A 141,904-nucleotide genomic window follows, 5' to 3' on the forward strand; every position below is an offset into this window, starting at 1 on the left:
AGAAGGTTTGGGGAGACCAGAAGGGGGCCAAAACCCTGGAAATTTTGGATGGTGGCAGCGAGATCAGGTCCAAGCTGGTAATAAGCTTGGGGGAGTTTCACGCTAAGCACCCAGATTTTGGACGCTAAGGTCCAGATTTGGGACAGAGGCTTATTACAAAAAGGTATTACCTCACCCACCTTGTCTCTCATACAGATATTGGACATATTTTACATATATATTTAGTATATCGCTAATCTTGGTGTCCTGACTGCAGTAAGACCAGGATTTGGATTCTGATTTCCAGTATAAATCCGGAGTAACTTCACTAAGTAAATGGATTTACTCTGGATTTAGACTCACAGACACATAGACTTTAAGGTCAGAAGGGACCATTATGATCATCTAATCTGACCTCCTGCACAATGCTGGCCATACAATCTCATCCATCCACTTCTATAACAAACCCGTAACCTATGTTTGAGTTACTGAAGTCCTCAAATCGTGGTTTGAAGACCTCAAGCCGCAGAGAATCCTCCAGCAAGTTACCCATGCCCCACGCTGCAGAGGAAGGCAAAAAACCTCCAGGGCCCCTGCCAATCTGCCCTGGAGGAAAATTCCTTCCCGACCCCAAATATGGTGATCAGCTAAATTCTGAGCATATGGGCAAGACTCACCAGCCAGCACCCAGGAAAGAATTCTCTGTAGTAACTCAGATCCCATCCCAGCTAACATCCCATCCCAGACCACTGGGCATACTTACCTGCTGATAATTTGGCAATTGATCTTTGATCAATTTGGGTCAGTGCATCTGAGAACAGAATCTGTCCCCCTCTGCAGAATGTTTGGGGATTGCTCCTACAGGATGAAAAGTGCCATGGAAATGTCAGATACTAGAAAATGCTGAAAGGCTCAATGTCTTTTGTTATGTAACTTGGCCTGGGCTCCCATCAGAGAGCACCTAATCACTGTGCTATTCAGCTACAGTATGAAATATCCCAGGTCAAACTCTGCCCTCAGCAACACTAGGTAATGCCCACAGTATCTCCATCTGGTGCCTAGACACCGTGGCAGTGGGTACAAGAGAAATTCTTTGAAATAGATGGGGTTAAACTGGAGTCGACTAGATTGGGTTTGGTGGAAATGAGTGAGTTAATCCAGATTCACACTGATCAGAATCTGATCCTAAAACATCCTGGTTTGTTCTTGTCACCTCTTCTTGTCCAGACGAAGAGATCCCCAGCTCCAAAGATGTGGCAGCTGAAACCACCAGCTCGGAAGAGGAGCAGGACCCAGGCTTCCTTCCCATCTCCACCACCTTCAGCCAGAACAGGAATAGCGAGAGCCCCATGGATGGGCGGGCGATGAGGAGGTCAAGCCGAGGGTCCTTCACAAGGGGCAGCTTGGAGGACCTGCTGAGCATAGATCCTGAGGCGTATCAGAGCTCAATGTGGCTGGGCACAGAGGATGGCTGGTAGGTCATATAGAAGCAGGCAGAGTATTGGAAAAGGGGTGGGGGCTTCTTGGCGGATGTCACCTGATCCTGGTGGCCTGCATCCAAACACTGTAGAGCCGACTTCCTTTGGTAACCTCTGTAATGGACGGCTGTGCTGGAGTGAAGCTGCCAATATGGGCAGGGGGACGCTTAGCATGCTGGGAACGGGGGGATGGCGTGACGAAGGAGGGGGTTCAGGTACTGTCTCGGGTAAACCCCAAGAACGGAGGGAGGTGGAGCTCAGTGCTGGTGGAGACGCTGGGCCAAACACCGGCCCAGTGTAAGCAGGTGCAACTGCATTGATTTAATTGGCATTGTACCTGTTGGCACCGGAAGGATCTCATCAAATCCTGGTGAGCCATATTCTGCACTGAATAGGGAGGCAGAATCTCTTAAATCCACCTGGTTAAATGTCCAGCTACCCCACACACGGCACACACGGGCATGCACATGTAAGTGCCCCTGGACGCACATAGAGACAAGGCATCATGCCCACATGCCTGGCATCCCCATACAGAGGCACACAGGATCTGGTAGGGTGGCTCCTTCTAGCTTTAAACTCTGTGACTGTGTGTCCACCCCTCCATGCACAGCGTCCTCCCACACCCCCACCCCACACATTTGTGTGCACGCCATCCACGCACACACAAGCCTGAAGAAGCAGAATGGAAATATCTGAAAACCCTCTCACCAAAGCATGGCCCCGCACCCCAGGGCTGGGGGCTGGCTCACACTTTTGTGTTAATGTCAGTGGCTCAGGGGTTTGTGCTGACACTTTTCCTGGGCCATTTGTAGGCCCTGAGGAGCTGAGATCACACAAGAGCTGGTTTTCTGAAGGTCTTCCCCAGCCAGCTGGAGGCTGCATTGCTCATTGTCTTGCCCCATAAACACAAACACTTCTGCCTGCCCACGCCCCTCCTATGTACATAGACACTGCACTACCCACCCACACCAGCTCCTTCAGCCCCAAAAGTGGGTCCTTGATGTGGAGGCCACTAGAGGGCCACCTAAGTACAGCAGACCCACATCACATATCAGAGGAGTAGCCGTGTTAGTCTGGATCTGTAAAAAGCAACAAGGAGTCCTGTGGCACCTTATAGACTAACAGAAGTATTGGAGTATGAGCTTTCATGGGTGAATACCCACTTCATCAGGCGCATCTGACGAAGTAGGTATTCACCCACAAAAGCTTATGCTCCGTTACTTCTGTTAGTCTATGAGGTGCCAGGGGACTCTTTGTCGCTTTTTACACACCACAGTCAACCTGTGGAGCTCATTGCCAGGAGATGTTGTGAAGGCCAGAACTATAACTGGGTTCAAAAAAGAACTAGATAAGTTCATAGAGGATCAGTCCATCAATGGCTGTTAGTTAAGATGGTCAGGGGCTCAACTCCATGCTCTGGTTGTCCATAGCCTTTGGCTGTGTGATGGTGGGACCAGTCAACAGGGATGGATCACTTGATAATTACCTTGTTCAGTTCATTCCCTCTGTGGCATCTGACACTGGCTGCTGTTAGAAGACAGGATACTGGGCTAGATGGGCCATTGGTCCAACCCAGTATGGCCGTTCTAATGTTCTAACCTTGTGAGCAAGCCTTATAACGGGTGGAATTCACACACCAGCCAGGGCATTCCAGTGTCACCCAGTGCTGCATGCTCCAGACAGCTGTGAGCCAGTGCTAGGGAGGCTTGTGAATGACATCATTCCCAGCTCCCCTGTGGGTGACCTTTGCTGCCCTGGCACTGGTGCCAGTGGAGAAGGGAAGGGAAACTGAGGCTGAGCAAACATACAAAGTGTGTTTCCCAGCATTGGGATTTGATGTGATCGGAGCTGCTTCAGGTTTCCCTCCGCCTGTGCCAGGTCAGAGAGTCGGTTCCATCAGCCAAGGCAGAGGAATCTCAGCTGCCTCCCTTTTGTCTTCTAGCATCCATGTGTACCAGTCCTCAGACAACATCCGCAACCGGAAGAACAGCATGAAGATGCAGCACTCGGCCTCCGTCATGTGCATCCTGTAAGTGGTACACAGCACGTGGTATCGGCTGCTGCCAGGGCCCTGCCTAGGCCTCTGGGGGTACATCTACATTGCAGTTAGATACCTGCAGCTGGCCCGTGCCAGCTGACTTGGGCTAAGGGGCTCTTTAACTGCAGTGTAGACGTTCACACTTGGGCTGCAGCCCAAGCTCTGGGACTCTGCTACTTTGCAAGGTCCTAGGGCCCAGGCTCCAGCCCAAGCCCAAACATCTACACCACAACTAAACAGCCCCTTAGCCTGAATCAGCTGGCATGGACCAGCCACGGGTGTCTAATTGGTATGTCCTAGGTGTCACCATGACCTCGATAGTAACTAATACAGAGCATAGATGGCCTCGTGGTAAAGGTGCCTGAGGGGACCTGGCTTCAGTGCCTGGTTCTGCCACGGACAGTCACGGCCTCGCTCTGTGCCTCGGTTTCCCCAGCTGTCCGACAAGGTTAGCATGCATTCCTTTGTTGGCTTGTCTATTCAGACTGTATGGCCTTTGGGTCAGGGACCTTTTCTTGTGCAGTCCCTGGTACATCAAGGCTTGGATCTGAGTTGAAGCCTATGTCTGGGGAGGGTGGGAGATGGAGCTGCAGATGGCTGCGGGGGAGCAGGGGCTGTACAGGATGCTATGTCTGAAAGAAAAACTAGAGGTTGGGATTGGGGAAAGTTAAGAGCCCTTGATATGGGGCACTATGGGGAGGGAAGGAGAGACTAAAGTGCCCCAAGGGAACAGCCTTTTGCAGGAGAGACTTGATTCCCTGGGAGCAGCCTCCTTGGAGGGAAGCTGCTGCTGCTCTGTTGCGGTGACATCTGTTGCAGGCTAACTGCACCGGCTTCTGTTCTCGGCAGGTACCTGGATAACCAGGTCTTTGTGTCCCTGGCGAACGGAGAACTCATCATCTACCAGAGAGAGGCAGGTGAGTCTGATGCCAACAGCGCTGCGCCCTGACATAGGGCCTTCCACTGTGCCGTCCCACAGCGCTTCCCAAGCAGCTGGCTGAGCCTCTCAACTCCCTTGAGTGACGAGGTAGAGTTAAGACCACCCCTGTGCCGATGGGGAGCGGAACAAGAGAGGTTACTGAGCTGAGGGCACACAGTGAGGCAGTGGCAAAGCGGTGCATAGAACCCAGGAGTCCTGATTCCCCATCCCCCTCTCCAACCGCTACCATCATGTCCTCTGTGGCTTTAGATTAGCTCCTCAATTTGAGCCAATCTTTTCAGAAGCATCCACTAATTTGGGGCACCCAGAGGTAATGGGCTCTCTCTGGGCGCCCAGAGTTAGCAGGCACTTTTGAAAATGTTGGCCTTACGTGTTTAAAGTGCCAGGCTGCCCTTTCACTAACTGATCTGGGTCCGATTCTCCTCTTTCTTAGCCTGGTGTAAATCAGGAGTAACTCCACTGAAGCTCATAAAGTTAGACTGGTGTAAGGAAGAGGAGAACCCATCCTTGTGTGATCACTTCACCATTTTGTGTGGCCTTGGCAGGGACAGAAGCCTTGATATATTTTCACCATGCTTAGGGCTCGTGGAATTGGAGATTCCTGGCCAAACTCTGCCCTCACGTAAACCCGGTGCCCACGTCGACCATAACCCGGACCCCCATTGTAGAGCTGGGGTCAGAGCTAACGCGGTTTGGACACCAAGGGTCAGATGCTGCTCCCAGCGATACTGGTGCAAATGGGGAGTGACCGGGCTGCCTGTAGGGGAGTCACTCCAGAATGACACTGCTGTAACTGAAGGCAGGATTCATAGCCTGTAGAATCCACATCTCAGAGAAATGCCTGGGGATGGTGGGAAGAGAAGGAAACATCCTTAAGGCTGCAGAGCAGGTTTATGGCCGCAGGCTCCTAGCCCTGGTTCCTTGTGTCTCTTGTACTGTAGTGACGGGTCGCTGGAAGGCTGAGATGCACCCAGGGGGAGGTGGGAGTTCTGAACTCAGTGGGCACTAAAAGTGCCTGGCCAGCTGACTTGGCTGCAGAGTGGCTGTGGCTGTTAGCCCGGGTAGCCTTAGTCTGAAGGGCCTTTCCTTGGCTCTGCCACAGGCTTCCTATGTGACCTGGGGCAAGTCACTTAACCTCTCTGCCTCCGTTCCTCCATGCAATGGGGTAAATAGCATGGATCTGCCTCACGGCGCAGCTCCAAAGCCTCATCAGGGCTCTGAGCTCTTCCTCTGGAAGCCACAACAGAGATGTACACTGTTACTGTCATCACCATCCTTAATCCCATCTCTGCCAGCTGGTGGCGATTTGCATGGCCCAGAACACTGCACACACTCTAGCCCAGCGGGTAGTGCACTAACCTAGACCTTGGAAGACCTGGGCTCAAGTTCCTGCTCTGCCACAGACTTTTGTGGAGCATTGGGCAAATCATCGAAACTCTCCGCGCCTCGGTTTCTCACCTGTATGATGGGGATAACAGCACAGCCCTGCCTCCCAGGGGTGCTGTGAGGAGCTCAGATGCTGTGGTCATGGAGGCCATACAGGTGTCTCAGCTGGGCAGTAGGCAGCTAGAGGGCATTCAAAGCATCACCCGCATGTCATGCCTGGTTTAACAGGATGTGTGTCCACCAGCCCACATGGCTGCTGCGCTGTGGGGACCCATGGGGGGCAGCTAAGGAGAACCCAACTGTTGATTTCTTCTTTCTCTGTACAGGACATTTCTGGGACCCTCAGAACTCCAAGTCCCTGTCCCTTGGCTCCCCGGGCAGCCCTGTCACTAAGATGGTGTCGGTGGCTGGGAAGCTGTGGTGTGGGTGTCAGAACCGAGTCGTTATCCTCAACACGGCCACACTGCTGCAGGAGGTACCCGCTCACTTTCCTTGCCTCCAGGAGGGCTCAAACAAACATGTGGGCATGGGGGGGATCAGGAGTCTGGTCATGAGTTTTGGGGCCCAACCTGAGGCCTAAGGGAGTCTGTGGAAAGACTCCTCTTGATTTCTGTAAGCTTTGGATCGGCCCTTCAGTCAGGGCGCACACAGCACAGAGCCGGGATCTCTGGTCAGGATAGCCACCTCTGTCCTGAGGTAAATACTCCAGCCCCTCGCAGTGAGATGTGTTTAGCCACCAGGGTCCCCCCTCGGTTCGTTCCTACATCACTTTCCAAAAGGTCGTATTCTGCCCTGGGACAGTCCATGGCCAAGCCCCATTGTCTTGGGCCCCTAGCAGCGACCGATCCCACTGGGTCTGTATCATGCTTTCGGTCTGTAAAGCGTGGCAGCCTCAGACATGCCGGAGCTTGTGTAGGATCAGGGTCACCCTGTGAGCAGCGGAGCTCCACATATAGGTGACCATGGGGGAGATGCTGTAGGAATGCACAGGGGCAGCGGCCTCCTACCAGCTGCCACTGAGATGGGTGCTGTGTAGAAGAGATTAGAGGTGGAGGAAGCAGACAAGGAAGGGTGGCCTTATGGTTAAAGCAGGTGGCAAGGGAGCTGGGTTCTGTTCTTGGCACCGTGTCTGGATCACGTCACAACCCTCCAGATTTTTGAATTTCTTCTGCTTTTGAGTGCCCACGGTGAGACACCTGGAGCCCGAATATCCAAGGGGCCAGCACCTATTGGCTTCCACAAGAGGGCGCTTGGCACCTCTGAAAACCATCCCCAAAGTGTCTCTGGGCAGGCACCCAAAATGAAGGCATTCAAAACCGGAGTCTAATTTTCACAGTGCGGTCCTGACCGTCTGTCCCCCAGCTGGGACAAAGCTGCTTACCTCCCTCCCTGAGGAGTCTGTGAAGCGCCTGCCATCTTCCATGGAAAAGGCTACAGGAATGCAGCGTATTCGCATATTCCTCTTCATGCATCCTGGACAATGGCCCTCTTATACTTAGCTTGGCTCGGGGTTGGGGTGGTGGGTGCTGATGGAATGGCTCAGGGGGTGTTGTGCTGATGGAATGGCTCGGGTGTCTTACTGAGAAACATGAAAGGCAGCATGGTCCCATGGCCGGGAGACTGGCCTGGGCATCTGGAGACCTGGGTGCTAATCCCAGCTCTGCTACAAATCACTCCCTCTCCCTGTGCCTCGGTTTCCCCTTTGACCTCATCTATTTAGATTGCAGAGTGAAAGCTCCTTGCTCTGTATCTGTACAGCACCTTGCCCAATGGGGCCTTGATCTCTGGGGCCCTCCGGGTGCTACCACACTGCAAATAATAATAAGGGAGAAGTGTCAGGGGAACATTCCACAAGGAGGAGAAGTCACTTCCTCACCAGCAAGTCTGGATCCCTAAAGCACAGGGCTGCATGGCACAGAACCAAAGTGGCCCGTTGGCTCTGCTGCCAGTGCGGAGGGTCCCACAGTACGATGGACGCACTTCTCCTCTCCATCCCCAGCACACGTTCCATATCGGGCAGGACAGCAACCGCAGTGTGACCTGCATGGTGAGCTGCAGCCCAGGTATCTGGATCGCGCTCCAGAGCAGTGCCCAGGTGAGGCTGTACCACGCCACAAGCTACGAGCAGCTGGCGGAAGTCGATATCACGCCCCTGGTCCACAAAATGTTAGCAGGTACCAGCATTGCCTTAGAACGGCTTGTCTGTTGCACTGAGCTATGAAACCAAGGGAGACCTGCCTCTGCACAGCTGCTGGGTCGGAGCCATAGAGACTGGGTTGTGGGGTTCAGAGAGTTCAGTGGCAGCCCAAGGGGAGGCGTCTGAACAAGGCTTACTTTGGGGTCTGCAGATGCCAGCAGGATGCGTTTGGGATCTGATCGGTCATCCCTCTGCAGGCCACCCAGGGAGCTGGCGTTTGCTGCCGCTGGCTAGAGTCAGGCTTAACACGGGCAGTCACTGGGCCAGCTGCCTCAGCCAGCAGCCATGCTCCTTCCCCCTGAGCGACAGCGCGTGCTGTCCCGGACCCGGCCAGGCCTGTCTCAAGCAGAGACTGCACGATGTTCTGAGGAGCGAGCCGTGGGGATCAAAGGGCACGGGACCATCGTGTTTCTCTTCCCTTTGGACTATAGAAGAACTCACATGTTGATTTCCCAGCGAGGACAGGCCGATGTGTAATCAGTGCACCCTCAACCCAGGGCTGCCGGAACAGAGGGAGCCTAGGGTCCATGGCCCTCCCTCTTTTAACCACGGGCCTGGCCCCATGCCCCTTCTCTTCCTCCTGAGGCCCTGTCTCCTGGCCAGGCTGGAAGCTGGAACCCAGCCCGGGTAAAAGCTGCCCAGGGAGCCTCCCTGGTGTGGCTGTGGCTTCCAACTTGGCCGAGGAGCAGGGCCTCGGGGGGAAGAGGAAAGGCAGAAGCAGGTTCATGGAGGGGAGGGGTCCTCGTGGCCCCCCCACTTCACCCCTGCCCCAAACACCTGACTCAAAAAGCTAGGAAGACCCAAGATCTGGCACTGCCCATCCCATGCTATCATGTGACAGAGATCATGGGGGGCATGCCCACCTGGCCCAGATGATCCCTACTCGATGCCCTGCAGAAAGGTGCATTGCCCGTGGGAGATAGATGCTGCAGAGAGCTTGACCAATAACTTCCTTTGGTCACATGTTCAAGGGACCTTTTAGTACTTCAGCTCACCTGTGTTTTAACCCTTCGTCCTCTCCTTGTCCCGCTGGCAGGTTCGGATGCCATTATCCGCCAGCACAAGGCTGCCTGTTTGCGGATCACAGCACTCCTGGTTTGCAAGGACTTGCTCTGGATTGGTACCAGTGCCGGGGTGGTGCTGACGCTCTCCATAACGGCCAACGCCACCTCCTTGAAGATGCCCCTGACGCCGGTGGGTTTGTCCCAGGGGCACACTGGGCACGTGCGCTTCCTCACCTCCATCGAATTGCCCGACAGCTTTGATATCATCTTTCCACTGCCAAGAGATCCAGGTGGGTCCAGCAGGCGGGTTTGTACCCACACTCAGAACCCAGAGATAATCAGGGGCTGAAATTTCCATCCAACAGCTGCCCCCCCAACCATGGAATCCCAGGGCCAATTTTCCCACATTCAGTTGTTTCTTACTCTTAGAGTCGTCCCTTTGGACGGGCCTACTGGAGGGGTAAAAAATTGGGGACGGGACATATATCCAGGATATCAAATCCTACTTAGTCCATCCCCCGTGGGGCTTAAGCAGGATTGTTCTCCTCTAATATCAGATATGGGCAAAAATAATGTTATAGAACCATTAAAATGTCCCGTGAGATTTTTAGTGGGTCTGTATCTCAGGAACCCCTTGCTCAAATATCTCCAAATTTGGACCACTAACCCTACCCCAGATATCCATAAGGCACAGCGATTTTCAAGACAATCTGAGTTGGCACGTGGATTTTAGCGCATTTGGGGAAATCATCTTTTAAACAGTAAGCGAGTCTCAACCCTCACTATAGCAGAGCTACTGCTCCGCTCTCATTCCCTGGTTCTTTGTCCAGCCTATTTTTCAATCATCCAAGAGACGCAGCTTCACTGCTACTCTTGGGAGACATCTCTGGGTGCAGCAGGGTGCAGGTGCTGAGTGTGCCCCCTTATGGCATGGCATGGTACTGCAGACACCCAGCCTCAGTTTAACATCTCTGTTTGGAGGGGGAATACCAAAGAAGCCCACTACCATAGCATTTAACTTCTAAAAGAGGAAATACACAAAAATGAGGAGGCTAATTAAACGGAAATTCAAAGGAGCAGTCACAAAAGTGAAATGCCTGCAAGCTGCATGGAAACTTTTTAAAAACACCATAATAGAGCTCAAATTAAATGTATACCCCAAATGAAAAACACATTAAAAGAACCAAAAAAATGTCACCATGGCTAAACAACAGAGTGAAAGAGGCGATTACAGGCAAAAAGGCATCCTTTAAAAACTGGAAGTGAAGTCGTCCTGAAGAAAATAGAAAGGAGCATGAACTCTGGCAAGTCAAGTGTAAAAGTATAATTAGGCAGGCCAAAAAAGAATTTGAAGAGCAGCTAGCAAAAGACACAAAAGCTAACAGCAAAATAAATAAATAAACGATTAAGTACCTCAGAAGTGGGAAGCCTCCCGAATAGTCAGTGGGCCACTGGAAGACAAGGCTGTTGCAGAGAAGCTAAATGAATTCTTTGCATCGGTCTTCACTGCAGAGGATGTGAGGGAGATTCCCACACTTGAGCCATTCTTTTTAGGTGACAGATCTGAGGAATTGTCTCACACAGAGGTGTCATTAGAAGAGGTTTTGGAATAAAGCCATAAATTAAAGAGTAATCAGTCGCCAGGACCAGATGGAATTCACCCAAGAGTTCTGAAGGAACTCAGATGTGCAATTGCAGAACTACTAAGTGTTACTTGTCACTTAAATCAGCCTCTGTACCAGATGACTGGAGGATAGCTAATACGACATCGATTTTTTAAAAAGGCTCCAGAGATGATCTTGGCAATTACAGGCCAGTAAGCCTAATTTCAGTACCAGGCAAACTGCTTAAAACTATAGTAAAGAACAGAATTATCAGACACATAGATGAACACAATTTGTTGGGAAGCATCAACATGGCTTTTGTAAAGGAAAATCATGCCTCACCAATCTGTTAGAATCCTTTGAGGGGGTCAACAAATGTGTGGACAAGCATGATCCAGTGGGCATAGTGTACCTGGACTTTTGGGGGGAGGTTCTCCAGCCTGTGTTACGGAAGAGGTCAGACTAGATGGTCAAAATAGTCTCTTCTGGTCTTGGAATCTATGAATGAGTTGCCCCTTCCCTCAGTCTCCCTGGAGGCAAGGCTAGCACAGAGCAGAGTTCATGCTGCTCTTGGGAAAGGTGAGCTGGGGACTTCCAGGGTGAGAAGCCCATTCCTTTTGACCAAGGCTTTCCAAAGTGGTTGAGGAAGGGGGCATGGGATTTGGGATGCCTGGTGTGAAACTCCTTAAGGGTTCTGATTTTCAGCAGCTTGGGTTCTCCAAACGTTCTGAAAATCAGGTCCTCAGGATGAGCCTGCTAAATCACCTTTAAAACTCCTGGCCTTTGGTGCTCAGGAGGAGAGTGGGGTGGACCCATGCGTGGCAAGGCTCCTGGGGGCGTTACGGCTCATGTCTGGGGAAGGACATAGACTGCCAGGTTTCAGAACCCCTTCGCCACGTTCCGTCAGGCAGCCGCTGTGATCTCTCTGGGCTTGTTCCATTTCCCAGGTACCGAGAAGCTGAGCGATGCAGAAAAGAGAGATTTGGCAAGACACAGATCCTCCAACATGGTCCTCTCCAAGTCTAAGATGCTTGTGATCAGCGGGGGGGATGGCTATGAGGATTTCAGACTCACCAATAGCAGCGAGACAGTGGGGCGAGATGACAGCACAAACCATCTCCTCCTGTGGAGGGTCTGATTCGTGGCAGCACGGGACCCCACTGTGGGGGAGCACCAGCCCCACCCCTGCCTCCTCTTGTTACCAACCGCCCCCGAGCCCGTCTCGTCTCCCATCCCGGATGATTTGAGTGTGCCTGGGGACAAGCTCCTCCCAAACACAGCGTCTGCAGCGTGGTGAGAAGAACACACTCGCCAAACAGATCCTATGGCGCAGCCTGCACTTACCGCATCTGCGAGTGCGGGTGTGAGGACAGGGGTACCTGGATGGACAGATTTATGTGGCACTGCTTGGAAGCATTCAGGCGAAAGAGGAGGGCTTAGTAGAGGAGAGAATCCATTGTTTGTGAGGTCGACAAGGGACCTTTCTTTTGTGTCTTGTGCTTCGACGTGCCTGGGGTTCCAAATCCAGGTGCTTGGGAGCGGAAGGTCCATGGCTAAGCAAGCACTGCCTGCTCTCTTGCTCTATCTCTTGTCCACCTAGCCAGAATCAGCAAACCGTCACATTCACTTCACCGCCACCTTCACTGGGATCCCCGCACACCATGCTCCCTGCTCCTCCCATCAGTGGCAGCCACTCCAGCATCCCCGTTCGCCGCAGCTGCTCCAGTGTCTCCAGGTCTCTAGCTAACCCGCTTACTCATCGCTGTCACCCAAAGAACACTTGTGGTGGTGGTGTTTGTTTTGCATATATATACAATATCCTTATTTATTTTCTGTGGGCGGAGGGGACATTTGACATGGAGCTTGCATGGAAGCGGAGGCAGTGTCATGCCCAGGGAATTGCAGGCAGGGTGCCGACACCTCAGCCTGCCGTCAGTCCCAGCCAATGCTGAGCTGTATATAGCGAGTGTCATACAATGGCAGCAGTATCACATTCACCCACGAGCGCTGATCTCTGAGGGTTACCTGAGTGTCTGGAGGGGAGAGGAGAGGTGGGAGCGTCTTGGCTGAGAGTCAACAGCTCTGATTGCAGAGATGGTTCAGAGCTGATCTCCTTTCAGCCAGCAAAGAGGGGAGCCGCTGGATGAAATAAAAAATGTGCAATACTTAGCTGGATCCCTGCAAACGGGCAGCGCCACAAGGGGGCACTCTGAGAACCTCCTTTGGCTTTAAGAGCAAAGCAATTGGTTATTGTGGCCTATAGCCGGGGCAGAACCAGGAGGAGCATTGTCCAACTGCAACGGTGTCTTGCATTGTACAGTATTTATGGTTGTTTTTTAACTCGTTACCTTTTTGTCCCCAGCACTTAATTTATATACTTAGCTTCCAGATCCCGAATCGTGAGTGGGGGTATGGAGCAAAGAGAATTATGGGGGTTTACTCACCTAGCGAAAGAGTATGAATCCACTGTCAGCCAGCTTGCACCAAAAATATCCCCAAAGGAAGGTGTTTTACAGGCAGGCTCGCCCCAAGGGCTGCCTGTGAGAGTTCATGTGGCCAAAATGGGGCCTCAAGGTGAGTGATGAGGGTTGGGTGCCCAGCCGGAGACACCTTAAGGACCGTTTTTTCAGAGGGCGGTGCTGGGAATTTCAAAAGCACCTGACATGACAAGAATTCATGTGCTATGGACTCTCAATGGGGTTTGTGCTGCTAAGTCACCAGTGTTGCCAGCTCTTACAGATCTCATGATATTTAGTGCTTATATTAAAGCTCCAGCCTCTGGAGTCATGTTATTTCATGAGAATCTCAGCTTTCTTTTTTTTTTTTAATTAAATTTCTAGCCCTCATGGTTGCAAAGAAAAAGTTGGGAACCAGGGCCTGAGTGCACCCTGAAGGCTCAGTAAACAGAAGGTAAATCAAAATGAACCCCACATGAAGGATTTTTTAAACACTCTCATGATTTTGAACACAGTCTGGGGGGTTTTGAACTCTGGACTGGCGATACTCCAGAACCCTGGCTGTTTTGAAAATCTGCTCCTGGCTGCTTACACTTTCTGAAAACCACCTTTAACGTGTCTCACGTTGGACTCCAAAAATGGAGGGCCATTGAAATGGGCCCAGAATCGCCCTTCACTTTTGAAAAAGTAGACCTGGATGCCAACTTCTCAACCCATGTTTACTTAGGTTGTCAGCTGTGTGGGACAGGGACTATCATTCTGTTCTGCACTGTATAGCAGCTACCACATCGGGTCCTGGTCCGTGAGTGGGCCCTTCCACCATATAAATAATTACAAACAAGATTTAGACACCTAAACGTGTGGCCTGAATGTTTTATAAGGGGTTGAGCACTTTCAGCCATGCCCATGGCTTCCTGATGAGACGTCTCCCCATGTGTTGGGGGCCTCATCGCATCTGAAAATCAAGCCACTCATTTAGCTGCCTAAATACGGGTTTAGGCACTTAACTTTAAGCACCTGCTTTTTAAAAATCTTGGCCTGTCTGCAGACGTCAGTAGTTTTAAAGACCACCCTGATTGGGTTCTCCCAGTTATACAGCAGCTCTGGTGCAATAGCTGAGTGCCCGAACAATGTGCTTAAAAGCTCCGGGCCACACACCTAGCTAGTGTCAATGGACGTCACTCCATTGCAACCGGCATGGCTAAGCCTGCTTACCCTAGCTGTAGCTCTAGCCCTGTTGAGGTAGTTGAAAATACTTTATTCTATAGCATTTTAAATACTTCAACAAAAAACTTAAACAACATTTTGTGTCCCCAGTGACCTGAACAATATATGCAAATATATTTTAAGTCTTCATGCAAGAGCCTTCTCCTCTGCAATTCCTGTCGTCCAGGGCAGCTTTCTTTCATATCTCTCCCTCATCTGCATACTATCTGTTTTCCTGTTTCATCTAAAAACGTATAATTTCTCCGTCCTCCCTTTCCCATTTCAGCTGATTAGCTCCATCAAGTGGTTTGGGATTTTGTACAGAAGCGTGGTCATGTTGCTAGGGCACGGGGCTGGCAGTCAGGACACCTGGGTTCCATCCCCATCTCTGCCACTGAGTGACCTTGAACAAGTCACTTTCCTCTCTGTGCTTCTGCTTCCCCTCCCAGCCTTTGTCTGTCTTGCATATTTAGATGTGAAGCTCTTTGGGGCAGGGATCGTTGGTTACTCTGTGTCTGCACTGCACCGAGGACTGGCCCAGCAAACCACCGGGGATGCTGCATGAGGCTGACCTTCCTTTAAGAGAGGCGGGTTTCCTTGTGGATGCACAATGTGTTGCTCAAAGTGGTTTTTCCAAGAGGTTCGTTCACCAATCGCAGGGTCTTCGCCTGCCGACTTCAGTAACTGCCCTGTCTCTGTTTACCCAGGTCAGGGGTCAGGATGGAATTGGCCCAGTGTGTCTGAGCAGCGTGTGGGTTAAGATACAGCAGCTTTCCCCTGGGGCCATTCTCTTCCTCACAGGATGATCTCCTAGGCCGCAAGCCAACCTACATCAAATCCAATTTAAAGATTCTAGTCGGCTTTGGTAGGCAGTGGATCCCGCCCCCAGAGAACAGGTGGCAGGGCTCTTGATTGACAGCTGGGTGTGTCTCTTTCTGAAAGGGGCGTAAGGTGGTGATTTTGAGGGTGGAGGGTTGGTGAGATGCAGAATTTCTTGCGCAGGTGGGATAGAGAGACAGTTCCTCAGCCTGCATAATGGAGAAATTGTCCTGCAGCCTGTCCTTACCTGTCAGAAAATACCGATATGGCACAGCCCTACATGCAGCACTCCCAGTTAGCACCGTGTTAGGAGCAGCTAAACCCTGAGGCCGCAGAGCACTTAGGGACATGCTGTGGAGTCCATGGGGCCTAGCCAGATGCTTACGTGCTTTGCTGAATCAGTGCCCTAATCAACCCAGGACAGGGTAGCCTGCAGCAACACGAGTCCCACTCTGAGCACTAGCTGCCATGTGCCAGACCCGCATGGAACTAGCCCAGTATCCTGTCTTCCGACAGTGGCCAATGCCAGGTGAACAGAACAGGGCAATTATTGAGTGATCCATCCCCTGGCATCCACTCCCAGCGTCTGACAATCAGAGGCTAGGGATACCCAGAGCAGAGGGTTGTGTCCCTGACCCTCCTGGCTAATGGCCACTGATGGACCTATCCTCTGTGAACTGATTTAATTCTTTTTTGAACCCAGTTGTACTTTTGCTCTTCACAGCATTGATTGGCAATGAGTTCCACAGGTTGACTGTGCGTTCTGTGAAGTACCACCACCTTGGGTTTGTTTAAAACCTGCTGTCTATTAATTTCATTGGGTGACCCCTAGTTCTTGTGTTATGTGAAGGAGCAAATAACACTTCCCTATTCACTTTCTCCACACCCGTCATGATTTTATAGACTTCTAGCATATCCCCCCTTAGTCGTCTCTTTTCCAAGATGAACAGTCCCAATCTTTTTAATCTCTCCTCATACGGAAGTTGTTCCATACCCGTAGTCATTTTTGTTGTTCTTCTCTGTCTTTTTTCCAGTTCTAATGTATCTTTTTCGTGATGGAGCTGCAAGAACTTCAGCAGTATTCAAGGTGTGGGCGTACCATGGATTTATATAGTGGCATTACGATATTTCCTCTTATTATCTATCCCTTTGCTAATGATTCCTATCATGCTGTTTGCTTTTTTGACGGCCGCTGCACATGGATGTTTTCAGAGAACTATCCACAATGATTCCAAGATCTTTCTTGAGTGGTAACAGATTTGGACCCCATCATTTTATATGTATAGTTGGGATTATGGTTTCCAGTGTCCATTACTTTGCTTTTGTCAACACTGAATTTCATCTGCCATTTTGTTGCCCAGTCGCCCAGTTTTGTAAGATCACTTTGTAGCTCTTCATAGTCTGCCTGGGACTTAACTAGCTTGAGTAGTTTTGTATCATCTGCAAATTTTGCCACCTCACTGTTCACCCCTTTTTCCATGTTATTTATGACTATGTTGAACAGTATTGGTCCCAATACAGATCCTAGGGGGACCCTTCTATTTATCTCACTCCACTGTGAAAACTGACCATTTATTCCTATCCTTTGTTTCTTGGTCACACCCAATCCTGGAGGTCTCCAAGGAGCGAACTTCCACAGGAAATCCAGTGTGGGACCATAACTGCTCCTTGGCCATAGAAGGAGGATGATCATTCCTGTCATCTCCACTGTGCTCAAAGGGACCTTGCTTTGTCCTCTGGTATTTCATACCAGCCCGTATGTACGGTGAACACTCTTTAATATTCTGTGCCTTCTGTCTGTGCTTTGGAAGAAATCAGAGTCACTTTGGCTGAAGCATCTTCCCACCAACATGGCCCCAGATTCCACATCCGTATTCAGTGTTCACCGCTTAGGAGCAATGCACCCCCAGTAATAACTCTAACACAATGACTTCTCCTTTTGAAAGCCCCATTACCACTGTCTCAGTCCAGGTGACTGGCAGGGTGCAAGAGATCATGCATCAGTCTGTCTGTTTTCTCTCTGGTGGGGTCATCATGATCTTGAACTGCTAGGCCACATTAGTCACATTTCAACTGAACGTTAGAAGAAAACAGACCGGGGTCTCGGACGCGGTGAGGATTCGGTTGGAAGGGAATTGGTTGGCATGACAGGAGTTTGGATGCTCAGTAGGGCTTGGACGTAACAAACTTGACTGGGAGATGAAAGAGGGAACGATCTCCTAGTCACCTCGTTGAAGCCTTCGCAATCTCTCAGATGTTCCAAGCAGACTCTTCCAGCAGTGAGGGGTGAATCTTGCTCGCCTGATCCATGCAAAATCCCTGTTGGGTGTTTCACAGAAGGTGAGGTGGGCTTGGCCTTGAGATGCAGTGACCTAGATGCTCCCCTTAAAGACAACTAGGTCCTCAGCGATGAATGGGTTTTGCTGAACTACTCTAAGGGGTGAGCTGCAGAGCTTTAATAGCCAAAGGGCCTGTTAGATCAGCTGCTGAGACTCAGTAAAGTCTTAAAACCAGCAAGTAGATCTTAAAACCAGTGTAAAAATCCCTCCCTCTTCAGCTGTGTATAGAGGGTCTTTAGACTCTGTCCATTGACATCAATGGACTTTGGCTCAGTCTCCTGGGAGGAGCTGAGTACTCTTCGCCCCCATGGAAATAAATAGGCCCTGTTCAGGATCAGGCCCCCAAGTTCAGCATTCCAGGTTTCCCCTGGATGGGGTTGCTGCCAGGTCAGATGCCAGGTACTGCCATCCCTCCCTCTGGATAAGGTATTTGTGGTGAGATTGATGGCTGCAGAGAAGTACAGAAGGTTGAGCCTGGGATAGAGCACGTGAGCGAAGGGCAGGGCCAGTTGAAATGAGCTGATTGAAATGTTTTTTTGGGGTGGGAGTCGGAGGGACTGGGACATTTAGGGCAATGTCCCTCCTCTTTTCAGCCAGCTCTGTCTTCAAAGAAATTCTTAGATTTCAAGGTCAAAGGGGTCCGTGGGGGTCAGAGTCTGCATCCTGCACAGCACACAATCGTCCCCCAGTGTGAAATGCTGTAGGAATTGTTCGCTCTCTCAGTCTAGTGTCCTGCTGCTGCTATCGGATCTCAAACAGTTAAAGGAATGTATGTGCCGTACATGTTTTGTAGCCCACCTTCAACTTCAGCTAAGCCTAGAAAAGTGTCTAATGATCCTAACTGCAGGATTCATTCTGCCGGCTAGAGGTGAACTGACAAGCAAAACCAAAGGCATGTTAGCTCACTCCGGCCTGCTCCTTGGTGACCAACGTCGGCGTCCTGAACTGTATCGGAAAAAGCTGCAGAGAGACGTTTCTCCTGGTTCTTTTCCATTTGACATCTCAGCTCCTCCCAGCCCTCCCTTTGCTGGAGGACCTTGGCACGGTCTTTGGCAGGCCGGAGTGGCGATGTCACACGGTGCAGCAGGGCTCCCTTCCCGCTACGGAGAGGATGCTGTTCCTTAGATCTGTCCAAAACTTGCTTCCCCTCCCCTCCCCCTAGTTCAGTTGCAGGCCCAGAGACCTGCCTCAAAGAGTGTAAAATCCATGAGTGACCGTGAGGCTTTCCCAAGGTGATGTGGGCCGTGTCAATACTGAGCACCGACTCAGATCACATTATCATGTTCAAGACTCCGTAAATATTTTCTTTGCATTTCACCCTTAAAGCAAAGTCAGTCCCGTTGTAAACACTAGGGGGCGCCATTTGGACACATTGGTGCAGACCACTGCCATTCCCTGCTACCACAGAGGTAGAAGGGATGCACAAAGCAACTCTATCAAGGTCAGAGAGTGAGGCCAGGCTCCTAGACCCTGCCGGCTCCCTGCACAGTCTAGAGATGCAATGGTGGCAGAATTGCATGTGACACATCAAAGGGCCCATCCCTACTACCCAGGGGTGCTGGAATAGGGGAGCGGCACGGCACCCCTCCCCCCCCGACTTGAAGCGGTTTCCGTCATATTCAGGGTTTGCAGTTTTTGCAGGGTCATGCCAGGCGGGTGAGGTGAGTGCTGCTGCTACTCCACAGAGAACTAAGGGACTGGCATTTCCAGCACCAAAGGAGAGGACAGGACAGGCCAGGACAGGCGCAGTTTCCCATGCTCCCTCCCCTCTCTGTTTGACTCTGTTCTCTTGGCTTTATTTCTCTGTTTGGTGAGAGATCCCACTGAGACGTACTGTAAATATTGGTATATATTGCCTCCTCTGTACATAGTGTTCTCAAGTCTTTTATTGTTGATATGAATTTAACGGCATATTTTTATATACTTGTTTAAGTTTCACAGGCACAGCAAGGGGTGCCGACCACACTTAAGTTATAACTACTACAGTGCATTAAAGACCAGAACAAAACCGAAAGCTTTTACTCCTGAAGTATTACCAGTCCCGTGAGGTGTTACGACGATCACATTATTCCTGGGTTTGTTTGTTTTTTCTTTTGTCACTGTGGGTTCTTTGTCATTAAAGGTCACTGATGTCAGAGCCCAAAGCTGTGTGCGTTCTTTTCCTTCGCCCTGCTGCGGCAGTTTGTAACTGATAGCGGGGTTTGAATCAATGTCCTTCAGCTCTAAAAGCCGGAAACACTATTGCTCAAACTAAGGGTACATCCAGACTACCCGATGGATCAGCGGGTAGTGATTGATTTGTCGGGGATCGATATATTGTGTCTCATCTAGACATGATATATTGATCCCGGAACATGCTCCCATCGAGACGGGAACTCCACCAAGGTGAGCAGTGGTAGCGGAGTTGACGGGGGGAGCCGCAGCTGTTGATCCCACGCCCTGCGGACGGGAGGTAAGTTGAAATAAGATACATCGACTTTAGCTATGCTATTCCCGTAGCTGAAGTTGCGTATCTTACATCGACACCCCTGCAGCGTAGACTAGCCCTAAAGGTCTAACCTAGCAAGCCACTATCTGCAGCAGGCTCATAAGTCTGCTTTTTAGAGCTGTCACTAGTGGGGGACAAAGACTTCCATTCTCCTAGTGTGGGTTGCAGCTATGTTAGGGTATCCAGCACTGCAGCATCTAAGCAGTGAACAACAGGAAATGGGGCATCCTTCTGTCATAAATGTTGAGTTTTCATTGAAATATTTGGATTTTGACATGTCAGCATAGTGCCTCATGGGAGTTGTAGTTCAGAAGCCTCTTGTCCCCATTTTCCTTTATAGGCTGTGTTCCCTGATTGGACCGCTGGGACCCTGCACCCCAAAACCCCTCCTGTAGCCCAACCCCCTGCCCTAACACATCTCCCATAATACACCATAGTCTCCCCTCTTGAGAGGAGGGCAGGCATCCTGGCAGTTGCATGGCTATGCTGCATCATGGGAGTTGTAGTACAGCTGGGGAACCTGGTTCATGGGGGAGAATGGGAGAGGTGGCATTTCAGACTCAAATGTTTCTGTTTTCAGGCATTCTGTTTTGTCCAAAATCCGAATTGTCCATGGAAAGCTGACACTTTCTATGAAAGTTGAAACCCCAATTTTTTGTCAAAAACCATGTGGATAGAAAATGTTCAGCCCCACTGAACAGACCATTCAGCTCCTCAAGCAGGGAAATAAAAGAGCTGGGAGCAGGGCTGGTTTGGGAAGTCTCTGGCTGAGGATTAGGGTTGCCAAGTGTCTGGTTTTTTACTGGAACACACCGGTGAAAAGGACCCTAGTGGCTCCGGTCAGCACTGTTAAAAGCACAAGGCTGTTAAAAGTGCGTTTGGCTGCGCAGGAGGGACCTGGGGCTAAGGCAGGAAGGAACTGCGACCAATGGGAGCTGTGGGTGCAAGGGCAGCGTGTGGAGCATCCCTGGCCTCCCATGTGCCTAGAGGCTGCAGGCACCTGGCAGCCGCTTCCTGGAAGCTGCAGTAAGCGCCGCCGGACCCTGCACCCTGAAACCCCTCCTGTAGCCAAACCCTCTGCCCTAGCACCCACAACCGAAGTCCCTCCTGGAGCTCACACCCCCCACAACCCCGTGCCCCAGCTCTGAGTCTCCCCCAAACCCCTCAGCCCCACCACAGAGCCCTTACCCCCCTCCAACACCCCAACCCCCTGCCCCAGCCCAGTGAAGGTGAGTGAGAGTGGGGAAGAGTGAGCGATGGAGGGAGGGGGGACGGAGCAAGCAGAGGGCAGGGCCTCTGAGAAGGGGCAGGGCAGAGGTGTTCGGTTTTGTGCGATTAGAAAGTTAGCAACCCCACTGAGAATGTGGGGCAGGATCACACTCTGGGCCTTTCCATGCGGGGAGACTGAGAAAAGGCAGGAGCTTCCCAGGGAACCCGAGTGGGTGTGTGCCAGTGGTTTGGGTGGGACCAGCCTAGGCACTGGGCAGCAGGCTGCAGGAGAGCCAGGCTCCAGGCGGGGGTGATCTTGGCTGAGCGGACAGGAATCCTAGTCTGAGCAACTGCTCCTTTTAGGGACCCAGGGTCATGGCTTCCAGAAAACTAGGGGCGGGAGTTCCCCTAGTCCCATGTCAGCTGGGGGAGTAGGACCCAATCCTGGCAGGAAGGCTGGTGCTGAGCTGTGGATGTGCTGGCTGGGTGCTGTTTAGTTCAGACCCCTGAAGCCAAAAGGGGACGGAGGACTCCTGGGACCGGCTGCTTCTAAGGGGAGATGGGCCAGGGCCCCTAGTGAAGAAGCTGTGATCTGGGCAAGGCAAAGGGCTGGGCTGTCTTGTGTGGTGTTCAGCCTTGTGGCTGGAGAGCTGAGCTATCTGCCTCTGAGAGGTGGGGGTGGGGAAACTGAGGCAGCAACTGCACCTGACAGCAGACCAGGTAAGCCACCCCCAGCGGATGAGGACATTCATACCTACCTATGGCCAGGTGCATTATAAGGCTGAACTTTCCCATTGTCCTACAGCAAGCTGAGCTGCTCAGATGGAGGCGGGGTGTTATTAATCATGGCATGGAGTATTCCCATAACATCTGCTGCAGCCTCTCTTAGCAGCCTGGCTAGGTGAAAGGGTGGGTCCTGCCTGTCGCTAAGCTCAGCCCCTTGTGCATCAAATCCAGGACTCTCTCACTAGCTCTTAGTGCACGTGGGCTTTGCAAGCTGCAAAGTCCCCATGCTGGCTGGAGTGGACTGGAGTCATCATATGGCACCATTCACTCGCATCCTGCTGCCGTCCAGATCTGGCTACAAACAGGCAAGGAGACTCTTGTGAGTTGCTCAGAGGGAAGCAAATGGGCCAGGAAGCGGGTCCCACCAGTGGGGAGCACTTCCTCTGTAAGCAGGGGCTGAAGGAATGCTTCCCTGGCAGCTAGCCGGGACGGGGAGAGACTTGGGTGTGTTTATGGAAATACAGTTGTGCCTGCTCTGCTTACATATTTGGCAAATACAGCGGTGTCAAAATGATCCACTTTGGCTGGCCCAGGCACTTGCCCATTCGGTGCCTCTATTTCACTTGCCCCATTGCCTATTTTAGAGTAACAGCTCTTCAAGGCAGGGCCTGTGTCTCATGTGGGGTCTCAACAGAGCAGCCCCCAGGGGCTCCTGATCTCAGCTGGGGCTTCCAAGTGCTCCACACTGCAAATAGATCACACCCAGGCTGCAGTTCCCTCCCATTGGTGCAGTCTGCTAGGAACGCTGGGACCACCTGGGTGCCAGCTGCTTTAAAACTGATTGCACCTGGCTGCATGGCTGAGTAATAATCCGGCTGGGGTGGGCTGGACCCTGGGAGCCAAGCTATTCCGCTGGACCAATAAAAGGCAAGCGCTAGGTGTAGGACTTGGGAGAGCCCTTGCCTGAAGTCAGCAACTGCTGTATGGGTTCTTCCCAGCAATGGTGGAATAAGCCCGGTGTGGGAGAGGGAACAGAATTTAAGGGGCACCTTCTGAAAGCCCTGAGAAGGACTGTCGCTGCAGGCAAGGACAGGGGAGCCCAGAGGGCACTAAGGGCACGTGAATAGCATGAGCCCATATGGTGCCTCTTGGCACATGGCATCCCCTTGCCAGCAGCGATGACTTGAGAGCAGCTGGAGCATCCTGGAAGGGGGGGTTGGTGAGGGAGGGGATTGAATGAACCCCCTTCCCTTGGATACACCTAGGGCCAGCGCTGCAGGGACGGGACACGTGGCAGAGGCGAGCATCCGAGACCCAGGGAGAGCACTGCAGGCAGAACGGCAGCCAGCCCAAGGAGACCAGCAGGCAAAGTCAGAGCCAAGCAAGCAGAAGGTAGCCCTGCCATCTGGCACCTAGCCAGGGAGTCACTACCCAGAGGCAGCAGCACCCTGGCAAGCAGCCTAGCCTGTGGAAGGAAGGTAGGGGAGTGTGTCATGGCTCACAGCATGGCTTGGAGAGCTGAGGAGACTTTCCCGACAGCACTAGCCCTCCAGCTGATAGCCACTGCATTCCTGAGAAGCCGGTGCTGCTTTTTTCTCTCTCCCTACAGCGTCTCTGCTCTGTGATCTCCATTCCCCAGTGCTGGGTGAGGCATAGCAGCAAGCCCAAGTCCTGACACTAGAGAGGCAAGGGAGTCTGTATACCGAGCCCCGGCCTGGCTAGTCAAGGTCAGCAGAATAGATCTGCTTCTATGGCCCGGCCCAGGTGAATCTGGACAATGAGCTCCCTGGCTGCACCACATGTTGTTCCCCAGACCCTCGACCAGACACGATCGATGCTAAAGCAGCTGGCTCCAAGTGTGTGTGTGTCCCTAGTGTATCTGTGTAACGCTGCCTTCTACCCTGGAACACAGACAGCTCCTACCACTAGGGGACACTTCCCCCTTAGCTCACTCAGCCCTGACTTTTACCCTCAGTGCTGCATGTGCATAGCTCAGCTGGTCCTGTGCACCGCCAGGACTCATCCAAATACCCGTGGGTGTGAAGGAACCTTATCTGCTGGATGGGTGCGGAGCTGGGCTTTTATCCTCACAAAGCAGGCTCCTCCGGCAAGCTCACCCTCAGGAGGACAAGGCCCCTTGCACTCCTGTTTTTCTGTCCCACTGATGTTATGTCTCAGTCAGCTGTCCACTGGTCCCAGACATGTTCTGCAGCCACCTGTACCTGCCTGGCCCACCCATGCTGGCTGCTGTCCATTTTAGCAGCAAGCACTGAAACGACATTCTCGCCACCTGCTAGCAAATGGTGGCGCCGAGTCTCCTGGCCCATCTGCCTCACTTAGGGCTTGTCTACAAGGGGAGTTATTCCCAATTAACTGCAGGTCTGGTAGCTTTTGTTCTGGAGTAAGAGCATCCACACAGGAATAGCACATCTGCTTGTGTGACACTGACAGACCCCGCTCGTCGGCGGTGGGATCGAACCTGGGACCTTGGTGCAGGAGCCTCTCCCGTGTGAGCTAAAAGCAGCACAGACTCCTTTTATCTCACTCGGTGCCAACAACATAGACAAAGTCCATGGAATTACTTAAACAGGTGTGGGTGAGAACAGAATCAGGCCCTGACCTCAAGTGCCTTGTGCAGCCAGTTCAGTTCAATGAGACTCCATTGATGTGACCAGCTATCCAAGTGTTGCTAAAGTGCTCAAACAGAGACTGACCCCTCAGGTGTCTGTCAGAGGCCTGTGGAAGAAAAGAGTTGGGTGTGGGATGCAGGGCCGGCTCAAGGCACCAGCTTAGTAAGCAGGTGCTTGGGGCGGCCACTCCAGAGTGGGGTGGCAGGTCCAGCTATTTGGCAGCAATTCAGTGGAGGGTCCCTCAATCCTGCTTGGAGCGAAAGACCTCCCGCTGAATTGCCACAGATCGCAAACGTGGCTTTTTTTTGGGGTGGGGGTGGCAAAACCTCTGGAGCTGGCCCTGGTGCGATGGGGTTGGATCCTGTGTCCATTGGGCAGCAGTGGCCATTCCTGATCCCCTGGCAAGTTGCTCCATGCAGAGGCAACAGGTTATATGGGCTCGAGGCACCCAAGCTCCACCAATATTTGGAGCTGGGTTTCTCCCCTGGCCTGCGTGGAGTGCCCATCCCCCACCCCGGAGTGTCCGTCCTTCCTCCCTGCCCAGCCTCAGAGCTTCCCTGCCTGAAAAAAAACAGCCGGTGCTTCTCTCCCTTGCTTGTGCTACCAGCCTCTGCTTCTGCCTAAGGCTATAGAGAGCAGCTGCAGGCAGACTGTTGGAGCACCTCAGGAGGGGGAGCGGGGAGAGGAGGCACCCACGTGCTTGGGAGCCCTCTCCCTTCCCCTGGCACCCACCTGGAGGAGGCACCAAGGGGACTTCCGGCCAGGAGATGGACATCTGGAGTGGACCTCACTCACCTGAGCAGCTGCTGGGGCTTCGGTGAGGTTTGACCCTGTGATCCACCCCCTCCTCCCCACAGCCCCCACTCCTGCCCCACGCTGGGCAAGGGGCAGCCTCATCCCCAGTGAGGCTAGGGTGAGGGGCAGGAGGCTGCAGCAGGGGAGGAAGGAAGCCACATGTGATGGCAGGTCCCCCTCCCAGCACCCACCCACGCAGCACAGGGGAGATGGGGGAGGGGGGCTTCCTAGATCCGAGCAGATGGGGCTTGGGTGAATTTTAAGACACTCTTCCCCCCGCCCCACTAGTCACCATCCTGCAGTCCCCATTCCTGCCCCATGCTGGGCAAGGGGCAGCCCCATCCCCCATCCCCAGTAAGGCTCTGGTGAGGGGCAGCAGCAGGGGAGGCCACACGTGATGGCAACCCCCCGCCCCCCCCGGTACCCACCATAGGGGAGGCGAGTGGGCTTTCTGGACCTGAGAGAGTCCCTAGGAGCACGGGCAGTAACTGTGGTACAGAGTGAGTGTGCTGTGGTGAGGGGGGAAAGAGGAGGGGTCTCTCTCCTGGAGCTTGCTACTGCCAATGGGGGGTGGGGCAGTCCTTTCTGGCCCTAGCCCTGGGGCAGCCTGTCTGCATCCTAAGTTCCTTATCCCCAGCCATGCCCCACCCCAGAGCCTGCGCCCCCAGCACCCCAACCCTGAGCACTCTCTTGCACTGTGAACCCCTCATCCCCAGCCCCATCTCAGAGCCCTCACCTGAGGGGGAAAACGTGCAACTTAAATTTGGTGGTCAGTTTGGAGTATCGTGTTTAGCACAATACTTGATTATTTTACACCCTTTAAAGTATAGAACTAGTTGCATAAAGGTGTTACGAAGTGGGAATGTTCTTAATGTTTTCTCTGAATACTGTGTGGATGCCTCAGTTTCCCCTATGCATTTCTCAAGGATCTAGATGGTGGGATAAGGGGGTGTGATTGTTGTAGAGCCCTAGAGGGCCAGTGTGATGCCTTCTGCACAGAGAATGGCTGAAAGCCTGTCTCCGGGCAACTGCTGGCCTGGACTGCTCTCCTGCAAGGTGCCAACTGAAGGTGTTGGAGAACAAAGCGATCAGGTGGCCTCCTAATGCCTGGAAAAGAGACAAAGGCCAGAGGAGGGAGTGTCAGTGCCTGTGCAGACTTCCGGGAAGTGCATGGGGGATGCTGGGATGCTTTGGAACTACTCCATTCAAAGCCAGTCAGGACTCTGGAGGAGCCTCCTCTTTCTGAGCTGTCTTCAAAGCAAGAAGCTTACACCTTCCTGGGTCTGACCTCAGACACACCGTGCGCTTTCTGCAGCGAGTCTGCCCAGGCAGGTCCTGGGGCAACCAGAGGTCCCTGCACCCCAACTCTGCAGTCAAACGTGACTCTCAGCCAGCTGGTAAAACAGAAGGTTTATTTGATGACAGGAACACAGTCTAAAACAGAGCTTGTAAGTACAGAAAACAGGACCCCTCGGTCAGGTCCATCTTGGTGGGTGGGAAGCCCAGACCCAAGTTCTGGGCCTCTCCCCATTTCCCCAGCCAGCGCCAAACTGACAATCCCTCCTCTGGCCTTTGTGTCTCCTCTGGACAACGAGGCCACCTGATCTCTTTGTCCCCAACACCTTCAGTTGGCACCTTTCAAGGGAAACTGAGGCACCCACACAGTATTCAGAGAAAACAAGAACATTCCCACTTTGTCACAACAAGTGCCACACAATATAATACTATATTGAAGCAGGCAAGTGCTGTTTCTGACTTTCCACTTTTAATTGACCCTTGTAATCTTGTGGTGCTGATGCTGCAGCTTCATTTTATATCAGTTTACAGGGAGACCCTGTGTGGGGGGCACCACCAAAAATTATACAAACCTGCCGCCTATGGGCGAGGGGCAGAAATCCGACTTTCACCCTCCGGACTCGCTTGCTCTCGAATACCCCGTCCCGCCCCACGTCCGCCAGAAGGCGTCGCTGCGGAGGAAGCAGCTTTCTGCCCGGGCGAGACTTGGAACGGTCAGACACTGGAGTCGGGGGTGTGGCGCGTTCGGTTGTGACGCAATAAGGAGGGGCGGGGCTTCCCGGCAGAATTGCTACTTTCCAGCTGGCCGGCGCCTTTCATTCACAACAGAGCCCAGCGGGGCCGGGTTAGGCTCACTTTCCTGCTTTTTTGGACGTGTCTCTAGGGTATTGCAAGGGCGGGTCCACTGCGGGCTACACCTGGGAAGACGCTTCAGGTAAGGAGCTGGCTGGGTTGGGATCGCTGTCTCCGTCCACCCAGGGGGCTGGTGCTGACTCGCCGGGCTCGTTGTTCAAAGAGTGCTGGCGTTAGGGTGATTAATGCTGTGAGCCCCCGTCCTCAGCCCGCCGCTCTGCTAAGGCTAACGCCCCTACCCGGGAAGGATTGCGTCTTCTGGGCAGTTATCATCTGATCCGACCCGGGCTGGTTTGCGGGCGGGAGTCCCTGGCACACTCCGTCTTGTAGCCCCTAACTGGGTCTGCTCTAGTCAGTATGTGGACGGAAGGTAAGAAAAGTGAGTTGAGGAAAATCTATTGTGGTTCCCTTCATTTATTTTCTCCCGCTGCCGGTCTCTGGTATTAGCTGAGCGGTGGCGAGATAGAAAACTACATATGGGAAGAATCATAGCCCCGTTTCACCCCATTGGCGTCTCGTGGCTGGGTAACTCTGATGTTAAACACGCCCTGAAGGATTCGCTGGGGCTGGCGTTATGGCTCATTGATCTGTTGAGTATGAACTGGTTTAGAGTTTGTTCTTCTTATGGAGGGGGAGTTGCTCATGACTGGAGTGAAACAGGCGGCTGATGAGTCTGGGTTTAGGAGACCTGGCTGTGTCGTGATCCTTATTTACCAACCCTCCGGTCATTTTGTCCCGGTCGCTGAGGTTAGTCCCAGTTATTTGTGGGAAGCCGGGCTGGAAAACTGAGCCCAGGCAGAGTTTGCAAACATCCGGTGCAGTAGCCCCCTTTGTTTCTGTGCGGGAGCTCTGCATTGAACGATCACCCTGGCATAGCAAAGCCAGCTGGGAAAGATTGTTACTCTAGACTCACAATAGTGTGTGACTGAGCAAAAGACCCTAAACGCGTTTGGTTTCATCAGCTGGGGTCTGGAGGACATTTCGAAGATCGGATGCAGAAATGCTGTAGCTAGAGATGCGCAGAATATGAGGGGCATAATTCTCTCCGATTCCTTGGGAGTCTGTATCCTCCCATGCGGTGTATTTTATCAGCAACTGCGTGGTCCCTGAGATCTTGCACTTTCCTGAGCGGTAGCTAAGTACAGGCCCTTCTGTATTGCTCGTTTTCTTTGGCGTGGTGCGAGGGAGGTCCCACCAGGCAAGGGTTGAAACAATGGTTAAGGAAACCGATCTTGTGGGAAAGAAAGAACTGTTGGTTCCAGGTACTGACTTGAACGTGTTCTGCAGTGCCTGCCCCTAACTTAACGTTATCCCGTTCTGCATCTGAGCTGGGGAAGGCTTCTCTTGCAGATCAGTCAGGGCTTGGGTAATACTGTGAAATAATAGCTGCAGCAAAGTGTGCTGTGCAGTGTTGCTTTGTTTGTCACAGGCTGCAAGTCAGAGATGTACCTCCTGCAGGTTGCTGGGATCAGCAACAACCCCAGCGCCTGCTACTGATTGTCCCCCGGCTTTCTTTCCTCGCTTCGAACTGCTGCCTGATCTGTGGGGGGGAGGGGTTGCTTGTGTGTGTTTAAACCAAAGAGGTCCTTTGGTTAAAAGGGATATTGGTGGGCACAGTTTGCTTGCAGTGGTTCTGGAAAGTGTTTTTAGCTCAACTCAGCTGCGAAGTCTGTGAGCTTGTAAATCCCAGGCTGGGCTGAGGCTCAGCAGGGAGAATAGAGAGAAGGGGAGGAGAGGTAACTGTTTGCTTGTATATTCTCATTAGCTCTCATCTGTATTTTCAATGTTTGTTTGTTAGCATCCTTTTTAACAAGAATTTTTTTTCTTTTTTTTAAAAAAAAAAGAAAAGAAAAAAGTGATCATGAGTCTCAAACCATGTCAGGATGCGGGGCTAGATCTCTTGCACCTTCTCCAAGGTGCAAATACTCCTCCATATGGGGAAAGGGGAGAGATTAGGCAAACCTGTTCCACGGGTAACTAAAAAGATCCTCAAAAAGAACAAGCATACTTGTGGCACCTTAGAGACTAACAAATGTACAGCTCGCTTCTTCGGATGCATAGGATCCTGTAGCTCTCATACCCAAGACTGAGACAACCTCACAGTTGCCTTTAGCAAGGACTAGGAGATTTGGCAAAGCCTGTCTGTGTAATCCACTGGTCAACTTGGATTGTGTCCTCACCTCTGTACCCAACTCCACAGAAGCTGCAAGTGTGTTAAGAGCCAGGCTCTTTACATCTTGGGTTATAAACCCCAGCCAGGGATTTGTATTTTAGCTCTGGAGTGCCCTGGTGTTGGCCAAAATGGCAGCCATCACATCAGCAAGTGAAGAGCCATTTTGGTCCCAGCCTTTTTAATATTTCTGTTGTGTTGTACTAAGTAATCCTGTTCATACAGAGATTTCCAGTGAGGAGAGAACAATGTATAACACGAAGGTGCCCCTATTGGGAATAAAATCTTAACTTCCGCAATCTGGAGAAACGCAAATCCCTAAAGTTTACTCCTTTGTCACTGTATGCATCAAAATAATGGATCTGTCTAAAAGCTGGGATTGTTGCAGGAAAAATAGCTTTTTAAATGCAGGGATTTCTCCTCCCCTTAGTTGTTGTTCTGCATAAATCCTGCTCCACTGATCTGCACTCTTATCACTTCATGGATTCTTGTGGGGCATGCTAGAAAGGATCTGTGCTACTTTAATTGTATGCAGCTGAAGCATTGGAATGTAATGGGGCTGTGAAAGCTAAGGCCCCTCCTTCCCCAGGCCTGAACTGAATCTGACTATTCAAAGTCTGTGTGCCTTTGGGATGTCCTAACTGTTCCCCTCTTTGAAAAGTGATGTAACACACCACTCCTACCTTGGCCTGACTTCTGGCAGGAGAGGCCCCAGCATATGTAAGTTGCAGCAACATTCTGTTCTGTGCATGTGCACACATGATTGCTTTTCCTTATTGATGCAGAAACAAGAATAATCAGAAGATAGACTAGGCCAGAAGAGGGGATTGTTATGATTCTAGACTCAGACCCTACCTGCTCAACATCCCCACTTTACAAATGGGGAGAGGCACAGTGTGACCCAGGATCACCCAATGGGCCAGTGGCAGGGCCAATAATAGAGCCTGGGTCTCCTGAGTCCCAGTCCAGTGCTCAGTTCCCTAGGTCACACTTCCTCACTAGGCTGATTATACTTGGAATTTATGTAGTGCCCTCAGCAAAGCGCTTCCTAATTGCTAATTACTTACAACATCCCTGTGGTGTAGATAATTATTAATCTTGCAGTTTTACAGATGGGGTAATCAAGGCAGCATTGTGATTTGCCAAAGGCCAGTGAGTGAGTCAGTGGCAGAGATGGGAGTGGAGCCCAGGAGTTCTGGAAATTGACTCCTCAGGTGGCTGAAAGCACATGGGAAGTGCGGGGGCTCTATGGCCTTGTGTTGTCCCAGCACCACCGAGGTGTAGGTTGGCTGCCTGTTACTGGACACTCTGCTGTAGCTTACAGGCCCCTGTACATGGATCCTGTTGGAAGTGGTGTGCGTCCCCATGGGGGCAGGAAGGAAAATGTGATCAGTGCAGCTCTCTGGTGCTGCTGAAATCCAATGCACTGCCTGGAACTACATGTTCTTTGCCACCACCAAGCTGTTCTGCTGCCTAAGGGAAATGAAGCTCCAGGGAGCTTGCTTGCTCGCTCTGTTAGGCTGTGGCATTATTTCCCATGGGAGCTAATAAAGGCCAATATGTGCAGGGTTCAGACTAGAAATTATCCTCTCAGGTAACACACTTGTCAGAGGGGATGAATCAGAGCTGTTAGGAAGCCCAGCAGTGTGGCTAGCCTGTATGTGCGGATAATTGAAGTCCCTGCCGTGTGGGCACATTAGCATGGACACGACCAAACCTGATGTTACTAGGTATGCACTTTCTGTTTTGTGAAAGGGAGACCGCTGCATCCAACAGGTGGATCATTGGTCCGGTCTGTCTCAGTCCATTCTAACTACCTGTACCCCTATCACCATCTACACATGGACTAGACTGGGCACTTATTGTGTCCCTTCCCACCCCCTACCCTGTGTGTACATGGAGTCACATCATGGGGTGAATACACTGTAAGCAATTCTTGGCCACCCAGGACTCCAGGGCTGCCACTTTGCCACAGACACCTAGAATTTCACCAGGGCAGTGGAGCCAGGTGTTGGGTCCATCCCCCTCCCTCCAAAAAGCACAGGTCTGGTCTGTTGCATCCCTCTCAACTTGCCAAAGCCTGAAATATGGGATGCAACATGTGACAAAGACACGGTTATTCCTGCAAGAGAATTTAAAACATGGTGGGATTCCTTCCTTTGGTGTAAATAACTTTCTACAGCCTCAGTCATGATTCTTGACTAATAACTGGGTAGGGCAGGAATGGTGTCCCTAGCCTTTGTTTGCCAGAAGCTGGGAATGGGTGACAGGGGATGGATCACTTGATGATTACCTGTTCTGTTCATTCCCTCTGAAGCACCTGGCATTGGCCACTTTCAGAAGACAGGATACTGGGCTGGATGGATCTTTGGTCTGACCCAGTACGGCTGTTCTTATGTTCTTTATTTCTGATGTAAATTGTCAAAAATAAAAGGGGAGGGGCAGAGTGATCAACAAATTTTGTGAGGATTAGTAATTTTGGGTGTGAAATAAAGGAGAGCTGGATGCTATAGCCTCTTGCCTGAACTAAAGGGAGAATCTCTGGTGGCAGTACAGGGCCTATGACACAGAGCAGTTCTGAGTGTCCAGTAAAGGGCAATGCAGCACACAAACACTACCCCGTTCACTACAGTATTAAACTCTATGGTCACCTCCTGGCTTGCACACACCTTCAGTAAGGATTTGAGGGATGGTCCTTCTGAAATAACAGCATCTTCAAATTGAAGTGCAGCAGTTAGCTGACACGTGTGTTATACGTAGATTGTAAGCTCCTTAGGCAGGGGTAGTTGTCTTTGTTTGTTTGTTTGTTCAGCTGCTAGCACAAGGGGGTGCAAAGTGGGGAGCAATGCTCACGATTAGGGCTCCTAAATGCTATGATGATCTAAATCAAAGGTGCAATTGACTCTCTCTGCTTGGAGATGCATGACTGGAGAGATCAGCAGCTTGGCATACTGTTGATTCTGGAGCAATAACTGTACTCTCCAGCTTTGGAATAACTTTGCAGGTAGTTCTCTTTTTAACAGAACTTCCTAACTCCTTACCCCTCATGGGATTACAGCGATCTCCTCCAGGTTCTGTGTGGGGATCTGCATTGCAGTAACAGCTGTCAGCTGCCGGCTTCCAAAACAGCTGTGTCAGTAATGTGCTTTTCACTGTCTTTCTTTAATCCTCCTATGTTTAATTCAGGACGCTTAGTCTGATTGTGCTAGTGTTCCTGCCAGCCTGTGACCACCAAGAGAGAGCTGTGAGATGGAGTACTGAAGACCCCTCAGTTTCCTTGGTCTGGGTGCCTGGGTAGGGTCAGGCAGACACCTCTGGTTTCCTGAGAAACCAACCCCCCAAAGGAAGAGCTTGGAGGGTGGGGGGGGAATAGGGAGCCGATGGCTGACTTTCCATCACTCAAACAGTCCTCCAAAATGGTGTGGGGGGGGGGGGGGGGGGGGGGGGGGGTTCTGAATCAAATGAGGGAAACTAAGCACAGAGGCTGCTTGGCTCTGACTTTTAAAACTAATCAAGGAATGATTGGCAAGGAACACCTTTGTCATAGTAGCGCAGGCAGCCTCTGCTTGACCTTGGCCAGTCAGTGACTGGACTGTGTTGGTTTTCTGTGTAACTGCCAGGTTGAGTGTGGTGGGAGGGGTCAAGGTTCAGAGTCTTGGGGAGGGGAGACTGCGGCCTATTTGCAGCTTTAGATGCTCCATGATGGAGAAACTGCCTGTGGTTTGATGTCTATCATGGTGGGAGGGGGCCAGGGTGAAAGATGGTAATGATGCTGTCCAGTTTCTCACTTCTGTCCCACAGTTGGGCTTAGTCCTCTGAAAACTAGCAAAAGAGCCTGTACAAAACCACTGCCTATTCTGTGCTTCCCGCCTCTGGGTGCTGCAGTATTGCTTTTGTGGGTCGCAAGCCCTGTGCTGTAAAATACTGCTTTAAACTGAATCGAACATCCTCCCAGCCCTGCTAGCAAGCTGCCGCCTGTGGCCTGAGAAACCTGGCTGGCTCTGCAAGTGTTGGGTAGCCTCTAAAGAAGCTTTCATGGCTGAATCTTCACTTTGCTCCCCTCCAGGTTGTGTGGGGGACAGTCACATGACCCCCTGACAGACCCCTGCAGGAAAATCCACCAAGCAGCCAGGGCTAATCAACCTTTTCTTCAGTGGGAGAATGTGTCTGTCTGTCTAATCTATGGCATATGTGCCAGAAAGGGGAATTGGCCGTATTTAGATGGGAGGACCCCCCCACCACGTTCTTCCCTGCCCCAAGGGGTGGAAGATGAATCACTGCATTTCAGAAACATGTTCTTTCCATCTGACAAGTTCATGCTGCTCCAATTACATACTGGCTTGCAGTTTACTTAGACATGGAAATTGTAATCTATCCAAATTATGCATGTGGGTTTGTTTTGTCTGTCTCTTTATTTTTGGCACCTGCAATTTTGTTTGGCATTTTTTTCTTCCTTTGGTGGTAATGGGGTCTAATGATTAGTGTGGGGGAGGTGAGCTGGGACTCTGCAGTTCAATTACTGGATCTGCCCCGACTCACTTTGTGACTTTGTGCCAGTTGCTTATGGCTGGACTATCCAAGGTGCTGAGCACTTGAGGTCAATGAAAAGGGCAAATGTTCAGCACCTCTGTAAAACAAGCCATTTGCCTCCAGTTTTAACATCCCAACAGGAAGAATGGCAGCTCTCACCTTCCTTTGTGTTGTGAGCCCTCATGATTTGTTGAGCTCTCCTGGTGCTGTGATTGGAAAAACCTAGGTGTCTATACAGAGGATTACCAAGAAGAGAGCAGGGATTGATAGATTTTAAGTACTATTTTCTTGTAGAATCTGCTGCGAATCAAGATGAAGCTGGTTTCACATTATCACCTTTCTTCCATGCCTTGCCCTGGGTAGGACGTCTAGAAAACAAAGTCCATCCATGAAATTACTTCTCCCCCTCGTCCCACCGTCTCCATTCATATGCACAACTTCCTGTAGAAACTGGCCCAGATTCTCAGCTGGTGTAAATCAGTGTAGTTCTATTGCTCTCAACAGCATGACACCTTTAACGCCAGCTGAGGGAACAGACCCTGTGACTCTAATCAGTTGTGACAGCTCATTGTGCCTAAATCTGAAAGTGACCCCGTCACTTGTGCAGTGCTGTCGAATGAGGCTCTTTGGCAGAACACCAGTTGGAATGGAGAATCCCTTACATGCAGCTGGGCCATGGGGCCTTTGGGTTCTAGCTGCAAAGTTAGGCGAACGAGACTGAAGATGGAATGCGTGTGTGGCTAGATACCAGCTTTGCCAAGTCCACGTTGCGTGTGGTGCCATCCCTAGCATGTGTAGGCAGCGGGTCCCCCAGAAGGAAGAGCAGTAGGCTGATGCTAAGGTGTGGCACAGCAATCGCCCTCTGCTCGTCTCCCCATGGGCAGGATGTGGGAGGTGCTCCCAGCAGTGCAGGGATTGTCCTTTTAATGCTCTCCTGCCGAATCACAGGTCACTTAGAGAGGGACACTGGCTTCTAGTCATTCTGTGGCTTTTTAAAACCCCCCCCCCCCTCCTTATCCTGCCATGAACGAGAGGTGGCTGGAAATGGGAGTCTTGCTGCCACTGTTCTGGCCACGCAGACAGTCCGGCAGTTCCTTTGCTAATCACACCAGCCAGGGGCGCCATGTCAAGTTTTCAGCCTGAAGATGCTCTCTGCACTCTCTGCTAGGGGTAGCTCCGCTGAAGTCAATGGAGTTGCCCTGGGTCAGCGTGGGCTTGGGAAGACTTGATGGAACCATCCCTAGTGGGCTACCCAAAGGTGCTGGGGAAATGGAGAAAGATCTAACATTGAGGGTGCGTATGTTCCAGGGAATGCTGCCCTGTCAGAGGTGGGGAGACATGTCCTAGAATTACTCCCAGCAGCTATTTTGGAAGCTGACCTAGGCAGCAAGTAGGATCCACAAGTGTGGGCAGGGAGGAGTCCTCTGGCTTCACGCACAGGTGCACCATGCTGAGCTCCTTGCAGGACTAGGACCCTTGGCTGCTCACGGCAGGGTGACCAGAAGTCCTGATATTAGGACAGTCCCGATTATAGGGGACTTGTCCTGTGTCCCAGCCTTGCATCGGTCAGGACGCCCTTTGTCCCGATATTGGGAACCATCCAGCCACAGCACTGCAACTGTGGTGCCGCTGCTCACCGCTTCCTGGGCAGCTCCTGGCGCCCGCACCCGCCAGCAGGAGCGCCACATGCTGCAGGGGCAGGGCTTGCAGGTGCTGGGAGCAGACAGAGAGCCTTCTACCCACCCTACCCAACCCAAGATCTTAGGAGCCAGAGGGACCAGCCTGCCAGGTGCTTCCCATGACAGGAGCTGCCCCAAATCGGCACCGCTGGGACTTCCCACCTCACCCTGTGGCAGGTCCCTCTGGCTCTTAAGGTGGAGGGGGGGGGTCTGCATGCTGCCAGCGCCTGCAAGCCCCACTTTGTGGCTCTAGCAGCTCCCATTGGTGCTTTTCCCAGCCAATGGGAGCCATGGAGCTCATGCTTGTGGCGGGCGCAGCATGTGGAGTCTGGAGACTCCCTTCTCTGCTCTCACTCTAGGAGCCAGAGACCTCCCAGCAGGGAGGGGGGCAGGGTGTAATGGAGTGAGTGTCTCTGGGAGGTGTGTGGGAGGGTGCTGAGCTGTGAGGGCACTGGGCAAGGGGGGGAGGTTTGTATGTTTTGGGGGTGCTAGACAGTGGGGACCTGTTGAGGCAGGGTGTGCTGGGCAGTGGGGGAGATATGTGTATGTCAGGGCACTGGGCAGTGTGGGTCTGTGTGGGGCATTGTGGGGTGGTGGTGGGGCTGTGAGAGGGGAAATCTGTGTGTACTGGGAAACTAGCAAGTGGGGGGGTTGTGTGGGGTGCTAGGCAGCTGTGGTGGGGCTGTGGGCAGGGGGGCGCTGAGCAGGGTATGTGTGCGCAGCACTGTGCATTTGTGGTGGAGGAGTTGTAGGGGGGCTGTGGGCATAGTGGATCCACAGGGTGCTGGGCAGGGGAGGTGCGTGGTGCAGCATGGGCTCACCCCAAACAGGAAGGGGCATGCTGGTAGCACAGGGCCAGGCAGACCACTGTGTCTGTGGCTCCGGTTGGGGCTGTGCACTTGTGTCTGTCCCATCTCTCTCTCTCACACACACACTCTTGCCCAATATGTCCTGATATTTTACTCTTGTGATCTGGTCACCCTCTCACGGCTTGTAGCGCCCCTTACTGGAATGAATTTGCAAGCATATTAGCTGCATCTGTCTTAAGGAATGTAGGCCCAAGGCTTAGTTTGGTTTTTCTCTCTCCTCATCAGGAGGTGACAAGCTCAGAGAATAAAATATGCACAGCCGCTAATCTTCAAAGTACCTGCTGAGCATTATTCATGGCTGCCCCTTCCTTCCATCTCTCCATTGTTAGTGGCCTCCCTCTGCTGAAGTGCTAGCTGGGCAGATGTCTTGTCTCCCAGGCCATGAAGCAAGTGAGGGAGTTGGCTAAAGAGTTGCTGGTTCTTTGCTCAGACTGTGCCTCTTCTTGAATCTCCATGAAAGTAGAGGGTGGTTTGTATTATGGGAGCACCTAGGAATCCCACTCACGGAGCAGGTTCCCATTGTGCTAGGTGCTGTTCAGACCTATGACCAGACAGCCTGCATCTCAGGGAGCAATGCAGTCTTGGAGTCGGACAGGTTGTCTTTTGAATTTGGAACCTTTCTCCCTTCTGGATCAGAAACCCAAATCCAACGGCCTTCGTGATGGGGGATTGCATGTTGCAGACAAGACACCTGATGTATGTCCCTTGTTCTCCCACTCTTGGGGACCTAGAGCTGCAGCCCTGCCCCATGAGTTCCAAAAACCAAGCCCCTCTATCTCGTGAGCTAAAGGAGAACCGCTTGAGCTGTCAGTAGGAGTCGGTCCTGTCTCTGCTAGGGCACTATTACACGTGTGTCCACACCTTGTACTAGTGCGTGGACATGTGTAGATCACCATCCGGGCAGAGTGAGCTGTAAAAGGTAAACTAGATGATGCTGGATACAGTTGGTAGCTCTAATCCCATTGAGGGTGTCACTAGGGTGAGAAATGGATCTGGTTTTGTGTATCCCTTTAAATTTTGTTCATCTCCATCTCCTCCCACTGTCTCTGAGTAACTCTCTTGTCAGTCCCCAGCTGCCTCCCCCAGCATAGCATCTTGTGACAGAGTGTCACAGTGGATGACTTGCGTTGTCCTAATGTTTCGTCTGGGAGGGGGAGGCTGCCTTGCAGCTCATTCTCAAGGGACAAGCCTCGTGGTTGCTTCATTGTTAATGCTGCATTCTATTTCTGCCTCCTGTGTATTTCTGTAATAACCCTCTTCATTCCGCAGGGCCTGGCAACCCACCAGGGCACTGAGCCCAGGTCCCCATTTGATTTCATGGGGGCTTAGCTTCTTTTGTGTGGCAACAAGTCGCAGAGGTTGTCCTCTCCAGCTCTTTGAGCTGGCCAGTTGCCAGAGAGCCCCGAAAGGAGGCTGTTGCTTGCTGAGAGTTCCCTTTCATTTAAAGGGGATTTGGGGTGTGTGTGTGTGTGTGTGTGTAAATGAGGCAGTGCCTTTTTTTTGGTGGGGGGAGAAGGGGGTTGTGTATCTTTTTGCTGATTCACTGTGCACAAAGAGGATCTGAAAAGCTTTGTGTGCAACTTCTCTGCTTGTTTTTACCTTAGACATTCCAGCTTGTCCCACTTCCCATAGAGACTCTCCGGACAAGCTGGATTGTGGCACAAAGAGAGTGAATTAAAAAGGAGCAACCCTCCCTTCTCCGTGGCTCTCTTCATATGCCCTATATACACTCTTCTCTAGGCAGCGTAACATCTTTTCCCTTTCAGCAGAGTGCTGGGAGAGCTCCCACTTGAGTCTGCCAGGGAAAACTAGATTTGAGGTTTAATATTATTGAGGTTACTAAGGCAGCCAAAAAACCCACAACCCTATTGTTCCAACAGAACTTTTAGGCTTTCTCTAGCATTTAAAAGACTGGAGAAAGTGGGGCTTACCTTCAAAGAAATGCTGTGAAAACCCTACTGAAGAAAATCTGCCCCAGCATTTTACCCAGAACCCTGGGCATTAAAACCTAACTTTCAGATGAGGCCTTGTGATCCTAGATGTTGCTCAGCTTCGAGAGTGATACCAGACTTGTCGGTTTTGCCCTGGGTAGATTTTTGTGCCCTCGCAAGGTGACACAGTCCCTCGGGAGAGGGGGTGTATAAAACTTGACTCTCTGGTTTATTTTCTTTTTGGTTGGAGTTTTGTTCTGCGTTTGTACAGCACCTGGCACAACAGGGCCTGGTCCTTGCCCAGGGCTCCTAGGTGCTACAGTGATACAAATAATTAATAACTCTGGTTTTCTTCCCCCACAACACAGCTGAAATGTGGTGCCTAAACTCCACCAATGTGCTAGGGAGACTGGGCTGTGTGCATTTGTTTACAGATCAGCTGCTCCTCTCTCTGTGCAGTTGTAACAAAGATGGTTCAGAAAAACAGGGCTGCAAACAATCAAGGGGCCTGCAGCAGCAACAGACAAATAAAAACTCACCCTGGCAAAGCGCCAAGAGATGGCAGCCGTGCATTCTCGGTTTGTCTTGCACGCAGGGCTGGTTTAGGCGAAACTGCCACCTTGCACCCCTTCCCGCCCAAGCCCTGTGGCAGCTGCACCCTGAGGCGGCACCTCCCCACCCCAGCTGATCTCTGCTCCAGAAGCCCTGCTGTTGGGAACCCCTGGGCTGGCTGCCGGCAGCTCAGACTCCCTCTCCCTCCCAGCGCAGCAGCCACTGAAAGGCTATTTAAAAAAAAAAAAAAAATTGGGGGCATCGCTTTTTGGCACCCCCAAATGTTGGCGCCCTAGGCAACTGCCTTGTTGGCCGAAATGGTAGCACCGGCCCTGCTTGCACATGAGTGAGAACTCGGCTGTGATGACTGCTGGATCGCTGCATAAAGCCCACACTTTGAAGCCAGTTTGTTGATAAAGGTAGAAAACAAGCATGGAAGTGTGCAGAGAATTTAAGGAGTCCTGCTTGTTTGACCTCAAAATGGCAAACACAATGCACTACCCCCCAGCACGCACGCTGCCCTGTACGTGTGTGTCGGGGGAACTATCCAGGCCCTGTTACACTGGGACTTGCCATTTCAGTAATGAGGGGAGTTTGCACGGGACAGGCAGTCCTGCAGGGCCTGGCCCTCCTCTCTCTGGGACAAGGCGCCAGCAGCAGCGCAAGCTTCTTGCTGTGCATCAATCTGAATCAGGCTGAGACACAGCTGTGGGTGAAAGGTCTGGTTCAGTCTCTGGCCTCTGTGCAATGACCACCACAGGTGATGGCTGATACCTGCCCCTTTGGACATGGACTGAGACCCCCACCAGCAGCCGTGTAGTGGCTTCACACTGCCACTAACTCGGACCAGCCTTGAATTGGTGCCGTGTGGGTTAAGGGCTCCCTGTCTGTCCCATGAGCCACCCAGACCCCTGAAACTAGGGCTAGGAGAACTCCCTCAAACTGGCAGTCAGGCAGCTCTTCCTGAAGCCGGAGACGACTTGGCTTCTCCTGTAACCTCACGGCTCTGGCCAGGAGTGAAAAACGCAGGGCATCGTTTGAGTTGGGGAGGGTGAAGTAGGCTGAGAAATTGTCTCCTAGAGAGTCCATGTGTTCCAGTGCCTAGGATCAGGGCTTGGGAGAACTGGGTTCTAATCCTGGCTCTGCCACTGCCCTGCTGTGTGACTGTTGGTAAATCCTTTCCCCTGTTTTTACACCAATGCTTTGTCTTGTCTCCCAGACTGTAAGCTCTCTGGGGCAGGGACTGTCTGCTATGGTGTTTGTACCGCACCTAGCACAATGGGGCGCTCATAGCAATAGGGGCCTCTACACATGGCTGGACTGAATGTGAGGAGAGATTTAACAAGACTGGGACTATTCAGCGTGGAAAAGAGGACATGATAGAGGTCTATAAAACCATGACTGGTGTGGAGAAAGTAATAACACTTCCTTCTCCTTCTCATAACACTAGAACTAGGGGTCACGAAATGAATAGACAGTGGGTTTAAAACAAACAAAAGGAAGTATTTCTTCACAGTGCACAGTCAGCCTGTAGAACTCATTGCCAAGAGATGTTGTAAAGGTCAAGACTGAAACAGAGTTAAAAAGAGAACTAGATAATATCATGGAGGACAGGTCCATCAATGGCTACTAGCCAGATGGGCAGGGATGCAAAACCATCTCTGAAATGTTCCTAGCCTGTTTGCTAGAAGCTGGGAATGGGAGACAGGTGATGGACCATTTGATGATTACCTGTTCTGTTCATTCCATCTGGGACACCTGGCTACTGTCAGAAGACAGGATACTGGGCTAGACGGACCTTTGGTATGTCCCAGTGTGACCGTTCTTATGCTACTTGTTCCTGGTTCTGATTCAGCATCCCTGAATGTTTCTGTCTTCCAGGCCTTGTACTGGACTGCCCAGCTAACACCAGGCAATAGACTCTCTAGGATCTCTGCTTGATGCTCAGAGCATTGAGTGACTCTCTTTAACCTTCTGTCAATGGCTTCCCTTCCATCTTCCTCTGTCCTTGCTTCCTGCTGAGTCTGATTTCAGATCAGCCCTTCATGTGAAGCTCAGCAAATCTCTTCTTCCTCCGGCTGCTGCGTTCATTCACTGCCAGGTGGTGGTTACATTTTTATTTTAAGGTTCTGTGATCTGCCCAGTGAGATCTGGAGCAGAGTTTTCTGCTGGTAAAAGCTCAGCCCTGTTCTGTGTCTTTGTCTGCTGTAAGGGGTGAGGAGGAGCAGCAGGTGGAGACAGTGTAGCTTAGCAGACAGGGCATTGTACTAGGACTTGGGAACAGAACCCAGGTCTCCCTGCTCTGCTACTGTGTTGCTGGGTGACCTTAGGCAAGACATGTATCTGTGCCTCAGTTTTCCCCATATGAAGATGACACTAACCTCCTTTGAAGAGCTTTGAGATCTATGGATGAAAAGTGCTGTGAGTAAGAACTCAATGGTATTTGCCACCACTCAGTAAAGCATTAATCTTTATGTAAATGCTGTGTGTTATGAACACTAACCCTGACAGGGATAATGGTTACATGTCATACTAACTGACAAATGGGGAAACTGAGGCAGCGAAGCTAAGTGTCTTGCTGAAGACTATGGAAGAAGCCAGGATTGGAACACACAGACCCCAGTCCAGACCCCTGACTGTCTTCTGTCACTTTTTGGCAGCTCTGTTTTTCACTGAAGTTGAACTTTGGGAGTTTAATTATCTCATCAAAGCCATCCTCTCCCCCATGACTCAGGCATCCTTCTCCTCTCAGCACAGGCTGCTAGTGGCCTGAAAGCCCTAGGAAACTAACTGTATTCAGGACGAACAATTATAAGGGACGCAATAGGTGTAGCTGTGATCCTTTAGTCTGTGGGCCAAATTCTTAGAGCTGGGCAATTTGATTTCCATGAGGTCAGCCCATGCATGTTCCAGGACTCCCTATCCCCCATAATGGTGGTAGAAGTGAGAAGAAAAGCATCAAAATCCTAACCATGTGCCACCAGCTTTGAAAATAAGTCTCAAGAAACATGTGGTCTGGAAAAGATCTGCTGCAGGTGCTGCTGCCTAGCCCTGGCCTCAATCATAATGCAGCGAATGCTAGTACCACCTGTGTCCCTCATCAGGCCAAGAGCAATCAACAGTGTGTCAAGAGCTACAGGTGTCCTATGAGTTGGGATTGCTACTCCTAAGCTACAGAGGGGGAGTGAGGGAAGAAGAGCGATCAAAGATTTTGATCCCCAGCTGGGTGAACTGGTGCAGCTCCTAGTTGCACTGTGTTTTTAATGAAACTGAGTCCCAGGCACTTAAGATTTATTTATTTTATTTTTTCCCCTAGCCATTTCCACCTATCCCAGGTGATGCATATTGGTGGAGGGTGAAATAGCTTTTTCAAGCGAATTGCATCCATCCCAATGCTTTTTTACTGATATAAAATTGGTGCAATGATGAATTGTTAGACCATATTACAGCCTGAGGTGAAAGGAAAGAAGATCTGTGTGAGAAAAGAGGTCTGTGATTGGAAAGAAGTTGTAGTTTCCTGGTCAACAGCAAGGCTGTGGGCGAGATTTTCCCCCTCCCTCGTGCTGGTATAAATCAAGAGTTGCTGTAGAGAAATCAGTGGAGTTACACCTGTGCAAAGCTGCTTTGCAAGAAGAATCAGGCCCAGCATGTGGCTGACTTGACTTTTGAATTGCAATGGCTTGTGGGTAAAGGGCCCACAGCTCCTTGAATCTCTTGCTGTGCCCGTAGCAGATGTAAACCTGCTTAACTGCAGAAGCTGTTGAGATGATGTGAACCCACTGGCAAAGGGTAGCAGGACAGCCCTGGAAAAACGGACAGTGAGGACTGTGCCTATTTCTAGCTTCTGCCCCCATCCCATTCTGTTCTTTCTGGGTCACTCTCATCTGGAGCCAAACCTCAGGCAGGCACCAAGAAAGCAAAGGAATAGCACCACTTGGGTTCGATGAAGTGGGGCTGTTGATCTGACCACCATCTACATGGGGCCTTGCACTCCTCATCTCCTGCTGAACAGGACAGTGCTGAGAGGGGGTGAGGTTCAGGCCACACACCCCAGAGAGTTGGCCTGTTTGGTTTTGCTAGGGTGACTTCAGCTGGCAATGGATTGTGACTGGCACAGAGCAGCTGCTGGCCACTTCCACCCTTTTCTCATCCAGAGGCTCCTTCTCCAGCTGCCTCTTCTGACGACCAGGGGCATCACCTGACTCTGAGGAATGAGCTGCTGTGTCTGAGGCTCCCAGTGTCTCCTGCTTGTCTTGCTAGCACTGGTCTAGCCGCCTCTTTGGAAGCCTCTGCCTGCAGAGCAGATCAGAAAGCAACTCTGGGTATAACATCAGGCTTTGTCTTCACTGCAGAGTTAGGCCAGGCTCTTACCTGGGTGTTGTCCCTGACACACACACACACACACACACACTCACCTGAGTTTGGCGGTCCTTTTGACCCCAGCTAGCTGGCCTAGCTGGGGGGGTAGGGGTGTTAGAGCCCAGATGCTGCCTTCACTGGGGCTGGTAACCTGCCCACTTTGCAGTGAGGGCACAGGCATAATCACTGGAGTGCTGATGGTCCTCCAGTGCCTTCCCACAATTCTCCCTGTGCATCCAGATGGACCAGTTCTGCTGAGATTCATTGGAAGAGAACCCTAAAGCGACTCAGCTTAGGGCAGCCCAGCATGCCATGGGATAAGCCTCTAGAAGTCCTAGTGACTCTCAGCACCCAGGAGGACACAGTAACTCAGGTAGGGCTTCTGCACTGTGATTGCTCATCCAGGATAAACTAATCCAGCCACACAGGCCTGGCAAGGACGTGAACCTGGGTCTCCTACAGTCGGGCACTCCCCAGGGATATTGTGGTGGGTGTGATGCACATGCACACCCCTCCCCTCTTGTTTTTTCACAATCAAATTGTGGTTTTCTGGCCATCCCTAACCTTGATGCCTGGGGACTATTCTCTCTGTTGGTGCTTACAGGGCTGGGAGCTTCATGAAAGGGCTGGGAGTGGTGAACAGCAGATGTTCCCCTTTGCAACAGCTTCCTCTTCCTTCATAGCTGAGTGATGCTTCTGCCCCATGAGAGCAGGGCTGTCGCTCTCCATAAAAACATCATGGAAACTCTCTGCCTGTTCCTTCTTTAAATTGTTCTTATGACTTTATGGACCATGTTTTCCATGACACCAGCCACAAACTACCAAGAGTCTGTTTACACTGCACACTTCTTACCATGGTGTGTGGAGTACGTACACTACCTGCCCCCCAGCATCAATAGTGAGGTGGATGGTGAGGCATTGCTTAAGTGAGTAAAGTCATACCCATAGGCACAGACTCTGTGTGGGTGCTTCAAGGCTGGAGCACCCACAGAAGAAAAACTAGGGCTACCAGTGGGTGCTGAGCACCCACCATCAGCACCTACCATGGATCAGCTGTTCTGCGGTATGCAGGAGGCCTCGGGGAGAGGTGAGGAGCGAAGGCAGAGCAGGAGATAAGAGTGTGGACTTGGGGGAGGGGTAAAGTGGGGGCAGAGCTGGGGACGCACCTGGCACATTAGAAAGTCGGCACTGATGGACACGCCTGAACTGTTAAGGTGTGTAGGGTACACACCCAAGCAGTGCCTCTCCTGTCTACATTGCTATTGTTAATCCTGCTGCCGGAGTCCTTCATGGGCACATATAGCCCCACGCTGCAGTTTGCACACAGCCCGCTTTTCACTGCGGCACGTAGCTACTCATTCCCTACACACACACCGTCAGTGGTGTGCAGTGCACATCTAGGCAAATGTGATACATCTCATTGGATGCTTGATTGGCCCAGACAGTCTGGCAGCAGGTGGCTGATGAAGAGCAGGCAGTGAAAGAATTGAATGACTTGACAAGTTAATTCCTCTGCACATAGCAAAACCGAAGACTTGTTTTCATCCATGTGAGCTGTTATAGTGGAGGGTTGTCCTAGCTCAGTTTGAGCACTCCCCCTACCCACAGAGCAGGGAATTGCAGTTGCCCTCTGCTTGGTATAGGAGCTGGAAATCCCTGGGTCTGACTCACTGAATGGCCCTGGACAAATCACTGAAATGCCTGGGTAAGCTGGGACAGTGGCTGGTGTTTTCCTGATAGCCCCAGCTCCTGGAGTCAGGTGAATTTGTGACGCTCTCTGCTTTCATTATTATTTTTAAAGGCAAGTTTCTAGTACTCATGGTTGCAGAGAACTTAAAAGCATGACCCCATAAGGCTCAAATGCCAAACAGCCAGTAAAGACTCCAAAGCTGAGCATCAGCGCTGCATCTCTCTTCATCAGAGAGACTCTGGAATAGTATTGCTGCCTTTTAGCTGGACTTGGCTAATACTGTAGCACCTTCCATCAGAGCATCTCAAAGTGCCTTGTGGAGAATACGCTAATACTCACAACACCTGTGCCTGACAGATGGTGAAACAGAAGCAGAGGAAGTGTGACTTACCCAAGACTGCATCGCATGATGGGAATTCAGGCCTGTACACTAACCAGGCTGCCTGTTACTGTAGTACAGGGGTAGGCAACCTATGGCACGGGTCCCGAAGGCGGCACACAAGCTGATTTTCAGTGGCACTCACGCTGCCCGGGTCCTGGTCACCAGTTCAGAGGGCTCTGCATTTTAATTTAATTGAAGCTTCTTAAATATTTAAACCTTATTTTACATACAACAATAGTCTAGTTCTATATTATAGTCTTTTTTATAGAAAGAGACCTTCTAAAAACATTAATGTATTACTGGCACGTGAAACATCACATTAGAGTGAATAAATGAAGACTCGGCACAGCACTTCTGAAAGGTTGCCGACCCCTGCTGTAGTAAATGGAGATGGCCAAGATTATTGTAACCTAGCTCCTTGGTAGGTTCTCTATCAAACAAAAACTACTTTCAAAAACTAGCCCTGGAGTGAGCAATTTGTGCAGTATCTCTGCATGGAATGTGTCCAGGGCTGGCCTGTCAAAGCGATGTCTCTGGCTTCGTGCCATATAGCCCCTGTCATCTGAGCACTTCCTAGCTACTAATGAAATTATCCTCACAAAGCCCCCGTGAGGCAGGGCGATGCTGCTCTCCCCATTTTACAGATGGGAGTTGCAAACCGAGGCACAGAAAGATCAAGCAGTCTGCCTAAAGCTGTACCCAGGCTGCCAGAGCTGGGACTCAAACGCCACGCTCTGAAATCCCAGTCCAGTGCTTTAGCCACCAGGCCGGCCTTCCTCTCCTAGGAGAGCTCGCCCCATGGCAGATGCCATGTGCTCTGTCAGAGCAGCCACGTCAGGGTGATGGAGCTGTAGCCCCAGAAAAGGAGCCTGACCTGGAATCAGTGGCATTAAAGCGCTCGCACTGCAGCTCCCTCTCCTAGGATCTCTTTGAAGCTTCCCATGTCTGAGATTATAGTTCATTTTTGATATGGCTCAAAGCAAAGGGAACCTAATTAGCCTCTGCTGTCATATCTGCTCTAAAGATTTGAGCCTTGTGAAGCCAGCAGCAGAGGATTGACACTAATGCTGCTCCATGCTAAGCCTCACTAGAGCCAAACTGGCTCTGATCATGGACCTCGCACTCTGGATCTGTCTGTCGGCAACAGTTCTTGTTCTGTGTAGTCAGCCTAGGCCGATTTGCCTTCCCCTAGCAGCTGCAGTGGCTCATGCTTCACCTGGGTGTCCGCAATCCGCTCTGCTCGCTCAGCCTCTCAAATCCTCACCAGCGAGAAGGATCTGCAGCCTGAGCCTGACCGATAACCTAGCCACCGATACGCGAGGCGGAATGGAATGCAGCTTGCTCGCGTGTCTCTGCATTGGCCCTGCAGGGTGGGAATGAGCCTGTCTGTGAAATGAGCAGCTCTCGCTCAGGGTGGCTCAGTGAGCAGACACAGAGTGGGATGATGCAGGCTGAGTCCAAAGAATTGTTCTCTTCATGTCCCTAGCAGGGTTCTAATCAGCAGCGAGGTGGGCTGGGTGAGTGATCCTGGGAGCACAGCAGCAGGTGCTGCTCTGGATACAGTGCCATAGTTGTCCATGGCGCTTCAGAGGGGTCCCCTGCTTCATGGGCTAGAGCACTGGGCTGGGAGTCAGGATACCTGCCTTCTGTACCCAGCTCTGCTGTTGCCTTTGGGCAAGTCCCTTCCTGTCTGTGCCTCTTAGTCTTTCTCCTCTTACCCTTTGTCCTGCCTGTTTAGACTGCCAGCTCCCTGAGACTGCCTAGCACAAAGGGGCTCTGATCTCTGTTGTGGACTCTAGGTCCTGCTCTAATAGAAATGAATGTGAGGAGTTAATAAATACCAGCACATGGGGGAGAGAGAGCTGGTGTCCTTGGGGCTGATTCTGATCTCTCATCAATCGACACTGGTATGTCCCTGGTGTAAGTGACAGGAGCGCCTGACCCAGCAGGAGCCTTGGGAACAGTGTGGAGGTGATGAATGGTTATACCTGGCACTCTGCAGCTGCAGGGTTTCATCCTAGATTGAAGCTTGTCACATGGCAGGCAGGAGCTGGAGCAGAGCTGCTGGGCTGCCGGGTGCCCTCTGAGTCTAAACACTCCCCTGTTTTGATCTAACTCCTCAGACAAGTCACTGATTACCGCTTCCCTGCTTGCGCTCTCCTGTCTAATGAGGCTCGGTGCTGTACTGAGGTGGAGGAGGGTGTGCTGCATTGGAAAAGATTTTTCTGGAATGCAGCCACTCACCCTGACAGCATGCAGAGCTGGAGTCTGGCTGGATGATACGGCTCATAGCTGTGAATCTGTTTCCCCAGGTTGCACTGGTCTAGCAGCAAGAGGACACTTGTTGGTAGCTTGGTTTGAGTTTTGTGTGTATTTGGGGAACGGGGGTGGGGGCAGGGCCGGGGCACAAGTTCCCAGGCATTAATACACATGACCGACAGCTTAGGAAGCTGCTGATGCCTGCTAGGAATTAGTTGATGCTGATGCATTTTTCTGATTATACAGATGCTGGCACCTGAGCCCAGATTTCGCTTGTGCCTTTCCTGCCCCAGCGGTGTTCCAGCAGATGCCAAGCTGCCCTGAACTTCCTCTCGTCCATGAGCCAGAATGGGTGTTTGCATTGGCTGGTGGCAAATCTGCAACCACACTCCTTCCTCCCCTTCCCCCCTCCTTCTCTGCGGGTGTCTGCACATGAACCTGTTCAGTGCAATTAATCTAGGATAATTTACTGCCACTAGCACTCCACAGGGGAGGAGCATTAAATAACCAGAGCCTCTTTTTGTGGGGATGAAACACACAGCTGGGAGCCAGGAACTCTCACGATCTAATCCAAGCTCTGCCCCTCCCCCCATGACCTTGAGCAAATTGCTTAACCGCTCTGCCTCAGTTTCCCCAGTGGGGACTGCACGTAGTAATGACCTCCCAGGGGTGTTAGGAAGATTGAAGTATCTTCCTTTCCCAGGCAGCAAGAAAACCAGTTTGAACCAGGAAGTTTTGCCCATATCCTCTTGGCTGCTCTGATTCTGTTACAGTAAGTACCTTGCTGTTGGAAGCTGAGTGTAGCCATAGTAATCATTACCAAGAAGCTTCTGTAAATCGCCCCACCAGGGAACTGTACCGGGGTGGGGGTGCAAGGAAGTGGCTGGCTGCAGTGGGTTGGTGAGGGTTTATGCTAATTCTATACTGCTGACTGTGTGTGTGCTAAGGGCAGTGAATGGACATTGTCCAGGGAAGCTGGCTGGAGAAGCTGTTTTCGGGGTAGATTAAGGCTTGGGACTCTGGCTGACCTCCCAGAGTTTGAGTGAGGGTGTCAGCTATGCTGTAGGTGCTGATGGGAGGGAGGGTTTCTGGGCACTGGAAGCTGGGGCAGACTGAGATCCCTGGGTAGAGCCAGCTCTGCTGTGATCCTCCATTATACCAGGAAACCCCAGCCTGTGCCACATACACATACCCCTACCCCTCTGTCCAAACCCCAGCAGGAGAGCAGGGAGGCAGCAGGCTGTGGGAAAGGCAAATGTTCTGGGATATGCATGGCTGCCAGAGAGAAGGGGAGAGGTTGGTGCTAGCAAATGCAGGCCTGTAGTGTTGTATGGGGCAACAGCTGACACCTTGTGTATCCAGCATGGGCCACTATTATGGTTTGGGGCTGCTGTCAGGGATCATGGGGATCTAGATCAGTGAATCCACCTGCTGGGGATGGGGAGGCATGATTTGATCAATAATAGCTGACTAGCAAGAGTGTGAGGGACATGGCTGTCATGGTGTGAGGTTCAACCCAGACCCGTGAGAGCTTGTCACCATTTTCCCCTGTAACCCTGAGTGCCTTAAAACACTCTGCTGCTGCAGCTCCCTGTTTGGATACAAGCATTGGACTGAGTGTCTCTGTGCTGAGCTGCCCTAGTTTTAGCAGCTCTGACACCAGCCCCCTGCATGTTACACCACAGCCACACTCTGGTCTCCTCCAGCGTTGGTTGGAGATGTACCTGTCTCATAGAGCTGGAAGGGACCTTGAAGGTTATTAAATCCAGTCCCCTGCCTTCACTAGCAAGACCAAGTACTGATTTTACTCAGATCCCTAAGTGGCCCTGTCATAAGTAGATAGGTAAGGGTTAATTTTCTTTTACCTGTAAGGGGTGGACAGGGGGGAATCAAGCACCTGACCAGAGGACCAATCAGAGAACTGGATTTTTTTTTAAGTCTGAGAGGGAAAGGAACTCAGGGTCTTTTGTTTCTCCCGGTGAGAGCATCTTTCCTTCTATCTCCAAGCTTCTTTCTAATCTTCTGTTACCAAGTGTAAGTACAAAGGAAAGCAATAGGTTGATATTGTAAGTTGTAGTTGCATGGGTGTAATGGCTGGACTGGTTTAAATGGGCTATTTTTTTTAATCAGCACTGTGTATTCCTAATTCTTATAAGCAGAGCCGTAATTGCATCTTCATGCAGTGGGTTATATTTTTCTGTATTTTCTTCTTTTTATATAAAGTTTCTTTTAAAACCGGTTGAGGTTTTTGGTTTTTTCTCTGGTGAGGCTACAGGAAAGGGGGTGGAAAATCTCTTTGTTAGCTTTACTGAGGTTTGAATGCATCGCTCCGGGGGAGGGTGATTTCCCTCTTTGTTTTCCTTCAAGGAGTTAAGTAGCATCGCCCAGGCTACCAGGAAGGAAGCTGGGAGCAATAACGAGGAGACAAGGGGGAGGAGCTTGTTTTTCCATTTGAGATAGGGAGACCCAGGGGTTCTGGTCTTGGGGTCCCAGGGAACAGTTGGGTGACTCGGTTGACCAGGAGCCCTAAATCCTGGTTGGTGGCAGAGAGATCAGAGCCAGTGGTGTATAGCTTGGGGAGTTTTATGTAAGCACCCAGATTTTTGGACGCTAAGGTCCAGATTTGAGAGAGAAGCTTACCACAGCCCTCAAGGATTGAACTCGCAACATGAGCCATCCCTCTCCATTGGTTACTACTACCAAGTGACCCCAATGACCAACGGTTCTAGATCTCCTGCGACTGTGCCCTGAATGGCTGCCTGCCCCAGACATCAGAGGAGTACTAAGGTCTGTCTGTCCTTTAAGAGACAGAAGCACACAGCTGGTTGCTTCAGCTGGAGTTACCAATCCTTGAAGGTGAAACGCTGCACTGGCTGACTAGAGACAAAGTAAAACACTTTTTTTGAATTAAAAAAAAAAAAAGACTTTCAGTGAGTCCATGTGGAACTTGGAAGGGATAAAGTCAGAAACAAACAAAAGAGCAGAATGCTTTTCTAGTGACAAACGCTTAACTCTACAGGCTTTGTTCAAGGTAGTTTCCTTACCAGTCGACCTGCTACCCCTGTGGTCAGGAGCTCCCACCAAGTCCAAGGGGGCTTGGTTCCTTTGTCATGTTCAGTGAAAGATCTCTGGGGTTCTTTGTCCCTCTCTCTTTTATAGTCTAGTCTGCTTTAAATGTGCTGTGAGGAAAGGGGTCAGGGAGTCTGGGGAAGGTTCCATGCTGGTTTCTTTCCCGCTGGCGCTTTCTACTCTGCACATTGATCTGTCCCTGCAGCCTCAAATGCCAGTGAATGATCACTTGACTGTGATTGCCAATTGTCTGTGATTGCACCTGTAAGGAGGCACTCATCTCCTGTGTGGGGGGCAGGAAGAGAACCTGTTTACCCACTCCCCCAGACTTGTCTGGTTCAAACCCACTTTAGTCCCATATTTCCTTCATATTTGTACAGTCTTTTGGCCATTTACACAGCATGTGGGAATACTAATGATCAATGTAGAGTTGGTTTTTCCTGTGATACAGATTGACACACATGAATTGGCCAGGTGAAACTCACTACCTGATCCAGTGAACCCCTTGTCTTCTGGCAGTGGAATGCTTTTACCAGCCCTATTAATAAAGCACTCCCTCAGAGGTGGCGAGGGAATAGAAAATTCATCGTTTGTTTGGTTTTTGCCAAACCTGTGCCAGTAGGACTGTCAAATCAACTGATAAATCTACTTCTCAATATGTAATATGTCCCTTTCTGTAGCTTCCACTCCTCCCTCCGCCCCCAAACAGACAATTTAATTATTGCTGTTTATTCATAATCCCATGCATACCTGCTGCTTCTCCAGAATTGCTGCCCCATCGCTATCCATGTCTGGCAGTGTTCAACAGTGGTTAATGTACAAGATTTTCAACAAACTTCAAATATTTCCATGTTGAGAGAATGATTTTCTACTAGCCACCGTCTGCCATTGCAAGGTATTTTTAGCAGCATGTTTCTTACTGAATGTTCCATTATGTTATGTTCTGTGTGCTGGCTGTTGCTCATACAGGACATGAAAATGACAAAAGAAATGGGCCAGACTCCTGCTCCAACTGAATCTAGGTCACCTACTGAAATAACATGTTTGTTTAAATCGGAGGCTGCGGTGAGCAGTAGCAGGAGATGGCTTGTGAACCAGCAGGAGATTTTATTTAACCTAGGGAGCAGTCCCTGCACAATAAGCAGGAACTGTCCTGTTTTCTCTGAGGTGGGCCTGGGGTCTCACTGATTCAGTGCTTTGCAGCATCTCTCAGTCCAACATGTCTCTCTCTGAGGCCTCTCTCTTGTAAGACCCACGCAGATAATTTTTTCTTAATGCAAATCTGTACATTGCTTCCACTTATGCTGCTCACCTGACACCCACACAAGATGGGTGGAGCTGTGGCAGGAGCTATGAATGCATGGCACAGTCGGTCTGTCTCTGTTCTGCTGAATTTCAGACATTGTTTCTCTCCATGGCAATTGTCCTCTGCTGCAAAAGGCACAGTGAATGCCTGGCAGGTATTCCCCTGATGCATCCTGGGAAACTGTTTCCCTCTTTGTCTGACAGCTGAAGCCCTGTGACACTTTACACAAAGCCATGAAATGCAATTAATTCCCCCAGTAAAGGGCACAGCAACATTTTAACCCACACCCTGGGGATTGTTTGCCTCTCGCTTGTGTTCGGAGAGGACCGTGTGCTGTCTGGGGCCGCTGTTTTTTGGAAAACAATGCACCAAACTGTAGCACTCCAAGAAGCCCCCACTGGGGAGCTTGGTCTCAAACCTTCTTCCAGCTGTGCCATGGGACTCTGGGCAGCCGGCGCTGGCTTGCAGCACCTATGCTGCTGTCCCCTGCACACGAGAAGAGGCGCGTGTCCATTTTTTCAACCCAGTACGCACGCATGTTCCACCTGATTCACACCAGTGCTAGCTTGAGTGCTGCACCCTTCTGAGTGGTGTCAGTCCAGTTCCCTGCGCAGGCCAGAAAGTCTTGGAAGTCCTTGATGCTATAAGGGACTGTCCTCTATGAAAGGGCCTATGGACTGTAAGAGGCAGGAAGCCAGCAGATTATTATAGCAATTATTCCTAATACCTGATAGAATTTAATACCCCATTCTTCTTTCTGTGGCTTTTCTGAACCGTCCCAAAGCAGGGATATAATTCTCAATTAATTCTATAGTGTGATGCAAAAACAACCCTACAGGAAAGCTTATCCTTCCCTGTTAAATTCTCTAGGGTTTTCCATAAGGGTTTTTTTGGGGGGGTCAAATCCACTATTTAAAGTCTTGGCCAGCTGCTGTTTTCTCTGGGCTGTCTACCACTCATGTAGCACCACCGGCCACACAGAAAGAGGCCACCAGTTCCAGCGTAAGGTACTGGTTTTCAGCCAGCTGGTCAATGAAAGGGCTTTCAATGACCATACAGGGCCCACTGCCAGGCCAGCACAACAAAGGGGCCACTTGTAGGGCTGCTGGGGGCGAGAATCCTCCCCAGTCTCTCAAATTGCCTCCTCCAGCAACAGAGACTACTTGTGCCTCTGCTCTCCAGGCAGACCCAGAGCCCTCTCCTGCACTGTATGTAAATGTGGGTCACAGAGCCAGGGTAAATTCCTAGTCCTATTGAAGTCCATGGCAAAACTCCCAATGACTTCAACAGGGCCAGGATTTCATTCAGAATAGCTCCTGTCAGAAGCAACCTGCTGGCACATGCCTTGGGGTTGCATCTGATGTTTCTCCTGACTTTTTTATTTGCATGTGAAGTTTTGCATATAGAGTTCTGAGTTCCCAGAGAGATCATAATCTTCCCCAAGGATGCAAACCTTCATCCTTTGGCTTTTATCCCTGGAAATCTCACTGCTCTGTAACTCTTACTGCACTTCAGTCAATTCCTTTTATGTTCCCAAACTAGCAAAACTGAGGTTTGGAGTCGTGCTTCTGGCCCTTTGCTGTCTCTGAAGGCAAGGCTGCCTTTTAGTAGAACATGATCCCTATATGCAGACACAGTTGTACAGCACAAGATTTCTGCCTTCCTGAGCCTGTGGTCATACTAGGTTGTTTTCCGCTGCCTCCTTAGGTGCCGTTTTGGGGGGAAGCACTGGAGGCTTTCACAGTAAAGCTGTGTTGGGGAAGTAGGAGCTTGCAGGATCACCTGCTATGCGCCAGAGCCATCATGCGGCACCGATTCCATGGGCCTTTTAGGCTGGGCTGGAGATAAACCGAACTTCTCAAATGTAGGGGAGGGGACTTAGGCACCTAAACCAAAACTGGTGGGTTTTATGGCCTCAGCCCTTTGGGAAACAGCCATTTTTAATTTGGATCCTTAAATCTAGCTTTAGTTGACTGACTCTGGACACCCACACCTGAACTTCAGACTGCACCCTAAACTCATCAGAGGCCCCAGTCCAGATCAGGGGCCCTATGTACTGGGTGCTGTACAAACATAAGCTAAGACTGCCCCTGCCTCAGAGGGACATATTACAGGTGGGTATTATGTGGTGGGGGAGATATGGGTGACAATCACTACACAAGGCTGCATGTATTGGGTAAGAGTACAGCTTGGAGATTTCATCTTTATTGTAGACTCTAGCCCCAGAAGGGATCATCATGATCATCTAGTCTGACCTCTTGCACATTGCAGGCCACAGAACCTCATCAACCCACTCCTGTAATAGGCCCATAACCGCTGGGTGAGTCACTGAAGTTCTCAGATCATGGTCTAAAGACTTCAAGTTACAAAGAACCCACAACTTACACCAGTTCAAACCAGGTGACCCCCATGCTGCAGAGTAAGGCAACCCCTCTTCTTCCCTCCCCCCGCCCCCAGGTCTTTGCCAGTCTGACCTGGGGCAAAATTCCTTTTCAGATATTGCAGTCAGTTAGATCCAGAGCATATGCACAAGAGACGCATAGGAAGGAATTCTCTGTAGTAACTGAGCCCTCCCCAACTAGGCTCCCATCTCTCTCCGTTGGAGATAATTGCTAATAGCAGTCACAGAGGGGCCACATACATTGTGACCCATCTCATTGTACCATCTTCTCCATAAACTTACAAGCTCCGTCTTTAAACAAATGAGGGTTTTTACCTTTACTATTCTCCATGGAAGGCTGTTCCAGAACTTCACTCCTTTGTAATTAGATGTTTTCTAATCAAGCCTAAACTTATGGATGGCCAGTTTATCCGTTTGTCCTTGTGTCCACATCGGCACTTAACTTTAACTCTTCTCCCTCCCTGCTGTTTATATTCTCCTTCTCCCTCTACATTTGTAGAGAGCGATCATATCTTCCCTCCTTCATTTGATTAGCTAAACCAGCCAAGCTCCTAAGTCTGCTCTTGTAAGGTAGGTTCCCTATTGGTTGGATTATCCTAGTAGCCCTTCTCTGGGCATGTTCCAGTTTGGCTTCATCTTCCTTATACATGGGAGACTAGAATTGCACACCGCATCTTGTATTAGATCATTAAGATATGAGAACTTCCTCTAAAGAATGAGTCTAGTCACTCCAGCAGGAAGGAGGACATCTGGTTCAATATCAACTACAAGGAAGAAGTTGCTGAGTAATCAAAATGGGGAAAACTTGAAAGTTCCCATTTTTGTGAAAGGGAGTTTGAAGACGTCCTGTTCTCTGGAACCTAGAGTCACTTACAGTTTGTAGTACAGTAAGTCAAACCACATGGGAGGATATATTAACTCTGTAAATTAGTGGGCGTTTCCTTTGTCCCCTCCCCTCCCCTGAAGTAATGAGGATGTGTGTGAGATTTCGATTAGCCAAGGGGTAGAACATCTTGGCCTGTTTCCTTCTTCCTGATATCACTGGGAGGCCTGGATTCTATTGCCAGCTGCACCACTGATCTTCTGGGTGACCTTGGGCACCTCTGTGCCTCTGCCTTTCCTGCCGCAGTTTGTCTTGTCCAGTTAGAATGCTGACTCTTTGAAGCAAAGATTGTCTCCTGCTGAGTTTGCAGCCTCCATGGGAGGCTCTTTAGGGGCTATGGGAATGTAGAGTGAAATCCCCTACAGAAGAGAACTGTCACTATTAATACTTTTTTTAATGATTAAAAGTGCTAACTAAGCCTCCTGACACCCAGATTGCCATCAGCTCACTGCATGACCTTGATTGACTAGAGTAAGAACCCAGGAGTCCTGACACTCCCCCACAAGGTGTAAATGACTATCTTGATTACAATCGTAGCCAGGCAATGGGGAATTTCTTCTGCTACTACGAAAAAACAGACTTTTTTCTGTTCCGTTAGCAGGACTGTTATGTTCTGCTGCATTGTAGTAAGAATGTACTGACACATTTCTCTCCAATAATCTTGTTTCACTGATTTTAAATTTGAAAGTCTGACATAAAGCACTCAATTTTTGGGAGACACAAATATCTATATCATTGATTAATCATCCCTTTAGGTCCTATCGGATAAGCTGTTCAGGACTGTGGAATGTTGTGCATCATGACTGCCACACCTCACTCCAGAGCTGGCTGCATTTCAGTGGTGGATTAATTTCCCTATGAGCTGTGGGGCTTAATTTTGCAGCTAGCATAAAGCATTGAAGTCAGTGGAGTTATGCTCACTCTAGGGGTGAATTTGGTCTCCCAATATGTAAAGTGCTTTGAGATGCCATTGGATGGAAAGTAAGTGCTGTATGAAAGTGGGTATTCACCCACGAAAGCTTATGTTCCAATACATCTGTTAGTCTTTAAGGTGCCACAGGACTCTTCATTGCTTTTTAAAGTTGTACAGTCAGGCTACTGGGAAAATTCCTGTTTCAGTCAGGCTTTATTATAGTGTGTAGTTACATTTAATTAGAGGAGTGGGAATGGGATGAGTGACACATGACTGCATCACAAATGAAGTGTGATTGTTCCAGAGAAGGTGGGGGAGTGGATGAAGCTTTCGAACAAGTGCTGGATTAATTTAAAACCTATGGGCAGATTTATCATTAAAAGGGAAGTGGTATCTGCAGATCCATGGTTTTCAGCCTGTGGTCTCAGACCCCTAAGGTCTGCAGACTGTCTGCCTAAGATTTCCAAAGGGATCCGCACCTCCATTTGAAATTTTTTAAGGGTCTGCAAATGAGAAAAGATTGAAAACCCCCTGCTGTAGATCTGGAAACTGTCTGCCAAACCTTTTCATGGAAATCTTCGTGTCAATTGCTGCCCACTTCAGGGCTTTCCTGCACAAGATACTTGCACAGGCTTTACTGCAGGAGTGAACTGGCACAAAAGACTGTGCACGTGGTCTTATATTGGTTTAAGTCGGGCTTCCTTGTGCTAGAAACAGCCTTGGGCTGTCCATGTCCTCACAGGAATTTGCACTGCTGGAATTAAATTTGGTGCAAGTTTGTAGCGGGATTAAGCCTCCTTTCCTACTGGTGCACAGCACCTTCTATGAGAGCATCGCCTCGCGCTCTGCAAACCTTGGTCCTCCATCACCCCTATGAGGCGGGGAAGTATCACTATCACCATTTTAGAGGTGAGAAAACCGAGGCACAAGGCAGTGAGCTGACTTGTCCAAGATTGCACCTCATGCTGGTGGTGTCAGGACTCCTGGGTTCTATCTGGGAATTGCCTGGTCTTCCTTAAATCACCTCCAAAAGTCCTGTGTATTTCTGCCCTTCTGCAGAAGAAGCTGCAGCCTCAGCAAAGCTAAATCTCTCCCCTAAAGCTGGGGCTGCCCATGCTTGCCATTTTTCTGAGGAGACTTCAGTGGAAAGATTGCTGAATGGTGCCTAATTATAGCTGCTGTGGTGTCTAATTTAGGAAAGGCTGCCTCAGGGAAGCCTCTGCCAGAGAGAGCTGCAGGGCCAAAAATAGATTTGTGGGGTGGTTCAGAGCTTTCATCCTGCAGTGAGGCCAGGCTGTCTGGTGCTTAACCCCAGCAGGCACAAGACAAGAGCTGAACCAGCAGTGCGGTGCCTTTGATCATTTGTGGCTTGCTTGGCTTCTATGGCAAGAGTGAGGCAACTGTATATTGAGTGTCTTTACTGCCATCCTTTTGTATGACAGTGGAATTGGCTCTTATTCTCCAGTAGGTGGGGGCAAGGGAGCCTGTTGATTTGCATGCACCCACCCCGGGAAGTGTCTGTTGGTGGGACAGCATAGAGGGCTCCATAGAGTAGCTATGACAGGCTGGCGGGGGGGGGTTGCTCCTACTGGCATGCATCTCTCAAAAAGGCAGCGTTCACTGGGACAAGATAGGCAGAGTGGAAAGCTGCTGCTGCTCCCATGAAAGGTGAGAAGACCACTACCACCCCACACAAGCAGCACGTAACCCTGGAGGCAGCATTCTGTGGGCATTACAGCCAGGAATAGAACCCAGGAATCCTGGCTCTCATCCCTTGCCTTGACTAGGGAAAAGTGCTGGCGTTTTGCTGAAGTTAGCAAATGAGTCCTTAGCACCCAAGACTTAATGCTTTCAAAGACGGGTAGCTGGTTGTGGTAGACCCAAGGTGCTAAACACTGCTTAGGGCCCATCGTAGACAGGGTTTAAGTCCTATTTGCTAACACTTGTTAAAAGGAAAACCACCTTTTCTTAGGCTCTGTCTTCACTGCCAGGGGACATTGATCTCACTATAAAAGCACATGGGCTAGTTAGCTTGCTGTAAAATCCTAGGGGAGACAAGACACAGGAGTCTTTAGCACGATGTAGCTAGGTGAGGTCAGTGCTATCTCCTGCACTTGTGGTTGAGTCACCTGGGTGCATCACAGTTTAAAAACTAATGTACTTGTCACCACTAAGGTTACGTCTACAGGACAGAGATTATCCTGGCCTAGATAGGTGGCTGTGGCTATACCAGCATAGCCCCCTCGTGTAGGTGCAGCAACAGAAGGGGGTTTTCTGTCACTGTAGTAACACCACCCCCGACTGACAATAGCTACGCCAAAGGAAGTGTTCTTTTGTTGACATAACCATAACACTGGGGGTGAGGATGGCATAGCGCTGTAGCTAACTTTGAAGTGTAGACCAGGAGTAAGACGTACAGAAAACCACCCTGTTCTAGCAAACATCTTTTGGGGCAGTGAAGATGTAGCCATACGTGTTTACATTTTACACAAGACCACTAACTATACCGCCCCGAAGGGCGGAGAGCTAAAGTTAACGTGGGTGTGCCTCGGTTTCTTTGTGGGATGATGCATCACAAACTCTACTGCAAGTAAAGTTTAATGATCCAGGGGCTTTGGTTCTCTGGGGGGAAAGGACACTCTGCGAGTGTAAAGGTTATTAATGCTGCATTTAAAAATAGCATTCGTACATCCAGCTCTCTGCTAGCAAGCCCAAACCACCTTATTCGCAGTGTGTCCGCTGCTCAGCCACGGAATGTGAATTGTCCATACACGTTTCTAGGGGAAATACACTGGAAAAAGTGCTGTGCGTGGGATTGCATTCCCCTTAGTGCTATCCATGAAACTCTGCAGCCCCAGAGGGAAATGACTGATACAGTGTCACGCTCCTTAAGCTCCTTGCACACATACACCCTTAAAAAGACCCTAACCCATTGCAGCTGCCAGGTAGCACAGAATGAGAATCTGGGGAGCTTGGATGCTCTGATAAGAGGCTCTGGAACAGTGGCACCTGTTCACTCAGCAGATCAGCTTCCTGCTTCAGAGCCAGATTTGCTGAGCTCAAGGATAAAAATATTTGTAAATCCTGCCGAACCAGCTGGAGACTGTTCCCACCTGTACATCCCCAGCTGTGCTGTGAGGTTCCAGGTGGGGCTTCCATAGGTGGTATAGTGATTTTTGAATGACAATATCAAGACAGTTTTTTGTTAAATCATGATAGTTTGGGTTTGGTTTTGTTTTTTGCCTCCTGGCTGTGTGTGGGGTCTGTTGGTTTTTATTTATTTATTTTAAAGGAAAGCTGCAACTTTAAACATCCAACTCCAGAAGCCGAGGCTTGAAGGAAAACCCCAAATACTGTATTGTGAGACTCGCCATAAAATCACAAGAGTTGGCAACGCTGTGGGGACCCGCAGGGAATAGTCTGAAGGCAAGAGGGCTGCCCCACTGTTTCTATAGAGGCAATAGACCTGTAAGGTGACCAGCACTACACAGGAGTAGCTATAGCTTGAGCAAGCTTGCATGCAAATATAGGAAGTGACTGAGCCCCAAATCTGGGAGGCAGACTTTCAGGAATAGTAGCAGATGCTGAGCTTTACAGCAAGAAATCAAACGGCAATTATTGCCCTGACAGGACTGAGGTACAGGGTTGCTTTCCTGGCATGGAATTTATAGAAGGTGTGTGTGTGTGTGTGTGAGATCTCGCCTGCAACCACTCGTTTGAAGCAATCTCATAAAGACGCAGCACAATCCCTGGATGAAATCCTGGCTGCCTAGCTGTTTCTGAAGAAGGCCTTCAGCCTCTGGTACAGGTGCTGATGCAGACAAAGGATAGAACCCAGCTCTTAGCGCCACAAACTCAACCTGAGACCTATCAGAAAGAGGAAAAATGTATTATTTGGGGGCAGGGGGACGAGTTCTGTGGCTTGTTACAGAGGAGGTCAGACTAGATCACAGGCTCCTTTGGGCTGGGGAGTCTAGGGGTTGATCTACACTACGGGGTAAAATCGATTTTTAGATACGCAATTTCAGCTACATGAATAACGTAGCTGAAGTCGAATATCTAAAATCGATTTACTCACCCGTCCTCACCGCGCGGGATCGAAGTCCGCGGCTCACCATGTCGATTCCGGAACTCCGTTGGGGTTGGTGGAGTTCCGGAATCGATATAAGCGAGCTCAGGGATCGATATATCCCGTCTAGATTAGACGCGATAGATCGATTCCCCGAGCAATCGATTTTAACGCGCCGATACGGCGCGTAGTCTAGACGTGGCCTAGGAATCTACTTGCAAACAGGGCACGTTTGAACTGGAGTAGCTGGAATCCAAAGATGTCTGAGCTTTAGTCTCTTCCCTATGAGTAAAACTGCTTTAAGCCTTTTTGGGTTTTGGGGTGTGCTGAATGGGATAGCTGGATTGAGTCTCTTGCTGCTGGCAGTGGCTGATGCATAGTTCTTTGCAGGAATGGACTCATTCCTCTGCCTCTTCTCCCCACCTGCTTTCCATACCCCACACATGAGCAACTCCTGGTGAAGCCTGATGACACACTTAAAGTTAAATTCTGCCTTCAGCCAAATGCCTGCACTTTAGCAGCTGTTGCATGTATTTAACTCAGGATACGTCTACACTGCACGATTATTTCGAATTAGCTTAAACCGATATTACAAAACAGATCTAATAAAATCGGTTTAGCGCGTCCACAGTGGGATCCCGAAATCGATTGTTTGCGTCCATGGTCCAAAGCTACCATCGATTTCAGGAGCGGTGCACTGTGGGTAGCTGTTCCTCAGCTATCCCATAGTTCCCACTTCCGTGTTGAGAGCACAGTGCCTGATGGGGCAGAAAACACTGCCCCGGGTGGTGCTGGGTACAGCCTCACCCCTCCCTTTGTGAAGGCAGCAGACAACCCTTTGGCGCCTTTTTCGCGGAGTGCATTGAGCAAACGCCATAGCACAGCAATCTTTCCCTTTTTTTTTTCACGTGGTGGTGGGGGGAAATAAACTGAGGAGCTGTTCCCTGAACCACGCCAGACACTGTGTTTGAACCTACAGACATTGGGAGCTCAGCCAAGAATGCAAATAATTTTCAGAGACTGCTGTGGACTGTGGGATAGCTGGAGTCCTCAGTACCCCCTCCCTCCCTTCATGAGCGTCCATTTGAGTCTCTGGCTTCCCGTTACGCTTGTCACGCAGCGCTGTGTATCCTGGAGTTTTTTATTCAAACGCTTTGGCATTTCGTGTTCTGTAACGGAGCTGGATACAACAGATTTGTCTCCCCATACAGCGATCAGACCTAGTATCTCCCGTACGGTCTATGCTGGAGCTCTTTTTCGATTTCAAACTGCATCGCCAGCCGTGCTGATCAGAGCTCCACGCTGGGCAAGCAGGAAATGTAATTCAAAAGTTCGCGGGGCTTTTCCTGTTTACCTGCCCGCTGCATCCGAGTTCAGATTGCTGTCCAGAGCGGTCAGTGCTGCACTCTGGGATGCCGCCCGGAGGCCAATAACGTCGATTTCCGTCCACATGAACCCTAATCCGAGTTATCACTATCGAATTTAGCGCTACTCCTCTCGTTTGGGAGGAGTTCCGAAATCGATTTAAGGAGCCGTTTAACTCGATATTAATGACGACGTCGTGTGAACGGATACAGCGTTAAATCGGTATATCGGCCATTAAACCGATTTAAAGTCGCAGTGTAGACCTGGCCTCAGAGCCTTTAGCTGACTATGGTTCTGTGAGACCGATCATTGGTCGCTTCTCTTCATTATTCTTTGGCTCTTGCATTTTGTGTCTGTCATCGGAGCGTAACAAAGTTCTTCAGAGGCCCAATTCTGCAATCCCAGTGGGGTGTCCTCATCTTGCAGACTTTGTGAGGAATGACACTGACAATATGGAGGAAGGATTTCGAGAGGTGGTTGAAATTTCTTGGAAACAGCTTTTTGTGGGGGGGGGGGGAAATAGCTTTACAGACTTAAAGAAAAATATTTTTCATTAACTCTTTTTCACTTTTAGGATTTTTTAAAAAATATTTCTTGAGGAACTCTTCTTTCCCTCCCCTCCCCCCCACATTATCAGTGGAGAAAATGTTTCGTGTTGAGTCTCATTCTCAGTTTTAAGATTGTATGTTTGAACACAATCTTTTCATAAACAGTTCTTGAAAAATGAATTTTTCAGCATCTGGTTCTGGTTTTTGTTTTAGCTGAATAAACATTTTGTGAGCAGTTTTGAAAAATATTAACATTTTTTCTGTAAATTTTTTTCCAACCAGCTAATCTGAGCCTGTGGCAGTTCTGGGAATAGAACCTGGCATTTCTACTCGCAGGCCCTTGCTCTACCTGCTCGATACACTTCCATAAATAAAACAAGCCTTTTATGCTTAACTGTGCTGGTGAAGTTGAACTGTCTAGAGCATTTTGAGGTATCCATTCACAAGCGCTCTCCCGCTAAACGTACTCATCACTAGATTGAGGTGAAACTTGTTTGTGGGTTTTCTTTCACAGTCAAAAAACCCTAATCTCTTCCTGTTCAATCCTTTCACAATTCTGCTGTAGACATGAGGTGTGTCGGTCTGGTGCTCTGGAATTGCTCTGAATGAAGCTCTTCCAGGACTCTGGTGCAGTTTTTTTTCCCTCCAGGCACATGGTTACTCAATCAAGAAGCCTGGTTAGCTTTGGCGTTTCCTGGGTCTGACCTCCAGAGCATGCAGCACCCCTGTTCACACCATAGGTGCCCCACAGTGCCTCCATCTGGATGGGACAACTGGGGAAGCCTTGCACATACCCAAAGAGCCATGCACTCCAACTTCACAGTCGGTAGTGACTCAGCCACCAGCTTTGTAAAACAGAAGGTTTATTAGTCTACAGGAACTCAGCGTAGAACAGATCTTGTTAGCACAGAAGTCAGGAATTTTTTAGCAAAGCCCATCTTCAAGGAGAGAGGGAATCCAGAGCTCAGGGCCCTTGGGCCCCCTAACCCCGAGTCCCAAACCAACAGATTGATTCTCTTCCAACTGCCTGGCCTCAGTCACACCCCTACGGTGCCTCTCCTCCGTCCTGTCTCTTTCCCAGGCAAACAGATCACCTGGTCTGCACCTTTCACTTTGTTCTCCAACTCTTCTGGCTGCTTCTTGCAGAGGAGGGGGCCCAGTCACCAGGTTACAGAGTGTCTGCCATTCTCTGGCCTTAGGCAGCCAGTCAGCAGTCACACCTGCCCTCTAGGGGTCCCTGCAACAATCACACCCTTATCCCACCACCTAGATGCTTAAGTAGTAGAGGGGGAAACTGAGGCACACAGGGGCTACGCTTGCACTTTATAAATATATCAGGGGGGTTAACATTAGGGAGGGAGAGGAATTATTTAAGCTTAGTACCAATGTAGACACAAGAACACATGGGTACAAACTGACTTAGGAGTTTGACTTGAAACTTAGACGAGGTTTTAACATTAGAGGGAGTGGAGTTCTGGAACAGCCTTCCAAGGGGAGTAAGGGTTGGGGGGTGTGCCCCCCCCCACCCAAAAATAAAGAACAATCTATCTGGCGCGTTTTAAAGACGAAGTCCTTGATAAGTTTATGGAAGGGATGGTATGATAGGATATTTAATTTTGGCAATTGATCTTTGATTACCAGCAGATCAAATACCGCAATGGTCTGTGATGGGCTGTTGGATGGGGTGGGATCTGAGTTACTGCTGAGAATTCTTTCCTGAGTGCTGCGCTGGTGAATCTTTCACTTGCTCAGGTTTAGCTGATCACCATATTTGGGGTCGGGAAGGATTTTCCTCAGGGCAGATTGCCAGAGGCCCTGGAGGTTTTTGCTTTCCTCTGCATGCGTGGGGCATGGGTCACTTGCTGGTGGATCTCTGCAGCTGAGGTCTTCAAACCACAATTGAAGACTTCAATAACTCGGACCATAGGTTAGGGTTTGTTATAGAAAGTGCGATGGGTAGGGTTCTGTGGCCTGCTTTGCAGACGTCGACTAGATGCTCATATTCGTCCCTTCTGACCTATGAGTCTATGGGAGCGTTTCAGAAAAAACGTTAAAACATTCCCCCTTCGTACAGTGGTAGCACAGTTCGGTTATTATACTTAAGGAAAACAACAAATAGGGTGACAACAAGTAACAGAGATTTGGGGCAACCTATAATGCAGCCGTGGCCGATGAGTGTGCGCTTGCTGAGCACATGCAAACTCTTTTTACACTTACAAGATGCACGCTCCTGGGCCCCTCCACACCTTCCTCCATTGATCTTACCACAATCGGGAGGGAAGCTTTGGGTTCTGCCCTGTGCAAGTGGTGTGAGACTAGGGGCTTTACCCAGCCGAAAGGGAGGGGCATTGTGGCAGCAGGCCCTGCTGTGGGGCAGCGCTGACGAGTAGTTGTGCGTGGCCTTGCGGCTCTGAACCTTCCGAAGCTTTATTGATAGTGGTTCGGGAGGGTCAGTAGTTTGGCTCTCTGGCTATGTGATCCATTGAGGCCAAACTGTATTGTGCGTATGCTTCCTGCCTTCGCTCCCTGTCCCCAAGGATATGAGTCAAGGCAAGAATCTATTGCATATTGATGTGATGCGATCGGTTACAGTAAAGTGCTTTCATTTGCTTCGAGTGCAATCCCTGATCATGCGTATAGCGGTGTGCTTTTTAAAAAAAAAAAAAGGTGGTTAAACTAAACCTAGGCTGACTCATATTCCCAAATGAGAGAGGGAAACTGTTTACTTCGACTATACTCTAGTTAGGTGGCGATACAAGTCGCTTTCTATTTAGCTTAGATTGCCATACCTCATGCTGTTCAAATCTCAGGGAACAGGGCTTCAGGAATATCCAGGCTTCGTTTTCAAGTCACAAAAGCGGACGCTTTAATCTAGGCTGCTCCTAGGTAGATTCATGAGCAGAATTGGTAGGAGGGAAACAAACAATAAAGACAAATGGATTTCAAGAATACAACTTTAGCAAACTCAGGGATGGTAGGAAGATCTCACAGGACAGCAATCTATGAGGAAACCACTGAAGGCAGTTGGAAGTTTTTCAGAGACCTTGTAAGGCCCCAAGAGCAATATCCCACTGTCATACAAAAGATGGGCGTATGGCAAGAGACCACATGGCTTAAATCAGGAGATTTTTTTCAATGTCTGAAACTCGGATCCTAAAAAATTGTTTTGACCTAGTTTCAAGGATGAATTACAAACCAACCCACATGAGTATGTAGACAAATTTAGAAAGCCAAGGCACAAATGGTTTATTAAAACTAAGCTAGAGACCATACAGGAGTAACAGCAACATTCTATAAATACCTTTGGAAGGACACCAAGGACAGCAGCCCATTACTCAGGGAGGAGGCAAAAACAATAACAGTGCCAGAAAATGTTTATTTCTTTCGTTTAGCACTTGGAGTCTAACTCAGTTGAAGCAGCAAGACGTCCATGTGGCACCTTTATAGACTAACGACGTATTGGAGCATGACTTTCGTGGGTTGAATCACCACTTCGTCGGATGCATCTCTTTGTCTGCTTTTACAGATCCAGACTAACACAGCTACCCCTCTGCTCCTACTCAGTGAAAGTGAGGTAGGATCAAAGAGGCTAAAATAGGCAAGAGCAAGTTAAAAGACTTCAAGTGACAGGGCCTGACAAAATACATCCTACCATACTCAAGGAGCTGAAAGAGGAGATGAGCCATTAGCATTATCTTTGAAAAGTCATGGAAGACAGGAGACTACCGAGGCTAGAGAGAGAAGTAGAGTGCTCTCTATAGAAAAGGGAACTACGGGCAACCTGGTACAGACCCTCAACTTAATTTTCAGTTGTGGAAAGATAGTAGCAATCATTTCCAACACTAGAAGATGACCAGAGTTATAGGAACAGTCAGCATGGATCTGTCATAAAAATCATGTCAGATCAACTGATAGCTTTCTTTGACAGGAGTTAACAAGCCTTGTGGATGTGGCGGGCGCTGTGGATGTGGTATATCTTGACTTTAGTAAAGCTTTTTTGATACTGAGCTTGCCGGGACCGTCCATATAACAGCTGGGAAATCAACTAAATGTAGCTACTTATAGGTGGTGCCTAATGGTCTGAAACTGTTCCAGAGAGCAAGTAGTCAAGCGGCTTCCGTCATGCTAAGTGCATATTGAGTGGGACCTACAGGGATCCACGTTTGGTTCTGTTCAATATCTTCACCCGTTGATTTAGTAATGGAGTTTACAGAATACATGTGTGTAAATGTGGATGATACCACGCTGGGAGGGGTTGCAGCGCTATGGAGGGTAGGTTATAAATCAAACATGGTCCGAATAACTTCAGATGCAGTTCATATGGACAAATGCAAAAGGGTCATTCCTAAGTGGAGTAATGTATTGCCACACATACAGATGGGAATGACACGGGATGCCTAGGAAGGAGTACTGCAGAAGGATCTGGTAGGTCTAGTGATCACAGGCTAAAGTCCAAAAAATAATAAAAGCGAACATCTTCTGGGATGTATTTAGCTGGAGTGTTATAGGAAGACACAAGAAGTAATTCTTCTGTTCTACTCTGCGTTGATTCGGCCTCAGGCCTGCCCGGAGTAGTGTGTCCCGTTCTGTGCGCACATTTGCAGGAAGGAATGGGACAAATTCAACGAAAGTCAGAGAGAGCAACAAAGTGACGGGGATCTAGAAACCATGATTAATGAGGGACGATTGAAAAACTGAGGGTTCCTAGTTAGTGGAGAGGAGAACCTGAGGACGGGACATAAGTTTTCAAGTACATAAACGGTTGTTACAAGGAGGAGGGAGGAATTGTTCTCCTTAACCTCTGAGGAAATAGCAGACGCAATGGGCTTAATATGCGCAGGGGCGCTAGGTTGGACATTAGGAAAAAGTTCCTAACTGTCAGGGTGGCTAGACGCTGGAATAAATTGCCTAGGGAGGCTGTGGAATATCTGTCATTGCAGATTTTTAAGAGCAGGTTAGACAAATCCAGGGAACTGGACTAGATGACCTCTAAAGATCTCTTCCAGCCCTATGATTCTGGACTAGATAAAATCCCTCCCTGGGGGTATAATCTCATTGGAGCCAGTGTTACACCAGGGATGGATTTGACCAGTATTTGTAGTTCCCCCTGGTTGTGCCTAGCTGTGGCATATACAGCAGTGCATCTGAAATTGCCCTCTGTGTGCTGCATCTAAGGTAGTCAGACCACTGTGCTTTGTCTAGCAGGTGCTTCCTGTGAACGAGTCTCTTCCACAAGGACGTCCTAGTACTCCTGCCCTTCCTCTAAGCTAAAATCAATTGCTGAGGCTGAAAATACCTGTCTTGGGTGGAGGATGGGGCCGACTAGAAACAACCCTAGGAGCCAAATTTTTCCACTAGCTTAAGTACAGGCAACTCTCACCAGTTCCAGTTATGAATTGTCTATACAACACAATAGGGCCATGATTGCTATTGGCACTGCCGTGACACTAATAAAGTGCAAATCTGAGGACAGACCATTTGCCCAGGGTAGGAGATCCCTGTGGATAGTGCTGCCTGGCTCCTGGGTTTCTATAAATGACACACACATCGACCTGCCCATCTGTGCTCCTTGCCTGACCTCTGTTTTCCCTTGCTTAGTTTTTGTCAGAGCAAACGACTGAGCTCCAGACTCCTAGAGCAGGTAAATGCCAGTCAGATTAGGCTTCTGTGAGGTGGGCTTACGAGAGACCGTCAGAATAGGTCACATGCAGCCTATGCCAAACTGGACACTCTGCCTCTAAGAGCTGGAGGGTGTCCTTGCATTAGCTGGTGCCACCTAGCTTTCTGTGCCACCAGGCCCCTCTTGTCTTTGAGTCTCTAGCCTCTGCCAAGCCTGCCTGCAAATTCAGAGAGATTGAGGCGTAAACACCTGATGAGCAGAATTTCTGGGGCCAGTAGCAGATGCTGAGTTAATGCTCTAAAGCAAGAGGTTGAACGCCACGTGACTCTAACCGTCCAGGAAAGTGCAGTTAGAGCTCTGAGAGGCAGCACAATCACTTTCCTGGGGTGAAATTTAGAGGTGAAATAAGGGAAATGGCTCGATTTGGGCATCTTTACAAGGTGCTGGAAGTGTGCGATCTCAGTAGTGGCCAGTCACAAAGCTTCAGCTGCGCTCAGCATTCTGAAGCAAACATCATCAAGATGCAGTTTAATCTTGGCCCCCTTGAAGTCAATGGCAAAACTCCCATTGACTTTGAGTGGGGCCAGGATTTCACCCTGTAGTTATAGCCTGTTTCTCCTTGCAATGATGCCAACTGGCTTCTGTCCTCTCCTTGTGCCTGCTTTGCCATTGGCTCCAATCCTAAAATCTCCGTGGCATTCCAGAGAACTCTCTAAAGCAACACGCAGTCCCAGGATGCACTGCTAGCAATGAAATAATGCCTTGTACTGTAACGTTTGACAGATGGTTTCACTGACAACTGAATGAATCATATTAAATGAATACAGGTCTCTGGGCATTTAATTGCGGGCTCTGTAGAGCCAATTAATGTCTAATGCATCATTCTTTAAAATCGTTCTAAGGCCAGGCTCGCTGTAACTGCATCAAGCTCCTTACACATCAGTCAGCGTGGAAGTCCTTGCTGGTGGCTTTGGAAACTAGACAGGAGACTTAGTTACATGGCTTTCTAAAGCTGCAGCTCTGCAGGGAGAGGCTGGAGACTTTGTAGGAGAAATTTCTGGACTGGCAAGGCAAACCAGGCATATGCCTGTCCAATGGAACAACTTTCCCCCTTGTCTGTCTCTCTCTTCCCTGCCCATTTTGATAGCGGAGGTTTTCTGTTATACAAAGCCTGATAAGAATGGGGGTCTGTAACTACCCAGATATGTCGGAAAAGAGAGGCAGGTTTTAAATATAGGCCCAATCTGTAAATCTAGTGCTGCTGATAGTTATGGCCACTGGTGAGTTTCCCACTTATGTACAGCAGTCCTGGAACCTCACTGGCAACCCTTCCAGGCTCTGCTGCATGGCACAGACCCAAAGGCGAGGGGACACGTGTTGTTGGAGGAAGCCTGTCTGATTGTGGGTTTCTTTCCTTTAACTAACCCCAGGTTTCTAAGGCTTCTTGTCAGCTCCCTGTAATTTTCAGGGATAAGCAGGACAGCAGGCCTGTGTGTTGGCTGAAAGTAAATCCAGGTTTGTAATAAGGGTGCCAAGGTGCATCCGTCCTGCTGGATACTGAACTAGCCATGGAGGAAGGCTGACTCACCAGTGACTCTCCTGTTCCTTGTCCCAGCAGGTTCGTTCTGTGGCTTGTTGCAGTCATCTGCCCTCAGGATGAAGAGGAACCTGGTCTGCTGGTCGCTCGTCGTCTTCCTCGTAGTGAGTACAATATAATCCTGCACTTGTTCTGGTCAGCAAGGCCCAGGCCGGCTGCACCCCATCAAGCACAAGCATGGGGCAGTGGTGTAAAGTGGTGGCTGTGAATGCTCATGTATCCCCCAAGCTGTGGAGAGCAGGGGTGAGGGGGGAGTCATTTGTAGTTGAGAGGCAGGCAGGCTGCAAGGGAGAAAGCTCTTGTGTTGACTGTGGTGAGACTGGATGAAGAGGCAGAGAGGAAGCTGGTGTTAAAGGATGGGAGGGGGGAAAAGGCCAGGAGAGAGCTTGGGATAAGCCAATGGAGGGGACTAAATGCAGGCAACCGAGCGAGAGTGACAGTAAAACCAAGCTGCAGCATGCCTCAGCGCCACATGCTCTGCCATCTGCTTTCCCAGCCTGAAGCCACACGGATGGGCCGCTGGCACCATGCAGAGTCCTGCTGAAGTCCGCTAGGCTGTACACGGGCACCTGGGGCCACCCATACTGATCTGACAGCAGGCTCTGGGCTTCTGACTGTGGTCTCAGGGCAGGGAGCTCTTCTCTTTACTAGTCTGATCCTACCCAGAGTTCTCCTCTTCGCTGCCTTCCAGCCTCTGGGCTCCCTCTAGGCAACCTAGCCACATGGGCAGGAGCAGTGGCAGATTAACAAATTTGGTGCCCCAGGCCCTCAAAAAAATTGCCCTCCCCCCCCCTCCCCCCCAGCTCACCTCTGCTCCCCTGTGGTAAGCTGTGGGGGGAGAAGGGGAGTTGTGGCACGCTCGGGGGATGGCAGTGGTGGAGTGGAGGTGAGCTGGGGCAGGGAGCAGTTCCCTACCCCCCCTCCAAGAGTCACTCCCCGTGCCCCCCCGGCCCCAGCTCACCTTTGCTCCGTCTCCTCCGATCACACCACTACTCACTTCTCCTTCCCTCCCTCTCAGCACTTTCACGCGGCAAGCCTGGGAGGGAGGGGGGGAGGAAGGGAAGCACGGCGCACCTGGGGGAGGAGGCAGACCAGGGATTTGGGGAATGGATGGAGTTGGGGAGGAGTCGCGAGCACCCCTGGAAATTTGCCTGCCTAGGCCTTGGCCTTGTTGGCCTAGGCGATAATACGTTGCTGGGCAGGAGAGGAGGCCAGGCCTACGTGTGTGCGTGCGGCGGCTGCTGGTGCAAGGCGTGAGAGGAGGCCAGGCCCAGGCACGTGCCAGCGGCGGCTGCTGGTGCAATCCCCACCCAAGCAGGCGCAAGTGATTTGGGGACCAGCCTACTTCTTTTCCACACAACAGACTCCAGGACTCTCCCAGGCCCTACTCGATATTTACAAAGCACAGCGCAGCTTCAGAGTCTGCTGAGCTAAACTTTGCATTTGCCACCGGGCCATCCATTCCCAGCCAAGGGTATCAGGGATAGGCCAAGGGGTGCACGGCCAGTCGGATTCCCCCCAAGTCACAAGACTTTCAACTTCATCACACTCGCGACCGCACTCTGCTTGCTTCAGCACTATCAGCGGCCAGGCAACCTTCCATAACCATGGAGGAGAAACAACCCTAACACTCTAATGGTAAAGCAGACGCCAGACCAGATCTCGTCCACATATATTGCGTCCCTGAACCACTACAGCAGCGCCTCAGGGCGCGATCGAGCTCCTGACTGGAAGATAGCCGTCAGCGCGACGCGACACTGGACCTCCTAGCGAAAAACTTCCGGTCGACGGCAGCAGGAGCCAGGACCCAACGTTTGCCGTCGTAGTGCTTATAGGGATTATTGCAACAGCGCATAAAAACCAAACCAACCTGCCCCAAGCCTACCGTGCCCACCGCGGCGGCCTGCCCATACGAAGAGCAGCCGCACTCCTCCCTACGTACAGGCCAGGAGAGCAGCAGGGCACGCCACGCCCTGGTTGAGCGTAGAGAGCCCCAGCACGTAGCCAGCCGGATCTCGTGGGACGGATGGGCTGGTAGAGCAGAGGCTCAGAGGGGAGGGTAAGGGGCAGCCTGCACGGGGCACGGACTGAGTGGGACCATCAGCTCTACGCTCCGGTGCCGCGGCGGCGGGGCGACGGCAAGACCAGGGCCCAGCAGGGGCGCCCGGCAGGGGCGCTGCAGCTCTCCCCCTTGCCTATATATTTTCCTGAGGCTGGCCCCATCTCTGCTGTGCTATTTCAAGCACATAGGCAAGCAGGGAAGAGAGAAAGAGACGAGAGAAGTAGTGTCCCCGTGGGTTGTCGTTGGGGACGGGCAGGGGAGGCCGGCATGGCGGGCGGGGAATTTGTAACGTGCCCTTGTGAGGGGGAGCCCTCACACTGGAGGCCGGAAGGAGGCGGAAGCTGGTGAGTCAGGAAAGAGGTAGTGTGTGAGAGGAAGATAACGCACTTTACTTCAGAACAAGGGTATTTCGCCCCCCATCACACAACACAACGTCACTCTCTTCTCTCCTCTCCCTGCTGCTGTGAAATATCACACAAGGGGGAAGCCTTTGGGGGAAAAGGGAGGGGGAAGCTGGGCCACTGGGTCACCAGAAGCTTGGCCACACGCCCGAGGGCCCTTAGCCGGACCCGCTACGGCACCAGTCCAGTAGAGAAACGGTGGCAGAGCGGGCATGGTGGCTGAAAACTTTAAAAGCGAGGGCTCAGGTCCCATGCCGCCCCAGCAGACGCATCGCCTGAGCGCGCGGAGGGACAGATGGGAGGGGGGCTAGACCTGTGAGGGTGGCCGGCGCCGCCAAGGGCATCCGGGATACAGAAGGGCGGGGGAAATTCGGACTGCCGGCACGCCGGGCCTTACCTCTGATACCGGGGCGGGAAGAGGCCCTTGGAAAGCAAAGTGGTTATGTGTCAGAGGTTCGGAGCGGGCTGGCTGATAAGGAGCTGGCTACGCTGGTAAAAGAATAGGGTCCCAAAGCGCCCGTGTGGGAAGGTGGGGCCCGGTGCGTTGCGGCTCCTGGCCGGCAGCATTGGAAGCTGGCATGACAGCAAGATCCCAGGGGCGCCCACGGGAAATACGATGGATGCCCAACGCGTCACAGGGGCAGAGCGCACTTGGCTATCCACCTTCAGTACCCGGCGAGAGAAGCAGTTGTTCGGAAGGTTAAAACCAGATCAGGCTGGGTTTGGAGTGCACGAGGGATTTTACGCGACCCAGAGAGTACATTCTATAAAAATCAGCGGACTCGCTCAGACCAGGCTGGTAGGGCCCATCCGCTTGAACTCCACAAGAAAGGGGTATAAGATGAGGGATCTGACTTGCCCCATTCTGTGCCCATTCAAATTAACACTGGCTCTCTCCATGCTATTCCTGGTTGCAAGTCTCCAAGCACTTTTCAAAATGACAACATTAGTAATAACTCGGGAGCCCGTTGAGAGCTGAGACTTTTGACTGACGGTGGGACATGGCTGTGTTTGACCTTTTTATAGTCATAAGTACCCAAGATGCAGAGAGACATTTCCTCTCCAGTGCAGGCGATCGATCGTTGGTATGCCAAGGTGAGCCTTATATACAGGAGTTGCTGCAAGGGCCGCTCCTTGCTGTTCCTTAGTTCTGAAATCACTCCTATTTCTAGTTCAGAGCTCATTTAGGAGGCTACGATGCTGAATAAAATATTTTATTAATACTGCTTACTCCGTTTTGGCTATACTGCAGCCCTTTTTATCCTATGTCACTTATTAGTTCTAATCTTTCCCTTACTTGTTTAAATCATTTTTAACCGAAAAACCTCTCTATTGTTGAAGATCTTTTGGACCGGTTTTGGAGATGTTCTGAGCTCTAAGACCAACCTCCGTTTAATACAGGAGTGCATATCTTTGACAAGATTCTTTCTCCAGGATTCGCTAGTCGTTTGAACATCAGAAGGTCAACCACCAGCACGTTACTGTCTGTTCACGGGGCACGTAAACAACCCCTTGCTTTCAGTCCATGACCTGTAAACTTAATTAATTTTTTTCACTTACCATAGTTTCTAAGGTAGAAGACCCCGGAAAATCTGTTGAAGATTTTATGGTATAAAGCAAAGAAACACGGCGAAACGAATAAGGAAGAAAATCCTTTCGGCCATACCTTCAAATTAAAAAAGCCAAAAAAGGGCTCCCAAAGCCAATTTCGTTGGTATACCTAACTCCCAAAGAGCTTTTCAAGAGGGTATTGGGACAGCAAAGTTAGGTGAAGGACCTTGAATAGACCACACACTAAAAAGATAGGGGTTACAGGCAGTAGGCAGACCTGTGAAGGCAATTATTTCTCAATCATATTAATTTCGATTAATATAATCATCAAAACCTGACGCACGAAGGTAAACTGGTAACGTAAATACAATTATATAAAGACATATAATAAAGCGCTAGCTATTATCGAGCCGCGAGCAGGCGGCAAAGAACAGACTTACAGAGACATCATACATCCACCATTACGAAGGCCAAGAGGCAGAGACACAAAGTGACTGCCCACAAGATGCCAGAAATAAAACAGACGCCACACCCAGACCTGTTCTTAATTCACATGGAGCCAGACACTGCCCCTAAAAGCCCGAGAGCTATTAATTCAGAACACAGCGCTAGAGTATAGGTCGCGTGTTGGACGCAACATGTGCCATTCCTCAGTCTTTAACTGAAAGTCTATGACATTTAATGTATAACCCAGTGCTATTTCAACTCTTCTTCAGGGACGGGCTCATTTGTATAGAACAGAACAGTTACCGCCATCGCCAACTGGTTAGCCTCTCCATTCATCACAAGCTTGTCCTTATCAGCTCTGCTGTGCAACCTTGACCCCGCTTGAGATCAGAGTAGAACCCGTGTTCTAACACGTTGTATGGTGTGGGTACGTCACATGAAAACAGAGGCCTTATCAAAGAGCAGTGAGTATCATGATACGCGCACAAAAAATCTGCTTTCTATACCAATTTTTTTTTCTCTCCACCCGCCCACTCCCCCCATACAATGACTTGGAAGAAAAACCAAAACCTTTTTTTTAAGAGAGAGAGAGATTTTCATTGTTTTCCGCAAACACTTTCATGCGATCCTTTGACATCTTTTCTCCCCACGCCCCCCAAACAAAAGTTTCCCTTTTAACTTAGATTTATTTCACTTCAGTTTGGGGATTTCCTCCCTTTTCTTCCCTCCCTCCCCCTTTTTTCAGTGGGAGAAAAGGGGTGTGGAACAGGAGTGAGGGAAGGAAAAAAGGGGTAAAGGAAAGCCAAAGAAATGAACTGAAACAAATCTGTGAATCAATTTTTGTGTGCTCAAAACACTCAAAAGAACTCCTGGGAGGGAGGGAACCCATTTTGTTCTACGTATTTCCTGGGAAATGGTCACCACTTGAGGGTATTTGCAATGTGGGGTGATGGCAATCTGGGAGGGCTGCCGTTTGCTGTCCCTTGTAGCTGTCCCCATCAAGCCCTGCTATTGGCGAATGCAATGAGTGAACGATGTGCCAATGAGTGGTGCCTGTCTTGGTGCCCTGTGCCCCTGCTGAAGATGCTGCTGTCCAGAGAAGGCAGAGTTGCCAACTTGCGAGCTGTTTGCCCAGGGACAACGCCTACACCAGTGGGCTCTGGACTCTGCTGGGACCCAGCCTGTGCATCCTCATGAATCTCTTAGGCCCTCTTAAAGAGGGGAATGAAACAACTGAAAATTCATGTGACCCACCAGAGGCTCCCCACTCTCCTTTGATGGGCAAGGGAGTGCTGAATAGCTGGGAGGAGAATGGCTGTGACCGAATCCAGCTGCGCTACTTCTGCCAACAGTTCCAGGAGAGGCAAAACCTGGGACTGCTACTAATTCTCCTTCTGGCCCAGCACTGGGCAAGCCACTGGAATTCTCTGGGGCAGATTCTCAGTCGACGTAAACTGACTAAGGGCTTGGCTACACTCAACTTCAAAGTGCTACCGCGGGAGCGCTTTGAAGTGCGTGTATGGTCACGGCGCCAGCACTGGGAGAGAGCTCTCCCAGCGCTGCAGGTACTCCACTTCCCCGTGGGGATTAGCTTGCAGCGCTGGGAGCCGCACTCCCAGTGCTGGGGCACTGTTTACACTGGCGCTTTGCAGTGCTGTAACTTGCTGCGCTCAGGGGTGTTTGTTTTTTTTCACACCCTTGAGGGAGAAAGTTGCAGTGCTGTAAAGCACCAGTGTAGCCAAGGCCTAAGCTCTGAGAATTAATAGCAGCTGAGGATCTGGTGCTCTGAGCCTCGACTTACCCATCTGTCAGAGAGCTATTTACCTACCGGACAGGAGTTCTCTACAGAAGCATGCAGCCATGATCAGAACTGCAAGGACCTCTTCAGGCTGGCCACTGATGCTGCATGTAACTCTTTGTGTTTCTCTGAGCTTGGCATGTGATACTAGCCCGTCCAGTTTCACTTCCTGGTTCTGCTGCACTAGCTGTTGTGCTAGAAAGTGTTGCACGTCCCTTACTGGGGATTTCCGAAACTTACCAGCCTGCATTGTGCCTCTCTGTTTAGTGACATTGGGGGGGTCTCTAGCCTAAACTGGGGACCAACACTTGTGGATGACGCCTCCTTTCCGTAGGCTATGCCATCCCAGATCAGGCCACTGCGCCATCCAGCCTCATGTTCCCTTCTCCCAGCTATTGTAACGCTCCTAGCTGCAGTGTTGCGGCTTGGCGTAGCAATACTGGCATTCAGGGGGCTGGATCTGTGGTGGGGGGGGGAGAACATGAAAGGAGCAGGTGACTAGTGCTGCATTTTGGAGAAACACAGGGCCAAGCAGATGCCTGCTAGAACAGGCTAGGTGAGTGCTGTGTCACAAAGCTCCCTTTTCTATTTCTATTTTCTATTTCTGTCCGGGGCTGAGTGGTGGTTTCTGAAGTGACCAGCACCGCGCTCGGTCTCGGCAAGAGCTGCTGCCCCCGCTTTTGTGCTGATAAGTAGCCTAAAGTTCTCCTGGTGCTTTGTTTACTTGCTCGGATGGTGTGCAGGGGTTGCCTGGCAGCGCTTTTATCTGGTAAGGTGGCTGGGAGCGGGGCTGGGAGCGGGAGCTGGCAGGTGGAGGGATTGTTCCTGCCTTGCCCCAGGGCTGTAGGATGCCAACTGTCTGCAGTTCTTCTTTCTGCTTCCCCAGAGGCAGCTGTAGCTACCACATCCCACCTGCAGGGAGCGGGACAGGAGCTTGCCTAGGGATTAGCCTGTGGGAGGCACGTAACCCTCACCCTGACTTGATTGGCTCCTTACTCAGCTCCTTGATTTGTCGCCGCTGCAGACGTTCCAGGGTGGTTGAGGGGTTCACCTCTTCCACACCACTGTCTTTTTTCCTGTCGTAGTGGACACCATCAGGCCACTCGGCGTCATCTGCTCCCTGGACTGTAAACTGACAAACCTGTAAGTCTCTGGAATAAAAGGGCTTGAGAGAATTAACATGGTTCATTTTGGGTTTTAGTGAGGAATTGGGAAATGCTATGAGGTAGTTAACAACAGCTCCCAGGCGCTCTTGGACCGTGAATGGCCCTTCCCACGATGCTTCCATTTTATGGGCCTGCTGCGCCTTCAAGACCATAACCTGGTCTCCTACCTTGAAGGAACGTTCTTCTTGGGTATGTTTATCCATCCCCCCAGGCCTTTGCTCTCCTGAGTATGCTTTTAAGTTTTCTCTAGCAAGGGCTATAAGAGTGCGGAGTGTGTTGTAGTGTTGCTTTACAAGTCCAGAAATGTTAGTTCTGGGAGTGGGTTTGTAAACCCCTCCCATTGTTGCATTCACCAACTGTAATGGCCCTTAACTCGTGGCCAACACAAGTTCCAAATAGTAAACCCAAACTGGATGTGTAAGCCCTGTTAAGCAAAAGAGCAACTGCTTGCATACGCTTAGTACCAATTAATTGGAGGTTCGTTAAGAAATTTATGAATCATGCCCCCAAAGATTCATTTTAAACCATTTCCACCAGGCCATGGTTTGATGGTGGTACGTGGTGGCAACCAAAGTAATTCACCCCAGAGTTTCCGCCACAGTGTTTTCATGGTGCCATGCAGGAAATAAATCGAATTCCTGTAAAGATTCGGATGGCCACTACCCTTGCAACAAATGTCTGTTAGGCCTGGCACACAGGCTTTAGCCCTGGTGTTGCCTAGAGCTATAGCTTCCGGCATCGGTAGGCAAAGTCCAACGAAACGTCAGTACGTACTGCTTTCCTCGGGCATCTTTCTTTGGGAAATGGACCCACGAATATCACAGACTACTCGCTTGAAAATGAGGACCTCAATTATGGGGCAGTGGCTGGAGAGGGGCTGACCGATCATGGGGCTTTTCCCTCTTTGGCACACCTCAGCAAGTCGGACATACTTGGCAATCTCTTGCCATCCCTCCCAGTGGAAGGAGTTCCCCAACCTGTCTTTGGTTCTGTTCACCCCAGCATGGCCACTGGGATAATCATGGTAATCTTAAGAGCTTTACTCCGGGTCACTAGTTGATGGAACCACTGTTTTTGTGGCTGGCAATTCTTTCCTGTGTCCACCCAAAAAGAAATTTCTTGTATAAAAGTCCTCTCGGTCTATAACACAAACCGGGATCGGTAGAAGACTGAGAGGCGGGTGGCAGTATGAGATGCACCCACCAAGCTATCTGAAGGTTGTCACTCTGCTATCCTGTCTCAGTCTGGAACTGTTCCCTTGAGGCTGGGGACACCAGTTCTTCCCTCAGACTGTGGATTTGCTTGGTCTCTGGAAGAATGTAGGTGATGGGGTTGTTTCTGTTGCAGGTGAACTGCTCTCTGTGGTGCACCCCTGGTGGTGATTCAAGGCTCTGGCTGAGCCTCTTACGGTATGTTGTTTTTTTTGGGTTTCTGCAGTTCAGGACTCGCTGGCCCTCTGGCAGTGGAGGTTGAAGATGTGGTTGCAACGCTGGTGCTGGTCGCTGTTCCAGTTCCGGTCCTGGACTAGGAGGTGCTGTGGCTGGTTCAAGCCGTTTGGCAGGGGATCCGGTCCACTACCTCTGTCTGGTTTCATGGTTAACCAGACGGGTTCCTGTGGACGGCTCAGGAAACAGGAATGGGTCTGGCAGCTTGCCGTTTGGGCTGCGTGTAACCATTCCACTTTTTGGCCCGGTTACACCTGGTTGGCCAGTCTTCCCCGAAGCATGGGGATGGAATATATGTCATAAGACTGCAAAAGTCCACATTCCTGACCAGCCTTATATACTGGACAGGCAGTTCAGACTGTAGGCAGTCTTACAGCTTGTGACTGAAGGGGTAAATGGTCACTATATAGGCCTTGGGTTGATGAGTTTGATCCACGAAGGATTTTGGTTGATAGCTGAACACTTGTGCCCCCCTTGTCCTCTCACGTGTAACCTTCTATTCCGCCCCTTCTCAATTTTCCTTCACTCCAAGGGGATTTGAGATCGGTATCGGGCTTGGAGATCTTTGTGTGATGTGGTGTTAATGACTTCACTCCCAGATGGGAGTTCTTTCGGCATTGGCCTATGATGTGTTCCCGTTTCATTACACTACAGCATCTTCCAGCTGACGGCAACTGGGTCGAGGTGAGTTACTGGCAGATGGTAGGTGGAAGAATAGGGTGTCTGTGGCTTTCTTTGGGGTTGTAAGGAGGGGTCTTGGGTTGCCTCGGCTTGTAGGATTCTATTGTCGGTGTGCCCCCTGGGTATTCATTCCCCTTGACAGTAGGTTTCTTGCTTTCTGCCACTTCAATCCACGTTGGCTCCCAATCCTCCCCCGGCCTCAGGTGAGATTTTTGGGTTTTCCCTCTTGTATGTACCGGGTATATGTCCTCAGGAACACCATCCAGAACTGAGTAGGTGCAGTTCTTCCACGGATTTAACATTGGTTCCTGACAGGCCTCTTTAATTCTTTCCAGCGTAGTGGCGTGTCTGGGGAAATCGACGCATCTGTTTTCACTTTTGGGTTCTTGAAACGACCGACGGCAATGATCCGGGTTATCCCCATTTCTGTTCTGGCCTTTGGTTTGAAACAGTTTTTATTAATTGTTTATTGTCTCTGCATTTCAGCCGCCACCTCTGCTAAGGTGCCCACTGAGGTGTGACCTCAGCTTTATGTACTGTTTTAGAGAATTAGCTTCTGTACCCAATGCAGGCCCCTTTCAAAATCTAAGAAGGCATCAGTTGTCATCACCCCTGCCATTGTTAAGGTGGGAAATTCTTGGTGCTGTTGGGACAGTATTGGCAAAGGGTTGTTAGGAGTGGTTGGGTTTCTTGTTTGCTTAGCCTGTGTCTACTTCCAGTTCATGGCTTTTCTTCTGTTTTTCCCTCTCTTCTTTCTTGTTCGTGTTTCTCCCTCTGGAGTTTATCTGTCTCTGTGGGCTGCATCATTCTCTATTGTTGTTTTCTTTGGTGAGTGCCTCTTTGCTGCTTGTTCCCTTATTATGGGCTGCCTGCTTTTATTTGCTCTTTTTTGTTTTATTTCTAGTCTTTGTAGTTTCTTTTCCATGTTTCGCTTCGTGCTCTGCATCTTTGATTTGTCTTCCTTGGAAGTTCATGGTATCCTGTTTTCTTGGGTTGGGGTGCCCTCTGGTTTTTCTGAATGGCTGGCTCTCTGTTTGTTCCTGGGTTTTTTGCCTTTAGCCACAGTGCCCTTTGTTTAAGTTTTTCCTAGCTAAGCTTTGATATGTAATTAAACAAATAAAGCCACTTATTTACTGTGTGTTTTGCTGGGTTACTGATTCCCAATGGGGAGCGCGTTGTTTAACAAAAGACCTTGTCACTTAATGGTCCTTGCTTAAATTGCAGTCAAATGATTTCAGGAGAGAACAGGAAAAAAAATTTTCCTCTTCTGGCTCCTTTAAAACCCAAAACCCTTTTTCTCTTGCTAAAAGCCCCTAGCAGAGAAAAGAAAAATATTAATACTCCTTACTGGCTTCTGGATTTTACATCCCACCTCTGCCACATGTCGTTAGCTTCCTACTCAGATTTTGAACTTAGCGTTGCATAAACTGAGAGCTAGCTACGAACCCTCTTAAGCTTTATTACCAGTTAGATCTGATATCCTTGCACCAGCAAGTTGATTTTCCAGAGCTTTGCTCCCTCTCTTGGTCTCCCAAACCTTCTCTGGGGACCCCGAAGCTCAAGAAGCGCTTGAGTCTTTAACACAAATGGAAAGAACCCCCCTCCCTGTTTCTCTTTACTTCTCCCCAGCCTTCCCCAATCCGTGGGTTATTCTGGATAAAGGTTTTACTGTACCTTAAACTCCTTGGAATTTACAAAACAGAGAGGCAGTTTACCTTCCCCCTTCCATCTTTCGCCCTTGAAGGCTGCACAGATTCACCCTCCGTAAATCTAACACAAAGAGGAATATTCCGATTCCCTTCATTCCTTAGCCCTACCCGAGAAACTCAAACAGGTCTTAAATAGAAACTTTTATAAAAAGAAAGAAAAACACAGTAACTTATTGTTTCTGTACGCAGGTTGACAATACACAGGGCCTATTGCTTAAAAGAAAATGGTATAAACAGCCCATATTCAAAAAATTCCTAATTTTAAACCATTTCCCAGCAAACAATAGCAAGGTCGTTAATGTGTCTTTTACCTGTAAAGGGTTAACAAATGGAACCACCACACCTTGGACCAGAGGACCAATCAGGAACCGGATTTTTCAAAAGCTCGGGAGGGATATGTTTGGGTCTGTGTCTTTTTGTCTGTCTCTTAGCTATAGAGAGGGATTCTTTCTACTAGTCTCATACTAATCTTCATTTCCAAGTTTGAGTACAAAGGTTAGATAAAACAATAGGCTTTTATTCTTTTTGATTAATGGTTGTAGTTTGCTGGAATGTTAAATTGTATTTCTTTTTGAATAAGGCTGTTTGTTCATATATTTTCTTATAAGCAATAGCCCTGTATATTGTCACCTTGCTCCCAGCACACAGAAAGGGAACACGACTGCCCCCAAGAGCCAGGAGGCACTGTCCAGCTGCAGAGTCAGTGGAGGGAGACCCTGCCTCCTTCAGCTGGACAGCTCTGCGCTTGCAGAAATTTAGGCGGGGGCGGGGGGAGGAGCAGCATGTAACCCCGTGTTTCCCGCCATGCCTCACCTCTGGGGGGGACAATGGCTCCCCAAAAACTTCACCCATGGTCATCTTCCCGCCACCCCTTGTGCGACTTCCCTTTGCTTCCCTGCTGTTTTACCCAGGGTAGCACAGGAATTCTGTGGGGTGGGGCTGTTTTCTGCGGGTGTGCGATCATGAAGAATCCCCCCAGGAGTAATGTTAGAGAGACACGGTGGGCGAGTTTATATCTTTTATTGGACCAGCTTCTGTTGTCCTGTTGTACAGCCTGGGGATCAGCTCTGTGTGGCTCACAAGCTCGTCTCTCTCACCAGCAGAAGTTGGTCCAATAAAAGATGCCACCTCCCTGCCTTGTCTCTCTGGCTGTTGCATGGTCCTATCGCTGCCAAACTGCCTGAGCACCCCTGGGGAGGCAGCGTGGCAGTTTTTAAGTGTAAGGGGGCTGTTGCGGTTTTTGGCTGACCCTTTCTCAATACAAAAAGCAAGGGGAAAGGATGAAGGAAAATCAGGATCCTAAGACTGGCAGTCCCCAGGGCCAATGCGGAGAGGCCAACACTCCAGGTCAGCCCGATTGACAGGGCGGGCAGGCCAGTGCGGGAGCCCAGGGCCCATCCTCTGGGTGAGCTGGAGCTGCCTGGGGCAGAGTAGGGTAGGGCAGAGTTAAGTCATTAAGTCTGGTATTTTTGTCAAGTGTCCGTTCCACAGCATGGTGGTGCTGACCCCTGCCTGGGACGTGTGAGGAACAGGCTGTGAACTTCCCGTATGTCCCGGAGACAGCTGGTTGTGGTGGTCCCTGTGCCCACAGGACGGGGCCCCTGTTCCTTTGACCTTTTCCCCGATCTTGCTTATAGTTGCTGTTTAATAAATGGTGATTGGTTTGAACTTAATGTAGTGATCAGTGGGTCAGGGAAGTGGCTGGTGTGGAGAATGCCCTGGAGTGGGGATACCCAAGCCTCTGCCCTAGATTGGGGGTCAAGCCCCCCAGGAATCATGGGCCTAACCTTGTCAGAGTCCTCATAACCCCGACACACGGGAGGGAGGAAGAGGAGCCCTGGAGCTCAGGGAGGCCTCTGGGTAAAGGGAGTGGGAGCGAGGACTTGGATCCTTTCACTGGCCAATTCCACCGGGGTAGTGCAGAAGCCAGGAAAGTGCCACACAGTAGCGGGACCATTTCCCCACTTAGCTAAGGAAGCAGGTGGTGCCAGGCTGGCTCTTGTCTCTCAGTTGTGCTTCTGGGAAGGGGTTGCTGGCTGTGTATCTGGGGCACTGCTTGCATTGCCGTTGCAGGCTTGCTGCAGGACAGACTGCCGTGACACTCCTCTCTTCCCCCTCCCCCCCCCCCCCCCCATTCCTGGGGAGTAGTGGTTTTTTTAAGGGAGAGCTGGGAGGCTGAGGGCTGAGCTGGCAGGCTGGAGGTGCTCAGATACCAGGGTGATGGGCCTGGGCAAGCCGGCTCTTCTGCAGTGTGGGGGCAGGTCCATCAGCCGCTCCCAATGCACTGTGCTCACCTGCCTGCCCTGAAGGCAAAGCTACTCGTGTGCTCTGTGGAGGTCACAGGCTGCGGGGGACCAGTCCTGCCTGGGTCCGTGTCATCCAGCTGACTGTCCTCCCCCTCCAGAAATTATTTGTGGCGAGTGAGACGCTCTGCAAGTGACTCTGAGGAAGCAGCCTGGGGCCCACGTCTGTACCTGATGGGCATCAGGCTGCCCTGGAGATGTAAACCACTCCCAAAAGGAAGCAGTGGGAGCCTCCTCTCTGGAGACCCTTCCGATAAGCGTGGGTGTCATGTAGGGAGAAGCCCTGCCCAGTCTGGAGGTGAGAAAGGGACTAGCAATGACTTGCCTGGACTCTTCCCTCTCCAGCTGTTGCCAGCTCTTGCTAGCAGGCAGAAAATGCTCTTGGAGACTCTCTGGATGAGGGCTTTGGGGCCATCCAGCAGCAGCAGAGGACCATGGTAACGGTGCCTCCTCCCAGTGGGAGGCTGGTTCCCACGGACTGTGACCCCAGGGAGAAGCAGGGGGGAGCGTTGGGAAGCAGCAGCGCTCCTGGATTCCCATCACTGCCTTGTCTCTTTTCAGCTGTTGAGCCAGCACCAGGCATGGGCGCTGGCGTGTGGGGAGCAGGAATACTGGACTGTGGAGGGGGACTGTGCCCCCTGTGTGGAGTGTCCCCCCGGAGAGGAGCCCGACAGGGTAAGCCATCCTACCTGCTACTTAGCAAGGGGCTGCCTGGCAGCAGCTTGAGCAGAAATATTGCCTGGGGATGGGATGGAGGTGGCTGTCCTCCCCACCACTTGATGCAGTCAGGAAGCGCATGGCTCTGCAGATCCCTCTGAGGGTGGGGTGGAGATTAAAGCCCTTTCACAGATTCAAACCCAGTCCAGTACAAACCAGGGGTTGGCAATGGGTGGCCTCTGTGCAGTGGGCTGCTGGAGGATCTCAGTCCCAGCTAGCGCTGGTTGGCAGCCTGAGCAGAGAGGCTGTGGGTGGAACGGGCCATGGGGACTAATCTCTCCCTGCAGCTCAGAGAGGAGGCCTGTTGGTACAGAGAGGAGCTTGGTGCGCCATAGGGGCGGCTGACGGTGCCAGCTCCTCTCCTGACTCCCTCTCCGTTTGCTCTCCTGTAGAAGTGCGGCTCTGGGCAAGGCCTAGGCGTGACCTGTCGAGCCTGCTCTCCGGGCACCTTCTCGACCAGCCATGGCACGATGCCCTGCTTGCCTCAGACCACCTGTGAGACCAGGAAGAGGGTCCACGCCAGCCCTGGGACAGCTGTAGCAGACAGCCGGTGTGGAGGCTGCATGCCAGGGTAACTTTGCTTTGTGTCTTGTCCTCATGTGGGCAGTGCAGTGGCAGCTGGGGCTCTCCTGGGGATGGGAGTCAGGCCCGTGCACAGAGCTGGTTGGTATCTGCAAATTGAGGGTGCCGATTCTTGCCAGCCTCCCAGGGGGTAACGTGTGTAAAGACTTCAGAATGCTACATTGGACAGGGCCCAAATCCCACAGCTCTTGTGGATCTGGCTCTGAGCTGTTGGGCATGAGGGGTGGTTAGTGAGGACCCTTCTGCAGGGTATTACTAGATCGAAGACCGGCTAGTAGGGCTGGCGTAGCCCTGTCGAGTGGGAATGCTTCTGGCTGCCCAGCAACCTCGGTGCACCATGGAGGGCAAAGACCCAAGCTGCTGAACAGGAAGGCAGTTGCCTGTGAGTGTTCACGTGAGTCACTAGAAGGCACTTGGCTCAACTCCTCCAAGCTGGTATCCTTCAGGCAAGAGGGAGGAGAGAAACTCACTAGTCTAGTCACCTCTCTTGCTCTGGGCTACTGACTAGCTCCAGAGCGGGTGAGTCTGGTCAATGCAAATCCAGTGAGTCAAAGAGATATTTGGAGAAGGAGTGATGAGCATACACCTTCCTTTCCCTGTTGGGGGGGAAACTGTCTTGCACTTTGCTCTGAAAATGCTCTCCAAGCACTGTATAAACTAGCTAGAAAGGGCTTTGCCCCACCACTAAATGCAGCCACTTGTGGGGTGGAACGTGGCAGATGCTTAGCAGTGCAGAGTAGGAAAGAAAGCAAATAGCTTATGGCATGCAGGGAATGTAACCTGCTTCCACTGTAGTCAGGCTTTGTCTGAGCTGGAATTTGTAGCAGCTGCCTCCACCCCCAGAGAATGCCTGTGTGCTGTTTAACTGCCAGCTGTGGCCTCAATCTGTGTTCGGTCCTTTGCTAACCTCTCTTTGCTCTTGGCAGCTTTTACATCCCTGAAGGAGAGATGGACCCAACAGCCGAATGCCTGCCATGCTCCTCTGCTCCCAAAGGCATGCTGGGCTGCACAGGTTAGTGTAAACAGTGAGAGGGCAACAGACACCACAGCCGTCATGCTCACCATTACCACGGGGAATGTTGGCCAGCAGGCGCAGCTGGAGATGGGGGTGTCAGAGAAGGGGGCACCCATCCAAATGGGACCAGTACTGTCTGGACTGTAATACCTTTCTCTGCCTGTCTAGCAGAGACCAGGTGTGCAGCCAGGAAAGGAGAATGCCCATGATCTCCCAGAGAAGGGGGGAGCCTCTTTCAGGGGCAGATTACCATGTGCCCCACCCTCTCAGGCAGAAGGGACAATTCTTGGGTGGGGAGAAGAGCCACACAGACAGACAAAGGAGCTATTTCACGCACTCCTGCTCTGGAAAACAAGGAAAGTAACCCCACGTGATCAGTGAAAAGGGAAGCACTGAGGAGTTTTAAAGAGCATGTGAAACCTGAACTACCACTGAGGTGGGATCATAGAATTGGAAGGGTCCTCAGGAGGTCATCTAGTCCCACCCCCTGCAGGACCAATCCCCAGACAGATTTTTACCCCAGTTCACTAAATGGACCCCTCAAGGACTGAGCTCACAACCCCGGGTTTAGCAGGCCAGTACTCAAACCACTGAGCTATCCCTCCCCCAAAGGAGCCAGAGCAGTGCAAGTGCAGTTCCCCACCGATCCTGGATGTGGTCTGCGACCATGGCCAGCCGCTTGTCTCTTGGCAACTCGGGTAGAAAGCCCAACTCCTTGGCTCTGAGAAGTGCTTGGCAGCTGGGAATGGCAGGGGCTCCAGCATGCTCTCAGTCTCTCAGTTTGACTTGCACATTCTTCAAGCTATTTCAGTCCCACAGCGATTTATGCCTCTCCAGTAATGTATTTATAAAGCACTCTTTGTGCCAACGCTTCATTAAAGCACTTCGGCGGGTGCAATGCAGAGTTCGCTAAAGGAGAAACGGCCTCAAATCCAATTGTTCTTCTGCAGAGCTCTTGTTCCAGGTTGTCCTGATTGATGCATGAAGGGGCAGGATTGGAGTCCCACTTTATGTGCTGATCTCTACCTGCAGAGTTGCTGCCGATGCCTCTGGAGTTACAGAGAAAGCTCTCCTTAAGCTAGGCATTGTCTCGTGTTCGGAGTTTGCACAGGGCCTAGGCCAGCGAAGCCCTGCCCTTTAGGTGCTGTTGTAATACAAACGACATGTTAAAGCAGGAGATCCCTGCACTGCAGCCACTTCTAGGGTGCAGCGCCTCAGCTATTGTCACGGTGCACAGCAACGCTGCTGCTGGGGACAGGAAAGGGGAGAACACCATGCCTGACAGAACCTGCACGGGGAATTTATGTAGATGGAGATTTAGTTAGTGGGGCTGGTAACTATAATAATGGTAAAAACTCATAACTGCAGACACCACATATGCCTGTTCACATGGATTGCCTGTTTGTACCATCCAAGCTCATGCTGTGTGCACAATCAGGGCCAGGTGTGCATGCGCCACATATCTGCCCAGTTGTATCCCAGGCATGTGAGTGCCACCCACATACTCCAGGGCCAGGTGCTCGGTGGTGAGTTAGGTGTGGGGATATCGCTGCAGTGCAAGCTCCTCTCTTGGGGGTAGACCCTCCCCACCCACGATGAGCCTGCCGAGTTCAGGTCTGGGGGCGTGCGGGGTTCATTGCAGGGGGTCATGTGGGGCTGGCTGGAAGGAATTAACCCTGTCTGTAAAGTGTGATTCCCATGTGGACTCACCTGGGGCCAGGCTAGCCTGAAACTCCTGGAGGTGCCCATTTGCATCCCAGCAGGAGCCCTGCAGTGGGTTAGGCCTGTAACAACCTAGATCCTGAATGGCCGCAGAAGCTCTCAGGGCACAAGAATAGTGCACTTGGCCTCTTGTCCGTGCCTACAATGTCTAAAACCTAGTTGAACGTGGCTCATCCCTACAGGGTATCCACCCACCTGCACATGGAGGATGATGAAGCCGGGGCACTGCTGCTGTATGCGTAGGAGGGCTGGGGGTGGGAGCCTGTAGCCAAGTGTGTGCTTTGGAGAGGTCCTGGCTAAGGGAACTGGATGGCAAGAGTCAGGGGATGGCCTGGTGGGGATTCCTCGTCCTACCTGCCAGAGCCCAGCCGGTTCAGCTGTGCAGTCTGATCCTGGTGTCCCTCTGGAACGGTCACACCAAGGACAGGAGTGGAGGTGTCTCTGAATAGTTCCCCAGCCATGAACAGATCTCCCTTCTGCTCACTCCAAGTGGGAGGCAGGAGGGAGAATGTGCATTTCGTAGGAGAACCAGCCCATGTCTTCCTGAGGTTTGGGATCTCTTCTCCGCTGTCCTGTTATGGAGCTAACAGGAGCTGCTTTCCCATCCCTCCACTAGTGACCCCATCAGCTCGTTCCAGCTGTGAGCGTATCAGAAATCGAATCCCTGGCTGGGGATCAGTATCGCCCAGGAGCTGAGTGAGGCTATGACTATACTAGCACCCTGTTTCTGTGGGAGAGCTCTTAACATGACCCAGCTGCAGCTCTTCAGCCCCTGCGGCACTGCCCGCAGGCCAGGTCGGAAGCTGGAGCCAGAGCTAGGGTAAGAGCCGTGCAGGCAGCTGTGGGGAGCTGCAGACCCTCCATGTGCCCAGGGTGGGGACATGGGCTGGGGGCTGCTCTCAGGACCCCCCACCCCAGGCAGGTGGTGGGTCTGCGGCTCCCCACAGCTGCCTAGGCTGCTCTTACCTGGGCCAGGCTCCAGCTTCTGGTCTGGTTGGAGGAGCAGGGGGCGAGACCGGTGGGAGGGGGTAAAGGGGGGGGCAGTGAAGGAGAGAGACTCTGTGGGTTGAGGAGGGGATGGGAACCCGGTGCTTTGGGGGCAGGAGGCGACTGCTGTTTCAGTGCCTCCAAGCCCCTTGCAGCCTATTCTGAGCCATCAGTGATTCTCTTTCCTGTGGGGAGGGGGGGGTGGCAGGAGCTGAAAGCCGGAGCAACTTCCTGCTGCCGACCAGCATTTTAGCTTGAACTGCATGGGCCTGGCTCCCCAAATCCCAGCCACTTCAGCGCCCTGCTGCATGGCGACAGCTCTCCAGTGCCAGGGGGCTGGGCACAGAGTGCCAACTGCATCACAGGCCCCTCACAGAACGGCCCCTCAGTTACCCCCGATTGAGTGGTGGTTGGTTTCAGTTTTTTCTTGAAAACTGGAACCAACCAACTCCCCAAATACCTGACAATGTTTCCAGAAATCTCAACCAAAACCCAGGAAATGTGAACCAAAAAGTGAACGTTTCTACTGACAATCAGGCAGTGGGATCTACCATAACTGCATGTCAAAGGAGCGTTCCCTCCCTCTCAATAAACATACCTAGCTCTGTGCAAAGGAGGCAAGTAGCATTATCCCTGTTTCACAGATGGAGACAGCGAGGCACATGGTCAGCCAGCAGAGCCAGGACTAGAACCAAGGTCTCCTGGTGCCCAGTCTAGTGCTCAAGCCACTAGGCCACCTTCAGTACAGGCTCTCTTTTAACCCTCTTCCCTCCAGGTGTGACGCCATGGCTGACCCGGCTGGCGAGGAACGTTGAGGCCCTGCACAGACGGGACGAGAGGGCGGCGTCCAATGGCACGCGGGACGGGAAGCGGGAGGAACACGCCACGCAGTACGCTGTGCTGGCCATCGTACCAGTCTTCTGCGTCATGGGGCTGCTGGGCATCCTCTTCTGCAACCTCCTTAAGAAGAAGGGCTACCACTGCACAGCTCACAAGGAGAGCGACGAGGAGGTGGCGAAGGCGGAAAGAGCCGGTAAGGGCCGCGGGGTGGGCTTTGCGCGCTCTCCCCACGTCCCTGTCTGAGCGTTCGTGCCTAGCACTGACTAGGGGCAGCAGGGGGCGCCCCAGCGTTAGGAGGGCATTGTGTTGCCTTGCTGCACTGCAGCTCCAGATGCCAGACCTCCACTGTCTCTCTAGCGCCTCACCCTGGCTGATCTGTGTGTGGCATCCATCTCAGTGCCCGCCCTGTGGGTGGTTTGACAGGCACACTGGAAGTACCTGAGATGATGATGATGATGTGGAAGAATTAGACCAGTCCCAGCCTGGCAGAGGGGAGAGATTGGCCTCAGAGTCCCCCAGCCCACGGGCAGAGTGGGGGCAGCGTGGGCATTCTGGATGTGTCCTGGGAAGCCTGGCAGCCCAGGTGCATTGACTGCACCAGTGCATTTGCTCTAGTCCAGGGGTAGGCAACCTATGGCCCGTGTGCCAGAGGCGGCACGCTAGCTGATTTTCCGTGGCGCACTCACTGCCCGGGTCCTGGCCATCGGTCTGGGGGCTCTGCATTTTAATTTAATTTTAAAGCCTTATTTACATTACGTACAACAATAGTTTGGTTATATGTTAGAGACTTATAGAAAGAGACCTTCTAAAAATGTTAAAATGTATGACTGGCACGTGAAACCTTAAATTAGAGTGAATAAATGAAGCCTTGGCACACCACTTCTGAAAGGTAGCCAACCCCTGCTCTAGTCTCTAGGCAGGCTGCAAGCAGCTAAGACACTCAACCCAGGAGCTCCTGCCCACCTGGGTGCTAAGGGGGAGGGGTAGAGTGAGTTGTCAAATTTTTTAAAGATTTTGTGTGATATACATCTTGGTCACCAGCTTCTTCCTCTTGTAGGGGCTCCAGATTTGTTTCTTGTCTGCTTTTGGCTCTTCACTCTCTAAACAAACTCCCTCTCCTGTAGCTAGAGGGGAAGGGAGCTCACCCCGTCAGTCCCACCCTGCCCATAATAGGACTGATCAGTTCGCCTCTCCTGTAGAGACATCTAACTACCCTGTCTGCATGCGCTTTCCCTTGCCATGGAGCCAGGATGGTGCACGGGAGGGAGGGTGATTGGCCGTGTTGCACCAACTGAGCTCTCTCAAGCTGGGGCAGTGGTGAGCGCTGTGGACACAGGCTAGCGAGGGTGCCCTTCTCCCTGGCAGAGCACAGAGTCCTGACAGCGGCTGAGTGGCTGCATCGCCTCGTGTCTAGCAGCTAACGCTCGGCACTTTATGGGCCAGAGCCCTAGCAGGTGAGAATCAGGAGAGCACCAGTCCAATCAATGAGCCAAGCCCTGTTTACCCCAGCGAGGGTCTGGCCCATAGTGTTTCTCGCCAAAGGATCTCAAAGTGTTGTACAGCTGTGAGTTCTCACATCTCCCAGGCAGCTGGTATTATCCCCCAACTTACAACTGCAGCGCAGTGCAGTATGAGTGGTGGCAGCGGTGGGCTTGCCTGACCTGCTGCCCCCTGCTCTGACCACCAGTCCATGCTCCCTCCTTAGTGGCACGTCTCCTGGGTGGTCCAGCAGGATCTGCTCTCTAGCAATTCAGTACCTCTGGAGTAGGCCTTGCCCTGGCTATACCACCCCTCAGCACTGTCAGTCCTCTAACCCCTTCCATGCCCCATGTGTCCTTGAGTATGGGGTTCCCCCCCAAAGGGTGCCTCATTACCAGCACTGACGGCAGATCCCCTCCCTCTGGTGCTGTACTGAGAAGATCCCCTAATTGCAGCAGGGAAGGGATGGGCTGATGTGGAGGAGCCAGGGGAGGGGTCACCCCCAGCCTGTGAGTTCCTGACCTCCCCCGTTGGTGCCTGTGAGCTGCTCAGCTGCCGCAGGGAACAAAGCTGTGTTCAGCAGGTTACTTCAAGGGCAGGAGCTTCTGCAGGAGAGGCCGCCAGACATCTCTGCAGTTACACGGGCTAGAACTGAACAGCTCTGCCCAAGGGCTCGCCATCTTTGGGAGAGGGATGGGCCTTGATGGTCAGCGTGAGGTTGACTCACGAGCTTCTGTCCCCTCCGCAAATGGGAGGTTGGCTTAAACGCCAGGAGATTTAAACTAAATCCTTATGTTTGATGGGAGGAGGGGTTGTCTGTCATTTGAACTCTCCCTGCTCTCCCCCTCTGTGCGCAGGTGGGGTGGGATGATTTACAGGTTGCAAATGCAGCCTCCAGCGCATGCCAATGCGGGCCTGGGGTCCCTGGACAATGCCCCAGCTCCATCCCGCTGCCCTGTGCAGGCTCAGCAGCTGCCCCTGCCACAACCAGGGAGGGGCTGCCTTGAGCTGCCTCCTCCATTAACTTCCTGCACCAGGGCGGAGGCCCCTGCTGCTCAGCTCAGGGTGGGCCGGGTGTGGGGCCGCTCACTGCACCCGGTATCGCTGGCAGCTGCTGCCTGCAGTGTGTAGCACAGCAGCCTTTAGTGGCCCAAAGGGGGAAGTGCGTGCCGGCAAAATTGTCATTGTTCATGAGATCCTGCAGGGTTGGGGCATGTGGCTGCTCCTCCCGTGTCTAGACCGCTGCCTCCCTACAGCTGGCAGCATTAACTACTCCCAGAGGTGACACCAGGAGAGAGGGGCCTCTGCCCCAGTGCCTGGATCATCCTGCCCTGGGGGACCTGCAGTCAGACTTGGCATGGAAGTCACAGCAATGAGGCAGCTTCCTGCTGACTGTCAGATTTTGGCTAGTGGGAAGGGAAGTGAGTGAGAGGATCTGAGTGGGGAAGGCATTGGCAAGGATCCTGCTAGCAGTGTGGTTTGCCCAGGAAGCCATGCAGACTGATGTCTAGTTCCTCCACTCCATCCTGGGCCCGTCCTCTAGTGTTGCAGCGAGAGCTGCTGGATCCTTTTCGCATCTGATTCGACCCCAGTGCAGTGCTGGATCCCAGAGAGGAATCTAACTCCCTTCCTGTGCCCTCCTTCCAGACCGTTTGCCTCACTGGCTGGAGGCTAGAGGTGGATGGAATTCAGTTTCTCTTCTCTTCTCTGCTCGCTCTTTTTTTCCCTCTTGATTTCAGTGCCAGTAACCAATTCATTTCCTCTGAAGTCAATCCAGTTCCTTTTCTGCACGCTGCAGCTGTGCAGAGTCTCCCCTCCAGCAGGGAGATGACCTGTAGCTGGGTTTAAACTAGCGAGATAGACATATATCTCCTCGCTATATGTTCCATTCTATGCATCTGATGAAGTGGGCTGTTGTCTCTAAGATGCTACAAGTACTCCTGTTCTTTTTGCAGATACAAACTAACATGGCTGCTACTCTGAAATCTGTCACTAGAGAGATGTTATCTATGGGTCCAGGTTATACAGTAATAAAATCTCCTGCTCCCCGGACGCACAAGGCTTTTCCCCGGTGCTAGACCAATGGTGGAAGGCACTTCTGAAATTTCTCAGTGAGGACAAGGCTAGGGTTGGTTAAGGACTCTGTGTAAGAGAGATGTTGCTTTCTAGTGACTGGCCCGGAGAGGGGATCTGCTGGTAGCTTAGGGAGCTCTTAGATCAAGTGGTAGAAGTCTGAGTGTTTGTTTGGAGCTAAGGAGACAGGCTCTAGTCTGGTTCCTCTCTGGGTGCTTATGAGAATGAGTGTGTTCCCTTTGCTGGGAACGCTCTGTCCCCAACGCCTGATGGCTGGAATCTGGGGCTATTCTAGCCTCAGTGTCCTCTATAATTGTCTTGGATGCTTAGGTGGTTTCTGAGGTATTAGCCAAACTCTGCTGGAGATGGCCTGGTCCTCTTTGTAGATAAGGCACTGGACTGGGACTCAGGAGACCTGGGTTCAGCTCCTAGCTCTGCCACTGGCCTGCTGTATGACCTTGGGCAAGTTGCTTCCTACCCCATGCCTTAGTTTCCCCATCTGTCAAATGGGGATAAAAATACTGTGTACCCCTTTGTACAGCACATGGAGATCTGTTATCTTCAATACAGGCCATAATACTAGGGGTAACTAAGACTCTAATACCTCTGTTTGTGGTGGCATGGGAGGGGGCCAATTTGGTTAGGAAGAGGGCTGTCTGTAAATATCCCAGAAGACTCTCTCTATTTGTAGGAGTTCAGTCAGAAGTCAGCCTATTCCTAACCAATAGCACTTGGCTAACTAGATTGGCTTGCAGTTGCCTTAGACGCGCTAGGCACTTCAGCCAATAGGATTGCATCTCTTCAGCATTGATGCTTGGACCAGCTGTTACTTTTTCCATCACCCAGTGACGCCTGTCCCCGGTGCCTCGCTCATCACTGGAGGCAATAGAAACGAAGTCCAGGGTAGATCAAGAGCCTTGAGATAAATTGCTCTCTGAAAACAATAGGCCCAATTCTAGTGTGGCCAATAGCTCCTGGGGATGGCGTAGATGCCTAATCCTCTGATTTGGCACCCCCGGAGTCCACGGTTCAGATCTCGGCAAGTATGCTTGGGTATTTTATCTCCCCCCCCAGGTGCCTGAGGCTTGCTGTATGGGAAAGTCTCCAGTGACACCTTAAAACAGGACACTTTTTCAGTGCAATCAATAGAAATGCCATGGTGCTTTTGATAACAGCATTCCTGGGCAAGACACAACAGGGCAAAATAATCCCTTGCCCCACCCCGCTTTGGCATGCTTCGCTATGTGCAAGTTGGCTGGTACCTTCCATCCCAGAGGTGGCTGCATTTCTGCAGTACTGTGTATGTGGAGCTTGTGAACCACTTTGGGATCTGAATTGAAATCCTGGCATGGGACAGTCCTGAGCTGTGGTCAAGTCTAGGTCATAGTTTTGCCCCTCTGTCATTAGTCCCTGGGCCAGATGGGAGCTGTGGGACAGTCATTTGACATCGTGTTTTCAGGCAATGGGCTCTTGACCTGTTCCATGCATTGACCCCACCCTCTCTATAGAGCCCCTGGGGGGGGGGGGGGGCATGCGTTTATCTCTCTTAAATTGCACTGCAGAGGTGCAGGGGAATCTCCAGATAAAACTGCCTGATGCAGATGTGTGGGGCTCATAACTGGTGCAAGGGAAGCTTGGGGTTGATTAAAACTGAGCCTGCTGCCCCCATGCATTCACAATTCCTGAGTCAGGCTCCAAAAAACCAGGAAGATGGCTAAGTTATTATGAGACTTAAACATACCTGGGGGGCTGTTTGGGTTTCTGGATTTTGAGCCTTTATGGGGTCATGTTTTTGAGCTCTGTTCTGCAGTAGTGAGGCCTATGAACTCTGTATGTGAAAACTGAGATTCAGTTGTAATCACATGATTCCAGGGGCTGGAGCTTTAAGAAGAAAACAGCAAATATTGTGAGACTTGTGCTTAACATGGTAAGAGTGGGCACTGCGAGTGATTTCTGTATGGCTGCTACATCATCTCCCTTAGGTTATGAACAAAGTAACCGCGCAACAGCATCCATTCCACCCTCCCACACACATCACACACTGACAGACAGCAAGACCACCCTCTTTGCTTGCCTTCTCCTATTCATCTCTGCCTTCAGCTGTGTATCACACCCACCCCAGCCTGGGCTTCCACCCTCTCCAGGTCCCTCAGAAAGACTCGTTTCTAAACCCTGATTCCTCACTCAAACTCCCAGGCAACACAAAACGCCTCTAGAATCATGGTGACAACTAACACCTGCCTAGTGCGCCCGCTTGCTCCACCTGCTGTCAGGGCTGGCGCTACCATTTAGGCGACCTAGGCAATGGCCTAGGGTGCCAGAATTTTGTGGGGGCAGCATTTTGCGGGGGGGGCGGCACGCAGCTCCGGTGGAGCTACCGCAGTCGTGCCGGCGGACGAAGCTCCGGCGGACCTACTGCAGTCATGCCTGCGGCAGGTCCACCGGAGCCTTTAGACCAGCGGACCGCCCGCCGGCACGACTGCGGCAGCTCGACTGGAGCCACGGGGGGCGGCAAAACGGCCGTCCATCTAGCTCATCAGAAACCCTGGCGCCGCTCCTGCCTGCTGTCTCCGAGCTTGAGCCCTACGGGGCAGCCTGGCGTGCTGTTTACTTGCCCACTGCGGCTCTCAGTGATTGTCCCGCAGCACATCTCTCCTGTTTGTTTTCTGAGCCGAATGGAAGTCAAATAACCCTGAAGCGCCCAGCCCCAGCTGCCGTTGCCATGACTACGGGGGCTCGCGGTCCCTGGTGTCTGCAGCGCCGGTGGCTGTGCAGAAAAGCCGGGCACGACAAGGGGACTGAGGCTGACCTAGTTTCTACATCAGCGTTAACTACAGTTACTTTACCAGGGAGTATTTGAGAGGGGTGTCCCTCAAAGGGCAGATCAGAGGCCCATGGGTCAAAGCCCAGGCTGGAGCTTCTCAGGACTGTCCAGTTGCTTTTTTAACTAAAGAATCGTTATAACTATGGCTACGATGAGGTCACAGAATTTGTGACTTCCATTGATCTCTGACCTTTTCTGCCCCGGGACTGGCGCTCCCAGTCAGCCGCATCCCTGCAGTTTCCTGCCCTCGTGGGGGCACCCTTCAGCTGCCCAGTCGCGGCAGGGGGGACCCAGGGGCTAGGGAATCCCACAGCAGAGAGAGACCCCCGAGCTCCCCTCCCACCGCAGCAGTGGGGGACCCGGGAGCCCCAGAAGCAGTGGGTGCTGAACACGCCTCGCCCTCTTGTCACGGATATTTTTAGTGACAGTCAGGGACAGGTCGCGGGCTTCGGTGAATTTGTTTATTGCCCGTGACCTGTCCATGACTTTCTTACTATAAATATCTGTGACAGAAACTTACCCTTAACAAGCTCGTCGTGCGCTCTGTATTATTATCATCTCACGTGCTATTATACCCCGTGTTACAGCTAGGGAAATTGAGGCACTCAGCACATCAGTGGCCAGCTGCCTGCCCAGCATCCCATTCACCAGGCCGGACTACCAGCCAGACTCTGCCCACCTGCTTCGCAAAGGGCTTGGCTGGGCACTTCTCTGGTGTCTGATTTGCTGAGCCCCTTAGGATGGGAGCTGCCATGAGATTCGGTTAGAGGGGAGCAGCAGGGCTGCTGGGCTCATGATATAGAGAGCAGTTGGCACTGGTACCTGATGGAGACGGAAGTGAGTACCCATTCAGGGGGCTGGGGCACATGGCTTACGAGGAGAGGCTGAGGGAACTGGGATTGTTTAGTCTGCAGAAGAAAAGAGTGAGGTGCGATTTTATAGCTGCTTTCAACTACCTGAAAGGGCGTTCCAAAGAGGATGGATCTAGACTGTTCTCAGTGGTACCACATGACAGAACAAGCAGCAATGGTCTGAGGTTGCAGTGAGGGAGGTTTAGGTTGGATATTAGGGAAAATCTTTTTCACTAGGAAGGTGGTGAAGCACTGGAATGGGTTGCCTAGGGAGGTGGTGGAATCTCCTTCCTTAGAGGTTTTTAAGATCAGGCTTGACAAAGCCCTGGCTGGGATGATTTAGTTGGGGATTGGTCCTGCTTTGAGCAGGGGGCTGGACTAGATGACCTCCTGAGGTCCCTTCCAACCCTGATATTCTGTGATCTCATCTCTGATGTCCTAACATTATCTCTGATGCTCCCAGGGAAGAGGGGTCATGGAATGATCTGTCTGGAATGGTTCCTGGCAGGGGGGTTCCCAACCTGGGGTCACCCGGGGGGATTGTGACCATCCTGCCCTTCCCATATTGCTGAATGGGAGGGGGAGCCGGCTGGCTCCTGGGCATGCCCTAGGGGGAGCAGGGTGGTCTGTTGGACTGACTGGGACTCAGTTGTTTCCTCTGTGTGTGTGTGTTTCTCCATCTGCCCTCTGCAAAGTGCTCTGAGGTCTGTAAGAGCTGGGTGGTGGTAGCCTGGAAAAGGCTGGGAACCACCAGTCTGTGTTAGAGGATAGATGGGGACTTGTTAACATGGAGCTCTGCATGTTCGAGTCTTAGACTGTATGGCCAGAGAGGACCATTGTGGTCATCTAGTCCAGGGGTCCCCAACATGGCGCCCATGGGCACCATGGTGCCCGCTGGGACGTCTAAGTGGACCTGCATAGTGCCCAGTGGACGAGCATCCGCTGAAATGCCGCCAACAAGCTGTGTCATCCAGAGGCGTCGCTGCCGAATGCCACTGATTTTTCAGCGGCGACGCCTATTGACATTGCCGCTTGTTGGTGGCATTTCGGAGTATGCTTGTCCACTGCCACGGTCCTCCGTGGCTCATCGTCTGGTGCCTGCCAGACGAAAAAGGTTGGGGACAACTGATCTAGTCTGGCCTCTGGCGTAACCCAGGCTAGAGATTTGCTCCCAGGAATGCCTGCAACAAGCCTGGTAACTAACCACAGGTTGGTTGTCGCTGGAGCCAGTAGTCGCCAATCCGGGATATTGACAGACAGCGCTATTTGCTTTGCCCCATACAAGGACGTACTGCGTCAGCTCGGAGCCCAAGACGTCACCCTCCTAAGACCTCGCCACTGGCTTTGGGAAACCTCGCTGGGATTTGCCACCTCTCTGGTGTGAGATAAGACGCTGGCCCAAGGCGATGCTTTGTGAGCTGTGGCTGCAGCTGCATTCGCCAGCAATAGCCTGTAACCTCAGCTCCCTGTGCTAAGGGGGAATGAAGGCGCTGCTGTTGCTGCAAGACCCAGAGAGCATGGGCTAGGCTGGGACAGCAGTGCCATCTCCTGGCCAGTGGGTGGAGTGGTATTTGGTATTCCAAATATCTCAGGGTCCTCGGCAAAGGCCAGAATGAGCAGTGAGGAAGGGGTGGGCTGCTCAGAGGAATGTCTCTTTCTAGAGTAGACAGGGCCTGCGAGCAAAGAGTTTGGCAGTGCCTTGCCCACCTCAGCCGTGGGGAGAAGCAGGCAGAATGTATGGCCCTAAGGATCCAAGCCAAGCTCATGCTGCCAGGTTGCAGCTCAGAATCCTGCATGGATCTGGGATTTTGGGTTAGGCCATTTGCCCCAGTGACCCATTAAACGTACCGAAAAGGCCACCAGCTCTAAACCAGTATGAGCTGGAGAACAATGGCATGGGCCAGCTTGGCTGGCTGGCATGGGCCAAAGGGAGGCTGCACTTGTGGCTACGGCTCTGGGATGCAGACAATCCGAGTTCAAGCAGACAAACCTGGGAATTGATCTTGGGCAGGTCCCTTATTTCCTATGTGCTTCCTTTTCCCATCTGTAAAACAGCCACAACGCACCCTTTGTCTTGTCTGCTTAGATTGTGAGCTCTTCGGGCTGGCGGCTGTGAGTGTACGACTCTGGGGCCTCTAGGGACCTCGCGAGGTCACCTAGTCCAGTCCCCTGCGCTCATGGCAGGGCTATGTATTATCTAGGCCATATTGTGATAGAACTACTATGTAATAAAAGGACTGGAAGGCTCCCAGCTGATTCCGGACACCAGCTGACTTGTGTGGCAGAGAAGCATTTAAAAATACTCTGACTTGGGAAGGGCCCTAAATGTACATTAGGGAAAACGAACTTTTTTTTCACAGCTCTGCAGAGGGAGAGTGCTTAGGGCATTTGACTGAGAGCCAGGGTGCCTGGGTTCTGTCTGGCCAGGCCACTGACTGAGTTTGAGGGAGTCCTTTTGTTTCCATTTCCCCATCTGTAAAATGGGCGCACCACTTGCCTGTCTGTATCATCACTGGGCTTGATCAGCTGACGTGGATGAGGTGCTGAGTCGCTGCATTACCGTGCCTGGGGAATGGCAGCAGGTTTTTAATACCCAGGTGTCCCCCTCCAGGTAATAACTCAGCCTACAGAATAGAAGATCCCAACCAAGATACCATCGGGGTCCTTGTGCAGCTGATCACGGAGAAGAAAGGTCAGTACAGTACCAAGGGAGGCGGGGATCTCTGACCCATGTGGTTGCCCCTGGACTGAAAGCTGGGGCTGCATGTTACACTCGGGGGAGAGATGAACATGTTTTCTTTACTGATAGCACTACTGGACAGTGACTCTGATTTCCAGAGAGGATCCTCTGTATAACTCCAGCGTCTGAGAGTTGTCCCGTTTTCTTAGCCAGCACGCCAAAGGGTGCAGGTCGTTCAGCCAGCTAACTAGGCCACAGAGGTGAACCTGCATAGCTCAAGTAGGGCCAGGCCTGTGATGGTCTAACTCCGTCCCCGAGCTGAGCCATGGCTGAACAGCTGGTCTTGTCTCCCTTTGCATCTGTCTTCATGAGCAAATTCCCTTTTTGCTTGTTTGTGGCCCACAGAGAACGCTGCTGCCCTGGAGGAGCTGCTGAAGGAGTACCAGAGCAAACAGGTGGTGCAGACCAGCCACAAGCCTGCCACCAGGTAAGGGCCGTGGGCCTGCAGCCCCTGTGCTGGTGCTGGCTTCGTTTGCGGCTGTTCAGTGGAGACGGGCCTGCCTGAGCAGGGGAAGGCTGGGCGTCTATTCAGGGTGCGGAAAATCCAGGGCTGCTGCTGGAATCAGAGGGGCAGGCCAGGCCCGGCTCCTTTTCCCAAAGGGTCTCCCTGTAAGAAGACCCCAGGACAACAAGGAAACGTGCACACCCCGATACTGCTCCGTCTTGCAGCCCAGACCAAACCCAACTCTCTGATCCCTGGTCCCAAGGCAAATCCCTGTAGGACTCAGTGGGGCTTAATCCCATCGGTGCCACGAGATGCAAACATACCATAACTCCTTGGGAAACCAGCACTGCCACCGTTTGACCCAAAGGAGCCACCGCACTGGCTGCATGGGGGAGTGAGCTGGGCTGACCCGTTGGTCGCTGCACAAGGTGGGCAGCTCTAGAAAACATCCAGGAGCTGGCTGCCGGGGAAAGGATACAGGTGGGTCACTCCGCCTGCTGACCCAGCTTAGCTGTGCTCCAGTTAAACCCTGCAGCCCTGGGGCAATGTGCCAATGAGCGGCTGGGTGTTGGTGCTCGGCAGCAGGGAGGTTGGATACAGAGTAGTCAGCGTCCCAGGCTGCTCTGGTGGTGGGGGTGCCGGGGGGTGCTAGCTAATCGGGGCTGTGATGTGCATGACCTGTATCTCCCCTGTGACAGGCAATGGCCTGCCCCCCTTGCAGGGAGACTTTAACAAGGGCACCACTCACCCCGGCTTCTCTCCTATTGACTGTGTGTGTGTGTGTGTGTGTCTCTCTCTCTCTCTCTCTCTCTCTCTCCCCAGCAGGCTGCATTTTCTACCGCACATCCCCCACATCTGCCGGCACCAGCACCACCTGCACACAGTGCAAGGCCTGGCCACTTGCTCAGGCCCCAGCTGCACCCGCTGCTGCCAGAAGAAGTGGCCGGAAGTGCTGCTCTCTCCGGAAGCTGCCGCCACTGCCGCAGCCACCAGTATCCCGAGTCCCGCCAGCAACATCCCCAAGCCGGCAAAGCCAGGCGGCAAGGCCAGCCGGCCGGGGGAGATCACCATCCTCTCTGTGGGCAGGTGAGCGGGACCGAACCCCACCCTGGAAGGAGCAGAGGCATAGACTGGGCATGGCACGCTGGCCCCTCTTGGTGCACATGGAGAATATCCTAGGCAGCAGGGTGCCAAGGTGCGGTCACTTGTTCAGCCATCTCCGGGGTGTACCACTGGCTGGGCTTTAACATGGGCTGGATATGGAGGGCTAGCGGAGATGCACAAACACTTCGTATTAAACCTAGACGATGCAGTGTGATCATCCAACTAGAGACTGGGCTAGGAGCCAGGCCTCCAGCTCTGCCACTTGTCGCTAAGGCTGCGATTTAGTCACTGAGGTCACAGAATTCGTGACTTCCAAAGACCTCCATGACTTCAGCCAGCGCTGGCTGGGAGCTGCAGGGTCTCCTGCCGCCTGTGGAGGCAGGAAGCTGCGGCGTACCCCTGCTGCCCCAGAAGACGGGGGTTCTGTGGACAGCGGGGTGGGGAACCCCACAGCTCGGAGCTGCCAGCGGAGGGGGATCCAGGAGCTCCCAGCTGGCCAGCAGCTGCCTAGGCTTCACATTTTGTTGTGGATATTTTTAGTAAAAGTCAGGGACAGGTCACAGCTTCTGTGAATTTTTCTTTGGCTGTGACCTATTGATGACTTTTACTATGGACAACAAAGTTTTTAGCCTTACCCATAGCCTTACCCATCGCTGTGTGACTTTGGGCAGGCTGCTCAGCCTCTGTGTGCCTCAGTTTCCCCATCTGTGTAATGAGGCATACACCAGCCTTTGTAAGGTCAGGCAGGGAGATACACTGCGCAGAGACAGTGCATCTGTCCTGAGTGTTAAGTCAGGCCCTGCCCACTGTTCCACATATGGGGGGTAACGCTGGCTGGGCTGCTCATATCCCCAGGGTGGCTTTTTGTCCCCATGCCCCCCCATAGTGTCTCTGAGCCATGTACTGCTGCGTCTGCAGGTTCCGAGTGGCTTGCATCCCCGAGCAGAAGCCCAGCCCTCCAGAAGTGAAAACCATCTTGGAGTGTAGTGGGGCTGAGCCGGCCGACTCCCCCCGCAGCGGCCTCCCTGCTGAGCAGAAATCGCTGGTGGGCAACGGAGCCAGGTCGAAATGGCTGAAAACGGCTGATAGCCAACAAGAGGTGAGCATGCATGGGGTGGGCCAGAGAGGCGATCCTGAGCAACAGAGGTTCCAGCTCTTGCAGGGTGAGGGCTCCCCTCTCCACTTCCCACTAGAATCAGTCACATCCCCAGAGGCTTCCCAAGGCTTTGGCTTGGAAAGCAAGGCTGGAAATGAGCTAAAACCTGGACCTGGACTTCGGTGGCAGGGAGGGAACTATGCCCTGGCATGTATCAACTCTGCCCCTGCCCAGAGGTGATCAAGCCGGGCTCTCTGTGATCACCTGGGTGGTTCTGAGGCACAGCTAGCCTTCCTCCCCCATCTCAGGAAGCTATGCATTGTCAGTCAGCTGGCTGAGGATCGGACGTAAGGAAATCTGTCTCCCAGCATGGCCTGGACAAGCTGATGAATTACAGAGCTGTGCGTATATAGGCTTCTCCTGGGATTATACGCACATGCTGCACCGTCCTGTTTAAATCCCCAGCATAAGCCAGCTGGGCAGTAGCCAGAGGCCCGAGGACCCAAACCATGTCCTCTTGGTCAGAATGCTGCTGAGTTAGGGGGAGCGAGATGTCCCTTCTGCCTCTCTGGCCTGCTCAGCCTGTAGCCTGCTGACAACACCAGGTGGAGGAGAGTGTTTTGGGGCTGTGGACACCTGTCCTCTAGGCCCTGGAAAGAGTCCCCAGGCTCACTGCACGTAAAGCAGCTGTCAGGCAGCCGCGTGCCCCCGAGCCAGCTGGTAACACTTTGGATGGGGCTGCCATATGCTGCCCCTTCTCTAGGAGAGCCACTGCTTTCTGCAGACTCCACGCCCACATTGTACGTACAAACAACTGCTCCCTTGGACACTGCTGCCCCCCCACCCCCACCCCAGCTCCTACCCAAGTCAATAGGAGGTGTGGGTGCTCAACACCTCTGAGCACCAGGCCACAAGCTTATAGCTGTGACTGCAAAGGTGTCGTGCTCAACATGAAGCACAGCAGCGCTGTTTTAGTGAGCCTGCAGTGTCCGAAACCTCTGCACTAGGAACTGCCTGCAGCCACCTTAATGGGGTGCTAACCCTGAGGCCTAATGCTCACTATAGGGGCCAACACGGTGGGCGCTCCACAGAAATAAAAACTAGCGGGTGCTCACTAGCCACCAGCTGATCAGCAGGCAGGAGGTGCTTTGGAGCGGGGGGAAGCAGGGGCAGCAAGAGGTAGGGGGAGGGACAGAAGGGGGCAGGAAGAGGCAGGATGAGGTGGGAGGGGCTTTGGGGGAAGGACCTCGGGGCAGAGCATCCACCTAGTCAGAAGAAAGTCGGCGCCTGTGATGCAGACCCCTAACTATCCCGCTGCTGCATCATCCTCATAGAATCTACCCACAGCTGCTGGATGTTTCTGAGTGTATCTCAAATCAATGAACTCCCCTTTTCCCAGCCTGTAGCAGGTCCTCTGGCCTCTCAGCTGCCATATGTTGGAATATTTTGAGAACACTGGATTCAGGATCTGAAAAGCAACAGACCTTCCCCTACCCCCCACAGTAGGTTAGTCCTGTTAGGACTTGATCTCTGATTTCTGGGCTTTTGGCTGTTCAGACAGCCCCAACAGGGAGTGCTGGCAAATGGGCTGCTCTCCAGCATAGACCATCACCAACCACAGCGTATCGCACCCAGTCTGTATGGGAGCCTCATGGAACATTTTCTATTGTGATGCTTCCTACATTATCAAAACAGCCGCTGGCTAAGGCAGGGGGTGCCCTGACGCACAGCAATGTGATCTGCGGTGTTATGGCAGTGCATAGCTGGGATCAGCTCCGGCTCTGACGCCCGAGCCACACAGGGCTGGTACCTGGGAGTCTCTTGGGCCTGCGGCTGGGTGACCGGGTTTTGTTTACAGGATGTTGTGTTTCCTGCCCTTCATAATGGCTGCACTGTTTGACAGTGGGGCTGTGGTCCATGGAAGCTCTCGTTGCACATGTTTCTCCCGAGGTGGTGGGCAGCAACTATGGGGAAGCGGGGCTGGGCGACTGCATATGTGCACAGATCCTATCCCCAGCTCTACAGCATTAGGGAGTTTGTGACTGGGATCCAGGTGAGCAGTAGAGCAGGGCTGTATCCCAGGGAGGGCTGGGAGTCCATAGGGCCACCTAGGGGCAAGCCTGAAGTATTCGGAGTTCAGCAAGCGCCTCAGCATTGGGATGCTCCTCTAGGCCCTGCAGAACGGGGCTGGCCGGCAGGCGAGGTCACTGCAGGCAGCAGTGCCGGCAGGTCAGGAGATGTAAAGTAACGCAGGGCTGTGGAGCGCGGGGTGACGCTTCAGAGATGAGCAGGTAAGCTCCTCTGCAGCTGCTCCCAGAGAAACCACCCCATTGCCCCACCTCTCCAGCCTGGCCATGACCCTGCTGCTCTGGGGGAGGGGAGCAGGGCGGCCGTGCCATGGCAGGCTGCTGGCATTCTTGCAGCCACATACTGCCGAGTCCCCCAGCCTGGAGCCTGCCTTGAGGTGGCCCAGGAGCTAGGGAGCTTGAACATGCAGAAACAGCCTCCTGGGGGGCAGACGGGCTGCCACTGGCACATAATGGGCTGCCATATCAGGGGCGTTTGCTGGCACTTGTTCCTTAACGGAGACAGTGCGAGTTGGAACAGGCCTGGTTTGTGAGGCATAGGTTCCTGGGTCTCTGGTTCTCCCTGCTGGCCAGTCGCTGAATTACACATAACTGCGCAAGGCATGCAGGAGTGAAATCAGGAAGGCCAAATCACACTTGGAGTTGCAGCTAGCAAGAGATGTTAAGAGTAACAAGAAGGGTTTCTTCAGGTATGTTAGCAACAAGAAGAAAGTCAAGGAAAGTGTGGGCCCCTTACTGAACGAGGGAGGCACCTAGTGACAGAGGATGTGGAAAAAGCTGAGTACTCAATGTTATTTTTTTTTACCTGTACTTCACAAACCAAAGGTCACTCCTAGACTGCTGCACGGGCAGCACAGCAGTGGGAGGAGGTGGACAGCCCTTGTGGAGAAAGAAGTGATTCAGGAAATATTAGAAAAGCTGAACGAGCAACAAGTCCATGGGCAGGATTGCTTGCATCTGAGGGTGCTAAAAGGAGTTGGCGGATGTGATCTGCAGAGCCATGGGCCATTTATCTTTTGAAAACTCATGGCAATTCAGGGGAGGTCTTGGATGTCTGGAAAAAGGCTAATCGTAGTGCCATCTTTTTAAAAAAAAACAAAACAAAAAAAAAAAATGGGGAGGGGAGGATTGGGAACTACAAGCCAGTCAGCCTCAACCGTCAGTCCCCTGGAAAAACCATGGAGCATCGTCTCATGGAACAGATTCTGAAGCACTTAGAGAAGGTGATCAGGAACTGTCACATGATCACCAAGGGCAAGATCATGCCTGACTAAATCATAATCACCTTCTATGTAATGTGAGATTAACTGGCTCTGTGGATAAGGGGAAAGCGTGGACGTGTATAATTTCCTTGACTTTAGCAAAGTTTTGATACAATATCCCCAGTATTCTTGCTGGAGAAGTCCTGGGATGGGATGAATGGACCTATAAGAATGGCTAGCAAGCTGGCTAGATCGGTCGGGGCTGCAATGGGGGAGTGATCAATGCTCATGTCTAGCTGGCAGCTCTGTATCAAGCAGAGTGCCCCAAGGGTTGGTCCGGGTGCCGTTTTTGTTCAATATCTTTCAATTATGATTGCTGGAGAGATGGCTTGGACTGCACCTCAGCAAGTTGTGCAGATGGCACTAACTAGGGAGGAGGGTGATTACGCTTGGAGGGCTAGGGATAGGATACAGAGGGACCTACGAAAAATTAGAGGATTGGGCCAAAAGAAGATCTGAGGTTCAACTAGGACAGTGCAGTAGAGTCCTGCACTTAGGATGGAAAATCCCATAGTCAGCTGTTAAAGACTAGGGAGTGAGTGGCTAGGCAGAGCAGTTTGCAGAAAAGGACTTAGGGTTAACAGTGGATGAGAATACTGATAGGAGTGTGCCCTTGTTGCCAAGAAGGCTACAGCATTTGAGCTGTATAAACGGGGGATTGCCAGCAGATCAAGGGGACGTGTATCAGATCTCTCTCTATTCAACATTGGTGAGGACCGCAGAGTACTGTGTCCCAGTTTTGGGCCTCACAAATTCTGCAAAAGATGATGGAATGAATTGGAAAGAGTCCCAGGCAAGAGGGCAACAAAAATGATTAGGCGGTGGAGCACATGACTTAATGAGAGAGCTGAAGGAACTGGGATTTGTTTTAGTCTGACAAGAAGAGAAGAATATGGGGCATTTTAATTAGCTGCTTCAGCTACCTGAAAGGGGTTCCAAGGGATGGATTAGAGCCTCTTCTCATAGTACCAGAGTGACAGAAAAAGAAGTAATGATCTCAAGTTGCAGTGAGGGAGGTTTCGGTTGGATATTAGGAAAAACTTTTTCACTAGGAGGGTAGTGACACACTGAAATGGGTTCCTAGGGAGGTGGTAGAATCTCCATCCTTAAAGGTTTTTAAGGCCTGGCTTGATGAAGCCCTGGCTGGGATGATTTAGTTGGGGATTGGCCCTGCTTTGAGCAGGGGGTTGGACTAGATGACCTCCTGAGGTCCCTTCCAACCCTGATATTCTATGATTCATGTGCTGCAATTAAGGATCCCTCTTTCCAAGCAGAGGGGAATTGGCTTGGCCTGGTCGGTTTTTTTTGTTGTGATCGATTTCAGACAAGTAGCACAAATAGCTCAGTCCAAAGCTGGTTATCACATCAGCGTCTGGCTAGGAAACAGGCCCAGTCCCCCTGCCCAGCATGGGGCAGAGCTTGTCATGCCAGCAGGGGAACCAGTGTAATTGCTCTCCCAAAGGCAGAGCTGAGCTGCCTTTCTGTTCCTCCCTTGAGCCGCTTGCCCACTCTAGCCCTGAGAACCGAGCACAGGAGCCAGGCCTCTGTCGACAGACACAACAACCTAATTATCCCACTGCCTCAGAGCCCAAAAGGAGGGGTAAACGGGAGCGATGCATCTCCTCCCTCGGACCGCAGTGGTCCTCCTCCATGGGGCTGTGGAGTCTCATGTATGGCCAGGCATGCAGGGGCGGGTGTGACCCTTGTCCAGCACAGCCACGGCAAGGCAAGGAGACCCTGTGCCTGTCTGGCTGCTCTGTGATGCAGAAAGTCTGGAGAGGGATTTCTAGTGTCTCTTTATCTGCATCAGACCAGACCAATCCACACTAGAGCGTGGTGCCCGGCCTGACAAGCGGCACGGTGCAGACAGCACCTCATAGCACCACAGCACAGCTGCAGAGCATGTGGGGTCTGTGCTCTCACGGGGATGGCATCTGCTGACTTGGCCCTGGGTGGCTGTTCTGGGCCTAACCCCACTGGCCTCCGTGAATCTGGGCTCTCATTAGGGACACCGGAACGGTGGGGCCAAGGGGCCATGACCCTCCCGCTTTTAGGAAGTGGTTGGGCCTGGCCGGTCCACTTCTCACCATGGCCTTGGTCCCCTGCCCCTGGGGGTGAGGAAGAAGGAGGCAGGGTGATGACCATGAAGGGGGAAGTGGCCGTCCTGCTTTTAGGAAGAATCCCTTGCCCCTGATATTGGATGATCTTTCCACGTGAGATGCCAGGATTTCTCTTCATGTGGGTGGTGAGCACAGCTGTGGGGCTTGCGTAGCTCTTTGGGGTGGGGACAGCTTGGAGAATTAAGTCATCCATCACCCTCCCTTCTAACAGCGAAGCCCTTCTCTGATCAGCAGGCTGCAAGAGGCCAAAGCTGAGGCATCTTACCCTGAAATCAGAGATTCAGATCCTACTTGGTCAACGCTACCCTTCAGCATTACGTAGATTTGGGGTCACTTTGATTCCTAGATCCTACCCCACTACAAATAATCACCCTTCCTAACTATGGCAGCAGAAAACCAGGTGTTGGGAAAGAAGACCCTGCCTGGTCCGTGACCCAAAGTGAAACCCTCAGGCAAACCAGGCCATTTGAGCCATTTTCCCTAAAAACCCGAACCCATTAAAGCAGCAGGGCAGGTCATGGTCTCAGATGTTCCCTTGATTATCTGAACCTCCATTCACTCTGATGTCTTTGAGAACAGAACAGCTTCAGACTGAAAGTTCTTCAGGCCAGGGCCGGTCCCTTGTCATGTCAGGCGCCCCCAAGAGGGGCTGTGTTATCAATAATCCCGTTGCATGAGCGGAGGAGGGGGGGTTCCAAGGCCCTAGCTCTGTCAGAGTTTTGCCAAGCTCACCCTTGTCCTCTGTGCTGGCTGCCGCCCCGGAGGCTGTGTGTTGGTAACACGTCTCTTCTCTTGCCTCCCACCGCAGGTGATCATCTGACTCCCTTGTGCACCAGGAGACCTGAGAAGCGGCTCATTTGGAGGCTTCTGGTTGAATAGTCCACCCAAGAAATGCACACCCTGGGCGATGCTGAAGGCGAAGAGCAACACTCATTTTCCCCTCGGGAGAGCTCCACCACCCCGGAGAACCTCAAGGCACAGGCCCGGGCTGGCAGGGAGGAGCTGAAGGACACGCCCAGCATCTCAACACATTTTTCTTTTAGGGAAGGACTTGCGGGGAGGGGAAGCGGGTGCAGAGGGCTCAGGGATGCTGGAACAATTCATATAGTGGGGGTGTGAGAACCATTGAGCCAAACTGTAAACCTTGTTTCAAGCCCAGCAGGGGTGGCAGCACCCCTAGTTCCAGCACCTATGGGAGGGATGGGGGATTCTTAGCTGCCCAACTGGAAGAACCATGCTACTTTCTTCAGATCATGGAGGCTGTTGCTCCAGCAGAGGGCATTGTTCTTAAACTAGGGGCTGGGGTAGAGAGAGAGAGAGAGGCAGCTTGTTGTTGGCTTGGAGCATGTTCCTACCTCCCATGGGCTCCAGGGTGAGGTGGGAACGTAGCACTGCAACATACCAGGCTGGGGTTGGTGGCTAGTTTGGCTTTCTCTCTTCCCCATCGTGAACAAAGAGAAACCCAGGATGACTTGCAGTGAAACTCTCTCTGCCTGTAGACAGCCCAGCCTAATGTTACCAAAGCTCTGTCTCCTTTCACGTCCCCGTGGGGATTGCACTAGCATAGTAACGGCACAGCTCTCGCAGTGTGATTTTTATCATGTCTTGCCATATCTGGTGTTTTCTCTTAAAGCCCCAGCTCCTGGGTCCATGTGATTTAGAGGACACTCTCAGCTTTCATTAACCTCCCTTGCTCGCCTCGCCCTAAATTTCTAGCTCGCATGGTTGCAGAGAAAAGCTTGAAAATGTGACCCCAATGGCTCAGAAATTAATTGAAATGAACCCAAATTTTCCACCCCCCAAAAAATCATAATTTTTAAGCCCCGCTTGTGATTTTTGAATGTGTACTTGGCCATGGTGCTCCTATCTCCCCCCCCAAGAGGGCTCATGGAGTTGTAGTAGCTAATGGTGCTTTAAAGAGATGCACAAAAGTTGCAGGGGAGGAATCCAAATAAAGCACATTTCCTCCATTGTTCCTGCCCGCGAGGGAAGCAGGGACCATGCTCCAGTGAGCTGAGCAGTGCCTAACCCTACCTCAGACAGTCTTTATTTTGGTTTTTGTGGGGTCGTCTTTTCAAGCAGGAATCTGCATTTACTGGTTCAGAAGCTCAGGGATTCTCTGCTTTGCTGTTTAATTTTAGATCTTTGGCATTAGCGGGAAGAGCTCTGCAGCTAGGTTGTGACAGGATGATCCGTGTCTGGGACTGGGTTCTGCCTGCTCCCCAGCGCTAAGGGGCTGTCTAGTTTACTCGAGTCAGTGGTTGACTTTGTGTTTGCTGCCATGGTGGAAGCTGATTCAGGCCCCAGCCAGGTCTCTGCTCTGGATGCTAACACTGTACATGAGGCTGTGAGGAATTCCTCCCCCTCCCCTTCAAACTCTCAGCTCAGGGTTACTTTCCAGTTTGCCTTGTCTGCAGCAGGGGAGAGCAGCGGCTCCGTCAGTTGAGGACAGTGTTCTGCTGGGGGCAGTTACCCCTCTAAAGAAGGGAAATTGTTGCTGTTAAGAACGACTTTCCCGATTTTAAAAAAGAAAAACAAAATCTGTTAATGGTGACTGAACGTGAGCGGGGCTTTCGGGCTACCCCCTGGCGTCCATGACACTGCTGGCCATTCTGCCTATGCCACCCTAGGGCAATCCACCACCCCCTTTAGAAAAAGAGATGGGTGAGTTTTCCCAGCCAGCTCTTTAGTGGCGTCCATCCTTTCCCACTGGATGAGGATTTCACCCACTTGTTCTGATGGCCTGGGGGCTACAGGCGGTCAGATTAATGAGCCTGTTGGCTTTAGCACCTGTGAAGCCTTTTGACTATCCTCAGGGCTCCCGGCCCAAGGGGCCCCCTGGCCAGAGAACCTTGGAGCTGAGCCTACTTGGCCTGTTCTCCCATGGCAATGGCTCCCCAGGTCAGAGATGGCATCATGCAGGATCTGCCAGGGGGCTGCTGCCATTTCACTCCCGTTCACTTAGCGCCTATTCAGAGCTCTCCTCTATGACCGGGCATTATTGCAGGGCCCATCCTGTGAGCAATGACTAATGCTTGGGGGCGCTTAGCCAGCAAACCCGCCCTGGGACCACAAACTCCAACAGCATCTTCTAGTCCTGGCCCTGATAACACGGCAGCATCGCTGCCGAGCATGCGGCACGTTGGCCCATCACTCTAGCGTATTGCAGTGTTGCTTTAACAAGACCGCCCCATAATTCTCAGTAGGTCAGAAACTCCAGGACTTAGACCTTCAGAAACGAGGCAGCGGGAGCCCTTCTGGCTTTTCAGTGATAATAGATCAGGTAACCTAGGCCCATGAGCCGCCTCCTCTCAGGTGGGGGGAAGCTTAGGTATGCATGTTGCAGCGCTACCATCATGTGCTAGACGTGGTGCAAGATCTGGGGCCAGCATCTCTGTCCTAGCCCGGCATGCGGCTCCTGGGCTGGCATCCCTCACCCCAGCCTTTCTGGGGTGGTATCATTGTTTACAGTAGGGTTAGTTCTACTATGTATTGTCAGTCACTCAGTTGTGTTGTCCATTGTTCTGTTTTGTACATCACATGCTCTGTTATTTATGAGGGCGGTGTGGGGATCTGCTTTTTAACTGTGTTTGTACAGGCCTCCCCAGGAGCTGGCGGTGTCCCCAGCTTGGCCCGTGCCTTTTATTTATTGAAGACGATGTGGATTTTTTTTAAAAGCTATCATTTATTTTTAGCCTCCTGGTTTATTTGTGTAAGTCAATAACTAAATAAACCCAATGTCAAGTGAAGGTGAGGTGTTGGGGGATTTTTTTGTTTGTTTGAGCCTCTTTCTTCTCAGCCTGTCTTTGGGGAGGTGGGCAGAACTCACGGGCACTGCCACCACACCAGAGGCCTGCACCTCACTGTTTGCTTGCGTTGAGAGGAAGGATGGCTGGTGCCCTAGACACAAGTCCTAGGACTTAGGAGGCCTATGTTCAAGTCCCTGCTCTGCCACCAACTTCCTCTGTGACCTTCAGCAAGTCACTTAGAAAGGGATGTAGGTGCTTAAGTCCAATGGGCAGATGCCACTGACCTTCTCAAAGCCATCATGTAGCTGCCACTTAACCATGGAGGTGCCTACATTTTGCATTGGTTGGTATGTGCAAAGCTACCTCAAGGTCTAACGCTGCCCTCCAGCTAATGAGCTGCTTGGAGCCGTCACTCAAGCCTCAGGATTCCCACAGGAGGTGAGCCCACACCCATCTCACCAGGCATGCTGAGAAACGTACAAAAGGCAACTACAGGTGAGTCGGTGTATGCATGTCCACCTAGGTCACTAGGGCAGTCCCCTAAATTGTGGGAGATCTGGGCTCTGGTCCCTGTTCTGCCTGATTAAGAAGAAGCAGATGTGACTTAGACACCTTCCTCCAGAAGAGGTTCCCAGCTGAGAACCATAAATAACTGAAGATCTGGGCCTAAGCCCTACTGCTTTCCTTGGCATTTCACTCCTGGTGGGTGTCTGCTCACTTCTGAGACTGCTCCAGCATCTCGCTCTCCCCAGGCATCGTACAGGGAGCCTGGAGGCCTAGCTCAGGCCTGAGAATTGCACTGTGCACCAGAGACCCTCTAAGTACCTTTGAGAGTCAGATCCTCTGCCTCAGTTGCCCAGCTGTACAATGGTACTAATGGTATTGCTCTGCTCACAGGCAGGTGGGAAGATAAATACCTTAGCTCAAGGGTGACCAAACCACAGGCTGCATCTGGCCCATCAGACCTTTTAATCTGTCTCTCAAGCTCCTGCTGGGGAGTGGAGTCAGGGACTTGGCCTGTGTGGAGTGGGGCATGCCTCTGTGCAGCTCTCAGGAGCAGTGGCACATCCCCCACCCCCCGCGCTCCAACTCCTATGTGTAGGGGCAGCCAGGGGGCTCCGCGTGCTGCCCCTGCCCCAAGCGCCAGCTCTGCAGCTTCCATTGGCCAGGAACTGTGGCCAATGGGAGCTACAGGGGCGACGCCTGCAGGCAAGGTAGCATGCAGAGCTGCCTGGCTGGGGTCGCACCTCCGCATAGGAGGTAGAGGGGGGACATGCCTCTGCTTCTGGGAGCTGCTTGAGGTAAGCATTGCCCAAAGCCTGTACCCCTGACCGCCTCCTGTGCCCCAACCCCCTGCCCCAGCCCTGATTCTCCTCCTGCCCTTCAAACCCCTCAATCTGAGCCTAGAGCACCTTCTTGCACCCCAAATCTCTCAGCCCTATCCCAGAGCCAGCACCTCCTAGCTGGAGCTCTCTCAGCCTTCTGCACCCCAACCCCAATTTTGTGAGCATTTCTGGCCCCTCATACAATTTTCGTACCCAGATGTGGCCCCTAGGCCAAAAATTTGCCCACCTCTGTCTTAGGGGTTTGTGTACTATGGTGAGAAATCACAGCTTGCCTTGGGGCTGCCCTGGGCCTATCCTCTAGTCCAGAGGCTGGCACTGGGCAAATCCACAGCGGTAGGCAAGGGGCTAGTGCTGGATGGCTGAGGGGCCAGGCTAATCTGTCAGTAGTGCAATAGGCCGAGTAATTCCTTCCTAATGCAGCTGGGGGCATGTTTGTTCCTGCTGAGTGGGAATGCGAGGATTGTAAAGCTTCACAAGGAAGCTAATGACATTCACTAGCAGAGAAGAGAGACATTTTTCCATCCTGCATGGAACCACCACAGCGGCTGCCTGTGACTGGTTCTGGGCCTGGCTCTGGTGGCTGCTGGCAATCCTTGAGCATAAAGCTCCTAAGTGTTGGTACATTAAGCCTTGTGGCCTCCCTGGGCCTGTACGAAATATCATCCCTAGCTTCATGATAGGGAAACTGAGGCAGAGAGGCAGCGTATGTGATGTGCTCAAGGGGCGTTGGCAAGGCCAGGGTGAGAATAGAACACTCAGACAATCTCCTCCTCTAACAGCTCTGCCCCCACCTACGTCCTCAGATACATAGAGTCTACCAGACTCAGTTTACCTGTCTGCAAGGGGGGAAAACCCTGCCTTTCTCTCAAGACTTGCCCCTTGCCTTGAAGGAAGGAGTGATCCTAGCAGAGTATCAACGTCAGTAATGCAACAGGGGGTCGGGATCTGGCAGCAGCAGCAGCCCAGCGCCTCATTGGTAAAAAGACTGGAGCGCTTGTGTCCTGGCAGTGGAGCATGCAGCCCTCTTTGTTCTCCTTGGGTTAGCAGGGGGGGGAGGTGAGGAATGCAGCAAGCACTCTTGCCTTAGAGAGGCTCAACATCTTGTGAAAAAGTAGGTTAAAATATGACCTGGAAATGCAATCAGGCACAGCAGCATGGCAGGCCAAGCAGCCAGCGTGCGCAGATAAAGGGAGAAGTGTAAAGAGGGGGAGGGCGGGAAAAGAATAACACACGGGCATGTTTAGTTCAAACCACCCACACACAGAGTGTATACTGGCAGTCTCTGAGCTACCTTAATGGACAGCGCATATTTATATATGCGCACACATAATGGTATGACATGCTCTTTCTCTCTCATATCTCAGCTATTTATATATATATATAATGACTAAGAGCGACAGAGAAAAAGACTCAAATATAAATAGTCTTTACGTTTAGGAGCTAGAATATGATTTGTTTGAGCCATGGACAATCACCATTTATCTTTCTATAATAACAGTTTTCAGCGAGGAATATCAGATTTAATACATGAGCCAAACCACAGATGTTTAGTAATGCAATCTGAGCCACAGTAAATAGTTCTCTCTTGTTAGTTCTGATTTAGCCAGCAGCTGACGCCTCATTGTAGCTATATGTTATTTCTGGCTCCACTAGGAGATCTAAAGCTAGACTTAGCAAAGCATGAGTGACTGTCTGGCCTTGTAGGAGACAGAGCAACCTGCCTGGCCTGTTAGCTCCCCCCAACCCCAAATGCCATTTGCGAGTTTGTGTTTGCTCCCCTCACAATTTTTTTCTATGTCGGTTGCAGAGAAAAGCTTCCAACACAGGAGTAATGCAGCACTGGCTGCCTGGGTCACTAATCACAGGTACTGAAAGAACAGTGCTGGGAGGTGTGAACCACCCACAGTCATTGCAATAGAATGTTAATTCTAAAGTCTAATGATGTCACACTTGAGTGACCAGCTTTGGTAATTATTTGAGCCAGATATTATTATTGAGGCCAGATAAATGATTTAATGCTTACAGGGGGGCAGAGCCAGAAGCAAAAGAAACTTTTAGGTTTTTTTTTACCTTGGCTCTTCCCTGCCCTTCTGGGCAAGTCCCTTCATGTCACTTTCTATTTAAGCTGTAAGGCCAGACTCTTGGACACCTGTGATTCATGGCCAGAAAGGCTTAAGCATCCTGCAGGATAAATGACTCAAATTCAATCCTTAAAGACACATGGAGAGATGATGTTTGTGGTTTTGTGTATTTACGTATACACCTCTACCTCAATATAACATGACCCGATAAAACACAAATTTGAATATAACACGGTAAAGCAGCGCTCCGGGGGGGGCAAGGTTGTGCACTCTGGCAAGTTCGATATAATGCAGTTTCACCTATAATGCGGTAAGATTTTTTTGGCTCTCAAGGACAGCATTGGGGTAGAGGTGTATATGGGTATTGGTCAACAATGTAATTAATTGTCCCTGTCTATGCTGCCTTCTGTTAATTCAGAGATCAATGGCATTTAATTGATTCAAAGATCCTAGTATTTAAATGACCTGTAAACATGGGCTATCGCTGTATTCCTCCCTTTGAAAAATATAGCAGGACATCTGCAAATGGTGAAAAAACAGGCAATTGCCTTATGTTAATCCTTGTACCTAAGTACTGGTGATGGACCTACTTCAAAGTCACCCTGATTACCTGTTGTGAGCCAAGGGAATCCGACCTGTCAAAGACGGCTTGAAATTGTATAAAAGATCCTTGGGTCCTGATCCTGTCATCTCAACCATCAGGACTGAGATCCCAGTTCTGACTAGACCGCCCTGAAGATAAACATTGGACTATAACCTATGGACTAAATTCTAAACTAACTCTTTGCAACTACAAAGCTTACCATCTGTGCGCTGAATCTGAATCTCAGGATTGACTCGTACCTGTATGGACATAGCTCTTTTAACTCTACTCTCGCTTGTCTTTTCTAATAAACTGTAGTTTAGTTTAATAAGAATTGGCTGTAAGTGTGTATTTGGGTAAGAGCTGGAATATTCAGATAAGGTAATGGGAGGTTAATATGTCAGATCCTTCGGGAGTGGTAGAACCTTTTCTTTTATATGGTAAATAAGATTTTCATTAATCATCATAGCTGTCTTGGGTCTCTAGGTGGAAGCCTGAGGCTGGGTTACTTTAAGGGAACAGTGTTTTGGACTTTTGAGTAACCAGTGAAGTATAACAGAAGCTGTTTAGGCTGGCTTGGTAAAGAAAAGTATTGGAATAGCCACCAGCTTTGGGGATTGTCTGCCCCGTTCTTTGCAGGTCACCCTAACTGAGTGACCTCTGGCTCCCCCGAGACCCAGTCACAGCACCTATTTCCCATTTATTTCAATAAGCGTTAGATGCCTAAATACCTTTGCGGTCCTGGGCATAAAGTCTTTGGGGACAGCTTCTGTCTTGCTGTGGCTGTGCAGGGCCTGGAGGCTCCAGCTGTTAGTGGGATGCCAATGTGCTGGGTACTGTACACACACACATACTGCAAGTATGCCTAGTGATTAGATCAGTGTCTCAGCCTCCCCAGCTCCCCCAGAGGGCTGCTGCCTGCTTTGGGTTTTCATGAAGGTTCATAAGTTAGAGCACTGGCAGAAGCATGTATGCAGGAAAAGTCAGCACTCCAGGAAAGCAATGCCTCTGAACAGAGCAACCCAGATTCTCTGGAGCTGGGGGGGGGCCTAATGCTCACGAAGCCAGGGTAACAGCACTCCTGCATGAGATGGCCTTGTTGTATCCATTTTTAGTTTGTCTGGCTACCGAGACTAGCCACTGTGGTACGCAGATGCTAATGCTGCATCTTGGAGCATGCACTGAATGGGAAAAACCTGCAGCCTACAAAAAGCAAGGCACAGAAAGGCTAAGTGACTTTCCCTGGTTCATACAGCAAGTCAGTACCAGAGCTAGGCTCAGGTCCCAGAACATGGCTCCTCCATGGCAGCTGGCGAGTTCAGCATTGCCTGATGCTCAGTGAGTCCACCCCAGCAGTGCCTGGATCTGCCTCCCCACAGCCTGGCCCAGCCGTGTGAGTTCAGAGCCTGGCAGTGTGCAGAGGAATAGCCGAGGAGGGGGACCAACTGCCTGCTGACTGCATTGGAGCTGGGACATTAAAGGGCTGTGGGTGTTAGGGCAGATGGCTTATTTTCAGCAGCACTGTTCTCCTGAAAGCCCCTGCATTGCTGCAGCCAGCAGCAGCTTGGCCTGGCTGCCTCCATGCAGTTTTGGGACAGTTCTTGCCCGGGCCTCATGGGAGCGCAGGGAAGAGCCCAGGGCTGCCCTTGGGGCTCGGCTATGCTCCTCCTTGGCTCCAGCACCAGCTCCCTGCCACACAGTCCAACAGGCGAGCCTGGGGCTCACGCCTGCCAGTGTCACCCACAGCTCCAGCGCAGGCTGAGGCCATGGGAAAGACGGACTGAGAGGCCAGCCCAGCCCCCATACCCACAGGGGAGGGTGCATAGACTGGGGAGAGGGGCTCAGGCCTTGTCAAGAGGTTTGAGGGAGAGGGTTGCAGAGACACGGCCCTCCTGTTTACCTCCACCTCCCCTACACCCCTCCTCTCACCTCGCTCCCCTCCTCCAGCCCACGGTGCCCCTCTGCCCTCCCCGAACTCAGGTGCTCCTGCCCTGTGGATTCATGCTCCATTGTCCGTCTGCCTCTTACACCCTGCCCAGCGAGAGCTGGGACGGGGGGGAGCAGGTCCCCACCTGGCAGACTCCTGGGCTGTGGCATGGCCTGTTTCCCCCTCCCCCCACATTCAAAGCTGCTTCTGCAGCTCCAGGGGTACTTGCCTGGGGGTAGGGTGTCCTGGGTGGGGGCAGCGAGGTGCAGACGGACTCATTGCTCACAGGCTCTTTCTGTACTGTCTCCCTCCCCTGTCCTGTGGGACAGGTGGAGGCTGCTCCACTCCCCCTCCCCGCCCTCACGCCTCCAGCTCTTGGGGAGAGGTGTGTGTGGAGCTCTGGCTATTTGTGTCTGCATCCCTGATTGGCTGCCTTCCTTACTCACCCCGCCTGCTGGGGTGGAGCAGCCAATCAGCAGGTGGACCCCCCAGGCAGGGCTGGAGTGGCTCCCATCATTCAGGCCAGCCCCAGCTGAGCTCCTGCACCCACAGGCTGTGGGGGGGAGAAGCTGGCTGTGCTGGGGGTGCGCTAGGCTGCTGGGGGTCAGTGTGGGAGGGGCTCTGGCTCATCCACTCTTTGTCCAGCCATTGGCCAGCCTGCTGGCAAGACCCCCAAGGGCAGGGAGGGCTGCTGCATGTGGGACACTGGCCAGGCAGAGCGGGTCCAGGGCTGAGGATGGGCTGCAAGGGAGGCTGGAGAGGGGAAGGATTGGCCAGTGGTGTCATAAATAGATAGCTAAGGGTTAATGTTTCTTTTACCTGTAAAGGGTTAACAAGGGGAACCAAACACCTGACCAGAGGACCAATCAGGAAACCGGATTTTTCAAAGTGAGGGAGGGAACTTCTGGGTTTTTTTTTGTCTTTGTTCTGTCTGTTTTGTTTCTCTCGGCTATGAGGGAAGAGTGGTGTGTTTTGTTTTGTTTTTATCTCCAAGCTTCTTTCTACCCTTCTGTTACCAAGTTGCGAGTACAAAAGGAAAAGCAATAGGGTTATATTGTATTTTGTATTTACATGTGTGTATCTTGCTGGAATGTTTCAAATTGGATATCTTTTTGAATCAGACTGTTTATTCATATTTTCTTTAAGCAATAGCCCTGTATATGTCATCTTGATGCAGAGTTTATATGTTTATGTCTTTTCTTTCTTTTTTATATAAAGCTTCCTTTTTAAATCCTGTTTGAGGTTTTTCTCTGGTTAAGGCTAAGGAACGAAGGGTGGGGGAAACTCTCTTTGTGTTAGCTTGACTAGGTTTGAATGCATAGCCTCAGGGGAGGAAGGAGGGGGGAAGGTAAATTGCCCTCTCTGCTTTGCATTCAAGGAGTTTAAGTACAGTATCGCCCAAGATAACCCAGGGAGGGAGAGCTGGGGATGAGGTAAAGAGGAGACAAGAGGAGGAGTTTACTTTCCCTTTGTTATGAGACTCAGAGTCTCTGAGCCTTGGGGGTCTCTCCAGAGAAGGTTTGGGGAGACCAGAAGGGGGCCAAAACCCTGGAAATTTTGGATGGTGGCAGAGAGATCAGATCCAAGCTGGTAATTAAGCTTGGGGGAGTTTCATGCTAAGCACCCAGATTTTGGACGCTAAGGTCCAGATTTGGGACAGAGGCTTATTACAAGCGGTTTGGGGCCTAGCCTGGGACAGAGGAGCCTGGTTCAATTCCCAGCTCTGCCACAGACTTTGTGTGTCCTCAACCCCATCTCCACCCCAAACCTCCTCGGTCACAGTGCCACCATGCGGCCTGCCACTCAGGGCATCATCTTTGACTCAGACCTCTCTCTAGGGCCTCACCTCCAGGCTCTGTCTAAGTCTTGCAGTGTCTTTCTGCCTAACCTCTCCCAAGCATGGCCTTTCCTGGCCCACCACACGGCTAAAACTGTCAGCCAGGCTCTCATCAGCTCACCTCTCAATTCGGCAACGTCCTCGTTGGCCTTGCTGCACACAATCTTGCCACGCTCACTCGTAGCTGTGCAGAAAGCTGCTGCAAAGATCAGTCTCCTACCCAGGCCCTTTGACGATGTCACCTCCCCCTGCATGATCATATCAAACATAAGCTGCTTGGCTTCAGTTTCAGGACCCTTCACAATCAGACCCTGCCCTACCTGTCACCTCTTGTTTTGCTATGGAGCTCTCAGTGCTCATCAGCCCATGATTTCAGATTCCACGGCCCCCTTGTTCCGTTTTCAAACCCTCGCCTTCCTGTTTTTGCCCACACTGCCCCTCATGTTTGGGAGCAGAGCCCTGTAAATAACTGCAAAGCCGCCTCATTGCCCCCACTTCCCATCCCCCCTTCAATGTCTCCTTTGCTATGAGGTCTGCAAAAAAAAATTCACAACTATACATAGCACACACTGCCTGGGCAGACCCAGCTCCTCTGCAGCCTGGGGCCAAGAGCACACGCTGTCTGAGGAGCCACAGAGCTCTTGCAGGCAGCGCTAAGTGGGTGTCTTGCTGGGGAGTTGAGCGGCGTGAGTGGACACAGTTGGGCTCAGTGATGTGAGGTGCTGCCCGGAGAGAGTGAGGCCCATTGGTGGATAATTTGTGGGAGGGGATGCTCTGCTCTGTGTTTTACAGGGCCAGTGCTTTGCCCTGGAAGGGTGTGGGGCCAGCACAGGCCCAGCAGGAAAGCAGCTTGCTGCATTGTTACCAAGCCCTCCCCTGCAGCACACTGCTGCAGCCACTCGATGGCATCAGCACCGCATTGTTCTGCGGGGAAAGGCCTGCAGGAAGGGGGGGAGGGAGGGGTATCGCAGCACAGACACTGCACCAGTGCAGTCAAGCTGGCAAATTCCTCATTGCCAGCAATCTGCCCCTGAACTTTAATGCCAGGGTGCAAGGCGCTGTCAGTTACAGCTTCCCCCCTCCCCCTATCCCCTCCTGTCACCAGTGACTCCAGCGCTCAGTGTTGTCAATGCTGGCACTTTGCTCCCACAGCTCATGTTATTTGGTGGGTTTTTTTCCTTAAAGCCCCAGCTCCTGCATTATGTGACTCTGTGCGACGCTCAACTGTCATTTGCTAAAGTATCAGTTACTAGCCCCTGTGGGTGCAGGGACACGCTTAAAACCACCTGCCCCTGCGTGCCTCCGGATGGTGCGACCCATTGATGGCAAAGAAAAAGATGCCAAAACACTCATTTTTTAAGCCACCCTCAGCATTTGGGTGAGGCCTGATTTTTGATGACTTTGGGCTGGGGGTATGAGCACCATGTCCTGCAGCAGCAGGTCTAGCCTGGCACCAGTACCACAAAACTATTCAAGCTCCTGAACATTCGGACCACCCCTCTGCCACCCTGTTGAGGCTCTGGTCGTCACCCTCTAGGCCACCTGCAGAAGCAGCACGTTGGGAACTAATCATGCCCCGTGTGGCAGCATTACATACACCATGAAATGTGAGGCTCACCTTGGAACGGAGGAGGCTGCAGGCCGCAAAGACAGCTTGGGCCATATCTCCCGGGTGCCAAGTGCTCCCAGAGCAGAGCTGGGTTTGCTGCATAATGAAAACCAAGGGGGTGACAGGTGCCTGAGACTGCATGTCCTGAAGCAACCCACCCCTGCAGTTAGTTCTGGGTACAGCATGGGCCGCAACCCTTGTGCTGCACCTCAACCCTGGTGGGGGGCAGGGTCAGCACAGGGCAGCCCGTGCATCCTGCCCAGGGCATCTCTGCAGAGCTTGCCAGTCGCACAGAGAGCAGCATGTGGCCTGCCAGCCCTCTGTGGGAGTGTAACCGTGGCAGTGGGGTAAGCTGAGGGATGCTGGGTAGCCAGGCCCTTCAGGGATGGACCCTTGGCCAAGCCAATCGAGGTTTCTTTTGGGGGCAGGCTGGCTTTGCCAAGGGGCCCTATGTAGGACAGTACTGCTATGCCCCTCTCCTGCCCCAGTAGAGTGCTTCACAGGGTCACCCTGACCACTCCCTGCCTGGCAGGGCTGTGCTCTCACCCCTGCTTTACTTGGAGTGGCTCGGTGATTTGCCCAAGGTCATCCAGGGAATCTGTGGCAGAGCAGGGACTAGAACCCAGGGCTCCTATGCTGTATTCCAGGCCACGGCCCTATCCACTAGTCTGTCCTTCGGGGGGAGGGCGGTGCGTGGTACTTTCCCAGAGCTGCCTTGCCAACACAGGGGGTCAAACTGATTCCTGGTGTAATCCAGTTAAAGTTATTGGAGCGACACCAGCATCATCTCTGGCCTGATGGCCCCTTAGCATGATTGGCGGGGGGGGGGTGTTGAACGTTCAGGGTGAGGTTCCGCAGCCAATAGCAACATTCACGCAGTGCAAGACAAGGGCTGAGCGTGACTATAGATTGGTCTCACTACATACAAAAGGGTTATCAGCTTGGATCAGCTCCCATGGTCCAGCCAACCCAATGTCTGGCTGTGCCAGTGGCTGGCACCAGTGCTGCAGAGGACGGTATTAGAACCCCGCAGTAGCAAACAACAGCTTGTCAGGCTATAATGCACAATAAGCCTCCTCTCAACTAACTGCCACATGCCACCTTTCCATTCAGCAGGGCCTGAGCTGGTAAGGGACACAGACTTTGACTGTCATGAGACCTTCCCCCCCATAGCTGCCTTGATGCAACCTCCTAGTGCAGACACAATTCGCACCATTTCCCCCTGCCCTGCCAGGGTAAGCTGCACTAGTGCCAATCAGGGTCACAACAGAGGTTTGCAGCAGGCAGGGTACGAGCGTGAGCAAAGTGCAGAGGCTTCCTTCACACACTGCATGATAACTGGGGTTGGTTTGTGGAGCCTGGGAGGGCCAATCTGGCCAATGAGTGAGTTAGATGGCGGGCATTAAAAGAACAAGATGTGGAGAAGGGAGTTGGGTTCGTGATTGCTCAGGCTGGCATTTTTCCCCATGCAACACCTGCCTGCCAACGAAGAGTGAATGAGCTGCAGCCATTCCCTGATGTGGTCCAGCGGCTGCACCAAGCACCTCCTCCCCACTGCCCGGTCGCGCTGGCCCAGGCTGCAAGCTCCTGCCAAGGTGCACACAGCTAGCTTGCTGCTGTGCTGGGGCACTTCGGGGGTCATCATGTGGTGTTCGCAGGGACACAGACTGGGCTGGGCCACAACAGCCAAGATTCTTCTTATGGACCACGTCACCCCCAGGTCCCCACTTCTCCAGGTCGGCCTCCTCCCCGGATTTGCGCCATACGTCTCCCGTCCCGCAGTTCCCATGATGGAGATGCTGCAGCCCAGCCCCATGCTGACACCACGCTCGGCCCATGCTACCTGTGCAGGACAAAACTCATCCTGAGACTTCTTCATTGCTGCCCGGCATGTTGTCCCCTTCTGGCAGGCCTCCAGCTCTGCTCAACACTCCAGCAGCAGGGCCTGTAGCGGGGACTTTGTTAGGCCTGCTGTCTTTGGCCACTCCTTGCTGTCTGTGTCCTGTCTGGCTGCTCAGCTCATTACCGGGGTGCCGGCTCACAGGCAAGGAAGGAGCTGCATGGGGTGGCTTCTGTGCCATCACATCAGGCCAGCCCTATGGCTCAGCCAGCAGGGTAGGATTTGTGGCAGTCAGTACCAGGTTTACAATGGCACCATGTCACTGGGCCCATTACAGACCAATCCAACCCAGCCACACAGCCAGATCCAGCACCTCGCCTGGGGCAGTCCCACATCCAGGCCTTGCTGTGAGCAGCTGCCAGCCAGGAGGTCCCACTCACCTGTAAGGTGCTTGCTGCCTAGCAGCCAGGCTCTGCCATGGAGGCTGCGAGGCCCGTGGGTTCTCGGGGGCTTGTGTCCCAGGGTCTTCCCTGCACCCCAATGCAGCTCCAGCTCTGAGCAGTTTCTGCTGCCTGCCACGTGGGATCCCGACCCTGCTCGCCTCCTCTGGGGCCAAGCCGCCTGGGACCAGTGCAGAGGCCAATCTTGGCCAGTGGGGGCGGGGGGCTTGGCTGGGCCCTGCCAGGCAAGTGGGTCCTGAGGGAGCTCGGCCTGGGCAGGTCCCGCTCTTCTCTGGCCTGGCTGATCAGGCTGTTCCCGAGTAGCCAGTGGAAATCCCTGCCCCGGGAATGGCCCCAGCCTTGCTGCCAGCTCAGCCTGGCAGACACGGTCACCTCCCAGCAGGCTGGTGAGTGTGGGTATGGGGGGTGGGAAGGGTGAAGTGGGTCTGTGGGAGGGTGCTGGGCAGTGGTTGGGACAGGTTGTGTGTTTTAGGGTGCTGGGAAGTGAGGGGATGGAGGCAGTCTGTGAGTGTTGGGGTGCTAGGCAGTGGAGGTGGAGGCAGTGTGTTGGGGTTCTGGGAATGGGGGGTATGTGGCGGGGGTGGAGGCAGGCTGTGTGTGTTGGGGTGCTGGGCAGTGGGGGGGGCTGTTGGGATGGAGGCAGGCTGAGAGTGTTGGGGTGCTGGGAATGGGGGGTATGTGGTGGGGGTGGAGGCAGGCTGTGTGTGTGTTGGGGTGCTGGGAATGGGGGGTATGTGGTGGGGGTGGAGGCAGGCTGTGTGTGTGTTGGGGTGCTGGGAATGGGGAGTATGTGGGGGGTGGAGGCAGGCTGAGAGTGTTGGGGTGCTGGGAATGGGGAGTATGTGGGGGTGGAGAGGCAGGCTAAGAGTGTTGGGGTGCTGGGCAGTGGGGGGGCTGTTGGGATGGAGGCAGGCTGTGTGTGGTGGGGCACTGGGCAGGCTGTTGGGATGGAGGCAGGCTGTGTGTGTTGGGGCGCTGGGCAGTGGGGGGCTACGCCGGCCCTGGCGCTGTAACGCTCCAGGGGCCTGTAGCAGCTCAGGATCAGGAAAGCCCAGCAGAGCGGCCTCTTTCCCCGCAGGCACCACAGTGGCTTTCTGCCCAAGTCATGGCAGAGCCCCCACTTACGCTGGCCCCCGTATGCACTGGCCTCTGGCTCTCCAGACACGCTGCCGCCTCCAGCCCAGCAGCCCAGTGAGGAGCTGGGAGCACCGGGGTCAGGCAGGTGAGTGGCTACCTGCGGGGGGACCAGAACTGCCCGTGTAGTGGTGCCTCTTTTCTGACTTTCTTTGGCTTGTTAATCCTGCTGCACAAGGGTATGAGGAAGGGCAGCGTCAGGGCCAAACCAGGCCACGACGAAGTCCCCCCGGGTATGAATTTAGTGCTGGTGGAAGGGAAGCAGCCCTTGGAGCCTAGAGTCACCGTGTGTGAGCAGCCGCAGGCTGAGCTCCCTGCTGCCTTTTGCAGAACACCCCTATTCCAGCTGCCCAGCAGATCTGAATCAAGGGGCATCAAAACAGCCCTCTGCACAATGCGCTCGCTCCTTCGTGGGACCACCCGGAGCTGCGCCTGCAGACCAGATTCCTGCGCCTCGCTCTGTGCCGGCTTCCAGGCTCAACCCCCACCCAGCCCCAGGGCAAAATGAAGGGAATGTGAGGAACCCACACTGGGCCACAAGCTGCGGTGTCGTAGTGTCTGTAATACTGACACTCGGCCGCCAGGTGGAGCCCTTCAGTGCTTAGTTGCATCGTGGGTGTGTTTTCAGAGGGCTCTGAGCAGGAGGTTGCATTGCAGAGCGCAGGGCTGTTTCCTTCCTACACCTGCCATGGCTCTTTGATAGCTAGGGCCACTTCTCAGCTGCCTAGAGCGCCCACTCTAGCGGGGTGTGACCGGGTGGAGGCTGGTTTGTGAGGGGTGTAGCAGTGTCACTGCTGTTTGGAGGGCAGGGCCTTGGCTCTATCAGGTGCCTGGTACAGGGCCAAACGCATGGCCATTGATTAGACAATAACAGTTACAGTAGCACACACAGAGCCCTCTGTCTCTCTCCATTACCCCGTCCACCTGCCCATCTCTCTCCTGTGTTCACCCTCTTCCATTTCTCTCCCCAGCTGGTCCTGCTAGGATGGGGGCCCCTGCACGGTACTGAGTGTGGGGTGAGATTATGTGGCAGGCATCACCCTCCAGCGGCTGTTGAGGGGCTTCACACCTTCTCCCTGAAATTGCAGCCTTGGCCCCACATTTAGCAGCCAACACCAAATTTCAATAGCTAAGGTAAGGAACCTGGATCCCAGGATGTTTTCCCTGCAATGAGGGGCCACAGAACAGCTGGAAAAGGATAAAACCAGGTGATAACAAAATTGCTGCTCCCAGATCCCAATAGATGCCCACCAGCCTGGGATTCATGCCAAGAACTCAAATCTCATTAACAGCACGGCAGGGGAGACTTCTCATTGAGATACTTTATCAGGTGGGTATTTAGGCCACAGAGGCTTGTTGCACAATCAGGTGTGTTCTTGGCGGTTTTATGCATTTGTGTTTATTTGGGTGCGCATTTAGATCCAGGTTGTTACTCTTTGGTGGCAGTGGGTTACATGTGGGAACTGTGATGCAGGAACATGGGTGCTGCTCTGGCCGGAGCTGCCGAATACCTGCTGCTTTGATCATTTTGTTGCTGTAGCTCAAGACAATTGATCTGTTCTGGCAGCTCCTCTGCACTAATAAGGACTCGATCTAAGCTGAGATGAAATTGTCTTGGCTGCATGTTGTGAAAAGTGGCCATTTCCCCATGACTTTTGCTGTCATATATAACTGCAGAGAAGTGTTTCCTTGGCTAAATTTCCTCTTTCAGGCCTGCTGTCAGTCTGTCCTATTACAACAGGCAAATGACTGAGCAAGCAGTTATTCTGAGCTCTAGACCACCCCGCCCAAAGAGTAAGAACATGGGTCTAAACATGCCCACAATTAAACATAAAGAGGAGAGATTTAAGCAGTTATACTGGTGCTACCCATTCATTTGAATGGGGCAGCATTGGTGTAGCTGGGGGCAGAATCTGGTCAAAGCTGCAAGTGGTAGCTACTGGGTCCCGCACACAGCTGGAGTGCATTAGGAATTGACGGCCAAGTGTCACAAGTACTTACGAGTATCTAGTATAAACCCACTCCAAGTCTATTCCCCACAGGGTAGTCCTCCCTGAGGGATTAGCTGCATTTCTGATGGAGTTCTTAGGACCTCCCCCCTCCCCACACCCAACCCTCTGAATTATAGGAGGCACCATCCTACCTCCATAAGGAAGACTGAACGATTGTCCTTCAGAGCCCATGAAAGGACACTCAATTTTTTGGAAGGCACCACAGGTGAGCAATGCAGAGAGTCCTAAGACTGAGGCTCTAAAGCTGCAGAGGAACATAGGCCTGGAAGGTACCTTGTCAGATTCAGTCCCCTGCTATCACAGGTAACCCCGTCATGTAAACTCGTTCATAAACTGATCAATGTCCAGCTTAACTGTAGTTCGGCTGTTTGCCCCACTGCTCCTATTGGGAGGCTGCTCCAGACCCTCACTTCTTTGATGGTTAGAAACCGTCTTCTAATTTCCAACCTGACGTTGCTCAGGACCAGTTTATCCCCATTTGTTCTTGTGCTAACAAGATAGCTTCAATAGTTCTTCTCCCTCCCTGGTGTTTTCTCCCCTCGTACACTGACGGAGAGCGATCAGGCCCCCCCCAGCCTTCGTTTTGCTAGGCTGCCCATGCCAAGATTTCTGAGTTTCCTCTCGAAAGGCAGGTTTTCCATCCCTCGGATCATCCGAGCAGCCCTTCACTGCACCTGCTCCAGCTTGAGTTTGCCTTTCCGGACTGTGGATGCCCAGAAGTGCACACGCTGTTCCAGATGAGGTCTCACCGGTGCCTGGTACAACAGTATCAAAGCTTGTCTGTCTCTATTGGAAATGCCTCGCCTGATACATCCTTGGGTCACATTTGCCTTTTTCAGGGCCACATCACACGGGTGGAGGGCGCTAATGAAATGTGCTGAGGACACAAAGCTGGGAGGCCTTGTCAGTACAGAGACTGAGCTGCTCATTGTCATGCTCCAGCCTGGTAGTTCTCCTGTCAGCACCACTTGTCAAAAAACCTAGCAAGATGTTGGGAATCACTGAGAAAGGGATAGAGAATAAGACAGAACATATTAAATTGCCTCTATATAAATCCATGGTACGCCCACATCTTGAATACTGCGTGCAGATGCGGTTGCTCCATCTCAAAAAAGATATATTTGAATTGGAAAAGTTTCAGAAAAGGGCAACAAAAATTATTAAGGGTATGGAATGGCTTCTGTATGAGGAGAGATTAATAAGACTGGGACTTTCCAGCTTGAAAAAGAAACGACTAAGGGAGGATATGATAGGGGTCTATAAAATCATAACTGGTGTGAAGAAAGTAAATTAGGAAGTGTCATTTACTCCTTCTCATAACACACGAACTAGGGGTTATCAAATGAAATTAATAGGCAGCAGCTTTAAAACAAACAAAAGGAAGTATTTTTTCATACAACGCGCAGTCAACCTGTGGAACTCCTTGCCAGAGGATGTTGTGAAGGCCAAGACTATAACACGGTTCAAAAAAGAACTAGATAAGTTGTGATAAATGAAGGGGGAGGAGTATTTCCCTTTTATGGACACTCAGCTAGCCAGTTAGCTATAAAATTTCTGTTAGTAGCCATCTTCTACTTGCTTTATCTCTAAAGGGTTAAAAAAAGTCCACAGGTAAAGGAAAGGAGTGGGTACCTGACCAAAAGAGCCAATGTGAAGGCTAGAACTTTTTAAAATTGGGAAAAAACTTTCCCTTTGTGCCTGTTGTTGTTCTCCGGAGAGAGGGGACAGGGCAGGACAGGGCTGGAGCTATGCTGTAAAAAGCATTAAAACCAGGTATGAAAAAGCATCAAATCATACCTCTGCCCTACTCATCTGAAACCACAGATTTGTAAGTAAATCAGGGAATGTCTAGGAAGACACAAGTATTTCTTATTGGCTTGTGGACTCCTCTGTGCTAACCCCAGATGCTTTTGTTTGCTTGTAACCTTTAAGCTGACCCTCAGGAGAGCTACCTTGATGCTTAATTTTTGTAATTGTTTTTTTTAAGATCTAGCAAAAAACCTAAGTTCCAGATGTATTTTCTTTCCTTTCATTTTTAATAAAAATTACCTTTTTTAAAAACAGGATTGGATTTTTGTGTCCGTAAGAGGTTTGTGCACATGTTATTTAATTAGCTGGTGGCAACAGCTCATTTTCTTTGTTTTTCTTTCTCAGGTCTTCCCCGGTCCCCGGAGGGGGACGGGGGTGAAAGGGCTCGAGGGTACCCCACAGGAAGGAATTCCAAAAATGCACCTTTCTGGGTTCTCAAAAGGTTTTTTTTTTTTGTTTTTTTGTTTTTTTTTGCGCATTTGGGTGGTGGCAGCGTCTACCCACCCAAGATCAGAGAGAAGCTGTGACCTTGGGAGTTTAATACAAGCCTGGAGTTGCCAGTATTAATTGTTAGAACCCTTGCGGGTCCCACCTTCTGCACTCAGAGTGCCAGAGTGGGGAATCAGCCTTGACATGGCGGCAGAGCAGTGGGATCATTCTGAACCAGAAGCACAGACCTCAGGATTTTAAAAGGACACATTTTTCCTTTTGAAAGCCAGGGAGTTTTTTTTTTTCCCTTTCTTTACTTTTCTTTGCTGCCTGACGGGGAACAGGCATGCGTGGGTTCAGCCTGCAAAGTCAAGGGGTCCAACAAGCAGTTTTTCCTTCTAGCTTCATGGCAACGTAATAGCTAGGCTAGAACAGGGCAGCCCTGTGCATGAGGTTGAGGTTGGGCACCAAAACCCAAGAGAAACCAGTCTTCCCAAAGCGGCATGCCACGGACAGGACAGACCCAGATCAAGCCCAGACATCTGGCTCCATGATGGAAATGAAGGGAGGGGATGGAGGAATGGGGACTTCCCGGGAGGGAAGGGTCAGTCCTCCCCCAACTAAGATTCTGATGCCAGGATGGAGGGATGTCCTCAACTCAGGCCGAGCTCTGACTGAGGCAGAAAGAAATTTCATCCTAGAGCTGAAGCACTTGGAAGTGGAGGTGAAGCGCTGAGAGGCGGAAGCGAAGGCAAAGCACTTGGAGGTGGAAGTGGAGGAGAGGAGAGAGGCAAAGCACTTGGAAACAAAGTGCTTGGAGTTGGAAGCGGAAACAGAGGCAAAGCGCTTGCAAGTGGAGCTGAAGCACTTAGAGCTGGAAATGGCTAAGCTGGATCAATCAGGTAGCCCTAAAAATCCTTCTCCAGGTACCGCTCCCCATTCCAAAAAATTCCCCACATACGAAGTAGGCGATGATACAGAGGTCATCTTAAAAAATTTAAGTCAGGAGTGTGATGCTGGCACAAAGGGTACAACATCTGGTTGTTGTACCATCTGATGCTGGTACAACATCCCTACAGACCAGTATATGGTGCAGTTAAGGCCATAACTCAGTGGACCCTTAGCAGAGGTGGCAGCTGAAATGCCTAAAGAACACATGAACGAGGATGAACTTTTTAAACACAACAGAATTTGGATGGGACTAACACGCGAGCATGCCCATCGGTGGTTCAGAGTCCTAAGGTGGAAACCAGACTTGGCATTTTCCCAACACACCTATCACATTGTAAAAATTGGGATGCCTGGATATCAGGAGCAAATGTTAAAATCTCTGGAAGATCTGTCTCTCCTAATACAAATTGAGCAGTTCTTAGAGGGTGTTCCTGAGGAAATAGAAAGGTACATCCTAGATGGGAAACCCAAAACTGTAATCGAGGCAGGGGAGATAGGAGCCAAATGGGTGGAAGTGGCGGAAAAGAAGAAATCTAGTAGCAGTTGGTGTGGATACCAGAAGGGACAACCTGAGATGCCACCCCACCATCGGGGTCAGCCCAAAGCCCCACCTTGCAAGGAAGAGCCCTCCACACAGCCAGGTGCTCTCTCGTCCCACCATCCCACTCTCTAGCCACCCACCTCGCCCCAGTCCAGTCAGCTGGGTGATGCTTTAAATGTAATGAGCTGGGGCATGTGAAGGCCAACTGCCCCAGGAGCACCAGTCGACTGCAACTCATCACCCCGGGGTCCCAACAAGAGCCTTCAGGCCCACATGCCTTGCAAATACCCCCAGCACAAAGGGAAACTGAGAGGGTGGGTGGGAGGAAGATTGCTGTGTGGAGAGACATTGGAGCAGAGGTGACAGCTATCCACCAATCTCTGGTGGACCCCAAATTCATTGACCCAGAGGCCCAAGTGATGATGCAACCCTTTAAGGCCAACTCTTTTAACTTGCCTACAGCCTGGTTGCCTGTCCAGTAAAAGGGCTGGTCAGGAATATGGACTTTTGCAGTCTCTGACAGTTATCCCATTCCCATGCAGCTGAGAGACGACTTAGCCAACCATGTGAGGCTAACAAAAAGAGTACGAATGGTCACCTGCAGCCAGGCTAAACAGGCTTCAGCACCTAACTCCATTCTCGAGCCTCCTACAGGGACTCAGCCAGAGGTAGTGAAACCAGACCCCATACCAAAGTCTACAGCAGCAGTTGTAGATCAAGTTCTTGGGACCCAGCCAGAACCAGCCCAAGGATTGGAACTGGCGGAGCAGTCAGCACCAAAGACAGGGGAGCCAGCACCAAAGGGTGCCACAAAGCCTGCACTGGCAGCAGCAACTAAACCGATGCAAGAAGCTCAACTAGAGCCTGAAATACAACCTAGTGCACCAGCGGAGAGTGGTTCACAATCGACAGAGACAACCCCATCACCTGCATCGCTTCCAGTGGGACCGAGCCCAAGTCCACAACCCAGTGAGGAACTGATGTCTCCAGCATCAAGGGAGCAGTTCCAGGCAGAGCAGGAAGTGGATGAGAGACACAAGGGAGCTTGGACAGTAGCACGGAGTGACCCATCGCCTCTCAGCTCTTCCAATAGGTCCAGGTTTGTTGTAGAAAGGACTCTTATACAAGGAGACCCTTTCTGGTGGGCACAAGGAGGACTGGCATCCTCAGAGAGAGTTGGTAGTTCCAAGTAAGTATAGGCAAAAGCTCTTGAGCTTACCCCACAATCATCCTAGTGGCCATGCTGGGGTGAACAGGACCAAAGACTGTTTGAGGAAGTCATTTCACTGGGAGGGAATGGGCAAGAACATTTCTACTTATGTCCGGTCTTGTGAGGTGTGCCAGAGGGTAGGAAAACCCCAAGACCAGGTCAAGACCCCTCTCCAGCCACTCTCCATAATTGAGGTTCCATTTCAGCGTGTAGCTATAGATATTCTGGATTCTTTCCCTAAGAAGACACCCAGAGGAAAGCTGAACATACTGACCTTCATAGATTTTGCCACCCGATGGCCAGAAGCAGTAGCTCTAAGCAACACCAGGGCTAAAAGCATGAGCCAGGCATTGGCAGACATTTTTGCCAGGGTAAGTTGGCCCTCCAACATCCTTACAGATTCGGGAACTAACTTCCTGGCAGGAACCATGAAATGTCTTTTGGATGTTCATGGGGTGAACCACTTGGTTGCCACCCCTTACCACCATCAAACGAATGGCCTAGTGGAGAAGTTCATAGATTCATAGACTCTAGGACTGGAAGGGACCTCGAGAGGTCATTGAGTCCAGTCCCCTGCCCTCATGGCAGGACCAAATACTGTCTAGACCATCCCTGATAGACATTTATCTAAGTTTAATGAGACTGGGGGGGCCTGACACGTAAATTCGTGAATAAGCACTCCAGTGATTGGGACCTAGTGTTGCAGCAGTTGCTCTTTGCCTACAGGGCTGTACCACATCCCAGTTTTGGGTTTTCACCCTTTGAACTTGTTTATGGCCAGGAAGTTAAGGGGCCATTACAGTTGGTGAAGCAGCAATGGGAGGGGGTTACATCTTCTCCAGGAACTAACGTTTTGGACTTTGTAACCAGCCTGCAAAACACCCTCAAGAACTCTCTAGCCCTTGATCAAGAAAACCTACAGGATGCTTAACAAGAGCAAAAGGCCTGGAATGATAAACATGCCAGAGAATGTTCCTTTGAAGTAGGTGACCAAGTCATGGTCCTGAAAACATTCCAGGCCAATAAGATGGAAGTGTTGTGGGAGGGGCCATTTACGGTACAAGAGCACCTGGGAGCTGTTAATTACCTCATAGAGTTCCAAGACCCCACCCTAAAACCTAAAGTATATCATGTTAATTCTCTAAAGCCCTTTTATTTCTGAGAAATCAAGGTTCTCCAGTTTACAGCCCAGGAGAGAGTCTACTATAAAGGAAAAAGTAATGGTGGTGTAGAAGAAGTGAGCCTTTCCATCATCCTTGAGCGTAAGCAGCGACAGCAAATCCAGGAGCAGTGCACCAGCTTCGTGCCAACGTTTTCAGCCACCCCAGGATGGACAGAATGGGCATACCACTCCATTGACACAGGTGATGCTTGCCCAATTAGAGCCCAACCCTACCGGATGGTTCCTCAAGCCAAAACCACAGTAGAAAGGGAGATCAAGGACATGTTACAGATGGATGTAATCCACCCCTCTGAGAGTGCATGGGCCTATCCAGTGGTTTTGGTTCCCAAACCAGAGGGGGAAATCTGCTTTTGTGTGGACTACCATTAGCTAAATGCTGTAATTCCCCAGAAAAATATCCAATGCCACGCACAGATGAGCAACTGGAGAAACTGGGACGTGCCCAGTTCATCTCCACCTTGGACTTAACTAAGGGGTACTGGCAAGTGCCGCTGGATGATCCCACCATGGAAAGGTCAGCCTTCCTCACCTATGTAGGAGGTATGAATTTAACGTGCTCCCTTTCAGGCTGCAAAATGCACCTGCCACCTTCCAGAGACTGGTAGATAACCTTCTGGCTGGATTTGGGGAATTTGCAGTCGCCTGCCTTGACGATGTGGCTATATTCTCAGATTCATGGGCAGAACACTTGGAACACCTCCAAGCTGTCTTCCAGCCCATAGGGCAGGCAGGATTAACCGTTAAGGCCAAAAAATGTCAAATAGGCCTAAACAGGGTAATGTACCTTGGACACCAGGTGGGTCAAGGAACTATCAACCCCCCACAGGAGAAAGTGGATTCTATCCAAAATTGGCCTGTCCCTAAGTCAAAGAAACAGGTCCAATCCTTCTTGGGCTTGGCCGGGTGTTACCGACGATTTGTACCACACTACGGCCAAGTTGCCATCCCACTGACAGACCTGACCAGGAAAAAACAGCCAAGTGCATTTCAGTGGACTGAGAAGTGTCAGAAAGCCTTTAACCAGTTTAAAGTGGCCCTTATGTCTGACCCTGTACTAAGGTCCCCGAACTTCGACCAACTGTTCGTGGTAACCACAAATGCGTCCAAGCGTGGTGTAGGAGCAGTTTTAATCCAGGTAGGACCAGATCAACAATTCCATCCTGTCGTGTTTCTCAGCAGAAAACTTTCGGAGAGGGAAAGTCACTGGTCAGTCTCAGAAAAGGACTGTTACACCATTGTGTATGCTCTGGAAAAACTACTCCCATACATTTGGGGACGGCGTTTCCACCTGCAAACTGACCATGCTGCACTGAAGTGGCTTCGCTCAGTCAAAGAAATTAACAAAAAACTTCTTTGGTGGAGTTTAGCTCTTCAATACTTTGATTCTGAAGCACAACACATTTCAGGAGCCTCTAACAAAGTGGCTGATGCACTGTCCTGGGAAGGTTTCCCAGATTCAGCCGGGTAAAAATGTCCCTGCAGTCTAAGTCATTGTAGTCCTTGAAATGTAAAAAATACTGTTTAGTTCTTCATGTAATTATTAATAAAATTAGTGCATATATCTTATTAACTCTGTTTCCTAAACCTCCAGGAAGAAATCCCTGCCGGTGTGGACCCGACCTCAACCAGGCTGGCCAGCACCATCTGTGATTTGGGGGGCATGTGATAAATGAAGGGGGGGAGCTACTTCGCTTTTATGGACACCCAGCCAGCCAGTTATCTATAAAATCCCTGTTAGTAGCTGTTCTCTACTTGCTTTACCTGTAAAGGGTTAAAAAAGTCCACAGGTAAAGAAAAGGGCAACTAACCAAAAGAGCCAATGAGAAGGCTCGAACTTTTTACAACTGGGAAAAAACTTTTCCTCTGTGTCTGACAGCTTGTGCCAAGGCTTTAGGCCTCAGCTGAGCACTGACAAATTCATTGCTGGAAACCAGTCCAGCTCACCTGCTCAGTAAGAAGGCCTAGCAAAATTAAATGGGCCATTGTGGGAAATCACAATACAAAGACTTCATTAATTGCCCCTTCACACGCATGAAGAGACTACATGCTAACAGCTTGTCCTACCAGCTTGAATTCTGGAAGAGGGAAATGAAGATAGTGAACAAGAACATTTTTCATCTCTTTTGCTACTTGGACTCTCTCAGGGTTGGAGCTATGAAACAGAAGTAGAGATTCCCAGGGTCAACCTGGGTTAGTCCTAAACGAGATTCAATGCTGACACTGCTACACTTCTGTCACCTTTTGGAACCCTAGACTAACTCATCTGTGCATATAGCTTTGCTTGCTTTAAGATGCAAATAACTCTCTCGTTTCTTTATCCTAGTTAATAAATCCTTAGTTTACTGTAGGACTGGCTACACGCATTGTCTTTGGTGTGAGATCTAAAGTACAAACTGATCTGAGGTAAGTGACTGGTCTCTTGGGACTGGAAGCAACCTGACTCTTTTGTGATCTTTGGTATGTAGCAACCAACTATCACCAAGCCCAGCTTGCCTGGGGGCAAGAGAGACTGGCATGGCCAAGGGGACTGTGACTCCATGGTAAAACTGTTATAGTGCTTCAAGACCTCACATCTGTTCCTGGGTTGGTGAAATCTAATTATAGAACTTACCACCAGTTTGAGGTCTCTGCCCTGCATCATGCCAGTCTGCCCTGGGGTTGGCACTGATGGCCGTGAACCACTCCAGACAGAGGGTCAAGGAGAAAAACTGTCATACACTTCAAGCAAAGCAGAAAACCTGTATGTAAAAAGTCCTGCTATTGCATCCGATTGGGTGGTTCAATAATGAGCTCATTCTCGATTAAATTCTATAGGTTTTGAGAGCAGTTTCAACAGATCCCTTTTGTTTTGACCTGGTTAAGTTCTGTAGGATGGATCAACAAAGGGTAAGGCCCTGAGTTATCAAGATATTCTTTCCCCTAGAATTCTTGTGGGTGACAAATCCCCCCAACTGCTCCGTTGTCATGCACAGAAATGCTCACCAACCAGAAACAAACTCCCAGCAATTTTTTTTGGAAACATTTTAATAGTTATCGAATGTTCTACATCTTACAGTAAATATCATACAGTTACAAACTCTTGGCTTAAATCTGTCAGGGAGATCACTAACTGATCTTCAGAACAAAACAAAACAAAAAAAGAACCCAAAACAGATTTACACTTCATAGTCACAAGCTGCGGCTGTGGGGCTTTCCAATTCTTAACTCAAGGCTGTGTTTCTTACACACCATTGAGTCCTTCGATTTAAACTTGGAAGACTTGGTTACTTATTTTTTTTCTTTCCTTTTTTTCCCTTTTTTTCTTTTTTGCTTAAGAGTTCCAATAAAATTTAAAAACTAGGTAATCCAAGCTGTACTGTTGATCAACATGAATTAAAAAATCATAAAAAAAAATCCAGAAGACAAACAAAAATAATACACACTCAGAGCAATATTTCTCTGTTATGTGCTATGAAATCTAAACAATTCCTGGGTATTGCATGGATTATATCGGCAGTCATGTTTAGGTCACAAATGTAATGGCAAAAAGTGTGCAGAATTCTCTCCTGCTTGTAAGTGAACATGATACAAACGGTGGTAGGAGGAGGGGAGACAAAGTATGTACTAATCAGAGACAACTTGAGCCATCCAAGTTTAAGGCTGGCTGCTATCGGTAATCAAAAATGTATCCACTTCTATTCCTCACCATATCTGATGACAGCAGTTATCTTTGTTGAACTGATCTATCAAAGATCCTGATTCTACCAGGCACTAAGCCCCCTCAGCCCTCAGTTACCCACGTTTGGCAAAACGCTTAAGCCAATCCCTAATTCAGCAAAGCACTTGGGCACATGCCTAAATCCAATTAAAGTGAAAAAGATTTAAGCACGTGCTTAAAGTTCAGCACATGCTTAAGCACTTTGCTAAACCAGGATGGTTTGCTGCAGGGCCATGGAATAGGAGGCACTCACCATAGCACAGGACTGGACCCAAAGAGACTAGTACACAAGCGTGGTTACTTAATAGTCATAGTAAAGGAAAAGTCATGATCTGTGAGGGAGTGGGTAGTCGGAGTGGGTGGGGGTGATGGAATTCTATAACCTCTTGAAATATAAAGAAGAAGAAATATTGTGGGTTGAAATGTTACATAATGATTTTTTAAAAAACTCAGCAATTTACCATTATCAACAGGGAAAAGCTGTAATTATACTGTATAGTTTGATGCTCTCACTTTTCATAGATGTAGAGATAATCCTCACAACAGATTACTACCTGATTACCAATGAATCTAAGCGATCCCACATGAATGTCAATCAGAAGATGCCTCTTCAAATGCCCCCCTCCGCAAACAATCTCTGTTGAAGAAAATGAGCCGTTTCTTTAAAAATCAGATTCAATAGCACATGGCACAGAAAACATCCAGCCTGAGAGTCTGATCCCGCACACCCTCCAGCGGGTGAGTAACTTTACTCGGGGGTGAGTCCAAAGGAGTGAAATGGAACTGCTCACACAAGCAAAGTGGGTCTCAGTGTTTAAGAGTTTGTGGGAGCAGAGCCCCAAGAAAACTAAGGGAGAATGGACACAATCCCAACTCATCTCAGGAATGTTAATGTGGCCCTTAGACCTTAACATCAAAATGGTCCCATCTAATGGTTTCTCTCCAAACGAAGTGCAATTATCTTAGGGAGAAATAAACAGTCAGGAAACACAAATTGGGTGAATTTAAAAGACTGCTCCTTAAGGCAAGGTAGGGTCTAAGCATTTCTTACAACTCTATGACTGAGAGTAAGAACTGAAATGAAGAGCTCGCTTAGACTGAAAATATTTTCAATAAAAGAAAATTGGAATTACAGAATGGTTGATGGGTCTTATTGCTATTTTAAAGCTGGTTGATTTCTTTAAAAAACAAAAATAAAATGTGTTTTCAGCTTGGTTTTCCTTTCTAAAACAGCAAGTCAGATTTCATCTTCTCCTAGGTTTCTCTGACTAACAATGTCCATATAGCACTAAAATACTGGAATATGTAATCCAAAGTCCCTAGAAGATTTTTCTTCAGTGAGTCCTAGGGAATTGCAGAAGTCAAGAAGAGAGTTGTCTACAGGGAAATGTTTAACATGTTGTCTGGACTCTAGATCAATGTGAACCTTACCACAGAAAACAGATCTGACACCATTTCTGTCTTGGGCCCTCATCTTGCAAGCAGCTGTGCAGGCCCAGACCCACGTGCTTGCATGGAGTCCCTGTGAAGACAAAGGGGCTTGTTGCGTGGAGCTGCTGGCAGACCTGGGGCCCTGTTTTGTGTGTTTCAGGGGGATTTCTCCTTCAGTGCAAGAGGGTATGTGAGATACATGCTATACACATCATACATTCTCTGACACTTGGCTGCTTTCCCCACTGAAATCAACCAACACCTTTAACAGACACAGCCTGACTTACTGTACAGCAGGGATAGCTATATGGGAAGGGAAAATATAGACCTTGGGAATGGACATTTTAATTGGGATGATTGTGTCCTGGTCACTTAGTTTTTGCCTAGCACTTTAGGAAATGTTGCATACTCCCATTTGAAATGAAAGCCCACAGACTTGTGTTCTGAAATGCTCCCTGTAGCTCAAAGAAGCATCCAACTTCAGTTCAACCATAAAGTTCCTCTAGTTAAGAATAATAAACATCAATCATTAAAACAAAAACTTAAATAACACGTATGGTAAAAAGCGCTTAAATTACATATCAGAACTGCCAAAAGATTTACTAAGTTATTATTGTTCATAAAATACAGGAGCAAATACTCGTACACACAGCTGAGTCTCCTGGAATCACATTCTGTATGTGCTCCAAGGTTCTTTGACAATGATTTGGGCCAGCACAACTATTAATATGCATTTTTTCAAGTCTTGCATTACAGTACATGTCTTAAAGCAAAGGTATATAAGGGACTGGTTAATGGACATAACTGTAGTTTTGATAGTTATTTTCATTACAATGCTTTCTTCTCGCCACCGTTTCCGTGGGATTTTAATCACCATATAATTTACAAGGTATCCTTTAAAGGTGAGAAAAACAGTCACAACAGAGGTAACATATCACCACAAAATGTGAATGCATTTTAACCCCTTCTGCACCAGTCCAACAATAACCCTCTTCCCAGTTAACTAAAGATGCAATCCATAGCCCTTTGACCCGCTTGTCCCTCCACTCAACTGCTTTCAATCAAAATGAAATCTATATAAGCAGAGCTCCAGCAAAGATTCCATGTGTTAAATATTGGATCCCAATTACTGCAGTTAACTCACACATGGGCTAGATTTTCAGATCCTTGCTTATGCCAAGTAGTGCCTTTCTTATCAATTAGTCCCACTGACTATTCAAGGAATAAGGCAATTCTCATTATGAGTAAAGGTATCTGAGCCTCTATGTTAAAATTCTGTCCCATACCAGAATCCCAGCCACAGAGCCTACCCTGCAGTCCCTCATCAGGCACTGATTTCAGTGAGAGCTTCACCTAAGTTAAGACTCAGTAAAGACTGAGACTCAGTGGCCCACGATGCCTCTTTTTTCCCTCCAAGGTGGACATATAATGACTGTATCTGAAATCTAAGTTGCCATAGTAGGCAGGATCTTTCAGGCCAAATGAAAGTGTAATTCACATAGACAGGGAATCAGCAGCCAGACTCCAGATCACTGCCACAGCCGTGACAGACCAAATGTGCTAGAAGGAAACCACTAAGCCTTAGACCACCAGACCACTCTATAGCAGGCAAGGACTTGCTTCTCTGCCACAAATGTTTCATGCAATCATCTCATTAAACTACTGCCACAGTCCTAATCTCTGCATTTGTTACAGGATCATACCACGTGAAAACACATTTCAATCAGTCCACCTGCACAGCCATTAGCTCTGGCTCCCTTCCCTAACCGCTGAAAATATATCTTCATTGTTATGTGTTACTGGACCGTCTCTTGCTTTTCTATCTTTAACTGATTTAAACTAGGTCCCTCTTTCCAGCAATCAAACACAAGTACAAAAGGAACAGAACCACTGCAGAAGACTTGCCTGCTTCCAGGAAGGAGGCCCCCTGCCTTCTACTTTTACTAGCTGCGGAATGTTTCTTGGCCTTGTTATTTCCCAGATGCTTCTATTTAAAAAACGACAATGGAATATTTCTAGGATAACAGTTTACAGATGGGATCCGATACAGTAACAACCAAAAGTGTTGTCATCAAGGCAGAGACCAGGCAAATGCAAATTAATCATCAGCCTACTGTAATTTCACTCCACAGCTAAACTCCTTTGATTTACTCAACAGATAGAAAAATCTTCTAGGCACTGACAGCAAAACCCCATGGGTACTATTCGGTTTGGGACACCTGGACTGGAGTCAGTACTGGCATTCATGGCAGTTACTAGACTTCATCTTATTCTGTGATTGAGCTGAAATGTCTTGATCTCCAATAGCATTTAGGGTTGCCACCTCAATCTGTCTAACTTCTATGTCTAAGATGCAGTATGGGTCTATGTCCTCTGGGTTTTTTTGGCCTCCTGCAAATGGTTTACTACTTAGGAGGGGTCTTTTCAACCCTGCTATGGGAGGCCCTCATTTCAGCATCAGATGGGAACGCAGCAGGTCAGTTTCTGATCTCAGCACTGCAGGTATAAATCCAGGGTAATTTCATGGCAGTTAATGGAGTAACTGTGAATTTACACCACTATATGTGAAGTGGGAATCAGGCCCGCTGGGTCTAGTGTTGCAACTGACCATAACATTATTGAAACTAAAATAGGGGTCACGGGGTTTTTCGTTGGGTGGAATTTAGCCCCTTTCTCTTATTTGAAAGTGAACTTGAACGAGGCTGGAGGGTGCCAGCCTGGAGACTAAGACCTCTCTCTATCCATCAGCCTGAGCAGCAGCAGTGACAGCGCGGGCTTCCCCCAGACTGCTCCCCATGAGTGTGCCTGAGTCTTCTGGAGCCCCTCTCGAAGGATGAACAGACAGCTCAGCCTCTCTCAGACCTTCCAAAGCAGATGGCCAGCAAAGGTATTTGTTGGTGCTCCGCAGGCTAGTCGCTTTGTCGTGGGGATCTCTCTCCACGGGGGAATTGAACTAAGAGAACTAAGAGCACATCCACAGTATTTAAAAAACGGCAAAGTGTGTGTGTGGGGGGGCACTGCAGCAGAATCTATTGTCCTGGGAGTTAGGAGAAAGCGAGTTTGGAATTTGGTCTCTTGTTCATGATCTGAAATAGCCCAGGACTCCTCTGCAGAGTCACCTCTCCTGGCACTCTCCTAACCTTGGATGTCAGACACCAGGAAAATCCATCATGTGATAGGTCTGTTTTGCAAGTTCCTTATTATACTAGGATCAATACACTCCTATGTTTGTCCTGCACGTTATGGAATAGCTAAACTGGATTTAGCCCCTTGCAGCTATTTTCACTGTAACTATCTAGTGCACCCACAATCATTGCTTATAAAGTTGGTGACAAATATCACCATATTTCAGCAAATAATCTTCCCCCATCTTCCAATATGCATCAATAAAAGGCAGTGACTTTCGTCAATCAGCAGCTAAGTCAAGTTTGCACTAAAAACTCTGGCGTCCAGAAGCTTCTTCTGTGCCTGAAGCTGCAGTGACCTATTCCATAGCTCCTGCCTATCTGAGAGGGGGCGTGAGCTCTCTTCTCCTTTGCTCAGACTAGGGAAAGGTATTAAAGAACTGCGTGGTAGCAGGGCTTCACTGAAGAGGCCAGTCATTTGGGAACTGGAAATAGGCACAAGCCACAACGTTTAGATCCAGATTTCGAGTGGATCCAGAGTTTCAGTTGGGAACCATCGTTAGGGACAGAGGCCCTTTTGCAAAATTTGGCCCTGGGTCTAAGAAGGTTCAGAATCCAAACATCAGGAGTGTTTACATCTGGGTCCCTCCTTACAAGCAATGACTGTTTCAGTGGCAAAATGGTTGTTATGAACCACTGCATACTTTAGCAAGCACTGCAATCCAGTGTCCTGCAATGTACTAGTCAGAATAGAGCAATAAAATGTGTACCTGTGGGTGACTGTTTAGGTCTGAGGTTCTTAAAATCCTAAATAAAACCCTGGCAGCAACTATACAACGTGGTGACTAATCAAAGGTATTCCCTACCAGGCTGTATAGATTCTACATCTTTGCACTCCAATTGTGCTAACAGAGGTTTCTGTCCATGTACAACGTGGTCAGATGGAACAGACCTGCTATTAATCCAAGTGAAGAAAAAACACTCAACCGATTTCATTAATGGCAACACATATCAGTATCTCTCGCTCCTCTTTATCTTTAGAACCTTAGTCAGTAGTAATGGAAAATAGGTCAGTTTTAGGCCTAAATTACTTTCAAAACTTCAACACTGCAATATAGAGCTTTGATTTGGGGAAGTTAAAAATCCTTTGAACAAACAACTACCGTGGAGTTATTTGTCAATCTAGAATGATTCCTCTATGCTCAGTTAGGCACACTGAAGCTTTCAAACTCAAATTTAGTGTTTTCTCTCTTTTTAATAAAATCTTAGTATTTTCTTTTTAGAGATGAAAAAGGGGATTGTGACATTTTAGGGATCCTATCGCAACTGCTTAAAGAATTAACAGAGTATACTACATACAAATAGAACAATAGCTTCTGAGAGGGGTTTGTTTTGAAACATACTAGTTTACATAGCCCAAAGTATGCTAACACAGCTCTTGAGACTGGGTAAATTCTAGTACCATCACGTTTACTAGCACAGTTTATTCTATGGTACATGTTCAGTTGCAGCATGTTTAAACACGACTGACAGACGAACCTTGATATGTAGTCACTTCAATAGGAAAGCTACAATATAGTGAGGGCAAAAGGGTATTTGAGTGCTCTTAAATCCCCCTGATATTTGCCTGGATTTAATTTCAGTGAGTTACAAACAGTTAAAAAATGAAGTACAGTAATTACGTCAGTTAAAACACACATTCCCCTTTAAGTACTAATCCTAAGATCGGACTTTGCAAAGCTACACAGGTTAACACTGAATATTTCCTTTTAATCTTTTTATTTTTCCTTTTTCTTTTTTACAAAATC

The 141,904-nt window shown here is 50.9% G+C and overlaps 2 protein-coding genes across 4 annotated transcripts in view; both read left to right on the top strand.

Moving 5' to 3' along the window:
- ARHGEF17 (Rho guanine nucleotide exchange factor 17) overlaps positions 1-19,590 on the top strand; it is a 284,561-nt gene extending 264,971 nt beyond the window's left edge. The window contains exons 15-21 of the mRNA XM_032796403.2: positions 1,207-1,453; positions 3,400-3,486; positions 4,345-4,412; positions 6,148-6,296; positions 7,821-7,995; positions 9,055-9,312; positions 11,574-19,590. Coding sequence (XP_032652294.2) covers positions 1,207-1,453; positions 3,400-3,486; positions 4,345-4,412; positions 6,148-6,296; positions 7,821-7,995; positions 9,055-9,312; positions 11,574-11,764 — 1,175 coding nt within the window. The 3' untranslated portion in view covers positions 11,765-19,590. The remainder of the gene's footprint in view (positions 1-1,206; positions 1,454-3,399; positions 3,487-4,344; positions 4,413-6,147; positions 6,297-7,820; positions 7,996-9,054; positions 9,313-11,573) is intronic.
- Positions 19,591-27,375: 7,785 nt separating this feature from the next.
- RELT (RELT TNF receptor) lies at positions 27,376-108,189 on the top strand. Of its 3 annotated transcripts, none has more exons than XM_032796421.2 (11): positions 27,376-27,524; positions 69,653-69,738; positions 83,759-83,872; positions 84,307-84,485; positions 85,423-85,508; positions 88,996-89,253; positions 98,899-98,979; positions 99,373-99,454; positions 100,295-100,558; positions 101,495-101,675; positions 107,950-108,189. In XM_032796421.2, exons 2-11 carry the CDS (start codon positions 69,694-69,696, stop codon positions 107,959-107,961), a joined length of 1,302 nt encoding a protein of 433 aa, XP_032652312.1. In that variant the 5' UTR covers positions 27,376-27,524; positions 69,653-69,693; the 3' UTR covers positions 107,962-108,189. The 3 variants fall into 3 exon arrangements, with proteins under 3 accessions (XP_032652312.1, XP_032652311.1, XP_032652315.1); XM_032796420.2 differs by having other exon boundaries at positions 69,656-69,738; XM_032796424.2 differs by having other exon boundaries at positions 69,656-69,738; positions 100,298-100,558.
- The last annotated feature ends 33,715 nt before the right edge of the window (positions 108,190-141,904 follow it).

Source organism: Chelonoidis abingdonii, chromosome 1, assembly GCF_003597395.2.
Source record: "Chelonoidis abingdonii isolate Lonesome George chromosome 1, CheloAbing_2.0, whole genome shotgun sequence".
Classification (NCBI taxonomy): Eukaryota; Metazoa; Chordata; order Testudines; family Testudinidae; genus Chelonoidis; species Chelonoidis abingdonii.

Bases quoted from the DNA above. Each gene is read 5' to 3' on its own strand.
- RELT (XM_032796421.2), top strand. From the start codon at position 69,694: ATGAAGAGGAACCTGGTCTGCTGGTCGCTCGTCGTCTTCCTCGTA. The intron at 98,980-99,372 runs GTCAGTACAGTA...TGTGGCCCACAG, and splicing joins GCTGATCACGGAGAAGAAAG to AGAACGCTGCTGCCCTGGAG. The intron at 100,559-101,494 runs GTGAGCGGGACC...CTGCGTCTGCAG, and splicing joins ACCATCCTCTCTGTGGGCAG to GTTCCGAGTGGCTTGCATCC.